The following is a 144,179-nucleotide window of genomic DNA, read 5'->3' on the forward strand; positions in this document are numbered from 1 at the left end:
AAGATGCCTTCTCTTCATAGCTTGGCATTAAAATCTCCTAAGACAATTTTAATGTCATAGCCAGGGCACTGCTCATATGTCTTGTCCAAGAGCTCGAAGACTATGTCTTTGGTGTCTTCATCTTTCTCGTCTGTTGGGGCTTATGTTGTCGAATTTAGCCTTGATGCGGATTATCGTGATGCGCTCGCTCACACTGTTGAAACTCAAGACTTTTTGCCTGAGCCTAGTTCCAACAACAAATCCACACCCAAATAGACGCTGTCTTTGTTCTCGGTAGCAGTCGCCGTAGTAGATATCGCAGTCTTTTAGTTTGCGTTTATCAAAGATGTCTGTCTTAAATTAAAAAAATCAGATACCCTAATGATTGCGGATAATAAGAAAATTTTTAAGATTATCTCAACTTCATACTTTTCTTACTTTTACAAAATGGTCTTATATCTTTTTTGTTTGTATACTACTTTCTTAATTTGAGTTTTGATTCCCATTTTGACCAAATTATTAATGAAGCTAATAGATCTTTCGGTTTTATTAAGAGATGGTCAAAAGAATTTTTGAACTCCTATGTAACTAAAGCGCTTTACACTTTCAAGTCCGTCCTCATCTTGAATATGCATGCCAGTAATGGCCTCCCTTCCACCCATTCTGTTAGAATTGAAAATGTTGAAAGACGTTTCTTTCGAATCGCGTTACGTGGCCTTCCCCTGGGATGATACATCCAACTTGCCTCCTTATGTCAATCGATTAAAACTGATAGGTTTGCAACCCTTATATATTAGACTCAAAAACCCTGATATATTATTTGCTTACCAATTGTAAATGGGCAGTATTGATACCCCGGCACTCATCTTAACACCAACCCCCGAAATCTACGATCAGTCTCCCTTTTCTATTTCCCTCACCGCACTAATTACGGGCAATGTCCAGAATTCTTCGTCACTGCAACGCTGCTATGGTAGTCTTCGAGTTTAACATTTCCAAATCCCATCTGAAAGATACCTTTTACTTTTTCCCTCTCTAAGTCCGCATTCTTCGCCAGCCCTTTTTTATCTTAAGTCTAATAATATTCAAATTGTTAGTTCTTGTACATTAAAGAGCTTTTATTTGGGCCTTAGGGCCAACATGAATTAATGTTAAAAACTGGTACTAAGAACCAAAGCTTGTATCTATTAAGCTTTAAAAATTTAAAGTTTTCCAAAACAAAATGAAGACTGATACTAATTAAAATTTCGGGAAACTAATTAGTATCCGAAACTGCTAGTATCCGTGACGTATTGGTAATGCATTAGGCTATCATTCCAGAGGCTTTGGGTTTAATCCCTGCAGGTGCCATCTAAAGTTTCTTTCACAGGTCCTACAATTCTTTTCGTGGAAAATGCTATCTGAAACTATGCGTTCAAATTCATCCCTGAAAACATTAACCACACACAAGAATAGCTGAGAGTTTAAGCCACTACTAGGCCTTAGTTTTTAACGGATTGTTTCTACGGCTAATTTTTTTTTTTTAATTAAAATACTGAAAATATTTGAACTGCTTTAAATTTTAGAAAATCGTTCTGTCTAGGGCTGGTCACGAGACTTTTCCTAGTCAAGTTATTAAATTATTCATCTGTTATAAAGGGTGATTTTTTTGAGGTTAGGATTTTCATGCATTAGTATTTGACAGATCACGCGGGATTTCAGACATGGTGTCAAAGAGAAAGATGCTCAGTATGCTTTGACATTTCATCATAAATAGACTTACTAACAAGCAACGCTTGCAAATCATTGAATTTTATTACCAAAATCAGTGTTCGGTTCGAAATGTGTTTATCGACAAATTTTGTTCAGCGATGAGGCTCATTTCTGGTTGAATGGCTACGTAAATAAGCAAAATTGCCGCATTTGGAGTGAAGAGCAACCAGAAGCCGTTCAAGAACTGCCCATGCATCCCGAAAAATGCACTGTTTGGTGTGGTTTGTACGCTGGTGGAATCATTGGACCGTATTTGTTCAAAGATGCTGTTGGACGCAACGTTACGGTGAATGGCGATCCATATCGTTCAATGCTAACAAACTTTTTGTTGCCAAAAATGGAAGAACTGAACTTGGTTGACATGTGGTTTCAACAAGATGGCGCTACAGCCACACAGCTCGCGATTCTATAGCCATTTTGAGGGAAAACTTCGGAGAACAATTCATCTCAAAGAATGGACCGGTAAGTTGGCCACCAAGATCATGCGATTTGACGCATTTAGACTATTTTTTGTGGGGCAACGTCAAGTCTAAAGTCTACATAAATAAGCAAGCAAATATTCCAGCTTTGCAAGACAACATTTCCGAAGAAATTCGGGCTATTCCGGCCGAAATGCTCAAAAAAGTTACCTAAAATTGGACTTTCCGAATGGCCCACCTAAGACGCAGCCGCGGTCAATATTTAAATGAAATTATCTTCAAAAAGTAAATGTCATGGACCAATCTAACGTTTCAAATAAAGATACGATGAGATTTTGCAAATTTTATGCGTTTTTTTTTTTTTTAAAGTTCTCAAGCTCTTAAAAAATCACCGTTTATTTGAAAATTTGTGAAAAAAATCACTAAAAAATACAGTTTTGTATGTTCTTATACTAAAAACAAAAAAAGAGGCTGGGATGCGACCCACACTAATAACTTCCCATCCCGTCTGTCGATTTGTTTTGCTTAAAAGTTTGTCTATACTTACTCGTATCAATTTTTACTAAATTTGCGTACTATTTTTCGTAGATTTTATTTTTATGAAAAAACGGACTGTTGCATTTTTATATAAAAATTACTGAATATCGAAAACAATATTTTGTGTGAAATAAAATAAGTTTAAAGATAATATTTTTAATTTTTGAAAAGCTATTTGAGTCGTAAGTAAATTTTTACCAAGTTTTAGTATTGTTTTTTAAGAGTTTTATTTTTTGTAAAAAAAAACTGTTATTTCGATTTTTTTCAAAATTTTATCGAATGTTGAAAACAATATTTCTTATAAGATAAAATTAGTTTGAAGCCAATATTGCAAATTTTTGAAAAGATATTTGAGCCGAAAATCAATTTTTACCAATTTTTGTTAAATTTTTTTTAGGTTTTTAATTTTTTGTAAAAATAACTGTGAATTCGATTTTTATTTAAATTTTACTGAATATTAAAAACAATATTTTTTGAAAGATAAAAGTAAATTGAAGCCAATATCTCAAAGTTTTAAGAAGATATTTGTGTCGAAAATCAATTTTTACCAACTTTTGTTAATTTTGTTCGGTTTTTAATTTCTTGTAAAAAAAACTATCAATTCATTTTTTTTTTTTAAATTTTTTCGAAAGATAAAAGTAAATTACTCAAAGTTTTGAAAAGATATTTAAGTCGAAAATCAATTTTTAACAACTTTTATTAATTTTTTTTGTAGGGTTTTATTTTTTTTTTAAAACTGTCAATTCGATTTCTTTCAACATTTTTCAGAATGTTTAAAACAATAATTCTTATAAGATAAAATATGTTTAAAGCCTAGGTCTCAAGTTTTTCAGTCGACTTTTTTCCTAACTTTGAGTAATGTGTTTTATAGGTTTTTATTTTTTATAAAAAAAACTGTCAATTCGATTTCTCAAAATTTTATCTTATTCTTCGCTGCACAAAATTGTTTTGAAAATGAAATCATTTTTTGGGTCTTAAAATTTTCGAGATGACAATTTTTTTTGATTTATAAAATTAATTTCAAGTCTCTAGCGTCATTGGTTCATGAGATATTTAGGGTTAGCCAAAATGTTCACCTTTTTTTCAAACTGCTATGGTCAAAAAACCGCCTTATTATCTGTATAACAAAATTTATTTGAAATCGATATCTCTTCTGGTTCTTGAGCTATGGACAACGAAAAAAACGTCGCTAACGTACGGACGTACGAACGAAAGGTTTGTACAAAATTTTGACGGGTGTTAAACTACACGCGCTGTGTAGACTGTGACATCTTTTATTTGAAGCCATTTTTATGATAAATATCTAATCAGTGGAATTGTCTTAAGTGATGACATTTCTTAGTGTCTTTGTAAAAATTTGTGGTTTTTCCCTTAATAAAAAAACACCCAACTCGGATTGCGAAACACTAGACATCTAGCTAGCAACCGAGTTAGATGGAGAAGTTTGTTGGGTGAGGCCCTAACCCACACAAGCTTGTAGCGCCACCTAAAGCAAGTTAGTAAAAAAACACTCCATTTTTAAAGCTCATATTTTCTTTATTGACAAATCACATTCGTCAGAACAATTCTAAAGTTTTCATCACCCCTTCCTAATTGTTTGTAATGAATTTCACTTAAATAGAAATTTCAAAGTTGTCGAGCCCCAATTTCAATATTCTTTACATTTGTAAAAAATAAACCAAGAGACGGAAAAAGTTTCAAAACACCAATTTAAGGAAAAAAAAACTATAAATTGAATTCAATGCTCCATAACCGTTACAGATCACCAGGCAGCGTGGGTATACGTGCAAAAATGTCTTCGATATTCTTTTTGGTTTTCGCTAAAACAAAGTAAAGCAAAAAGTTGAAACTATTAATGAAATTTAATTTTGTGAATAAATTAATGAGAATCTTTCCTTATTTTTTTTAACTTGAACTGTATACTTACCTAATTTAATGATCTGCACTTGAACGATTTCTCAAAAGTCATCCTTCTCTATACTTCAAAAATTCTTCGAAACTTCTCAAAGATTAACTGATGGAAATTTTTGTTCACTGGTGGAATCCTCCTCCGCATGTAATAATAATTGAATGACGGTTTTGTAGCTTGATTTCCGTTTCCATGCAGTGGCTTTGGCATCAGTCAAACGTGATATACTCGAAGGTTCCTACGCAACTTCACATAGGGTTTTCGATTCGTCTTCTCTCAACTTATAGTGTTCTTCATCATCATCATCATCATTCTGATTCACCCACCACCCACCATACCACCTATCTCATCGGGCCATCACCAAAACAGAAACTCAAAACATCCCAAACTTGTCCTGCGAAGCTTATACCCAAAATTAGATTTGAAATCACAAGAGGCAGCAAATATTTGATTAAAATAATTTCTTAGGGTTTTGTAAGTTTGCCGTATTTCACTCTTCACTTCACTTCACTTTGCTTCCTTCACTTTAGATCGCTGTTCACTCTTCTATCACATCAAAAGTAGCGAGCGGCAAAATTCTGTAATGTTACAGTTTGAAGTTTTCCTGTTAAAACGGGTATAGGGGATTTTCTAAATATTCGTTCCTACCATAACCGACTTTCTGGTAGAATTTGTGGCACCGAATGTTATGCTGATGGAATTTTCTTTTAAATGTGTATCCATCCACAGTAGAAACCACAGGATTATTATTCGTTAAGGAAACTCATGGAGCTAATTAGCTTGGATCTAAAGAGGATTTCAGTTTTTCGGGTGTGAATAGTGTGTACAGTTAGGTGGATGTGTTTTTGTGTGAGTGTGAGGTATTGTGTGTAGTGTATACATTTGACGTTATGCGATAGTTTTTTCTTGAAAGTATGAATGCAGAGAAGTTCATAAATAAATTAATGAAAATTTCATACACTTGCTTGCAGGATAAACAGAGAGTTTGAATAAGGAACTCACAGTGTGTATAAGACAGAAGCAGTCCTGATCTCGAATAGCGCAGCACCCAGCACTTGCTCCGGATATCATCAGGATAAAAGGCAACATCTTTTCAGGCTTGCTCGCCCCATTAAACATTCATAACAAAAAATACTAGCTACTGTTTTATGCTGGGAGTCTGCATAAACTCTGGGAAATAGATCTGTTTTCTTTTTTGTTCCTTGTTATTTAGTCTTTTTTTTTTCCTTATTTTGGCAAAGCTATACATTTTTTGATGGTGGATGGATAAGTTGGTTTGAAAAGTGTTTAAGCTAGATACTTGCAAGTGCTGTGCGAATATGGGAGGTATATATAGTGTAAAGTGATGGCGCGTCATTAATTCTGCTTCTGAGGCGTTTATTGACAAATGGTTTTAAAAATTCATAGGATTTTCCAAAATAGATTTTAGAGTTTCAAGTCAAGCTATAGATGTTCTTAAAGCAGGTTTTTCTCACATATTTTGTGAATGTTTATGGTTTGACTATAAATTTTGAACTCAAATGAGTTCCGTTTTCTTTAAGATTGTGTTTTATTATAAATAGAGGAGGTTTTTTTGTTGTTGTTTATGAGATATAAAAGTTATTGTGTGCTTTTGAAATTTCAAAAGGCATACTGTTAAAGATAATATTTAAGAAGATACATTTTTGTTATTAATTAAGCTAAACACGGTATAATTACATTCTTTTAAAATGGTAATTATAATTTTTATAAGAAATTAATATTTAAAAACGTTTGTTTTAAAATGTTTTTTAAGTTGTGAATATTTGGTTTAATGGCTTAAATTTTGTGAAATGAATTCCTTATGGTTAGTTTTTAATTACCTACATATTTCATTTGTTAAATTTGGAAACTTAAACTGCAGCTTTGTATTAATATTAAAATATGCATTGCGACTGCTTTGAGGGGCAAGCATCCATTATGCCCAATTTTATATAATTCTATAGCCCATCAACCATTCTGAATTGGACCGATGACAGGGTTGATTAAGGCTTGGAAAGTCAGTCTTGTATGTGCTATGTTTACATAGCCTTGCGACTTTTGAAAATATCAACAAAATTGTTAAGTAAATCATCCGATTCAGGCCAAATAAAGATGGTTACCTTTACCATGTAGGCAGCAATAATACCATTCGACTCATTGTCCTTTTATTCATCCCCTTTAAAATCTTTTTTGTTTTCAGCTCATACTACGAAGTACAGAGATTAGCTCTTAAGCCGCACTACACGAATGTTAAATGCCTAACTACGCTCAGTCTAAACACGTCCTTAAATTCTCAGTCATCTAAAACGAATGTGCATTGATACCTTCCGTATCCACTAATACTATGACCTCATAGGATATAAAATAATATTTGCCAAATTTTAGTCTTCAAAACACGAAATCTATCACCGTGCTCTCCGTTCACACCATTAATCTACGTGTGTGAGACCAGGGCCTTTTTCATACAAAATTACAAAACAATACAAATCTGTATTTCATAAAATATTGACAGGTGAAAAGATTGTCAGAAAAGTACAATGACAAATTTGGCATGACAAAGTTGTCATTGTCATATAATGACACATTTGTTCTGACAATTTTTTCATTGTCATTGTGGAAACATACTTGAAAATTTCACAACTGTCAATTATTTTCCTACAATTCTATAAAATTTGTTGTCTAACAAATTTTGACAATGGTCAAATTGTAAATTGACACATTGTGACGATCACAATTGTCAATGATTATTCAATAGGCCCCATATATTTTTTTTAAATGGGATAACTTTTTCATCAGCTATATCTCAAGATATATGGAGGGACCACTTCTGCAGACTGTATTACGGTGACGACGAACCGAATTCCGCTGTCAGGAAGGATTATCCATTCAACAAAGGCGACGAAAACCAACCATCCCGTCCTCCCGACTTAGACGAATTAAAGATTGCCATATCTTAGTTGAGGTATAATAAAGCCACTGGAGCGGATGGCTTGAATGCTGAACTCTATAAAGCAGCTGGATATAAGTTTGTTAGAAGCATGCACCAACTTATCTCTAACATATTGTCGGAAGAAAGTATGCCCGATGGACAGAAGCTCAGTATTGTTTGTCCGATCCTGAAAAAAGGAGACGCTCTAAACTGCATCAACTATAGAAGAATCTACTTCTACTTAACATCGCCTATAAAATCTTCTCTGCCGTAATATGTGAACGTCTTAAGACCATCTTCAACAATCTGATAGTACTGTGTGGTTTTAGACCAACTAAGTCCACAGTCGATCAAATATGCCATTACGGCAGATCCTGGACAAAAAAAAACTCATAAACACCAAATCGACACCCACCATCATCGATTTCAAGGCCGCAAATGGCAGCATCTACAGGGACGAGCTGAATAGTGTCATGTCTAGTTTTGGCATCCCTGCCAGACTCGTCCCTTTGTGCAGAATGACCATGGAGAATTCACACTGCTTCATTAAGGTTGGAAACAACTTAACAGAACCTTTCGATGGATAAGTTTGACAGGGATGCAAAAACTAGACATTGCTCTGTAGAGCTCTTCCCTATGGATGCTGTCAAACTCGGCTTTAAAATCGATAAAACCGAGTCTGCCAAGATCTGCCGTAGTGTGAATATTTAAGTCGGTAGTGGACTTTAATGGTCTGAAGCCACACTGATAAGGACCTATCAGGTTGTTGACGAAGGGCTTCAGACGTTTACAAGCAGAAAGGATCTTATATGCAATGTTGAAGAGACTGATGCCTCTATAGTTAGCGCAATCAAGATGGTCTCCTTTGTTATGTATTGAGCAAACTATGCAGATGAGTTTGCTGCATGCTCCCTACCAAGTCATCGCCTGCTGCTTTAAATAGTTCGTCAGCGATGCCGTCAGCTCCAGCAGCTTTGTTTGACTTCACTTAATATATAGGTATTTTCACTTCTACGAGTTCGGGAAGGCGGAATTGTTGATCTGCGTCGTCTATCTCCATAACAGCGGAATCCGGTTCGTCCTCGGCGTTATATAGTTTAGAGAAGTGGGCTTTACATATTCTCAACATAGACTGCGGTTCTACTACGATTTTCTCCTAATGGTCTTTACAGACTTCGATTAGTGGCTTGGTTGGTGCCCTTGTCAGGTTTTTTTAACAACTTTTCCTGTTGTGATATCCCTCTATCTCCTCGATCGCGCGCTTCTCATGCTCTCTTTTTTTCCATCTAAGAAGCCGTTGTTCTTCTCTCCTCTTCTGCTCGTAGAGCTCACGAACAGCTCTGGTCCTTCTGTACAGCGCCGTTTTATATGCCTGTTGTTTCACTGCGTGCGCTTGCCGGCATTCGTCGTCAAACCTAGCACTTCAGAGCCGGCATCTTTGATGGCTGCAAGGCAATGTTGCCACTGGTTTTCAATGCTTAATGCAGGCCGCATAGGACTCCTTTAGAGGTTTCTAGAGACTCGATCGGAAAAGGACATGGTAGTCTCTTGCGATTGACTAACGTCGAATCTTCTCACAGTACTTCCTTGTTTTGGCTTGGACCGGGATATTCGTAGCCGAAACTTAACTACAGCGAGGTAGTGGTCCGAGTTAATACCGGCCCCTTGGAAAGTTCGGACATATGTACTGATACAGGAGAAGTGTCGTGCGTCGATCGCAATGTGGTCAATCTTGTTGATAGTTGATTGATCAGGGAAATTCCATGTCCTCTTGTGGATATTGAGATGTGTGAACTGCGTACTAGCTACCAGATAGTCTCGCCCGCAGCGAAATCGATCAGTCTGAATCCGTTGTCGAAGGTGGTGTCGTGCAGAGTGTATCACCCGATTATGCCACCAAAGATGTCTTCTCTTCCTAGCTTGGCATTAAAATCTCCTAAGGCTATTTGAATGTCATAGCCGGGGCACTGCTCATAAGTCTTGTCCAAGAGCTCGAAGAATATGTCTTTAGTGTCTCCATATTTCTCCTCTATTGGGTCATGACGCATATTTGGCTTATGTTGGCGCTCGCTCACACTGTTGAAACTCAAGACTTTTTGCCTGAGACTAGTTCCAACAACAAATCCACACCCAAATAGACGCTGTCTTCGTCCTCGCTAGCAGTTGTCGTAGTATGCATCGCAGTCTTTTAGTTCGCGTTTGCCCGGTCCATCCCATCACACTTCTTAGATAGCGGTAATATCTGCCCTGCAGCAGTTTAGGGCTTCCGCTTACTGTTCGGCTGCACGTGGTGTGTTAAGGGACTTAACATTCCACGTACAGATCCAAAGTTAGTTGTCCTTATGACTTTTTTGTAAAATTTTTCAATTTTAATTTTAGAAATTTCTTACTCTCAAAATACTTACCCCAAAGTTTTCACCTAAAATATATATAAATGGTTTTAAAGCTTTAAGTTCTACAAATATTTTATTAGCATCAAATGAGAAATAGTCTTGGAATAATTATGTGTATGAGAACATTGTAATTGTTTGAACCTTACGTCTAAATTCGTATAAAATGTTTAAAGTAAAATAAACTTTTTATGAAATATCATTTGTATTAAATCAAAGAACAGTAATAGAAAAAATTACTCTTAAGTCAATAATTAAGAAATCTTCCGTTGCAAAAACCATATTCTGAGAGCAAGCGTCACCAACCAATAAAATTGACATCACTGTTCGTTGTCATGTTGAGGACGGTTTAAAACAATTACAACCAATTTGCCATCAACAACATGGCTGCTATCAAATATCAAAGTTCGGAAGTCACTATTAGAAGAACCTTTAGATGCGTTTAAAAAGTAATAAAGTAAATATTTGTCACTACGTGAGCAATTTGTTTAATATATTCTACCCTATGAAATTTACGTTTCAATAAAAACTAACAATTCTATGAAAAAAAAAATCTATATTTTCTACATTTAAATCAATTCTTGTAAAAAAATTTGAATATCTATTTTTTTTAAATATGTGTGGCCAATTTGTGACCTTTAGGTGACATACGTATTATATACTGCAACAATTTTTTTTTCGTAACTAAAGATATGTTTACTTGAAAAAAGTGTGTCAAATAAAAATTCATTTAGCAATAAAAGTTTCAATTTAAAATTTCATATTCAAAAATTGTTCATCTATTCGGATGATATTCAATTTTACAAAAGTTAATTTTTTATTTTTTATAGAAAATAAAAAAAAAAAACTTTATGCAAATATTCAAATCTATCTAATCTATATACAACATCCTACATTATAAAAAATCCCTACTTTCAATAACCATTTTGTCGCAAACATTTTCAACCTTCCACCAAAATAAATCAAAAAAACAATAATTTTATACAAATACAAACCCTGCTGCCCTCACACATAGTTTCAAGTTCTGGAGAAAAACAGAAAATAAAAACATTTAACAAAACTACGTTAAAACCATTCTATCGGCACCCTCGTATCAGTCCCTCCAGCATTTCCATATTCAATTTTTTGCTTTGTCCTCTGATGAATCCTGATGATGAAATATGGTTCTTTTAGTTGACCATGTTGCACGCAGATGCACATCAGTAGAACTATTTCGTAATTTGGTGCAACAAATTCAACACAAAAAAGTTTTAAAAAAAACATCTTATCACACAAAAAAATCAACCTCCTCTCAAGCTTCAAAAAACAAATTCACAATGAGAAGTTAACATTTTGTTAAAAAAAAATAAAATTAAACAACTTTTTTTTTAAAATAATTGTTTGGTTATGCGGGTGATTCTGTGTTATGAATGTTGAAGGATATCGGTCGTCGGTCGTTTCGAGTTGAAACATTTCACATTAACGAGCGATGGAAATATGTAAATGATGTAGATACTGAGTACGTACTTACATAGGGCGAAGCCAGTTCGGTCTTCGACCCAAAAATTACCCTTTTCCATCGAAACTTGTGATATTATTGTTATGGCCGCATAGGAGAAAAATCAATTTTTGCCAGCCTCCTGATTGAGCAAACAAAATTCTGAACATGCAATTTAAACTTGAAAAAATAAATAAGTTTAAAAAAAAAAACGTATGCGAGGGAAGGATTTCTCGGATATAAATTATTTTTGTTGTTAAAAGTATTTTTTAATCTGCACAAAAAAAATAGAAGAGCAGAAAATATAACAAAAGCGGATGTTGCATCTTTTATATCTATATTTGTGTATTGTTTATATTTTTTGATTTTATTTTGAACTTAATCGCGTGCTTTTTGAATAATTGATTGCAAAATGAAATAAAATTTAAAAAAAAACAACAAAATATATAAAATAAACTAGAAAATAACAATTTTTGATTGAAATTGCTCTCACGTAAAACCTATACTCGTACAACATAGCTTTGATTTTGATTATTTCCTGAAAAATTTTGAAGAGTCATCGAAACGATTGGAAAATAAAAGTTATATGTCTATACGAACTTCGGTAGATATATTTTAACAACCTACGTTTTTATTTTTTTGTTTGTATACACACAAAGAATGAATGAACCTCTTTTTTGTATGTGTGTATTGAACTTATATCAGGAATTGTTCAGGATATTTCTGCTTCAATGATACTTCAAAAGTTCAAACAAGTTAATTCCATACCTAGAATAGATCATAAAAAAAAAAACAGAAATAAAATCTTCTCAAAAAACAAAGTTAGTTTATTTTAGATAAGTTTTTCAAACGAAAATAGGACGATGTTGAATGAGTTTAAAGAAGTGTTATTCCAGTTATTGAATAGCATTTTAAAAACTTACAGGAAAAATAGAAGTACCCCACCTTCATATGTACATTTTACAAAACGTCCAACTTGTTTCATTATGGTCATCATTTAGTACAATGAAAATAAATTTGTTTTTTTTTTTCGATTTACACTTTTGAAAAAAGTCCCAGTTGTTTTCTGTCACACTCAAAATGTTCATGGTATGAAAATGGTGCTTATTTAGGACAATTTTTAGCTTTGATCGTTCCGTAAATCCACACTTTTCAAGACTTTTCAAATTTTTAACAAAATTGAATTGATATGTTAAATGTTATTTGATTTTTGTGTGTACCAAAAAAAGTTACTTTTGTAAACGGTGGTTTTTTAAAAGCTTGAGAACTTTAAAAAAAAAAAAAACGCATAAAATTTGCAAAATCTCATTGATTCTTTATTTGAAACGTTAGATTGGTCCATGACATTTACTTTTTGAAGATAATTTCATTTTAATGTTGACCGCGGCTGCGTCTTAGGTGGTCCATTCGGAAAGTCCAATTTTGGGTAACTTTTTCGAGCATTTCGGCCGGAATAGCCCGAAAATAGTCTAAAGGCGTCAAATCGCATGATCTTAGTGGCCAACTTACCGGTCCATTCCTTGAGATGAATTGTTCTCCGAAGTTTTCCCTCAAAATGGCCATAGAATCGCGAACTGTGTGGCATGTAGCGCCATCTTGTTGAAATCTCATGTCAACCAAGTTCAGTTCTTCCATTTTTGGCAACAAAAAGTTTGTTAGCATTGAACAATAGCGATCGCCATTCACCGTAACGTTGCGTCCAACAGCATCTTTGAAAAAATACGGTCCAATGATTCCACCAGCGTACAAACCACACCAAACAGTGCATTTTTCGGGATGCATGGGCAGTTCTTGAACGGCTTCTGGTTGCTCTTCACTCCAAATGCGGCAATTTTGCTTATTTACGTAGCCATTCAACCAGAAATGAGCCTCATCGCTGAACAAAATTTGTCGATAAAAAAGCGGATTTTCTGCCAACTTATCTAGGGCCCATTCACTGAAAATTCGACGTTGTGGCAGATCGTTCGGCTTCAGTTCTTGCAGGAGCTGTATTTTATACGGTTTTACACCAAGATCTTTGCGTAAAATCTTCCATGTGGTCGAATAACACAAACCCAATTGCTGCGAACGGCGACGAATCGACATTTCACGGTCTTCAGCAACACTCTCAGAAACAGACGCAATATTCTCTTCTGTACGCACTGTACGCATTCGTGTGGTTGGTTTAATGTCCAGTAAAGTAAACTGAGTGCGAAACTTGGTCACAATCGCATTAATTGTTTGCTCACTTGGTCGATTATGTAGACCATAAATCGGACGTAAAGCGCGAAACACATTTCGAACCGAACACTGATTTTGGTAATAAAATTCAATGATTTGCAAGCGTTGCTCGTTAGTAAGTCTGTTCATGATGAAATGTCAAAGCATACTGAGCATCTTTCTGTTTGACACCATGTCTGAAATCCCGCGTGATCTGTCAAATACTAATGCATGAAAATCCTAACCTCAAAAAAATCACCCTTTATTAAACTTAAAAATGTAATAAAATGTTTGCTCTTATTATTGAATTTCATCAGAACTAGTTTCACGGACAAATTAGATTTTAAGAAGCTTTAATTTTTGTGAAAAACAATTGGATTGAATAAGTGAGTAAAATCAAAAAAGTGTTTGAATACAATAATTACATTAAACACAAAATTCAAACCGTATAACTTGAAACCCTCTTTAACCTAGTTTTTTCTTTAAATACCTAAAAAACAAAGTTGAATAAAATGTGGTTTAGAGAATAATGGAAATGTAATGTCTTGAAATTAGGAAAATATATGAAATAGATGAAAATCATTTTATTATTTTATAAAGTCTTTGCTGGAAAAATTTTAATTTTATAATCTGCATTAGATTCGTTCAAGAACCCTCTTGGCAGCAGCTTAAAGCTTTGCCATGGGGAGATTTTTCAGTAATAAGCTTATCTTTATTAGAAGCAAACTTTAGACAAGATTGCTATCGAGCTTATCATTGATTGGCTGGGATTGTTAACCGTGAAATGGAGAAGCTGAAGAGTTTGGGGAGGAAGATTTATACTTATTAGCATCGATAACCTTGTTTTTTCTTAGTGGCAGTGAGAGTCTCTGCTGACCGGACATTCAATAACAGTTTTTGATGTTTGCAGAGGCTTGGAATTCGGTTTTCGAGTGATCGAAACATTGTGGACGATCTTCTTTCGAAGTTTGAAATTGAATTTGACTTTGAAAGCTTCTTCTTCATCACCACGTTGTTCTTCTTCGATAACATCTTCGTCATCTTGAAGGAGCTTGAAAAGTCTGTTCTTAGTAAGATTTCTCTTCTGCGATATGCTATATAATGCGATCTTTAAGGGATAACTTTGATTCTTCAGCTGCTTCATTTGATAGTACTTTGATTGGATCTTGCTTTGATTTGAATTATTCTCCTTCAGGTTTTGGATAAAGTTCGATTTGGAAATGATTTGGTGTTGAATCACTTATACTCTCTGAGCTTTGAAATTCTTCTTCGTCATTTTGTTGCTGTTCATGGATGTAGTTATTTCCATAATCATATGGTTTGTTCTTGATTAAAGTTTCCGCTTCATATTCAATAGTTTCAGAATCTTCAACAATTAGAACAAAATTATTTGACACTTTTTTGTTGTCAGTCTCAGGTTCAACAGCAGAACAATCATTTTTAGTGGGTTCTTCTTTCTTTTCAACGTTAACAGTATTTGTGAAAAATGACACAGCTTTTTTATAATTATTTCGTCGAAGTTCACAATCATAATTTGGAGGTGGTTTTTTGGTCCTTTAATTTAAGCCCAAAAATCAATTGGTTCTTTTCTTTTTTTCTTTTTATTTAACAAACTGTCAAAAACGCACTGAAGTGGTAGCCAATTTTTAACCTTCGATGCTATGAATTATAGAACAAGTAACAATTTTAAATTCAACAAAATTTTTGTAATTTATTTACTCTACACATTAATCTCTTGTGAATTTCATTTACTTCAATTTGAGACTTAGATTTAAAATTCAGCAATCCCATCATTCATTTGCAATTAAAGAGATTTGCAATCACGTTTTCTTTAACCATTCTAAAACAATCAATTGATTGCAATCTTTTGAGAATTCAATTTAGTTAATTGTCGCAATTTTTTAGAGGTTCATACGCGTTGATTGCATAAAATTGTGATTAGTGGAATTTTTTGTTGTATGTGTGATAAAATACAAACAGTCGCATGAACTTGCTTCGATATCCAAGGTGTGTTGAAAAATAGAACCTCTATGTTGAGATTTAAAAACGTTCCTAAAAATAAATTTATCTGAAAATATTTAAAAGTCATTTGGTTTCTGAAAAAAGCTAATTTAGTTTATTTTTTCAAATATTTTATCTCAAATGTTTCAAACATTATTTTTTAGAAAAATCTTTGGTTTTGAGTTATGAAGTCCTTATTAGAATAAGTTTAAATTTTGAATTGTACATATAAACATATGTAGTACCCGTACCATGATGGTTAGTTACTGTCATGCGAAACATCTTGTGTTCGATCCCTGCCTGTGCAACCTTAAGTTTTATTCAAAAGTACTGCCTCTTGCGAGGAATTGACAAATTCTCCAAGAGTAATTCTTGTCATGAAAATACTTTCTCAAATTAGCCGTTCCGATTCCGCATGTAAACTGTAGGTCCCCTCCATCACAATAAAATGCCATAAAGCCCAAAATCAATGTCATCTTGAACAAATCGTATATTAAACATCATAACGCCCAAATTGATGATTGACGTTTCGCCCAAAAGATGTCATGTGTTTCAAGTTTTTGGCGTTTTGAAAAAAATTGTTGTTAACTTTGGCACTGCGATAATTGTATTACCCGTACACAAACATTAAAGAAAAAAATGTCAGATCGCCCAAAAACTCAGGACGTCAAGAAAGCGTAACAAATATGTTTGGCCTTATTTCACTTTTAGAAGACATACATACTTATTTCACTTTTAGATACATACATCACTGCTTAGACGCGTCTCAAAGCACAATCAGCCAAAATATTTTGGACGTTTCTAAATTTGGCCGTAACGACATTAAAATTTGTTTTGGTTTATATGATATTTTATTTGGGCTTTGGGACCACACCCTATGTATATTTAAAATTCTTTAGGGCAAAATGAAAACTAAAAATTTGGGCGTTCTTTTACATACATTTTGCTTAACTGTTTTCGTTTTGTGACAACTTTTAGGGGTTATGACATTTTAATATTTTGGGGTTTTGGTTTTGGAAAAGACCTAACGCCCATTTATTAATTCCTTAAGGACCCTGAAGGCAAAAAAAAAGGAAATTTGGAGAATTGTTTTTTGAAGGACTACAAAATACTACACGACTTGACATATTCATTTTTTGTCAAATATGAAATTGAAAAATTGAAAAGTGAACATTTTTTTTTAAAATTATATTATTAATTATACTATAAAACAAAATATTAACGTAACTTCAAAGAAAATGTATTTATTTTGTATCCAAAATATATAATTTATTAACATACAAATTCTGTTTTACAATAATATTGAAAACAAGTCGTTTAAGACGTTGACTTTATAGGCAGAATTTTTATAAGAAAACAAAAAAACAATTAAAGAAAATGAAACAACAAGTTAAAAGCTTTCAGTTAGTTTTCTATTTCTGTAAACCATTAAAGTTTGAATACAATTGTACAGCTACCAATCTTTCGTCCCGTTTGAATTACTTATTCCGCATCAAAAAAGTTCTTCCTAAAAAATCTCTCGACGGATTTCTTCAAGAATTTCGGCAACTTCCTTGAAAGTGCACGATATTTTCTCTTTCTAGTGTACTGCAGGCTTCAAATCTGTTAGTTATATCTGGTCTTTGAAATTCGAAATTCAAGGGAAGTATCTCCCCTATAGCTTGAAAAATAGATGATAGCATGTTAGCGTAATACATTGTGTTCACATAGTTTAATTCTCCTAAGTTTAAATCTAAATTTCTGCAGTATTGTCTAAATTGCGATGATGTGGCTTAGTTGATATACGTCTCTCTAAATGTTTTATTAAATTTTGAGACCAAGGAGTAAAGGCTTCTTTTAAATACGTTTGAATTATTCATATTAAATTCTATAGATCCATCCACCTAAATAGATATGTTGATTCAGTATTGAAGATAATTGAGCTGCAATGAGAAATATTAAAACCCTGCTGATCCATATAGAAGAATCCATTTGAAGAATTCGGATCATGTATGAACACCAGTGTTACTGCTGTTTGGAAGCAAATAATTCAGTGAAAACTGGCTTCAGAAAGAATCGAAGTAATTCTTCAACATCTTGATATTCCTTGTAACCCCACACATCCACGCAGTAAAACATGATTAATTTAGCAATAAGTTGAAACAGTCTGTATTTTAACGAGTGATCGATTGATTTCTTTGAAATTCAATTTTTTCATAAAATGGAAAGTGCAGCCATGGCTTCCTTCAGCTTTTGTTGATGGTAATTTTTATACACAAGTAACTTATTACGTTCACGATCGGATTCTTAAATTCTTTAATTAATTTTATTTTCTGTCCCTGTTACTTCCATTTTTCACAACTGGGATATCTTTGATGTCCTTTTCTTAATATCATTTTGTATGGTTTATTAAGGTTTACTGATAAATTTCAGGACTCTCATTATTCTTCTAACTTTTTAACCATAACTTAAAGGTTTTCTTGAGTTTCCCATAAAGAATAGTAATTTAGTCTCCAAATATTGACAACCCTAATTTCCGATAAACTTGCTACATAAAAGAGTTCCCAATGCACAACCTTGCTTTAGACCAATTGAAGAGCTGAAATCTTTTGAAATAATTTCTCTAGCCCAAACAGCTATAGAATCTTTTGCATACTGAACTCTTAATATATTAATAATTTTCTAGGATATGCCAATATCAAATAATTGTGATTAGTGGAAGTATCGTTTTCCGTCGGCTTTTTTGGTCACTGTAATTTTCGCAATGAAACAATTAAGTTACATTAACTTTTCCAACATTTCGGCAGGGGTTTTTGCCTTCTTCAGGGGAACTTTATTAACACAAAAAATATAGAAATGATCTTAGTTATTTCAATGGGATACAAATACAATAAAGTTCACTCGCTCAAGAAAAATACTTCCACTAATCACAATTATTAAACAAATTGGTCAACAAATAAACTAAATCAATATCAAATAATTGAAAAAAAGAATACCTCTATCTATAGCTGCCTTAAGAACCACAAAGATATTAAAATATATTTTTAGACATACATGAAAAAGTTAAAATCAATCGATTAAAATTGTTTTGATTTATGCACTTCAACAACAAAATATATTATTGAGATAGTTGAAAATCGTAAATTATTTTACAATATCTTAAAAACTTTAATTTGATAACCAAAAACTTAAAGGTTTATAAAAAAATCGATTTTTTTTCTAGTGTGGCCTTAAAGTTAAACCTACTAATGAACTAATTTATACTTTTACGGAATAAAACATTAATTTATTAATGAATTAAAATAAAAATTCATTAATTGAAATTGACAAACAAAAATAAGATTAAAAGTAAAATAATAAAAATAAAATACAAAATTAATTCTTCAGAAAGTAACAACGCCTTGAGTTCTGAGAACAATTAATTAAGTTTTTTGCTTTATGTCCAAATACGTAGAAATGAGAGCTTTTCTTCTGAATCCATGTTTCGCCTTTACCGTGATATTGCCTTCCTACTTTCATGTTGATATTTTTCTTCATATACCTTTATTTTTAACTCGGCTAGACACTTAATACAACAAAGGTTGCATGCAACTTGACATGAATACCTACCCTTGATATATTTTGTTTTATTAATAAAAATGTTGGAATACTTTTAAAATTCCATAAACGCTTTTAAAGAAAACAATTCCACTTAAAAAATTAAAACAAAAAAAGATGGATATGTCACTTAAATAAAAATATTGTTTTCATTAGAAGAATTCTTGTGACATATCTAAACGTTTGTCCATACAGACACATAAATATTTCTTTCATAAACGTAAGTTTTTAACAAAAAGATAATTTTTCTTACATTTTATTTATTTTTTGTATTATTTCAGGGACGTCAGAAAAAAATGTCATTTGTGTTTATAAACAAAACAACAACTTACAAACCGATGTTTTCTTTAAATGACTCGTTTGTCAAAGCAAAATACATACATACATGATGTGGGATGCATATATTTTTTTAGTGGTTTTTTTAAGTGGTTTATTTTGGGAACTTTCTTAAATATTAATATGTGTCTTCAACATACACACATTGTCTATCAAAATATTTAATAATTTAGTGATCTTATGAGAGAGATTTGACTTTGAATTGAATACTTTTTATTTCAATTGCCATTGATTTTTATTTTGAAATTGAAACGTTTTTAAATTTTTAATATCTTCTATAAACTTTTCTATACAAATATGAGGAGAAATCTTTCCCTTTTTTTAAGTTAATTATAAATTCAAAAAGTCAAATCAATTAACGTGATTGGTAGTGCAGAAAGTCCAATGGAACGTTAAGGAAATCATTTTAAAAATTGGTTTCCTTGTCAATTTATTAATTATTCGAAATCAATTATAAATACTATATCCATACATTCATACCAATAGGCTATAAGCAAGGCATTAAGGGGACTGAAGGAGAGGCCATAATAGAGAGTTGATGGTTATTTGCAGTCTTTTCAAACGAATCATCATCATCATCACAATTTTATGTTTATTATTTATAAATTATGAGAAATATCCTGTCAGTTTTTTGCTTGTTGATAATTTGATAATATGATGATTTTTTTTTATTATTTAGGACAGGAAGTTTATTTCAGATTGTGTTGATTTATTTAACAACTTAACTACAAAACAGCTTTATTATAAAATCAACAACTTGTCAGCACAAATAATTTAAGTTTTTTTTGGTTTTTAATTTAAATAACATTCATTCATTTTGGCGAATGAAAAATTGACGAAATATCATTCAAAAATATTGCGTTTAATAATTAAGAGGGTGACAAAATTTACACAAGATTTCAATTACCGACCATTTTTTTTAAGTGGAGCGTCAGCATCATTCAAGAGTTTGGGTTAGCAGAAATGAGAGAACAAAATGTTTTCATCTACCTACAGTAAATATTTCAAATATAATTAATGGCGATCCTTGAATTTCAACAGCACTCCCATCGCTTTGCTTCAATTTTGACATTTAAACTGATTTTTGAAGACTGTCTAAGACATTATCAATTTATCCATAATCAACAAAACTGTCTATTTTTAAACTCAATTAAGTAAGAATTTTCTCAGAGTTTACATGGATTAAATTTGTCCTTCTTTGAATACTAAAAATGGGTTGACTGTTTGGTAGCAGCATTATGCACGATTTTCCAATAAGAACTTTCATTTAAAAGCGAAAGAAATTTGTACTGCTGTTACTTTTGAGGGTGTCGTCTTCTGACATTTAACAACTAAAACCTACGCCAATAATAATTCAACGTTTAAAAAAATATTTCGAAAAAAAATTATGAAAATTTAGCATGATGAAAAAAGCTGTACACAACTGACTTCCGAAATTTTGTAATTTCACAACTTTTATTTTTGATAACGTGGAAGATAAAGCTTTTTATCAAAACTTTACAATCAATTGAAGATCTTAAAGGTGGAATTTGTGAAGTAGTTGAAGACATACAGCCGTCAATAACTCAAAAACGCAAGAATTACCTAGGAGAATTCTTCTTTAACGATCTAAACGATCTTAATCATAACAGTATAATCAGCCTCTCACGTTTCGTAAGGGACTCAAACTAGTTCCTTTGAGCTTAGGAGGAAGCCTCAAGATTCATGTGGTATCACAATGGGCCATTTAACTGGCCTAAGTGTGTCCGTTTCCATCTTGGACAGCCACTATCACCTAACCTAACCCTAGCAATATGGTGAAGGCAGTATCAATCGATTACTCATATATTATAAATCTTTATTGTAGAGGCCTCTAGAGTTTCATTGTGCTGCTCTAAGTAATTGACCTACGGCGACGAGTAAAGTACTTACAAGTTACAATATTGAACTCGAAAAATGCCCAAAGAATAGTTGATTCGATAAATCGAGTTGAGTTTAGTTGTACTCAAACCAGAATAGCAAAGTTTCTGGAATATGCCAAATTGATTAAATTTTATTTAAAAAGCACTTTTGTCAAGTGCTTCTTTTAAAATCGTATAATTATCTTTCACCATTTTTGCCAAGATAAACTATCAATGATAAGGCAAATAAGTTAAAGAAACTAGAAAGACCAACAACGAACATATTCGATGAATTAAATTTCTGTATGACCAAAAATTACGGCAAAAATATTATAATATCCAAAAGGTAGTAGACGTTTCTTGTCGTTCGAAAAAGTGTGCGTTATACTTCGTCGCGTCGTCGTGAGTTTTAAATCCTCCCAAGCACTCCCATGTGCTTGGAGTACATTACGACTTTCGTGACAGTGCTATTTCTAATCTCATGGTTTATCTCAAAAAACAATGGAAACAAGCAATACTTTGTTTTGGAGAAAGTAATATTATTGCACTTGATATATCAAAGGCATCTGATAGAGTTTGGCATCAAGCTCTCATATCGATAATGTGTGCATTTGTTATTAATGAATCTCTTCTTTGTTGGGTTCGAAATAATCTTCAGTTCTTATAGTTTTGATAGGTTCAAACTTCATATCCACAAAATAAACGCTGGCGTGCCACAGGGTTCCGTTTTGTCTCCGACACTTTTCACATTTTTTTTAAATGATCTTTTGTTTGAAAATTAATTGTTTCGCTGATGACATTGCCTTCAAATTTTCATAATCGATTCTTGTCCTTTGGATGTGGACTACCAACAGCAGTGTATAATAAGCTCATACAATTCTGATATTGACAGCGTTGTCCAATTTGGAATAAATCACCCTCTTCCAATGCCACTATCTATGAGTGGTAATAGCATAGCATGGAGAAGATTGAAATATGTAGCTTTCATTTTAGATATGTGCATCACAAAACATTTCCTGGAGTGACTACATATTTGACTTTTCCAAAATTCCTGATAAATGTTTAAGTTTTCTCTCAATCATGTTAAATCATCCTTAGCATTTTGATTCTTACTTATGGCGCTACACATATTGGATCATGTCAAAGAAAGATGAGAGCTTCTTAGGATGCTTCGAGAGAAAAATTCTTCGTGTATTTTTTGGTCCCATCTGCATAGATGGAGAATGGAGGAGAAGATATAACTACGCCACTATATGGGCTGTACAGCGACATTGACAAATTTAGCAGAATTAAAGTCCAACTACTTAGATGGGCGGGTCATGTAGAGCGAATGGACATCAACGCTGAAGCCTGGAAGGTCTTCGAATCCAATATCGAAGGACAGTGCAGTAGGGGAAGACCACGTCTCAAGTGGAGCACACAAGTGGGAGATACCTTAACCAAACTGGAGCCAGTAAGCTTGGGACTGAACTCACTGAAGACACATGTTGGTTTGGGTCCTCCCCGGACTGAAGCGCTAACCTAAGAAAGTAAGTAAGTTTAAGTTTTCTATGATGATGTAAGAATTTTGTCATCCTTCCTGATCTGGCTATAGTTGACAAGGCTTTTTTTCATCCAAAACTCATCTAAAATTCCCACTTGGGATGGTGCCTCAATAATAAACTAAAGTCTTTTAGACGTAACTAAAAAAAGAGCTCCAGGCGATCATTCCCTAATTGAGACATTTGATAATCTTGAACACAGCTGCAAGGGATCATGCCTATCATTGTTTTTCGATGTTTTTGTAGGTAATGCTCTAATGAAGCAGCCAATTGCATTCCTAACCGCAAACAATTCAACCTTAATTCCATTGCTTCTAGGAATGCTTATCAGACTACCATTGAACACAATTTTGGACGTACTGTTGAGTATATATTTCCACTCTTTATAATGAAAAAAGTCAATTTGACGAAGTTCGAAAATGTTTACTTTCGTTAGGCGCCATTTAAGGGTTAATTGAATTTGTTTAAATACGTCATATTTTTAGCTTCCAATTATATTGTATGGATCAATACCTCTGAACGACTGAAATTAAGTCTCTCATTCCGCCTCTTCCCAATCATTGCAGCGTGTTCAAGGCGGAACTTTTGGCGATAAAAGAAGTCTTTTTTTGGCTTAAAGAAAACCTGATATTAACATCTGATATGATATCCGTATTTTCTCAGATAGTCAATCCACTTTCAAATCTCCGGACTCAGTCTCTACAAACTCTTTAAAAGTCCATAACTGTCAAGGTGCTTGCTATCTCTAAGCAGATCGTATATAAGCTCTATAATAAGTGTCAAAAGCGGGCAATGTCTAATAGGAGAGCATGCCAAGCGCCTAGGCGTATTCTTAAATGACTTTTGAAGAAGCTGTATGGATGAGGAAGAGGAGGGTTCTAGGTGCTCTAGCTCAAAAATGCAAGACTTACCTGGGAGAATTCTTCTATAACGTCCTAATTAATATTATTATTATTCCATCATGGACAGCCACTTTAACCTTACCTAACTTAACCATCCAACTTCAACATTTCATCTGTATGAAGTAAAACAATTTTGATTCTTAAACTGGAAACTTTTCCTTGAAAATATCGAATTATTTTTGTAACATTTGTTCGTCTTCCTCTTTATTAAAAATAGCTTTTGATTGTGTATTTATAAGCAATAAAATTAAGAAAACAGCAATTCACACAACATGTCTTTCCAAGGACGACCAATTTTATATTATCAAGAACAACAGATTAAGGACACTCGTAACTCCGAAATCTAAATTCTATTCAAATGGATTATCTATTTTGAGGAAAGTATTTTTATGTCAATCCGTTTGTCTCTGATACAAAATAAGCATATCCAAGTTGTATTCAAAAATGCATAAAAGTATTCTTACAGTTCAATGAAGCGACAGAATGCAATCTTTTCACATACACAAAAATGCATTTTATATCAAGGTACCATTATCTCTTATATGCTCTGATGATAAAGGACATCATATAAAATTTCGATTTTATTGTGAAATTCTTCCAAGCATACAAAAGGTCATTCTCATTCACATTGCTTATGAAAATCATATGAAAATAACAACATTGTACTTGCACTTGTATTCGTGTGTACACTAAAATATTAATAAATTGAAAATCAGAATAAATAAATTCGTTAGAGTATAAAATTCTGTGACTATTTTTACTTTTTTGCATCATTTATGATAAAATAATTTTTTTAATTCAAACGAGCTTAAAAATATTTTGATTTTATTGTTTTTTTGGGGAGCAAAATATTTCATGCAATTAGAGAGATTCAATTAATCAGGAGGTGCATACGTTAAAAATTATTTTTAATATTGTTTATTGACTCGTATTCCTTTAAAATGTTTTGTTCACATACGTTATTTTATTAAATATATTTTCTGATGAATCAAAAATCCTATTTTTATTCCAGTTTCAACTATTCTTTTGTTTTTTCGACAACTTACAAAAATATAACATAATAACTATATTTTTAATTAAATAGTCTTACCTGCTTTTAAAGTTGAATTTAAATTCAAAATAAAATAAAATCAAGAGTTTATTGAAATCTTATCAATTTTCAAAATTCATTTGAATTTCTCTTCATAACCAATGTAGTGGTATTTCTTTAAAATAATCATATTTTGGTTTTGAAATTGGATTTTATAAATTTAAATTATTTCCTTTTCAAGATACCTAAATGCACCTATACTTATATAAGTCAGTCTTCAAAATGTTGATATAACTATTGATTGGTCATCTTGGGATTTGATTTCATTCCTTGATAGTTTTTGTTAGACACATATATAGAATATTTCTTTGCTGTGGTTTGTTCAATAGATTAAGGAAATCTAGAAAATATTGATTATGAGTATGAAAAACTAGATATATTTTATGAATAAATATTATATCACAAGGAGAGAGAAAATCTTTAACTGTATTTCCAAACTTATCAAGAAATACTTGAGGAATTTAATCAAGATGAATTAAATCAAAATGAAAATTTAAATAATAAATAAATTAATTATGAAATATATTTTTGAACATAAGAAAATTTCAAATTTAATAAAGAACATCTGAAAATCTAAATAACAACAATAAGGTTAAGACTAATTTTTAATATAAATAACATTCATGGAAAAATGTATAACTATTTATTGTAAGCAAACAAAATAAACTGAGTTTTTGTTTGATAATTGAAAAATCAATTGCAATTAAATTGAAAATTTTAAAATTTCCCAACTTTTCAAAATCCCTAAAATCTAAATAAATGATTTTTTTAAAAGATTCAAACCAGAAAAGGTATTGACTTTAATAAATTTTTGTAAGGATAATTAAATCGAAATATTCAAAAAGAGTTTTTAGAATGAAAATAAGCGAATTAAATACTAACTTTGTCACCTTGAATATTTTACGAACAAAGATGACAACTTAAAAAAGACCACACAAAATATGTAAACAAAAATATTTTCGAATTATTTATACTTTGATAAGTTTGTTTTTGTTTTTATAAAATTGAAAAAAAACATCCATTTAGCAGATTTCTTTCCTTCAAAAATAAAATTCATGGCTCGGTCCAACGAATTTTCTCCTGTATCAAAATAGCAAGTTTGGTTTAAAAATAGAATCTCTATTTTAAGAATTAAAAATATACCTGTAACATATGTTTACCTTCAAAAACTCAAACACCATTTATATCTTCAAATAAAAACTATATCAATTGTGTTCTAAAATGTGTCGATTTTATTAACTTTATTGTTATCAGTCTGATTTGTCGAATTGAAAATTTTTACATTAATCGACGTTTCAAGGTCCCGAGATCCTAAATAAAAGATTTTTAGAGAGATGTGAGTGTGTACATTGGTTCGTACGTCCGTGTGTTCGGGAAGTTTTTTTCGTCGTCCATAACTCAGGAACCAGTAGAGATATCGAATTCAAATACATTTTTTTATACAGATAATAATGCAGAAAGATGCAGAAAGTACTATCAAAAAAATTGAATGGGTGTGAACATTTTGGCAGACCCAAATTATCTCACGAACTTATAACGCTAGAGACTTGAATTAAATTTAATATAGTAACGTGATACAAAACTAGTATACATTTGAAATAAAATTCAAATAAAAAAAAAACTAAAGAAAGTTATTTTTGAGCTGCAATATTTTATAAACAAAGAATGATTTTATCTCCAAAATAATTGTATGCAAAAAAAAACGTTTTCGACTTCTGGTAAAATTTTGAGCAAAATTGAATTGACAGTTTTTTTTTTACAACAAATAAAGATCAACAAAAAATATAAAAACTTACTAAAAACTTACCTTAAAATCAAATATCTGTTTCAAAAATTAAAAATATTAGCTTCAAACAAATTGTACCTCACATAAAACATTGTTTTTGACATCCAGTAATTTTTTTATAAAAATCCAACAGTCAGTTTTCAAAAAATAGTACGCTATCTCCTGAACATTAAAAGACATTTACTTCAAATTCATTTCATTCATCCATTATGAATTTCCCATAGGAAGTTATTGTAATGGGTACGATTTGTCAAATTGAAAATTTTGACATTTCTCGAGGTTTCAAGGTACCTAGAGTCGAAATAAAAGACATTAAGAAATATGTCTGTACGTCCTGACGTCCGCAAAAAAAATAAAAACTTAAAAGAAAATTTAACAAAAGTTCTTTAAAATTGATTTTCAAATATTTTTTCAAACATTTGAGATTCTGGATTCCACCTAATTTTATCTTATAAGAAATAGTATTGTCAACATTCATTTAAATTTTGAGGAAAATCTAACTGACATATTTTTTTACAAAAAATAAATACCTTAAAAAAAAAAACAATAATAATACTTGATAAAAATTTACTTTCGATTCAAATAGCTTTTCAAAAATTGAAAATTTTGCCTTCAAACTTTATCTTATTTTACAGCAAAAAATATTGTTTCGATATTCAGTATTTTTTTTTTAATTGAACAGTCCGTTTCAGTATTCAAATTTGGTAAAAATTGATGTATGGTTCTTGATATCTCTCAAATTAATTTCATTGATCCAATTTGTAAAAATTTATGAAATGCTACTTAAATTGGTTAAAAGAGTTTTCGACTAAAAATTTATTTAACAAAACTAGATTTTCTAACTTAACTATTTCTTGATATGAAAAATTTTGGTGGTAATTTTATAATTTTTAAATCAATTCAACTGACAAATTTTTTAAACCAACCCTACAAACCTTTAAGCAAGCCAAATCGACAGACGAGATGGCCTCTTATTTTGTATTTGTTTATATAAGAAACAAAAATCTTCAAGAAATGCTAAAAGAAATTGGTAAAAATTGATTTTCGACTAAAACTCGTTGACAAAAATAGAATTTGAAATTAAACTATTTCATTACTATTAAAAGTATTGTTGGTTTTTTTTAAATTTTTAGGTATACTTCTACTGACATATTTTTTAACCCAACAAGAAAACCTTTAAACTTTTAAACAAAATGAACCGGAAGACGGTATGTTAAGTTATCAGTGTTCAGATTCTTTTTTTTAAATATTTTTCGTAAAGAGTTGTCCTAGAGCTTATAAATATATGATTTCTATTGGAATTTCGTTAAAAAATATTGACCTGGTTTTGAGAAATATTTTATCACCAGTTATTATTTAGAAATTTTAAGAACTTATCAAGAAACAAAAGTATTAAAATCGGTTCATTACTTCCTGAGAACTAAAAAACCCTTCTGGTGCATTACAAAAATATATTTTTATATTTAAAGATTTTTAATAAAGGAATAACATTCCTTTAGAGTCGAAATAAAATTTTTTAGAAAGATGTCTGTGCGTGCGTGTGTACGTATGTTCGTATATCCGTACGTCTGTACGTTAGCAACGTTTTTTTCTTCGTTCATAGCACAAGAACCAGAATAATAAGGCAGAAAGATGCAGAAAGGGCTCTCAAGAAAATTGCGTGGGTGGTTTTTTTACCATAGAAGTTTAAAAAAAAAGGTGAAAATGTTGGTTAACCATAAATATCTTACGAACCAAAAAAGCTCGAGACTTTAATTAAATTTTATATAATATATTGTAACGTGGTATTAAAGGAGTATATTTTTTGAATAAAAAAATCCATTTAACCGTTTTTTTATAAATCAAAAAATCTGAAAAAAAAAAATTTGTCGCCCCCAAAAATTTTATGACTAAAATATGATTATATCTCCAAAACATATTTGTACAACGAAGAATAATGTTTTTGACATCTGATAAAATTTTGAGAAAAATCGAATTGACAGTTTTTTTATAAAAAATACAAATCTAAAAAAAACATGACTCAAAGTTGGTAAAAATAGAATGTTAATTCAAATATCTTTTCAAGAACTTAACTTAACTTCAAACTTATTTAATCTTTTAAAAAATTTTGTTGTCAACATTCAGTAAAATTTAAAAAAAATAAAATTGACAGTTTTTTTACAAAAAATTAAAAACCGAAAAAAAATTAACAAAAGTTGGTAAGAAATGATTTTCGACTCAAATATCTTTTCAAAAATTTGAGATAATAGCTTCTTACAAATTTTTACTCCTAAGAAATATTGTTTTCAACATTAGAAAAAATTTTGAGAAAAATCGAATCGACAGTTTTTTAAAAAAAAAAATAAAAACCTAAACAAAAATGTATAAAAGTTGGTAAAAATTGAATTTCGATTTAAATATCTTTTCAATTTTTAAGATATTGGCTTTAATTTACTTTTGTCTTTCAAAAGAGATTGTTGTTAACATTCAGTAAAATTTAGAAAAAAATCTAACTGACATTTTTTGTACAAAAAATTAAAAACTTAAAAAAATTTAACAAAAGTTGGTAAAAATTGATTTTCGACTCATATATCTTTTCAAAAATTGGAGATATTGGCTTTAAACTAATTTTATCTTATAAGAAATATTGTTTTAAACATTCGGTAAAATTTTGAAAAAATCGAATTGACAGTTTTATACAAAAAATAAACGATACTTGGTACAAATTTAATTTCGACTTAAAAAATTAAAAATTATTGGCTTCATACTTACTTACTTTCGATATTCAGTAATTTTTATATAAAAATCCAACAGTTCGTTTTTTCATAAAAAATAAAATCTACAAGAAATGGTACACAAATTTGGTAAAAATTGATATGAGTGCATATAGGCTAACTTTTAAGCAAGACAAATCGACAGACGGGATGGGAAGTTATCAGTCAGTGGGTCAAATCCCAGCCTCTTTTTTGGAAGTTTGAATTTAATCAGCCCACTGGCCTTTACTGTAAGGGCTAAGTCAGGTATGTAGACAGACAGACAGGCGAAATCGACTTTCCTACTATCGAAATGTCATGTTTGATAAAAATCTCGAATTCGAAATTTTTTCGAAAGCAATACTTGCCTCCTAACCCGCCTCACTACTTGGATCGAAAACAACAATATACTCAATGAATACCAAGCTGCGTATCGAAAAGATTATAGTACCATTGATTAGATTTTTAATCTTTCATGTCTTATTCAGCTGCAACAAAGCCAGAAAAAGACACTTTATGCTTGATTCGTACACTTTAAAGTTGCGTTCGAAGCTCTAATTCATAAACTTATTACATTGAGAATCTCGACGAAAATGGTTTAAATTATTAAACTATTATACCAAGATACAGTTGCTGCGGTCTGGGATGGAGGCAGTTTCTCTGATTTCTTCCGAACGAGCAAAGGCGTTAAACAAGGTTGCGTTCTGAAGGCTCTGCTTTTTGTTTTGTTCTTAAATGACCTACATTCTGAACTCCCCATCGGAATACATGTGGAAGGAATCGGTAAAAATATTCTTTTGTATGCTGATGGTATTGTAATATTGGCTGAGAATCCAGCTTTACTTCAAACAATTATAAACAAGCTCAGCAGCTATTGCAGTTCATCTTGAGAAATCTGAAATTTTATTTTTAGGAATGGAGGCCGAAGAGCTTTAAGTGAAAATGGAATTCCAAAGGCGTAGAAGTAAAAATAACAAACCAGTATAATTATCTTGGCATTCGTCTTTACATACAATATGTGTTGGTCTGAACATCTGACAAAAAGGCAACATCAGAAAATGCAATCAATGCAACCTGGTCTAAGTTCTTGAAAAATAAGTTAATGCCACATTCAGCAAAGTTTAAAGTACATGATTCAGCCGGCAGATAAATTATGTATTACTGTGCTCAAGTATGGGGTACAAAGAGTACATACAATGTAAAAAACTTCAAAGGTTTTTAGTCAAAAGATATTTCAACCTACCAGGTAATACATCAAACTACGTTATAAATATCGAAACCGGTCTTCCTAAAGCGTTTCTTACTTCAATAATCGATTTTCGGCTCAAATATTAAAAAAAAAAATGAAAACATTGTCAAAAAATTCTACTGATAGAGTTTTCTTTAACACAAAAAAAAATAACATCCAACAAAAAATTGGTAAAATCTTATTTTAGAATCTAAAACTAAAAGAACAAATAAAGTTACTTATTTCAAAAGTTTAATTTAAGTTAAAAAAAATTAAACCCTTATTTCGAATTACTTAACAAAATACACCTATAACCTCAATTATTGATTCCTTAAATGAAAATTTGACCTTTTCGAAAAATAAATAAATGTTTTAAATGTCATCAATTAAAAGTTATCCCCCACCCTTTTAAGTTTGAAATAAAAAAAATCGTTTTTATGATATTATTTATTAAAAAAACGTTTATTGTTTTTATTTTTCAGTTGAATTTCAAATGTTTCCATTTATATTAAGAAAGAATTAAATTGTTAAATGTAACGCTAAGAGTGCTAAGACCATTTTTCAAAGTTTTTTTTTCGATACAAAGCAGAGATTAAGCTTTAAATTAGCTTACCTCGGTATCAATCTAAAACAGCCTTAACAATAACAAAATTTGCTTGAGTTTAAAATAAATGAAACTGGCACTAAAATTAAGTAAAGTTGACAAAATTTGTGGTTTTGTATAAGAATATAGTAAATCGTCCTTTTTAGGAGAAAGTGACAAATCCTACAAAAGTTTGTCTTATCATATAAAAAATATGTTCGTAAGCTCATATCACTTAACAAAAAAATATGGAAAGCCACCATAAATCCTTCCTTGCCATAAATAATTTTATCTAAACCTGAGGCTAAAGGGTAAAGTAAATTTATCAAACCACACACAGACACACACAAACACCTTTCAAATCTCTTAATCCGCTCTAATTAATATTTAATTTAATTTTCCACTGTCCGTCGCGTACGTAGGTGTTCAAATTGAATTGAAATAACTTGCATCATTTACATAAATTCCAATTCCGCAATCACAACATTGACCTTTCCATTATAGGTATGTGGAACGAAGTATATTATATGTGTAGACACATTGTTGGTTTAGTTACATTTAACTCGTTCTAAATGTTAAAAGATACTTTTTATAAACATGAAAAGGGTAAAAATGTAAAGAGGGGAAAAAATGTACGATGACGGGGGTGCTGCCGACTACGATAAAAAGGTAAGAGCAATGGTGACGTTAATCATGACGAAGATGATGTCATTGTAGGGTATAGGTATAGAAAGTATCGATTATCGGCTCATATCATTTAATTGCAGTTTTTTTCCTTTCTAATTTTTCTTTTTTTCGTAATGGTCTATTTTTAAACCGTATTCATTTTCTTTTTTTGTACCTAACCCTTTATGGTACTATTCAAGTGAAAAGCGTAATGGAAAAATTGATGATCTAGTTGAACACATTGCACATCCAGATTCATTTTACGCCTTATCTTCCCTTAAACCCGGCCGCACCGCACCACCATACCACGCTATTCACCGATAGATACGATTATAGATAGATACTTTTGGAAGTCGAAGTTGATTCGATGTTGATGTCGATGTCGTTGGCTTTCAATTAAGGTGGCAATAACGTTCGCTGATGGCTGGTGATTAAAAGTTGCTTCCATTTTGTAGTCTACTTCTTTCTTTTATTTGATAAATCAAATTGAGGTAGTTCGTGACATGAAATCGTTATCTATATAATATCATGAAGCTATGTAATATGAGAGATTTTGATGAAAAGACTTTTTGTTTTTTATTTTTTGTTCGTTCGTCTAAGGGAAGCCGTAAAAAAAGGTGAGAGTGAGTGGTGCTTATATGACGGTGAAAGATATGATGAGTTGTCTATAGATATTTTTTAAAATATTTTTTTTTCTTCTTTTTTTTGCCACCTTAAGGGTGTTCAATTGAGTCGGTTATAAAAATTCAATTTATTTTGCTTTTAATGGATATCAATCATGATGATTCAAAAATATCTATCATAACCGTAGGCTTTAAAGTCTAATTGAAAACTCAAAGAAATTGTCATGAATGGGTTTACGGCATCAGTATTTCTTTATTTTTCTATTTTGGAATATCCTTTGTTCATATTAAAACAATGTTACAAATTATTCACCAACATAAATCTTTTATTTCAAGACCGAGTGTTACAACTTTAGGGATATATTCGTGTTCTGAAATTTGTATATAAGGCGTTTTGTCTACGATTTGACGTTTGCCAAACTGTGTCGACATTACAAACAGTATAGTTTGGCAATGCTTCATTTATTCCAACTTAAAAATATTTACTTTGGAAAAAAATGATGAAACTCATTTCTGGGTAAATGGCTTCGTGAAGAGGCAAAATTGCTATATAACATGGTTCAATGTCGATCTTCAAGCATTTAACGAATCACCTTTTACTTTAAATAGACTTTTGTGAAAGGGTTTTAGACGCTGGCGTTATCATCAATCCCTATTTTTTCGAAATGGGAAAGAGTTGTCATTAACGTAAATTTTTAGCTCTATTGAGTCATGCTGACTGATTTTCTTTTTCTAAAATTTAACCAACCAAATATCCACTACATTTTCTCCAAAAAACACCATTTGGTAACAGCTTTTCTCAAAAGTGGGTATGTTAACTGACCCCCTCGTTAGTGTGACTTTAAGCTTCTCGATCGATTTTCATGAGGCTATTTCAGGTCCAAGGGCGCATCCAGACTTTTAATCTGGGTGGTCACAAAATTAACACATAGACGAGGCTATGATACAATTATAATAATTTTCTTAACCTTAAATTATCACATTTCAAGGGGTAAAATGGTAACTCTAATTATTGAATTATTTAAGAACACATTAAAAAGAAAATCAATAAATTCAAAAACCGGGAAAATGAGAAAGAATCTGATATTAAGCTTTTTTTGATGTAGTTTTTTTAACTTAATTTTCGGGAGTCTATTATTATACTATCGTTAAAAGTCTACCTACTCTTAGATTGATTTTTTATATATATTGTGCACGTACTAAAGGGGTAGTGAATACCCTTATAATGATTGAACACAGGGAAGGGAGAATAGGATTAGAAAGGAGAAACCGATGCACATTGGTTTTGAATATCCGCACATTGTAATGAGTGAGAAATATTGGGTCTGATAAAGCATTCCACATTCGTGTAGTGCGGCTAAAGAAAGAATCTCTGTACTTAACAGTACGTCCAAAATTGGGCTCAAGGGTAAACTGATGGGCATTCTTAGCAATACGGGTTTAATGCAACCGACTATTTTGCAAGAACATTGTTTATAAAAATAACGATAAAACAATGATAGGCATGAGACCTTGCGGCGGTGTTCAATAGAAGCAAATGTCTCGGTGAGAGAAAGATCTCCTATCATTTTTAGAGCTCTTTTTTAATTCTATCCAGAAGACTAAAGTACTTTATTGGGGCTTCAGTCCAAATATGAGGGCTTTACTGAAGTCTTGGACGAATAAAAGCTTTTGTAAATTATAACTAGATCAAAAGGGGTAAAAAACTTCTTGAATCTTCAGAGAAAACCTTAACACTTAGCAGCATTTTTGGCGATGTCAAATATGTGATCACTCCACATCAAGTGGTTTGTGATGCACATACCTAGGACTGATAGTTGTTCAGTCTATTCCATGCAAGTATCACTCATGGAAAATGGCATTGGGGGAGGGTAACGCTTTTGCTGCCTACCATTGAGTTTTTGAAGCATTAAATTCTACAAGGTTTTTGACTCCCAATTGAACAATGCTGTCAAGATCAGAATTTAATGAGCTTATCATACGCTGCCGTTGGTAGTCCACATCCGAAGAACAAGGATGAGAATCTAAAAACGAATATGAAAAGCTGGGGGTAATTTCGTCAGCGAAATTATTTAGTGGGTTAGAAGTTTCAGACAAAAGATCAGTTTTAAAAATAAGGAAGAGCGTTTATTTTATGAATATCAGATTTGAACCTGTCTAATACTACTTGAATTGAACGGTCATAAAGGTAATTTCTAACCCAAGAAAGGAGAGATTCCTCGATGATAAAAAATATTTTGATCTTAAAGGAGTCAATAAAAAGAATGTTAGGTTCTTGAATTTAAAGAAATAGGAACGTTTAGTACATTTTTTTTTCTAAAAATTAAATAAATCTTTTCACTCCAGTTCTCAAAATATTTAAAGAAATTATATGTAGATTTGAAACGTTCTTTGTGTTTTTGAAAAAGCCATAAGTTTAAAAAAAATTTCACTTTTGCTATTTTTTGGACAATTATATACTTGAAATTCGTGTTTAAATTTCAGTTCTGGAACATCTGAAGAAAATTCACTTATAAAAGTAGATTTCTTTAATATTTTTAAATCTTTCCTAAATCTAAGGATGAAAAATGTACCTTCAGAGTAAGTTTTTTCTCAAATAATTTTTTTTTTTTAAGTAATTAGAGCGTTTTTTTTTTTAAATTAATGTTTATATATATACAATTTTTAACTTTTGTCTTAAAAATATTTTTGATATGCAGGTATTTAGTGTTTATAAATATAGATTTCGTTAAAAAATTAAACACCCCTTTCTAAGATTTATAATGTTTTGTTAAAAAAAAACGAATGACATTTTTCATCATCAATTTGCTCATCGAAAAGAGCTTACACAGAAAGTGAAGATTATTAAAATCGGTTAGTTCCTCAGAAAACTTAAAAACAAAATTATGGTTTTATGAGGGTACCTTTCTGGGGCAATACCAATATAATATGTTTTTCTCTCCGAAAGAAGTCAAATTAAGAACAAAAAATTTAAAGAAAGTTTTCAAAAAATCTATCGGTTTATTTTTAAAAAAAATTTGAATCTTCGATTTTAAACCAAAAAATTTATACGGATTCTGCTGTTATTTTTTGTATTAAAAAAATAAAAAATACGTAATACGCTAATAGCCTAAAAATCTTAATTTCAATTGACATAATGGTTTGGTCTGTAGGGTAAAGGACAGACAGGCACACTGACGGAATCGGAGGACGCACTTTTTTCGACTTTAATCAACGAAATATAAATAAGATTCTAGACTTAGATGAAAAATATTTATTTCAATTCCGAAATTGAAGAAAGTATCATTTTTACAGTCAATTTGACTTAATTCAAATCAACTCTTTTGTAAATGATAATTTATTCATAATTTGGTTTTTGTTGATAAAGTGTTTTTTATTATTATTGAAAAGTCTGATTTCGGGCTTATACCAAATTCTATACCCCATGTTGCCTTAGAAGGTACCTTTCATTTTTATGATTATAAACGGTGATTTTTTAAATGCTTGAGAACTTTTTAAAAAAAAAAAATGCATAAAATTTGCAAAATCTCATCGATTCTTTATTTGAAACGTTAGATTGGTCTTTGACCGCGGCTGCGTCTTAGGTGGTCCATTCGGAAAGTCCAATTTTGGTAAACTTTTTCGAGCATTTCGGCCGGAATAGCCCGAATTTCTTCGGAAATGTTTTTTTAAAAAGCTGGAATAGTTGCTGGCTTATTTGTGTAGACTTTAGACTTGACGTAGCCCCACAAAAAATAGTCTAAAGGCGTCAAATCTCATGATCTTAGTGGCCAACTTACCGGTCCATTCCTTGAGATGAGTTGTTCTCCGAAGTTTTCCCTCAAAATGGCCATAGAATCGCGAGCTGTGTGACAAACAGCACCATTTTGTTAAAACCACATGTCAACCAAGTTCAGTTCTTCCATTTTTGGCAACAGAAAGTTTGTTAGCATTGAACGATAGAGATCGCCATTCACCGTAACGTTGCGTCCAACAGCATTTTTGAAAAAATACGGTCCAATGATTCCACCAGCGTACAAACCACACCAAACAGTGCATTTTTCGGGATGCATGGGCAGTTCTTGAACGGCTTCTGGTTGCTCTTCACTCCAAATGCTGCAATTTTGCTTATTTACGTAGCCATTCAACCAGAAATGAGCCTCATCGCTGAACAAAATTTGTCGATAAAAAAGCGGATTTTCTGCCAACTTTTCTAGGGCCCATTCACTGAAAATTCGACGTTGTGGCAGATCGTTCGGCTTCAGTTCTTGCACGAGCTGTATTTTATACGGTTTTACACCAAGATCTTTGCGTAAAATCTTCCATGTGGTCGAATAACACAAACCCAATTGCTGCGAACGGCGACGAATCGACATTTCACGGTCTTCAGCAACACTCTCAGAAACAGACGCAATATTCTCTTCTGTACGCACTGTACGCATTCGTGTGGTTGGTTTAATGTCCAATAAAGTAAACTGAGTGCGAAACTTGGTCACAATCGCATTAATTGTTTGCTCACTTGGTCGATTATGTAGACCATAAATCGGACGTAAAGCGCGAAACACATTTCGAACCGAACACTGATTTTGGTAATAAAATTCAATGATTTGCAAGCGTTGCTCGTTAGTAAGTCTATTCATGATGAAATGTCAAAGCATACTGAGCATCTTTCTCTTTGACACCATGTCTGAAATCCCGCGTGATCTGTCAAATACTAATGCATGAAAAGCCTAACCTCAAAAAAATCACCCTTTACAACTTAATTGTTTAGCCTTTATGGCTCATACCTTCCCCCTGGATGGTGTATTTTTCAAAAATTGATGAATTTGTACTACGTTTTTGGAATAGAGCTAAATTTCCGATTCATATCATGTTCTAAGTAAAGTCCAGTTCAAAGTAGTACTTTTAGCATAAAAGTTTAAGGAAGTAAAACAGAAATTTTGTTAGGTCAGGTCATTTTTTTTTGCCAAAAAAACAAACTACTATTGAAGTATTGAAAAAATACAGTTACAAATTAAAATAATAAAAAATGGTTCACTAGTGTATACAGTGCGTATACATTTAAGTTCACATTTAAATTTGCTAATTAATCTTCTTTTATATTCTATTGGAGGTGTTGAGGTAACGATTTAATGTTAAGAACCAAGAGGATGGGTTTTAACTTACAAGAAGTACACATAACAATTGTTTTAAGTTGTAAAAAATACTTACTAAATATATTTTTTTTAAGAATAAGCAGCACTCATAATTTCCTCTCTCTTATTCACATACGTGTGTTCAAAATTTGTATTGAAAACATTTATTCATAATTAAGTCCTCTTTTGATCAAACAAAAAACAAATAATCAAAACATCGTGTTTCAGCACAGAAATCCTCCTTTCTTAAACTTAAGTTAAACTTTTTACTTCAACATCGAATAATAATGTATAGATAAACCAAAAAACAAACAAAATAAGTCCTTAATGGATGCTTAATAAAAGAGATTTGCAAATCTGGTTCCATAGAAAATGTATATACAAATCCTAAAAGGATACAAATAAACATCAATTTATGAAGCGTTTTCCTCTTGATTGTTACTACCTTCTATATCCACCCTACTTTTTACTACACAAGTCAAGAAAAGAGGGTGCAGGAAAAAAAAACAAAAGTTTTCTTCATCCTTTTTTTCTTATTGAACTTGGTAATACTATTCAATTAGAAAACTTTTACTTTGCCAAGACTTTTTTCTTTCCGTTCGATGTTTTTTGTGTTGTTGATGGCCTTCAAGAAATGTTTAAGCTTAATCGATGGAGGATTTTTTCGCTCAGAATTGACATTGAGATAACTCTAACTGAAATCCCTGAAGGAAAAAATGACAAAAATTAACGAAGAAAAAGAAAATTTCAAACTTGTATTGAATTAAACTATTTTTTTTTGGGTATAAGTTCGATGAAACTCTCTAAGGGGCATTGGAATTGGAGATTTTACCAGGAAGGGACCTTCATCAGGTAAAAAATGATTGTTTGTTGCTGTCATATTCCCTAATAGCACAGTTTTAGATTGTTTCTATTTTTTGTATTTTGAAATAGGAAAATCAACGATTTACTTTTGACACTTTAAATATCGACCTTTTTTAACCTATTTTATTTATGAAAGATATGAAATCCTTATAATGACTGACTAAGGGTTGTTTTGTGCAAAAAGTATGAGAATCCCTTAGATACATTACGATTCTTTTGGGAATAGCATAATGTGATATCCTCATTCGTTAAATGTAGTTTTAAAGAAACTAGATTTGGTTGTAAAAAGTTTCCTGATGAATTGTATTCCTTGCACGCTATCGACAAATTATGATTACGGTATCGTATAATATTTGCTTCCTTTTTCAGAAATATTAAGTTCACAAAAATTGCAAGTCATTTGGAACTTTTATGGAAGATAAATTGCTTAAATGATTATTCGGAAAACCATCAAAAAAAGAACTTCATCACTTTTTTGTACGTGTTCAAAAATGAGTTTCATATTTAGTAAAAAGATAATTGAAAATTTTAAATTGATTAATTCGACGAATTTTAAAGCTTCGAACATATTTATGATCCCCACTTTTTGAATTTAAAATTGGACAAAAAGTATTAACTTCATCTAGAGATGGATAGAGTCAAATCATTGTGATGTTCTGTTGAAAAGCAGATGAAATTGTTTTCATAGAAAGCCATACTACTCATGAGATACATGTGCCCAATTTTTCCCAGAATAGTTTTCTATAAACTTAGTTTCAGAGAACAATATTTTCATTTTTAAATCCAAAAAGGACGACATCTGGAAAAGGACAATACAACATTTTTCTATTGGTAGAAAATGAGATTTTCAAAGTAACAAATTGCATACAAACATACAAGGTGACAAAATCTTAGAATCCACTTTGAGTTGCATTTTATTCAAAATACCATCAATTTCAAGTAAATATTCTGGAGAAAGAAATAAGTGGGTATGATAAATTTTCCAAGAAAATTCTGTACATATTCAATTTGAAATACCTAGAAATTCATAGGATGTACTTTTGAAATTACTCTAATCACAATTGACTTTTTAAAAACTCACTTAAAACTGATCTCTAGAATGAAACTTTATTTATTGCTTCGAAGAACGTAAAGTTAATTCGAGGTTTAATTCAAAATATCGAATCCATTTGTTCAATTAAATCCTTCTTAATACATAGATGGAAATCTTTTCATTCTTAGACACCCTTCAAAAGAAATTTTCTAAGAAGAGAAACCTTTAATAATTTACGACATAAGAAGCTTTATAGGGATGAAAACGTTATGCTCGAAATTCAGACACTTAAAAATATTTTTTAATTTTTTTAACTGCTGAAACAAAACAATTCGGAAAATAATTGACAACTAATTCGAAAAACTGGATTGGTTAATGATTTCTTGAAATTTGAATATTGTAATTTCCGTGGCATGATGGTTAATGCATTAGGGCCGAAAGGAATTAGTAGTAAGTGTTATAGTTTAACTTAGAAGTTTAAGATTGGTTTAAGAATGAATAAAAAAAAAATTGCGTGGGACTGCTATGCTAGAGGTCTTGGGTTCGATAAGTGCCTGTGCCATCTAACGTTTTTTTCACGGGTTTGACAAATACTCCACGAGTAATTCTTGTCATGAAAAGTGCTTTTGTCAAAATCAGCCGTTTGGATTTGGCTTAAAGCTGTAGGTCAACTCCATTCCTGACAATTTTATTCGCACACAGATTCGTCAGTCACTAGGCCCTAGTTGTCAACGGACTGTTGCGCCACCTAATTTATTTTTTTAACTTTCCATGGGAAATTATTGCAATGGGTCCGATTTGTCAAATTAAAAATGTTGACATTTTTTGAAATTTCAAGGTCCCTAGAGTCGAAATAAAAGATTTTTAGATTTTAGCAAACGCTATTTCTTTTAGACGAGGCTAAATGTCTGGGTCTTGTCTTATGCAAAAAACTAAATTGGAAAAGCAACGTACAGGAAAGAGTCAAAAAAGCTACTGTAGCTCTCTTTTCTTGCAAAAAAGTTATCGGTAATAAATGGGGCTTACAACTCACAATCACGCGTTGGCTATACACATCGGTAATTAGACCGATTTTAGTGTACGGTATGGCAGTATGGTGGACTGCTTTAAAGAAAGATATAAACCGGAATAAATAAAATAAATTCCAACGTTCAGCTTGCCTATGCATAAGTGGATCGCTTCGCATGACCCCGTCTGCGACACAAGACACCTTGCTCTACCTTACACCTCTTGAAATATTTAGCAAACAAATAGCTCTAAGCTCTGCTATTCGCCTCAATGCTTCGTCGCAGTGGACTTACAACAACATTGGCCACTCCGTAATTCTAAGGTACTTAGAATCAATTCCAAAGCACACAGACTACACCAACCATCAACTACAATTCGACAGAAACTTCCAGATTTCTATACCTACCAGATCTATTTGGGAGGATAGGACATGCTTGGATCAAGAGGCAATCCATTTTTACACAGATGGGTCAAAAACAAAAGAAGGGGTTGGTGGAGTGGTGTACTATGAACGATTAAAATTAGGTATCTCATTGCGCCTTCCACATCATTGTAGCGTGTTCCAGGCGGAACTTTTGGCGAAGAAGTCTTGTCTTGGCTCAAAGAAAACGCGATATCAAAATCTGATATCCGTATTTTCTCTGATAGCTAAGCCGCTATCAAATCTCTGGACTTTCTCTCTACAAGCTCTATAACAGTCCATAACTGTCGATCATCTCTAATGGAGATGGCGCAACAGTTTAATATTCACTTTTGCTCAGTGCCGGGCCATAGAGACATTCCAGGTAACTGTAAGGCAGATGAACTCGCCAGGAACGGTACAGTACAGCCCATCCTACCACGTTTGGCAAGTACTGGCATACCAATCCCTACAAATAAACTGCTGCTAGTGCAAGACGCTGTGAAGAGGGCAGGCACTAGGTGGAATAACATCACCACGTGTCAAGTCACAAAAAACATCTGGCCAACACTGAACTTAAAACGTTCAAGATGCTTGCTCTCTCTAAGCAGATCGCATATAAGCTCGATAATAGGTGTCATAACCGGACACTGTCTAATGGGAAATCACGAGACTAGGCGTATTCTCAAATGACTTTTGCAGAAGCTGTATGGACGAGGAAGAGGAAGAAACGGTTCTTCATGATTCAGATTTGGTTGAGACAACATCAAAAGATTAAATAGCAGCCTGACTGTCAGAGAAGATGCGGATATCAGAAGTTGATACCACGGTTTCTCTTAGCCAGGAGAGAACCTCTTTGATCACTAAAAATTCCGCTTGGAAGACTCTAAACGTGATACCGAACAAGTATAATTTTGGAAAAAAATCCAATTAACGGGTTTTTTCATAAATCAAAAAAACTGAAAGAAAAATTGTCAACTCGAAAATCTTACGAATAAAAACCATTTCATCTTCAAAACAATTTCAAGCAACGAAAAATAACATTTCTGAGTAAAATTGAATAGACATTTTTTTTTATAAAACATGAAAACATTACTCATAGTTGGTAAAAACTTGTTTTCGATTAAAAACCTATTTAACAAAATAAGATTTTAAAACTCACTTATTTCTGTATATGGAAAATATTGTTGGTAATTTAAAAATTTGTCAAAAACAATTCAACTGACAACTTTTTTAACGCAATGGGAAAACCTACAAACTTTTAATCAATACAAATCGACAGACAGGATAAGAAGTTATCAGTGTGGCTCGCATCCCAGCCTCTTTTTTCAAATTTGAATACCCTGCTTTGATCTTCGGTTTGAAAATGAGGTAAGTAACTAAACAATACAATGTACAGGCGCTCCAGTGGGGATAGGCCACTTTTTGGGCGGAATTCACCATTTAAAGCTGCGATCTCTTCACATTTGACAAACAAAAAGTAAAGGAAGCCATTCCTATTACGGGCCTCAAGACCTCAGGAAGTAGTTACAACTCTCCACAAAAGTAGCACTACGTCCCACACAAATATCCTTAACATCAATGAAATCTCTTTTTTTTTAAAAAACCCTGTATAAACCAAAATCTTATGAGTAAGGGTATAAAAGAAGAAGTATTAAACGTATGAGATAAATTGATCCCAAGATAAAATAATCTTCATCTCCAACATTATGATTTTCGATTTTGACAAATAGGCTTATCCTTTTACCCTTATAGCTTTAAACTATTATTCCAAGAAATTAACACACACAAATCATGTGGCATAACATAGATTTCTATAATATATACACAAAATTTATTATTCTATTTTAATAGGTATCCTTGAGAAAATTATGTAGACAGGTGGAACCATCTGCATACAACAACAAAAAATTTAAAAAATATCCTTGAAAATCCTATCAAAAAAAAAGGAAATATGTAAGCATGTTTGTTAACAAAAATATCCTACCTACAAAATACAAAAAAAAACAAAATTTTGTGCAAAAATCATTTCCATTTCATAGAAATTACCCCATGCAAACATTATAATCGCTTAACTTTACCATCATCATCATCATACAAGAAATTGAATTAGCATAATTCCTTTATAGAAATTTACATACATTTCTTTTTTGTTATCATAATAATTTTGTGTTGGTTGTTAAAGAAGGCAAAACTCTTCACCCCTCCCTCGTTTCTTGTGTATGTCAGAAGTGGTGGTTGAAATTTTGGAGTAACCTCTACTAAATTTCTTGAAGAAAAATAATATTCACCCAAATAGGTATAATGATGTAAAAATAGATAAATCGTATGCGTATTAAAATATGTGTGTGTTGTATCTATACATAAAGGTAACCTACACAAAAAATTATATTCCTTTTGTTATTTTTAAACGAATCAAAGAAAAGTAAAGCAAAGAAAGAAAGAAAAAAATTGGTATATTAATATCATGAACATCCTTAAATCCTTATTTTTTATTTTTTTTTTTATAAAAAGAAGTTCAGCAAACTTGATGTTGAATTTATCTACAATGGGTATGCATAACCTACAAAAACGGAACTAAAGCAAATTTGAAGAGCTTTTTTGAGTCATTTGTCAGTTGCGGATGTTTGGGGAAGGGGTAAAGATATAAGTCTCGACTGAAAAAGTAAATCATCTTAAGTTCATTTTTTAAACTTTTCAGGAGAGGCAAAAAACTCAAAAAACAAGCTTTACAATAAAACTTTCGTACAAAATCTTCTAAGATTAAATTTTTTTAAGATAAAATTAAATGGCCTTTTCAAAAAAAAATATTATGAAAAGATATTGTTTATATTTTTTGAGTTAAATAACAAAATAAGACAAAAGATAGTTTACTTATTCTTAGTTTTTTTCCAACAATTTATTTTCAAAATCTTAAGTTGAGATAAGATGATATGCCTTCTCTTTTTGGAAAACTTTTCTATGAAATAAGTCAATATAAGATGAATTGCAAATGCGTTAGTGAAGATAAATGAAACATAAGATGATATTTTTTCTTTGTTTTTATTAAATTTAAAAATTAGAAGTTCAAAACATAAATTAATAAAAATAAATTTGTAGGAAGAAATTAATGAAACATAAACTTATTAGTAATTACAAAATGTTTTTTTTTTTAAATTAAGCTTCTTCTTCAGAGTCTTCTAACAGATCTGGATGAATATCCTGTTGATTATCAGATGGCAGATTAAGGTACAATTCATGATAGTTTGGATTTATCAGATCGATCATATCAACAAGATCCTTTTTCTTTGCAGCACTTATATTTATGTGTCCGTTGTATGCTCAATTTAAATCACTTATGGTGAGTTTGGCAATCCCCCTCTTCTTCGTATTCAATTGTTTGAAATCCGCTTCTTCTACTAAACTGGTCTTATAATGTATGATTCCAAATGTTTTCGTGTATCTCAGCCACCTTACTGAACTCATTTCATTATTTAAAGATGGTACTTCAATTTCAAATGATCTTTCTAAATTAAGCTGCCTTTCAACTTCTTCTCCCATTTGTTGAATCATAGGATCCACATTTTCGTTTCTTTCTGAGACCATGCTTTCTTCAGAAGAACAGTTTGTGTCTTCAATGCCAACATTATCATTCTTATTTGAAACAATGCTTTCGTCCTCAGAAAAAGGATAATAGTTTGGGTCGGTTATGTCATCATCGAAAACTTCATCATTCAAAAATTGAAGTTCATTATGAACAATGTTCTTTTCATGTTCCTCTTTCGTGCAAAGTTGAGTTCCAGTTTTCTTTTTTGAATTAACCATACGCAAAATGGCTGCTGCACGGGAATTGCTATACATTACGATTGTCTAAAAATGATTTTAAATGAGAAATAAGCTAGAGTTACTTATCTATTTAAAAGGCTGCACATTTAAAAACCTAACAAAAAAGTAAAAGGTGTTTACCTCTGAATTAAAAATTTTAGTTTGTTTTTCTCTTTATTTAAGTTTAGCTAGAAGTTATCGTTGTATTTCATAGGATCTTTCAAGCACAATAATTGCACTTTAATCTAAGGAACATATGCTCTGAGCAAAATACTAAACTGCCATTGAATCCATCTTATGTCATCGTAGTTGCGTGTATTTTTTTTATATTGCAAACGGTAAAATATCCTGTGTCTACTTAGGTTCCAGAAAAAAAAAATTTGAATTTCACGATAAAATCTTATATGAACATAAGATTATTTGCTTTTTTTCACTTTCAAGAATTTTTTTAATGAAATGTATCTTAAGTCAACTTAAGGGCGAGTTTTTTTTTGTTTTGCACATAGTAAAGTATCTTAAGTCAACCTAATATGTTTTACTTTTTTACAATTATAACAAATGATCAAGATGAAATAATCTTAAGTCTGTTTAAAATTTATTAATTTGATTGAAGACAACAACTTATATTGACTTAAGATGTTTTACGTTTTGTAGCAATATCTTTTTAATACATAAGATGAAATTTTTTTCTTCATACAAAGCGAAAGGAGTGAGATAAAAGAATACGGATTGGACAGATCTATACTCCTTTAAAAAAGAATTAGGATCCATTAATAAAAAGGAAATCATCTTAAGTTGACTTAAGATATTTTACCTTTTCAGTCGAGGTAATCGTTTCTTTTTCAAAAACTATTTGGAACCTAAAAAGGTGATAAGATACTTTTTGGGCTTTTAATTGTTTATATTGTAAATAAAACACTAATGAACTTTAACTGTATGAATAAAATAAAACGATATCAAATATTTAAAGAGCGTGGTAAAAAAATCAAAAGGGTACAATTACACCCTCTCAAGTTTCATTGCTGATATTTTGACAAATAATATCCTATGAAATTAGCTAGTTGCTCATTCCTTCACATAATTAAAAAATGCCCATCAGCTTAACATTGGAGCTCAATTTTGGGCGTAGTGTCAGGTAAGTAGTTAAAAATTGCAGTCTCAAGAAACCAATGTTATGCCATTTCGTCAATTTTAGAAAGGAAATCAAATCTTTGATTTTTATTTCGTTTTCGAAAGTTGACATTCCAGAACTGACAAGTGAAGGCAACGACATTAAGTATTGTGCGCGATACCCAATTTTGTTACATGTTTTCCTATCGGCCAATGTCCGGTATATATTTAAGTTACTTTGGGAGCCTGGATGTAATACAGTCAGTTAGACTGTTACATTAACAGTTGATTTCTGTCAGAAAAATTGAGAAAAGTTCACCCTTTATTGATACAATTGGAATATTTACTCTTTCTACAAGAGAGCTATGAAGGGCCGATCCTTGCCGGTCCAACTCAGCAGCCCGTTCATTTCTGTCAATACCATTATGATCTCTTACCCAAATAAGAAAGCCACTGAGCTTGATAGATGATGTTGAAATAGTAGCTATAACAGAATCCTCGCTGTCAGTGCAGATAGCAGTGTTTTTATTTTTGGTACTTTCATCGTACTGTCAAGGAAAGAGATTCTATTTTTAACCACACATTAAGAATGTAGAATTGCTTAACAAGATCTAGATTTTCCTAACATTTTTTTCTATCAGGCAGTTTTTGAGAAATTTTCAATTTTCGACCAAACATTTTGTTGGGGAGTTCTGTTAGTTTTGGTCTCTAAATGGCCCAACTGGAATCTGCTTATACCTAACCTAAATTCAATGGCTAAGGCTATTTGGTGAAAGACCTAATTTTTTTCGACTTTTTTACTTTCGTAATGCCAATTTGTATTAAATCTTCGAGTTCTAAAATTTTGTAAAAATGCTATAATTAACGTACAAAATAAATAATAACAGATACATTTAAAGATAGGAAATATATAAAAATCAGTGGTTTTCAACCTTTACTCAAAACTGCTTAGCATCTTGAAAATCTAATAAAATTGAATGGAATACAAAGTGCGAGCTCACAATTTCAAGAACAAATTTTACTTTTAATAAACAAGATGTTTATATATGAGATAATTACAAATAGCTTTCGATCTTCATACATTTCTGTGATCTTTAAAAAGGAAGATCCTAACTTACCGGAAAATACAGGGGAATCTCTGTTCTCAGCTCTATCTGCGAAAAATTTTTACTCAATTACTGTACCTTATGGGTCGAAAGGAATAATAAAATAAGTTGTTTCCAAGCTGCTTTCCGAGAAAATCTCTCTACAATAGACAACATTTTTACTTTAACGAGTATTGCTAGACTCTTTATAGATACATTTACGCATTTTAGTTTAGATTTCAAAGCCGCCTTTGACACTATAAAGGTTATTACTTTTCAAACTTACAGATATAGGTTTGTCTACAAAGTTCATAAGAATATATGAACCACAACAAGTTCAGTAGTAAAAATTGGTATGAGATTGTCAAATCAATTCAAATCTGAAACTTGAGTTCCACAGGGTTGTATTTTGAGTCCCTTGATTGTTTCCTTCTTCATCAATGACATTGAAGATCAAATGCCAGGTGGTGTTATTTTTAGAGATGTATTTATCAAGGTCCAACGTTCAGCCTGCCTATGTATAAGCGGATCGCTTCGCACGACCCCGTCTGCGGCACTGGACACCTTGCTCTACCTTACACCTCTTGACATATTTAGCAAACAAATAGCTGCAAGCTCTGCTATTTGCCTCAAAGCTTCGTCGCAGTGGACTAACAACAACATTGGATACTCCATAATTCTAAGGTACTTAGAATCAATTCCAAAGCACAAAGACTACACCATCCCCCAACTGCAATTCGACAGAAACTTCCAGATTTCTATACCTCCCAGATCTTTTTGGGAGGATAGGACATTCTTGGATGAGTCAATCCATTTTTACACTGATGGGTCAAAAACCAAAGAAGGGGTTGGTGGAGGTGTGTACTCTGAACGACTGAAATTAAGTCTCTCATTCCGCCTTCCCAATCATTGTAGCGTTTTCCAGGCGGAACTTTTGGCGATTAAAGAAGTCTTGTCTTGTCTCAAAGAAAACGTGATATCAACATCTGATATCCATATTGTCTCTGACAGCCAGGCCGCTATCAAATCTCTGGACTCTGTCTCTACAAACTCTATAATAGTACATAACTGTCGATCATTTCTAATGGAGATGGCGCAACAGTTTAATATTCACCTTTGCTGGGTGCCGGGCCATAGAGACATTCCAGGTAACTGTAAGGCAGATGAACTCACCAGGAACGGTACAGTCCAGCCCATTCTACCACGTTTGGCAAGTACTGGTATACCAATCGCTACTTGTAAACTGCTGCTAATGCAAGACGTGAGGAGGGCAGGCACCAGGTGGAACAACATCACCACTTGTCAAGCCAAAAAAAACATAACATAAATCTTGGAGCTCATTTTAAAAACAAAGTGAAGGTAGCAAAAGCAGCTATCAATTGTATGTGGTCAAACTTTTTCAAAAGTTACTCTATAGATGCATCGACTAAATTTAAAGTATTTGAGACAACTATCAAAAGTTCTCTGTTATATGGAAATGAAGTTTATTTATACAAGGAATTAGAAGTAATAAAATTAGTCCAACGGTACTTTTTCAAACGTATTTTAAAACTCCCTTCTAGTACACCAAACTACGCTATTTGCATTGAATCTGGCCTGCCTCCAGTTTACATAAAAAAACCTGAAAGCTAGCGCAGATTTTATTGTTAAAGTCGTGCCTAGACCTAATAAAAATATTCAGAAAAAGATTATTTTGATAGCTCTACGAGGTCGGTAATCTCCTTTTAAAGACTGGTTTTATTTGGCATCAGAATATAACTATCCTTTGTCACTAAGTATTGTTGATTTAGAAGCACTCAGAAACGAACTTTATGACCTTATTCCCGACGTTTCAAGGACCCTAGAGTCGAAATAAAAGATTTTTAGGAAGATGTCGTGCGTGCGTGTGTACGTACGTTCCTACGTCCGTACGTTCGCGACTTTTTTTAGTCGTTCATAGCTCAAGATATCCATTTCAAATAAATTTTGTTATACAGATAATAAGGCAGAAAGATGCAGAAAGGGCTCTAAAGAAAATTGGGTGGGTGGTTTTTTTACCATAGCAGTTTGAAAAAAGGTGAACATTTTGGTTGACCCTAAATATCTTACGAACCAACAACGCTAGAGACTTGAAGAAGCATATTTTTTGAAAAAAATCCATATAACTAAATGTATCACTTCCAAAATTTTACGACTAAAATATGATTTCATCTCCAAAATAACTTTGTGCAACGAAAAATAATGTTTCTGACATCTTATAAAATTTTGAGAAAAATCGAATGGACAGTTTTTTTTATAAAAAATAAAAATCAAAAAAAAAAACAATACTCGAAGTTGGTAAAAAGTGAATTGATTTTCGACTCAAATATCTTTTCAAAAATTTGAAATATCGCCTTCAAACTAATTTTATCTTATAAAAAATATTTTTTTAACATTCGATACAATTTTGAAAAAAAAAGAAACTGATAGTTTCTTTACAAAAAATAAAACTCTAAAAAAAACAATACTATAACTTGGTAAAAAATTTACTTTTGACTCAAATAGCTTTTCAAAAATTAAAAATATTGGCTTCAAACTTATTTTATTTCACAGAAAATATTGTTTCCAATATTCAGTAATTTGTATATAAAATAGTCCGTTTATTTTCATAAAAAATAAAATCTACAAAAAATAGTACACAAATTTGGTAAAAATTGATACGAGTACATATAGACAAACTTTTAAGCAAGACAAATCGACAGACGGGATGGGAAGTTATCAGTGTGCGTCGCATCCCAGCCTCTGTTTTTATATTAGGTTTGTATTTAAACTGTTTAATGAAATTTATGAACTGAACTCTCTCTCAACGTATATTTATTTAATTCATGTATTTTGCATTACCGGCAGATGGCTTATAAGCCATGTATTTAAATCTTTTATACTAATTCTGTTAAATATATTAGATGGAAAAAATGAATAAAGAAAACAAAATCTAAATCTGTTGAAATTACCCCTCCTGTAAGACTTAGACTTACAAAAACCCTAAACCTTGTATCCGCCCAAAACTTAAAACAAATATGGACATCTTTTTTTAATATTATAAAAATAAAAAAAAACTAATTAGTTTAAAACAAACATCAATCAAGAAAAAATGTCTCAAAAACCCCTCTCCAGACCATAGACCTGTCATGTTCTACATATTACACAATACTCGAAGAAAAAGCAAACTGTAGGATTATCCTATCTAAGTTTCCCAAGGTATATACAATTCACAAAGCAAGAGTCTCTCCTTGTTCACTCTCTGTGGGAAAAAAACCTACTTACACAAAAGTTTTCTTGTACAAATTATAATCCACTTAAGCCACGCCCTCATTTTCAACCTCCATTTAACCATTTTCCGTAGGGAGATCACCTCAAAAATGAAAATGAACAATCCTAGAAAATTTAAATGCATCTCCTAGACTCAACACACACCCATATAAATATTACTACATGACACACAATGTGGTATAGTGTTTTGTTGGTGTTCCAGGGGGGGTGTGGTGGTGTTTCTGAAGGGCTTGGGGGGGTAGAAAGCGGTTGGCTAGATGGGGTTTGATATTTGTGTGAATTGCTCTTCCGCAACTCATTAAACATACTTTAAGTATTTTACTACAATTAAACAAAATAAAACTAGATAAGAATGGGAATGGGAGAGTTGTGCGAATGCTAAAGAATAAGCCGGAGGAGGTGCAGAAGCATCAGATATGTAAGAAATTGCGCTAGAAGGCATCCAGGATTCATGCGAAGAAACATATAAGAAAATATCTTTCCAACATCCAACGGTATATGCGTGGTAGGGACTTGGCAGCGGGGGGTAGATATCCACGTAACTTATAGGTACGCAGTGAACTACATCCCCCAAACTACATCATCAGGATCAGATGTGGGTAGGAACCATGTATACATACTTAATTCTCACTTGATAAGCAGCAATTATCATAACAAGTGTAATAGTTTCTCTTGGGCAAAAAACGGTAGCTTAGTTGTAGCTGAGCAGAATAAAGTATATTTTCTGGTGGTGGGGGTTGAAGACGAAGTGTGAGTGTTTATGGGGTAGAATAGAATAGAATATAATAGAATAGGGTAGGGTATAGGGTAGGGTAACATAATCGCTATTGTTGTGGTTTTACTCTGGGTTCTTGACACGAAAGGAGATATTATACCTACCTCTAGAACCTCTTCACGATGATGATGGGTGTGGTATAAGGGTGTTTGTTGTGTTTTTGTGTCTTTATATTTATTTTTTTCTTATCCCCTGAGAATGAAACTAATCCTGCAGTTTAAGTTTTACTTTAGTCTTGGGTGTTTTTTTTTTTTTTTTTTTTTGTTGTAATTTTATTTTATTTTTTCTAGTTCGTGTACATTATTGCTCGAAGGATCATTATTCGTGTTAATTGCTAGTTTCCTTCAACTAGCTTTAATGTTGAATACTTAGACATGAAAATAGTTTTAAATATAGTATAAATGTAACTATACTAAATACGTATTTATGTCCTTTTAAATGATATGACCTCAAAGCTCTTGGGGGCCTCCTTGAATAATTTTGAAATGGTTTCTATAAAAAATGATGATGATAGATTGTTAAATATTTCTTTTAATGAAATTATGACATTAAAATGTTTAGGTAAATATTTTGCTAATAGAATGTTGAAAAAAAATTCTTAATAAAACGAAGCTATAAACATTAGAAAGAAAAGAGTACTGAGCGGTTTTCAAAAAAGAGTTTTGGTTGCCAACTATTGATGCTATCTAAAAATTTTCAAAAGGCATTTTTGTGTAACAAGACATTTTTTTTAAATATGAAAATTCGATGAGTCTGTTCAAAAGTCAAGTCAACTTTATTTTTGTAAGAAACAATGATTTTGAATGTTACAAAATGTTAACAACCACATTTTTTTATAAGATAAGACAAAATTAAAGTCAGTATCCTTCTTTGTTTTGAAGGTATTTGAGTTGAAAATCATTTTGACTTTTCTTATGTGTTTTTTTGTAGGTTATCGTTTTTTCTTTTAAATGTGTACTTTTCTAAAAACTTAACAACAATTATAAGCTTATGATAAATTAAGTTTGATTTCAATAACTTTTTTGATCTGGATATATTTAAGTCGAAAAAAAAAGTTGAAGGTTTTTATTTGTTTAAGAAAAAAGTTTATTGGATTTTTCTGATCAAATGACATTTTATTAGCAACAATCTTTTGTATATAATTTACTATTATTGAATATTAATTTATTCTCGATATATCCTTTTTTTAAATCATTACCAGCTTTTTGTAGTATCTAGGCATAAAAATACCGTCAATTTTTCATAAAGTTTTATCAAATGTTTAAAAAAAATATGTTTGTTTTGAGAAATAAATAGTTTGAATCCAATACCTTCTATTGTCTACTAGGTATTCGATTCGAAATCTTACCAATCTAAAGTAATATTATGTTGGTTTTTAGTTCTTAAAAAAAAACAGATTTGTCACTTTTTTCTTAAATTGCTAAAAAAAACACTTTTTTTTGAAAATCCTTTGGTCATCTCTCAAAAATGTTTTCTGTAATATAAAATTTATTTGATGTCGATATCCCAATTAGTTCTTGAGAGACAGCTAATGAAAAGTGGTATTCCGACACAGACACCTTTCTAAAAACATTTGGCTTAGATTTTTGGGTCCTTGAAAAAAAAAAATTTGGACCGATTAAATTAATTTTCTAAAGGTACATATATGCTGTTAAGACCTTATTCGAAATCTCAAGTGATTAAAAAATACTACGAAAGTGTTTTTAATTGGCTGAATACAAACGAAATTCAACGCATAACAGATCACTCTCACTCAACTTAAAATATAAGGAAAAATATCGGAAATAATCATTTGAACTTCTGAAAGCACTGCGGTCATCAAATGATCCTCTTCTGGTATCTGGAAGTGAACGCAAGTAATAAAATATTTTGTATGAAAAAAAAAATGCTTAATAATGGAAAAGCAACTGAACTAGCCCTAACAAAAAACCCAAACTTCTGGAAAATTGCGAAAGAAATTAACGGAACCAAATATAAAATAGGTGCGGGTATTTCTACAGAAACCGTTGCCACTCACTTTAAGCATTTTCTCTCCAACGATTCCAGATTTACAACTTTCATTGCGGATCCTTAAATCACTGACCAAATATTAGATGAATACATTGAAAACGAAGAAATGGAAGCTGTGTTTAACAAAGCAAAAACATCAAGGCATCTGGTGGAGATGGAATTCCTTACGAATTTTTCAAACATACAACCCCTTTGCTTCTCAACCATTAAAAAGTTATTTTCAATAAAATATTTACGAATGCCGACATACCTCCATCGTTCAAGAAATTCTTCATTTTCCTTATACACAAAAAAGGCTTGCTAGACTGTCCTAAAAATTACAGAGGAATTTCATTCATGAATCTTATTGCAAAAGTATTTTGCGGTATACAAGTTGTAAGGCTCGAAAAATGGATTGTACAGAAAAATATTTTAACTGATCTACAGGCCGGTTTCAGAAAAAAACTTTCCAACGACCGATCATATTTTTACACTATCATCACAGTCAAAGCGTTTCAAGCACGTAACAAAAAGGTCTTCGCATTTGTCGTTGACCTTAAAGCTGCTTTTTAGTCTTAAAACGGTCAAAAGGCTTGATATCCCTGAGCAGACAATGTATAAGCTCTACAATTGGAGTAATAACAGGACACTTTCTCATAGCAAAACATGCTCTGAGGCTGGGGGTCTACACAAATAACTTCTGTAGAAGCTGCATGGACGATTATTAAGAGGAAACAGTCCAACACCTTCTATGTACATGTCCAGCACTCTCCATTAGAATTAATAACTTTCTCGGTAATCCCTTCTTCGATAATACCAGTGAACTGGCAACGAATGACACAAAAAGTCTCTCTAACTTTATTAAAAGTACGAAATGGTTTGTTTAAGTTCATTACTCTCCCATGAGTAACCTCATTATTGGTATCACAATGGACTCTTGAGGTCTACGTGCGTCAATGACCACTCCAACCTTTCCTAACCTAAAGCTGCTTTTGACCTAATCAAAAGGGTTGCTCTTATTTATAAGCTAACACAAATTGGTATATCTTCAAAGTTCTTGAAAGTATTTAGAGAGATGTACATGGGTACGATGGCTGCTGTTTGGGATGGAGTGAGCTTTTCAGAATGGTTTAGCACCAGCACAGGAGTCAAACAAGGATGCCCACTTAGCGCTCTTTTGTTTTCGTTATTTATAGATGTTGTTGCCCCTGAACTTCCTGGGGGATTAAGAATAGCTAGTTGCACCGTGAGGTTGTTACTATACGAGGCTGACCTCGTTATACTTTCAGAATCACCCGAAGGTTTACAATTGATGATCAATCGGTTATCTGCATATTGTAACAGATGGAGACTTGCTATCAACTAAACAAAATCCGAAGTTATGGTATTTGCCGTAGGGTAAAGTTGTCAACAGTGAATCAATTTTTACATCTTGGGCTGTTAAGCTCGCATTTATAATAGTAGCCATGACATTTTTTTTCACAGCATTTTCATACCACTTGGTATCCATTTTCTTCAAGCGCTAAGATCTTAGCGAAATAGTGTACGAAATTTCGCTTTCCTTGAAATTCAACTAAAATAAAATCACCTGGAATAGCATCTCGGATGGGATCCTCTGGCTCAAACTGTTCATTGTTCTCAATATCATTGCATATCATCAGTTTTATAGGAATCCTCATCTGTTATGATATCGTCTCTTTCAAGAACCATGCTTGAATCAGATTCTGAGGTTTGTATTTATTGAAGTATTTTTCTTACAGTCTTTTGTTTTTTTTTTTTTTGGTTGAACCTTTCTGATTTAGTTTTGCAAAATTTCTTCTTTCTCTGGAGTATCAGTGGCTATGAGACTCCTTCCTTTCTTTTTATTTTGCCTGTTATTTTTCCTTGGCTTATCTTTTATGTGAGGCTTGAATTGCGAAAGACTTACAATTTCCAATCTCTTCTGACTGATTATTTTTCTCGGTCTGATTAAATTCTTCATTTTCAGTGAGTTCAGGGAGATCAGTGACTGAGCTGGGCAAAAAGTCAACTTCTACGAAAACATTTCTATCGAATGGATATATAACAGTTTTCTTGAAAGCATTTGTGATTGATGTCAGCGTCATAGATTTTTTATATGCCTCACCAACTAAAGTACCCACATCATATATGGTAACGGGCTGATCTGGATGCCTCATCATTCAGGAATCCTTGCACGCGTTATAGATGCTTTGAAATGGTTTGAACAGACCCACATCGAGTGGCTGAGTTTTGTAGGATGAATGAGGTGGTAGGGTTAGCATGGTTATTGGTTACGCCGTTAGTTTTCTCTTATTCCAAGGATTCAATTGAAAGTTGAGACTCATGGTTGTCAAGCAGGATTTTCTTCAGATGGACAACTGTGTTGTATAAAATTTCTCATCACTTCTGGAAAGAATTCCGAGTTCATCCATCCACTTGGAGTAGCCAAACCTAAAGTACCGAGAGGTGTGCCTATGTAGTAGCAAATTAAAACAAACAACTATGACAACAAATGGAATTAGTTATGGGAACGCAAATTTACTTTACCGTGTAGGATATGATTTTTGAAATTCTATTTGGGAAAAACAATTACTGGTGGAAGCGCTATTCCACTTGAGCAAATTATTGCACATGTTGTTGAAAAAGTGCCTCTTTCCCCACTGGTAACCTTAGAAATGCACCGTATTCCTTTCGGGGCTAGAGTTTGTAAAGGTTTTTGAACAGTTGTGGTGACAGTTTCATACAAATTAAAAATCCCGTTGCCCGCATTAAACTGCAGCTCTCAGGGATTCTCAAAGAGATATCTCGATGTCGGGCTCGAAAACCTTTCAACCAGTCGATGCCTACCATTTGGTTCTCGTCCAGCTCTTGGGCACTTTGAATTTATTTATTAAAGCTGTTTCATAAGCCAGCTTTTGGCAATCAATGTTGGAAAGGCCATAAAAAAACATAGGCGGATACCGTCAGATAGGCTATTAGTGTCTGCTCTTGAGCGTCGGTAAAAACTTTGTTGATTTCATAGTTAGGAACAAGTCTGATGTTCGCTTGTTCTGGATTGTTTGCTGATGGTTTGCTAAATGGCAATTTGTTGGCAATGAGTGTGGAGTGAGATTGGATTACGATTTCAGCAATGTGAACCACGTGAAAGAAAAATGAGGCCATAATGAGGCACTTACTAATAGAAGAAGCTCAAGACTCATTCAGCAGTAGTAGCTACAGTCAACTCAGCTATAATCTTGGTTCCAGAAATTTTTTCCAGAAATTTTTTCAAGGATTCACATAGTTATGAAGAGATATCCCTAATCTTTAAAGCAAGATGTGAAGTTCTTAAGTTAATAGATGTCCTTATAATAATTGTTTTAACCAATTCTGTACGCTGTGCAAATTAAAATCAAAAGAAGATTGTCTACATTTAATTGGTATCTTTCAAATATTTAAAACTCTAAGACGCTACTTTTTCGGGAAAAATACTCTTACCCTACAAGAGACTATAAACATCCTTAACGAGCATAATTGGACAACATTAAGTACAGTTTTGAAATATATTTACAAGTATAGATTGGTATTAATAACAGAATTCAAACCATACATACATTTAAATATTCTAAATTTTTCTGTCAACATGGCTGACGGCATAGCCATAGCATCTAAATAAAAAACATTGTATACAATTTTGTAATTTAATGTAAATAAATGAATTACGTACTTTTAAATTTACATGTGTCGGTATTTGAGACTTTTAAACAGTTGGCCATCTAGATCTTGTGAATTAACACCTTTGCCTTTTTTCAAACATTTTCGGCTAAAAATATTCAGTCTATTCCAATTTTTCAATTTCTATTCAAGGTTTTTAAGGAATGAATTTATCATCGAAAATTGTATTAAAAGGATATGGGGCCCATTTGACTGATATTGATTTAATTGTTGATAGCTAACGTTTCCTTGTTCCAAGAAATATGTATCCATTGATTTCTATTGTAAAATACTAGTTTTTTGTTAAATCAAAATGAAACCATGAAACCTTTTATTAAAAAACCACATTTAAAAGTTTCTTATAATATGTTATTCCATGTCTCCTAAAGTTTCTTGTTTTTCTCAAGCTGATACGAAAAATCTCTGTGAGCACATTTTTTGTACCCACCACATCAGGTATTTCATAATATTTGAATTCATGTTAAACCCTCAAAACCGATTAATATCGAAAAATGATTGATTACTCGTCTAGTCTGCTTACTACACCTACGCCACTATCATTCAAAATGCATTCATATAAGTAAAAGTACGATGTTTTTTTTAACCTTTTATAACCCAACTTCTCTTACAAAACCTACTCTACACATGGAACTTCCAATAATAATACTTTTATTTTTTATTATATTTTCAGGTATGACCATGTGTTACCAAAGACCATCGGTGAATCACAATAATTTGGATCAAAAACCTACACATTCCCCACCGTTGCATTCACCCCATGGCCATAGATGGAATGAGCCATACTTTGATGTAACCATGCCAAGGAATATTACGTCACTTGTGGGAAAGTCTGCATATTTGGGATGTCGTGTGAAACATTTAGGAAATAAAACGGTATGATTGATCACCAATTCATCGATTCGTTTTTCAACATGAACATTACATTTTTTTGTTGTTGTTGCTTTCCTAAAAAAATGAATTAAAGCCTTTAAAAAAAGGGTTAAGGGTTGTTACATGCTTTTAGAAGGAAAAAACCATTATTCAATGAAAAAAAAGGTTGAAAATAAATCAGGTGTAGACCAATTATAAATCGAATCTAAATCGCCCTCTTCTATAATCTAAATGTCCAATTAAACTATTATTTCTAACCTGCCACATGTATGTAATTTCCATACCATCCTTAAAATTAAATGCAAATTAAAATGTGATACTTTAGCTATGCTTCCACAGAAAGATACCAAATCCCTAGACACGTTTCATAATGACATACTAAATTATTTAATGTCAAAAAGACTCATACTCGTATCTGTCATATGCATACACACATACAGAAAAAAAAAGGACTTCGAAACGTGGGCCTTATTTGATATATAATTATTGTCATTTTGCTCTTATTAAAATGTTACTCAAGGTCAATCGTTCGCTTATCCTTTGAAAATTAATTCGATTGAAATTCCCAAAACGATTGACTTCACTTGCGTGTTGTGCATGTAATAGATAGATAGATAGAATATCTCAAAAAAATATCTAACAAAAATTATTCCGTGGGAATTGACAGAGCTGTTAGTTTATTGATGTTTTGATTTTAATTGGTTTTTCCATATAGAAAAGGGTTTTCTATGATCGAGTTATTTTAGATAAAAAAAGCGTTTGCGATTTTAATTTAAGATACAAAAAAATATGTCCTTTCATTTAAGCTAGAAATTAGAAATGAACTCGATTTTTATTTTATTTTATGTTAAGTTGCAAAATGTTTAAATTTTTGATTGGATTTCTAAGAATAATTTTGTTTCTTTGAATATAAAATAAAGGATTCAAAAATCAGGTCAATGGAGGGTTAGAATTTTAAATTCAAATAAAAGTTCATACCACAAAATTGAATGAATAAAAATCTATGTTTTTATAAACGAGTAATATAAATATTATAATTATAAACCTCCTGGACTTGGTATGGATGTGGATGTATATAGGTACCAAAACATATTTTGAATTAATTAGTTATTAGAAAAGTACATTTTAACAAACCCTTAACATGAAAAAACAAAAAGACACATTACAAGTACATATTTTGAAACTAATTAATATTTAAAATTCAACTCATAACCAATAAATTATTAGAAAATTACAAAACAAAACAATGCTCATCAAAATATTTTAATTTAAATGAGGTTACATATTCTAATTTGCTTATGTTACAAATTTACAAAATTTTTGTATAAAACACTAATTCAACCGAAAAATGAAAATCTATAAACAATTTAATTAAAAAATATTATGTTCGATAAATTTCATAATCTAATATCCTTTTCAAATGGTCCATTAAAATGTTTAAAAAGAAAACAAAACATTTCAATAATAATAATATTCACATAAAAAACTTTATTATAACATCTGTAGGCCTTTGTTTATTATTCACAATATAAGGGTGGTCCTTCTTTTTAAATGTTTTTTTTAATTTAAACTTCAAAACAACAAGGGCTACAAAATTTGAAGCACTTGCTTTAAGTTTGTGAATTGATGATTGTCATCTTTTCGCTTTATTAGGGAACGTTATGACAATTAACTGCCAAGTATTTGTTCACAATTGTCAGAAATTTTCCGACACTTTTGTTCTAACAATTCGTTTATGAAATGAAAAACACAATACAAACAATATTTATAATTTACAAATTTTTCAGTATTGAATTGACAATTGCGACAGAAAACTCAGTTATTGTCAAAATTTGACAGTTAAAAGACTTTAAATGATAAACAATATATTTTGAACACAAATTGATAAGGTTTTTTAGTTGGGAGGGACTACGTTTCGCAAACTGTGACATTTTAAAATTGAAAGAATGCCAGGGTTCTGTTACTTCTAACATCGAAAAAATTGATCAACAAACAAGAGGTATGGGAATGAAAAAATATCCACGACAAATGTATCAGTATTTGACAATAACAAAATTTGTCATTAAATTTTTTAACAAATTTGTCACCTGACAATATTTCATAAAATACACATTTTTAGAAAAATGTGACGAATTTGTAGAGCTTGCACCTGTTAATTTCACAAGAAAGGCAACATTGATGATCCATCCAGTTACCGTGGGATATCCTTTCCAAACGGCACTTACAAGATATTCGCAATATTATTAAATAACCGATTAAACCGTTGGATTCATGATAATAAGTTGCTTCGAGAATTTCTGGCAGGTTTTAGATGTGGCTGCATGACTATCGACAATATTTTTGTACTGCAAAGCATAGCGGCAACCTCTATTGAACAAGAAAAGAAGCTCTACGTATTTGCTGTCGATTTCAAGGCAGCTTTTGATAACGAAGAACTATTCTTCAAGCTTTACAATAATGGGATGTCAGACAAATTTGGGCAGGTACTAGAAAGCATCTATGACGAAAATAAGGCAGCGGTATGGAATGAGGTCGAAAAGTCGGAGTGTTTCGAATCGAAGATGGGAGTCAAACAAGGTTGCAATCTAAGCCCAAATCTTTTTCCCTTGTTCATCGAGGAGATGATTGATTTTCTTCCTTGTGGATGTGGATGTATATAGGTACCAAAACATATTTTGAATTAATTAGTTATTAGAAAAGTACATTTTAACAAACCCTTAACATGAAAAAACAAAAAGACACATTACAAGTACATATTTTGAAACTAATTAATATTTAAAATTCAACTCATAACCAATAAATTATTAGAAAATTACAAAACAAAACAATGCTCATCAAAATATTTTAATTTAAATGAGGTTACATATTCTAATTTGCTTATGTTACAAATTTACAAAATTTTTGTATAAAACACTAATTCAACCGAAAAATGAAAATCTATAAACAATTTAATTAAAAAATATTATGTTCGATAAATTTCATAATCTAATATCCTTTTCAAATGGTCCATTAAAATGTTTAAAAAGAAAACAAAACATTTCAATAATAATAATATTCACATAAAAAACTTTATTATAACATCTGTAGGCCTTTGTTTATTATTCACAATATAAGGGTGGTCCTTCTTTTTAAATGTTTTTTTTAATTTAAACTTCAAAACAACAAGGGCTACAAAATTTGAAGCACTTGCTTTAAGTTTGTGAATTGATGATTGTCATCTTTTCGCTTTATTAGGGAACGTTATGACAATTAACTGCCAAGTATTTGTTCACAATTGTCAGAAATTTTCCGACACTTTTGTTCTAACAATTCGTTTATGAAATGAAAAACACAATACAAACAATATTTATAATTTACAAATTTTTCAGTATTGAATTGACAATTGCGACAGAAAACTCAGTTATTGTCAAAATTTGACAGTTAAAAGACTTTAAATGATAAACAATATATTTTGAACACAAATTGATAAGGTTTTTTAGTTGGGAGGGACTACGTTTCGCAAACTGTGACATTTTAAAATTGAAAGAATGCCAGGGTTCTGTTACTTCTAACATCGAAAAAATTGATCAACAAACAAGAGGTATGGGAATGAAAAAATATCCACGACAAATGTATCAGTATTTGACAATAACAAAATTTGTCATTAAATTTTTTAACAAATTTGTCACCTGACAATATTTCATAAAATACACATTTTTAGAAAAATGTGACGAATTTGTAGAGCTTGCACCTGTTAATTTCACAAGAAAGGCAACATTGATGATCCATCCAGTTACCGTGGGATATCCTTTCCAAACGGCACTTACAAGATATTCGCAATATTATTAAATAACCGATTAAACCGTTGGATTCATGATAATAAGTTGCTTCGAGAATTTCTGGCAGGTTTTAGATGTGGCTGCATGACTATCGACAATATTTTTGTACTGCAAAGCATAGCGGCAACCTCTATTGAACAAGAAAAGAAGCTCTACGTATTTGCTGTCGATTTCAAGGCAGCTTTTGATAACGAAGAACTATTCTTCAAGCTTTACAATAATGGGATGTCAGACAAATTTGGGCAGGTACTAGAAAGCATCTATGACGAAAATAAGGCAGCGGTATGGAATGAGGTCGAAAAGTCGGAGTGTTTCGAATCGAAGATGGGAGTCAAACAAGGTTGCAATCTAAGCCCAAATCTTTTTCCCTTGTTCATCGAGGAGATGATTGATTTTCTTCCTTGTGGAATTGAAATATCGAGGACACTCATTAAAGCCTTGCTTTTTGCAGATGACGTCATATTGTTTGCTTACACGCCCGAAACCCTACAGTTGATGATTAACCGACTAAATGTGTATTGCCGGTTAGATCGTCGAGATTGTTTAAACCTGCAAATATCAATTATTTAACATAACCAGCAATCTTGATATGGAAACACACCTTAAAGAAAAGCTGATTAGATCTAAAAGCACAATATCGGCAACTTGGAAGAAACGCTTCCCAAACCAGGCAATATCAGATAGTGTTGAATAAAAGGTCTTTGTTGCAGTGGCGGAATCTATTATGATGTATGCAGCAGAGGTATGGGGACGGGAGACGTTTAAAACGGTCGAAAAATTTCAGAGTTTCTTCAATAAAAGATGATTTCATAAACCGAAAAACGCGCAAACAATATGATCTCAATTGAGACAGGATTATCACCACTCTCTATCAAAACTATTAAATGTCATGTTGATTATATCAAAAAAAAATTTAATAAGCCAGATGAAAGACTCCCAAAAATTTTGGCATTAAAAACAATTGAGGAGAAAAATCTGTGGTATAAGAAGCTAGAAGACCATGCTGCCTAATGTAGAACGGACTTTCCAATAGTTGATGAAAATGGTAATTACTGCGATGACGATCTCTGGAATCGTATTGCAAATGTAGATGAAAAACTGAGAGCCGACGCTATTAATGAATCTACATCCCCGGTGCATAGAGCTACGTAAAACCATCTGAATCACAATTTATGCAAAACGTCACTACTATCGAAACAAGAACAAACAAGAGCTCATATCGGAAATTTTCAAAATTCGAGGAGAAATGATAAGCCTTAATTATACAACACATCGGGAGAATCTGCCTATCTACTGCAACCTTTGTAGCTTAAATGGAATATGTAATCCATTTCATAAGAAAGTGTCCAATTTTATGTGAAATACGCAGAAATATGCTCGGCAGCAATGTAAAGTCCACAGAAAAATAGTTGCCCTCCTCAACTGTGAAGGAAACGTAAATCAATTATTTTATTATTTTCGGTCTACAATGCAAACAGTTATTTATTTATCTTATATTCTAAATACTAATTCAAACAATAAACTTTCAATTAGAGAAACATTGTTAATTTTCAAACAGAAGTCAATCGGCAGACGGAGCCAAGCCTTAACGATTTTACCAAATTATTTTTGTAAACAATGTTCATATGTATATAAACGGATGTTAATAAATCGAATAATCTATCACCTGTTAATTGTTATGAAATAAGGCCCAAGGCTAAGGTTGCAGCATCATAATTCTTTTTCAAAAAATTTTCCATGAAAAATTCGTGCATTTTTAATACCCGTGGCATATTTGTTACTGTGAATGGCTGTCACGCCAGGGATCTTGGGTTCAATGTCTGCCTGTGCCACCTAAATAAAACAAAGTTTTAACGGATTCTGTTTCTTCCGAGGAATTGACAAATCCTCCAAGAATAATATTGTCATGAAAAGTGCTTTCTCAAGTTAAAACTGTAGGTCCCCTCCATTCCCGACAACAGTACTCACGCACAGGAATGGTTGCGTCACTTGGCCCTAGTTTTCAATGAACTGTTGCAACACATCATTTATTTATTAATAATTCGTGCATTTGCGAAAATTTCACGAATTCAAAGTTAAGAGTCTTGACTATATTGCCCCCCTTATCTTTCATGTGGATCTAAAAAAAAAAAACAAAGTGGATCAAATCATAAATTTACTGTTCTTTATCAGCGAGATATAGCATGTTCAAGAAAATTTACTGGAGAAGTTGATTACTTACTTAAGGTGGTGATACAGTCCCCTGTGAGCTAAGGCCTTATCAAACAAACTTCTTCATCTACTCGTAGCTCGGTCCATAGCTAGATCACTCCAGTTTCGTGCTCCGAATTGGGTGGTCCACTTGTGCGCGATCTCCTGATTCGCGGTCTTCGTCTACAGCGCTGTCCTGTGTGTGGATTCGAAGACTTTTCGGCCGAAGCATTGGTTTCCATGCGCTCTACGAGACCCAGCCATCTTAGTCGTTTGACTTTTTACCCTTCTGGCTAAGTCTACATCGCTGTACAGCCCGTACAGCTCGTCGATTCATCTTCTCCTCCACTCCCCTTCGATGTAAACGGGACCGTAGATCACATGGTGATCACCAAGGTGCTTTCATCCGCTTTTGTCATAGTCCATGCTTCTGCACTGTATAGCAGGACGGGGATGATAAAGGTCTTATATAGCAACACTTTGGTCCCTCGAGATAGAATTTTACCACTCAATTGTTTTCTTAGTCCAAAGAAACAGCGGTTATCAAGAGTTATTCTTCGTTTGATCTCAGCGATGGTTTTTTTTTCTGTGTTCATAGCGGAGCCAAGGTAGACAAAATCCTTTACTACAAGTTACTTCTATCGATGGTGACGTTCTGACCAAGACATCGATACTGTAGGTTCTTTCTTGACGACAGCTCATCATCTTGTCTAAAACCTCGAAAATTTTTGTTAAGTTGTTTCCAACCCTTATAGAGCAGCGTGAATTCTCCATGGTAATCCTGCACAAACTGACTAGTTTGGCAGGGATGCCAAAACTAGACATGGTTCAATACAACTTGTTTTATGTGGCCTTGAAATCGATGAAAAGATGGTGGGTGTCGATTTTTTGTTCTTGAGTTTTTTCCAGAATCTGCCGTAATGTGAATAATTGATCGACTGTGAACTTCATTGGTCTAAAACCAAACTGATAGGGGCCTATCAGGCTGTTGACGATGGGCATTAGACGTTCACATATTACGGCAGAGAAGAGAGAAGAGTTGATGACAGTCATTGCAAAATGCTCTTTAATTTTTCAGTAAATTTTAAAAATTTCAATGCCCCTTTGAAGCATGTTTCCGTTTATTCCTAATAATTTCGTAATTTTTATTTGATAAATGATAGAAATGCATACTAAAACAACTGTTAAGCTAGAGGTCTTGGGTTTAATCTCTAAGTGTGTCACCTAAAGTTTTTTTTCGCAAATAAAGCCCCTTCCGAAGAATTGACAAATCCTCTAAGCGCAATTCTTGTCAGGAAAAGTGCTATTTCAAAATGGCCTATCGGATTCGGCAAAAAACTGTAGGTCCCCTCCATCCCTAACGTGACTCGCACAGAAGAACGGTTTAAAGTTGTTGGTAAGTCACTAGGCCTTAATTCTCAACGGACTATTTCGACATCTATGTTATTGCTTTTTTAATGACATAAGATGACAGTTTTAAAAGTGTTCAAATAAAACTCCTCATTGGAAGACCCTTTAAAAATACTTTTGCAAATGTGTATGTCGTTAATTTTTATTTGAAATAATGTGAATGTTTCTGTGAATTCAAAATGTGTTTTGGAAAATTTAAGTTCAAAATTGGGACCACCCTAATTTATGTGCACATTAATAATGTAATTTTATTTGCAATATTAAACTGAAACAAAAAGATATATATTTGATTTTTATTCAATTATAACAACAAATTCAATATAAATCTACATAATTATTTTGTTTGTGTAAATTTCTTATTATACATATTTCTAATTTAATTTGGATAATGGATTTGACATTTTTAATAACTCATTTTATGTTACAATATATTAATTTATATGTATTTTAAATGTCAACACAGAACAATTTTAAACCACAATTCATTTATGATATTAATAATTTTTGTATTTTGTTGTAAATTTGTTTGCAAATCATTTTAGGGGTAAATCTGCAATAAATTACTGAGGTTTTATTATAAAAGAAATTTGTACATAGGTCAAAAACAGTTGGATTAAAATCAATACGTTATTTAATGACAAATGGGATAGGCTTACATAAATATGAACTCAAATAAAAGACTTGTTTTGTAATTTAAATGACAAGTATTGCCACATTTGTATTTCTTTTTCATAATTTGAGTCACGTTGTCAGAAAAAACTGATTTACAAAACAATATTTTAAAACTCAACTTGCCACTTTTCTGTTATATATGCCAAAATATTTACGTAAAATGTTTAATTTTCAACTTTTTGCAAATTTCGTATCCTCTTAATATTTCTGTTTCAATTCTATTTTGTTAAGTCATTAAATGTAAATCAGAAACAATTATGAAACGTTAAAATGAGTCCACTCAAAAAAATCCAAGTGTCACTGAAAAAAATTTCCATTCGTCACTTGTTGGGTAAATGCGTTGCCATTTTGTTGAAAGTGGTTTACCGATTGACTTATTCTATCAATAAAAAATTCGACAGTGAAGAATTTCTATTGAAACTATCAAAGTGGTATAAAAAAACACTTGTCCAACTTCTGTAATTTAGTCAAGTGTTTTTATTTGGCTTTTAAATATTTATGAATGAATTGAAGAACAGCATTTTCTTGATATTTCAAAATACTTACATAAACTTTCTTTTACAGCCAAAAAGATATTCAAGGACATTTCTCTCATTTTGTAAAAGGAGAAAAAAAAAACAATCTTAACTCTTTTTTAGCACTTTCAAACTTGCCCTTAATATACTAAGTGTTTAAATTTACACTCAAAAACCAGCAACTTTGTTGTTTTGATAATAACTTTGAAGTTCTTGAGTCTTATTTCTTTTTTCCATTTTCAATGTTCAAAATTATACAGAATTCATAATTAATTTCTAGTGTCAGTGAAATGACTTTTCATCATTTACCAATCTTATTGCAAGGGCATGGAAGGCAAGCCAGGCAGCAGGATGACTACGAAAAAAAAAATTAAGGAAGAGTTTTAAAAAGTGAAGAGCTTTATCCTTATAGCTTTAACTGTAGCTGTAGGTAAAGTATACATGTACAGTTAAAGTTATTGACAAAGGCAAATGGCTGTCGCGGCTTATCCTTCCTGTCCATCAATGTTTCATTTTTATTCTCCTCTGTACTCTATCATCATCTCTTCGTCGTCATCGCCATTGCCATCACCATCACCATCGTCATTGCCATCTTTTGCCCAGGATTCAGGACAGGATTGTTGGCATCGTATTTGTTTTGTTTTTATTCTTGATTTTATTTCATTCCATTCATCTCAGGAAAATAAAGACACAAGTTGATATCTGGCTGAGTGAGATTTGAGACTTGGAAAAAGCGAAGTAAAAGTACCAATTTGAGGAAACTGTCTGCCAGTGCCAACTGCCAATCCAATATAAATGATGATGAACTTGCAGCTTTTGTCCTTAGTTGTTGGTGTTGGTATTGTTGTTTTATTTTATTTATATATATGTATATTTTTTGTTGTCTTTGTTGTTGTTATGCTGCGAGCTGCTTATAGCTTAACGTATATAAAAGTGGATGCTGATGCTGATACTCCAAAGTCTTATAAGAACTACCGGATCCATCTTAACTGTCGGAAGGGATCGTATTTTTATTTTGTTCTTTTTTTTTGTTCATGGTTGTTTCTCTGGAAAAGAGAATTGATTACTTTTTTGGAATAATTAAGTCAATTTTTGAAAGGTAATAAATGATTGTTCAGTTTAGCCTTGATTTATATGTACATTCCCAATGCTCAATGTACAATTACTACCTAACTTAAAGCTAAATATGTATATTCTGAAGAAATTGTAGATTATTCTATTTAAGAATTTCATATTCTGTTGAAATTTTTGAAGAAGCAGAAATTGAGAGATTTATTTTATACGAACTAAAAACTATTGTACGTAGCTCAAAGCGATAAAACCCTGCGTCTTTAGAAGAAGATCGCTTAAAACTTGGATTATCATAAATTCTGTAGCAATCAGTTAAATACTTTCAGACCTTCTTTTATAAATATTGAAACAATTTCTCTCGTTTTAAGAGACATTACTTTTAAGAATATCAGGATTCATCGGCAAGACTTCAAATAAGTTTTGTACAAAGTAGGTACTTCAAAAAAAAGTTGGAGTGAGAATTTCAAAAATAACCGAAAAATTTGGTTGGCCTTTTAGGACTAAATAAATAAATAAATTTCAATTTAACATACTATTTAATAAGATTCTTTGTTTTAACTATTACACTGTCTGCTTCATTCAATAATCTATAAAACACATTTTGTGACGGTGCTCGTGGAATGTATTTTTTTTTGTCATTTTAATTTATTGAACCATAAAAAATTTATATACATTTGGCTTAATTTCAACATAAATAATATTTAAAAATAACATGAAGTCGATGGCTAAAAAAAGAGTGTCGTTGGCGAGGTTCATCTCGAGTTATTCAGTCCCGGTTGTCTTGATGGAGGTTGGTTGGGCGAGTGGTGGTGTTTAGTCGCGGTAGTATGCTGACTCCAGGCTAGCATAGAAGGAGACGTCGTCGTCCTCGTCAGTGAGAAGTCTGTCCAAGATATCCATACCACAAAGGTATCTCGGTTCCGGGTGTCGTTCCTGATTGGTCATCCTTTTCATTAATTGGTTAGGGTGGCTGGCGACATTGGTGATTATCTTCCTTACTGTTTGTGCAAGGAACTGGTCAAGTGGCTTGATTTCAGCTTCTTCGTAGACTCTACTATTACTATAGTGCTTCTGTCGTTTACGGTCGAATTGTAGATCGGTGCATATCCTTAGTATCTTCCTCTCAAAGACTTTAAGTTTTTCCATTACAGTTTTTGATATGGTGAACCATATCGCAAAATTGTAGTTGATAACCGGTCTTAGCAGTTGTTTGTATATCAACATTTTCGTTGGTTTACTTAATCCAGTTTTCTTCTTCAAGAGAGTATGAACTCGATGGAGTGCGATGTTGGCTTTTTGTTATCACAGCCTTAGAGTGAGGGTTGAAACACAGCAGATATTTGGCGTTCTTCTTGGCTTTAATCCTTGATCCATCCGGGAACGTCAGATCAAGGTTTCAGGCCACTGCCGCCGATCTACAGCGGCTTTTGTTGGTGACAGGTCTCCGGAAGCATACCAGTTCCGATTTGGAGGTATTTATCCTTATTCCCCACTTCTGGTAGTACTCGTAAAATCTGCTTATGTGTGCTTCTACTCTTCGGGCTGCGATCGTAGGAAACATGGAGGACGAATAGGTGAGTGAGTCATCCGCAAACTGCAGGTTCTCACAATCCGTTAGCACTGGCTGTTCAGATGCCATCAGGCTGTAGAAGAACGGTCCAAGTTTCAATCCTTGGATGATTCCAGCCTTTACGTCTCTAATCGTTGACTTGCAACTATCTATTTCTACGAACAAGTTCCTGAAAGAAAGAAAAGTAAACAAAATGTTTATTATTGGTTGTGGGATATTAAAAATTCGGAGCTTATGGATGAGGGTCTCAATCCATACGCTGTCGAAAGCTTTCTCGACATCCAGAAAGCATCCAACTGTGGCTCGGTGGCCATTGAGAGTAGCGGTGACGTCGGGCTGAAACTTTAGAAGTGGATGGATCATTGAGTGAGCCTGTCGGAATCCAAACTGCATTCTGCTCGTTGCAGAATTTCTTCAGTCTTCTTAAAATGACTTCTTCCAGAATTTTGCTGATGTTGTTGAGGAGTGTCTTCCACTTTTTTGGAAAGTAGCCGTTGTTTATGCAGTTATTTATGATAATAGTCAAGTTTATCATAAACACTTGAGGAAGCCTTTTCAGGATATAGTTGGAAATCCCGTCCATTCCAGTTGACATCTTCGGCTTCAAGTTGTTAATGACCTCAGCAATCTCCTCAGGATTGCAGAATTTATGGGTATTAGCTGGTTCATCGGCTTTGCAGTTGTCGTCAAATTGAACTTCAATGTTTGGCTGTTGAATCAACTGGATGGAGGTTTCTACTTCGTTCAGGAAGGCTTGGTCCGTTGATGGTTTTTGAAGTGAAACTCTGTTCAAAGTGTTTGGCAAAAGCTTCCACTATGTCATTCGTTGAAGTAAGCTCGATGTTGTTGCTCATCATGACTTCCGGCAGTGATTTTCGCCTACCGATGGGGCGGTTTATTTCCTTGAAGGCGTTTGGTCCCGGTTTTATCTCTAAAATGATGAGAAAGGGGATATTGAGAATGTAGAATGAGTGTGGAATGTACTAATTTTGGCCACTACTTATAAGAACTAAAGTTCAAAATTCAGTATAGTGCTATGGCAAAACTGCATTGGGTGCCAGTTGCCACTTGTGTGTGTTATTTTATGTTTATCAGAAGGCAAGAACATTACGTTGGTTTATATAGTGTGTGGTTAACATGTTGGGGTGTTACAATTTTTTGAAATACTTAAACAAAATTAATGATTTTCCAGAAATTACACTGGTCGATAAAGTTACGTTTTTTTTTCTTTTGCACAAAATTTAATATTTACAAAATATAAATATATAATAATAATGTTATTTTTAAATGACTAAGATGTTTGGAATTTGAATAACGCCTTCGAATTTGTTTATTAAATCAGAGTTTTTAAAATATGTTTTTTTTTTTAAATAACTAAGGTACTAAAAAGTTTTAAACGTAATATTGAAGTAAGAGGTTTTAAATTTTTAAAATCATCAGGAATTTTATTGAAAGTAGTTTTTTTCAAGAATTTACATATGATTAAAAAAGCTTTCGAATTATAAAAGGTAACATCTAAAAATATTGTTGTGTCCAATTGATTTTAAAGTCAGATTCGAATTAAAGCAATCAAAAGCCTTATAATTAGTTATAAATTAATTAAATTTTATTGGAAATATAGGATCTTGGATTTCATTCTTATTCACTTATTTTCATTTTATTTAATTCGTCAATACTTTTGTTTTATATAAGTTGTTTTTCATTATTTCATTTTATTTAAAAAGAAAATAAATTGGGTGGGTCAATAGTCTGTTAGAGAACTAGGGCCTAGTGGTTGACAACTCTCAACCATTCCTGTGTGCGAGTAGTGTTGTCAGGGATACAAAGGGACCTACAGTTTTAAGCCGAATTCGAACGGCAAATTTGAGAATGCTTTTTTCATGACAAGAATTACTCTTGGAGAATTTGTCAATTCCTCGCAAGAGGGAGTACCCGTGAAAAAAACTTAGGGTGGCATAGGTAGGGATCGAAACCAAGACCTCTAGCATGACAATGCATCGCACTTTTTTTTCAAATTCATTTTTATTACTTCAATCTTAAACCTATCTTAAAGCTAGACAAAAATTCATAACACTAGCCTAATTAACCATTACTTAGAACTAACTTACTGGTCCCAAACGGACACTCTTAGTTAAACTTTAACACTTAACACTAATGCCTTTCGGTCCTAAGAGCTAATTACCTTCACTCTACGCTGACTGCTGTAGAACAGCCGTTTCGTCAGAGCGAAGGCAGAGCAGCATTTATATGTCTGTCGAAATATAAATACTGATCTAACCAGATACTGAGGTACTTCACTACACTTTTACTTGCTAGTCGCTGGACGTAAAGATCAACGATGACCATCTTGCGCCAATTCTTGCTCGCATCCCTCGTTCTCTTACCCAACGGACTCCGGAACAGAATTGTCTCCGACTTTTGGACATTTATTTTCAGTTTCCAGTTGTCGCAATATCGCTGAATCTTGTCGAAATCACTGTGCAAGAGAATTCTAATAACCTCAACCTTTCCAGCTGTTCTGTACGCAATTAGACCTTTGTTAGACTGCCTATCAAATCGCTATTGTAAATGCTGAAAAGAATCAGCGAATTCACGGCTCCCTATTGAAGACCATGTTTAATTAAAAATGTTGTGATAGAAGTTACATTGTCACTTTTGACAACAAACTTTCTTCCGTTAAGAATTTTATAAAGTATATACAACAATGGCTTGCTTATGCAGAAAGGAGTTACAGTCCAACGCACTAACCAACATGCCACGGGTACTACATTTAATTTAATTTAGCTTAATTTATTTCTTCGCGGTAATGATTCTCTTTTCGAACTGGAACTGTGGCGAAAGTTCTTAAAGAAATCAACATTCATAAATCCGCTGGTTCAGATGGTATCCCCGCTATTGTTCTGAAGAGGTGTACTTCCACGCTAGCAAAACCACTGCGTAAGCTCAACCCAAGTAGTTTACAAACTGCATTTTTTCTGCCAATCCCCAAAAAAGGGTAATATTGTTCCAACGCAAATCATCGACCGATAGCACTAACGTCCCTTTTATTTAAGATCATGGAAACGCTGATTAATTATCAGTTCAAGAAATTTCTTGAGGAACGGAAGCTTCTTAATGACTGGCAGTATGGCTCTCGTATGATAATTTGATGGTTTTTCTAGCTGAACAGTTTAACACATGCTTATATCACATTGGAGAAATTAAAATTATTGCACTTGATATTTCAAGGGCATTTGGTAGAGTTTGGCATCAAGCTCTCTTATTAAAAAATGCATGATTTTGGTATAACAGAATTTCTTCTTTGTTGGATTTCTTTCGAACCGTTCAATACAAGTTGTTGTGGATGGAATCAAGTCTGGAACCCACAAAATAAATGCTTGTGTGCCCCAGGGCTCCGTTTTGTCTCCGACCATTTTCTCCATTTTTTTAATGACCCCAAGTCTGCTACTTCTAATCCAATGCATTATTTCACTGACGATAGCAGTCTTAGCTTTCCTTATTCGTTTTCAGGCTCAAGACCCTCCTCATCGGATGTGAAATTACAACGTCAAAATATGATTAGCTCATTAGATTGAGACCTACACAGCATTGTACAATAGCGAATAAAGAACCGGATGGTTTTTAATGCTTCGAAAACACAATGCTGTCTTGAATTGTTAAAGCTATATATACCCTCCTTGTCAATATGTGTGGCACTTGCATCAACGAAACTGAATGTCTATACATCCTTAGAATGTACATAAGCAACAAACTTTTATGGAGCTATCACATACTCGATGTCGCCAAAAATGCAGCAAGATGTCTAAGTTTTTTGATACGATGCTAGAAGTTTGTCTCTCCGTCTTTTCTGGCTACAACCTACAAACCTATATACTCCCAAAATTTTCATCTTTGGGCTGGTGCTCCAGTAACTTATCTTAGACTCTCGGACGGTATGCAAAGAATAGTTTTTAAAATGATTGATGACATTAACATCATCAACTCGATAACATCACTCGACCATCATCGTAAGGTTTCTTGTCTCGCCCTACCGTTATTTTAAAGGACTATGGTCTAGTGAAATAACCAATTGCATTCCTCTCCTTAAACAGTTTAACTTTAATACCCGCACTTCTAGGAATGCCCATCAGTTTACCCTTGATCCAAACTTCGGCCGTACTATTAAGTACAGACATTCGTTTACCATTCATTCGCCGTACTACACGAATGGGAAATGCTTTGCCAAGCTCTATCTTTTCCTATCATTGCAATGTTCAGGAATTTAAATTCAATGTACATCGACAACTTCTATCCATCCCTTCCCTCTTTTCCTTATGTTCACACTGTGTCTTTTGAATATTTAAAGTATACAAAACCGTTTTAATGTTCACTTATTTGAAAAAAAAAAAATATTTACCCTTTTTATTTGATTAGTATTTCTTCTACTTTAATGTATACAGAATTTGTATTAAAATAAACTTTTCGTATTATTTAATTTTTTATTTTTTTTAAATTTAAGTTTTTTTATTGGAAATACCAATCGATGGTTTTTATTATATAATAATAATATTATTTCATAATAACAAGTTTCTAAGGCACTAATAGAAAATCGCATATACCACACTTTTCATTCAATATTAAACAAATTATATTAATTTAAAGGTTTGAAATTGAAAGGTTTGCATCGTTTAAATTTTCACTTAAAATTCCCTTTTCTGACAAGAATTTCTTCCTTGAAACCCTTATTCAAGTAAACCCTGTGGTTTTGTGTATACACAATTTCTGTAACGACTGAAAACCAAATAACCATTCCACTTAATTTTCTAGAATAAGTACATATTTGCTCCCTTAAAATCTAGGTACCTATCCCTACCTATACCTACCTTAATATTATACTTAATTTGAAGTGAAAGTTTAAATTTATGTAACTATAAGTTCGAAAACTAGAACAAGCTCCAAGCACTCTATAACCACTAGCCGAGAATATGAACAATTAAAAACACAAACATACACATTGTAAATTTTGTTTGCATTTACTTTAAAAAGTCTCATTATTATAATAAATGTTGACACCGCCTTTCAGTAGGTTGCATTGTTTTTAATAACAAATTACAACAAATTTTAACAACAAAATCAACAACAACAAGCAACAACAACAAGCAACAAAAACACTGTATTTAAGTTCACACATCTGCAACAACCACTAAAGTCATTTATTTCATCGCTCTAGGGTCAACATATTCCATTAAACTTACATTACTACTACCCCCCCCCCACCATATACCTACTTGACCTAAAAGCTACCCCCTCAAAAATAAAAAAATCACCATCATCCCTTACCCACACAACATCCCCCACAACACTCCCACCCACACTTACACACAGAGCCATAGAGACAATTGAAATGGCTTTTTTGGTTGGGTCGACACAAAATGTGCTCCGTTGCACATTTAGCAATAATTCCTCTTTAGTGCATGCATTTATATAAATGCAGTGACAAGTACCCTTAAGCGCATAAGTAATAGATCCTCCAAAACACACACACAACGTACACAAAATGATTCATCTCCTGTGCATAATAGTTCATACATAATATGAAAATGAAACTCTACTTGAATATTATTATATAATATAATATTCGTTTTTTTTGTGTTTTGTTTAAACTTTAACCTCTTATTGTTATTATTATTATTATTTTTTTTTTGGTAGTAACGAAAACTTTTTTTTCAGGTTGCATGGATACGTCACAGAGACCTGCACATACTCACCGTTGGAACATACACTTACACTACGGATCAAAGGTTCCAAACATCCTACCACCGAGATATAGACGAATGGACGCTGCAAATAAAATGGGCACAGAAACGTGACGCCGGGGTGTACGAGTGCCAACTATCTACCCAACCAGTTAGAAGTTTTTCGGTAAACTTAAATATTGTTGGTAAGTTAAATATTTTGTTCTCAATTTTTGTTTTTTTTTTTGTTTTGTTAAATATTTTTCCTGTTTTTATTTTTTAATGAATGAATGAACTCTTCAAAATGGAACAATACGTGTTGTTATGTAAAACGAAAAAAAAAACGAAAAAATAATAATAATTTGTCATGAAGGTTAGGTCAGTGGAGTGAAAAAATATATAGAAAAATGTACGTTTCATCTCTGTCACTGATATCTACAATCTACATAATAATAATATACAAAAATGTTACAACGCCAAGCGTGGGTAGCAGGAGAGGATTTGAAGAATGTGAAGATGAATGACAAACTTTTTAGAAAGTGTGGGCTCTTGAAAAATGTGCTTTAAAATAAAAAAAAGAAATGATAACAAAATTAAGGTAAAAGTCTAGGAAAAGGTATTTTCTGACGTATACACACATGTTGTTGGAATTTGGATAGAATGAAAAAAGGACCAAATTGTGAATTGTCTACAAATAATCATCTCGACAATATTACAAAGGATGTTTAAATTAAAGACACAAACAGATGACGAAATGTTTTTAAATTGTTCAAGTATTGCTGTAAAAATGAGTTCAGGAAAATCTATATGAATACAGCCAATTTTAAATGGAATACAAATTGAAGACAACAAGGATGTATCCTGTCTACGATATTTTTTGTTCATGTTTTTATGGGAACAAAGGAACTCAATTTAAAGGATGGTGAGTTGGGACAGAAACAAAAATTAGTTTAAACATATGAGTATAGAACGCGTTAATTATTTGAACTTACCCCTAACATTTGGTGAGGAATTCCCTATCCGTGGCCACCGGGAAATTCCATTCTAAAAAGCTTACTGATTCCATTTAGTAGGTTGTAATGGTGTGAAGTCGGTTCTATCTCTTGCAGTTATTCTTGAACTTGAAGCTCTTTCGAACAACAAACCGTGCTCATTGCATTGTACCGAATTTAACAAAGAGTTCTATTTCCTCGAAAGTTAAAAATTACCATCTCTATCGAAACGCTTCACAAGCAAGCCTACATATATTTATAAAATGCTTCGTGAGCTAGGAGCTGGTGAGCCTTTCATCAAAGCGAGTATAATTATTTTCTTCTGGATTAGGAATCTATGACGTGCTCTAAAAGACTGACTTTTTCACGTTGTTCTTTTCTCACAGCGCAATGTTTTTTAAGGTTTGAACAACAAAAAAAGATACGACAACGTAGACGCCTATTATTTGTAGTGGAAATTCATCTTTCGAAGACTCAAAAACTCTTATAACATACCGTTTAAGGCCTTTACCTTTTTTTCGATAATAAAGAAAAGTACAAATTGTTTTGAACAATAAAAATGTAAGTAAGAAAATGTTAATAAACTCCGTCGTAAAGATCGATGGAGGAGTAAGGTTTTTATAACCACAAATAAATGGACTACCGATAGAGAGCTATGATGTAGAGCCATTCTTCAGCCACAAGTCTTACTGTAACCGAAAAACCATCTGGACGGCTGTAAATGATAGAATGATAAAATTCAACAAATTGGGAACGTTCGCATAGTTCGGGTCCACTGTCAGTCCATTAAAAATAATAATTTGGTAAATGGCTACTTACTTACTTAAGGTGGTGCTACAATCCGGGGCGGACCTGGGCCTCAACCAACAAGCGTCTCCAGCCAGCTCGGTCACTAGCTAGCTGTCTCCAGTTTTGCACACCAAGTTGGTTGAGGTCCTCTCCCATCTGGGTGCGCCACCTGAGTCGCGGTCTTCCTCTACTGCGCCGTCCCTGAGGATTGGATTCTAAAACCTTTCGGGCTGGAGCGTTGATGTTTATCCGCTCTTGGACTTTAATTCTGCTAACAAGGTCAGTGTCGCTGTACAGCCCGTACAGTTCGTCGTTCTATCTTCTCCTTCATTCTCCATCTATGCTTACGGGACCAAAAATCACAAGAAGAATTTTTCTCTCGAAGCATCCTAAGACGCTCTCATCTTTCTTTGACTGCGTCCAGGCCTCAGCGCTATAAATGAGAACCGGGATGATGAGTGTCTTATAGATGGTGATTTTAGATACTCGATATAGGGCTTTAATACTTAATTGCCCTCTAAGTCCAAAGAAGAAGCGACTTGCAAGAGTTATTCTTCGTTTGATTTCAGCACTGGTGTCGTTGACTTTGGTTAAATCGGTGCCTAGGTAGACAAAGTCCTTCACTACCTCAAAGTTATTGCTGTCCATGGTGACGTTTTGTCCAAGACGTCGTCGTTCAGTGTCTTTTTTTGATGACAGTATACACTTGGTCTTGCCCTCATTGACCACTAAACCCATCTTCTTCGCTTCCGTCGCAATGCTCAAAACCGCTCCACTGACATCACGCTTTTATCTTCCAATTATGTCAATATCATCTGCTTATCCGATTATTTGGATGGATCTTTGGAAGATTGTGCCTCTAGTGTTGACGGTTGAGTTTGGCACAATTCTTTCCAAAACGATGTTGAAGAAGTCGCATGACAGTGCATCGCCTTGTCTAAAACCTTTTTTGACATCAAATGCATCGGTAAGATCTTTTCCGACCTTGATTGATCAGCGTGCATTCTCCATCGTCATTCTGCATAAACGGATAAGTTTGGCAGGGATGCCAAAACTAGACATTGCTCGGTAGAGGTCTTCCCTATAGATGCTGTCATACGCGGCTTTAAAATCGATAAAGAGATGGTGGGTATCGATTTGAAGTTCCTGGTTTTTTTCCAAGATCTGCCGTAGTGTGAATATTTGGTCGATAGTGGACTTTCCTGGTCTGAAGCCACACTGATAAGGACCAATCAGGTTGTTGACGAATGGCTTCAGACGTTCACATAATACGGCAGAGAGGATCTTATACGCAATGTTAAGGAGACTAATGCCTCTGTAGTTGGCGCAGTTTAGAGGGTCTCCTTTCTTATGCATCGGGCACGCTATGCTGGAATTCCACTCATCGGGCATGCTTTCTTCCGACCATATTTTGCAGATGAGTTGGTGAATGCTCCTAACCAAGTCATCGCCTGCTGCTTTGAACAGTTCGGCAGCGATGCCGTCAGCTCCAGCAGCTTTGTTTGACTTAAGTTCAGATATAGCTATTTTCACTTCGTCAAGGTCGAGTAAGCGGAATTGTGGATCTTCGTTGCCGAGGTTGAGTCATTCTATCTCCCTTACAGCGGAATTCGGTTCATCATCGGCGTTATATAATTTGGAGGAGTGATCTTTCCATATTCTCAGCATCGACTGCGGTTCTACTACGATGTTCCCCTGATCGTCTTAACAGGCTTCGGTTCGTGGCTGGTACCCTTGGGAGGGTTTTTTTACCTTTTGGTAAAATTTACGAACCGCATTCCTGTTGTGACATCCCTCTATCTCCTCAATCACGCGCTTCTCATGCTCTCTTTTTTCCGTTTAAGAAGCCGATATTCCTCTCTGATCTTCTGCTCGTAGAGCTCACGAGCAGCTCTAGTCTTTTTGTGCAGCGCCGTATTGTATACCTCTTGTTTCGCTGTGTGCGCTTGCCGGCATTCGTCGTCAAACCAGGGGTTTCGCTGTGGTGGCCGTGTGAACCTAGCACTTCAGAGGCGGCATCTCTAATGGCTGCAAGGCAATGTTGCCACTGGTTTTCAATGCTTAATGCAGGAAGCATAGGACTCCTTAGGAGGTTTCTAGAGACTCGATCGGAAAAGGACATGGCAGTCTCTTGCGATTGTAGCCGTCGAATAACGTCGAATCTTCTCACAGTACTTCCTTGTTTTGGCTTGGATCGGGATATCAGTAGCCGTACCTTGGCTCTTAGCCTCTTGGAATGTTCGGATATCCTGTATACTGGAGAAAAGTCATGCGTCGATCGCAATGTGGTCAATCTGGTTGACGATTAATTGATTAGGAGATTTCCATGTCCTCTTGTGGATATTAAGATGTGTGAACTGCGTACTAGCTACCAGAATTTCTCGCCTTCAGCGAAATCGACCAGCCTGAATCCATTGTCGGAGGTGGTGTCGTGCAGGCTGTTTCTCCCGATTATCCCACCAAAGATGTCTTCACTTCCTAGCTTGGCATTAAAATCTCCTAAGACAATTTGAATGTCATAGCCAGGGCACTGCTCATTTAATGTTAATGGCTACATATACTCTAAAGACATTATAATTCGGAACTTGCCATGTCTCTGCGACCATTCATGATGTTTGCTAACTCTCTCAAGGGATCATGGATCTCCATCAAATTGCAACAAGTGTCGAGAGAGAAGCAGAAGTCGTGGAGCTGAAAATTAATTCTGGCAAAACAAAAATGATTAGAATTGGAACCATACCATCTTTGAAAATAAATATTTAATCGCAACCAGTGAAAAAGTGGTATTGAATCTTGGAAATATCGCCTACATCGAAACAAGATAACTCTATTAGCCTAGGAACAAGGCTATGATCGTTTCGCACAAATGTCGAATCTGTGCTTCTTTATGGGTGCAGCACCTGGAAGGTTACTTCAGCCTTTACAAGAAATCTACAAACCTTCGTGAATAGATAGTCTTTGCAACATTCTAGCGATTTTCTGGCCAAACCAAATATCCAATGAGGTCCTTCATAGAAGGAAAAGTCAAGAACTTATAGACTATTTAACGAAGGCATTAGTGGCAATAAATTGGACTGGACATACGCTTCGAAAAGGTAATGACTGCATTGCAGACCAAGCAATGCAGTAGAATCCCCTCACACAAGAAGGAAGAAGAGCTGGACGACCAAGAAGCACATGGCGCAGGACCAGTCGAATAGGAATCAACATCACAAGGCAAAAGTTGGAGGGAACATCACATCTCCATCAACCGCTAACGATGGTGCGAAGTCATAGTAGAGGCCCTATGCCCCTAAAGGGGTTGCCAATGGACTAAACATGTCTGAGGACCTTAGTAAGTAACTAAGTATAATTTCATCTCTATTGTTTCATCAATCAAAATTTTTCACAAAAAGCTACTCTATTGAACTTAAATTGAAAGTAGCTTTACTGAAATACCCTGCGAAGAGTTTCAACATACTTATATGTAAGTATCAGAAGCGAAGAAAATCTGATAACCCGATTTACTTATTAAAATTTTCTCCGAAAAAAACTTTAATTTCCTTAAAAATCTTAATGAGTTCGAGAATTTTAAATTCTCAGAAACGGCATTTATGAGACTTTTAAAAAATATAATAATGAAATATGTATTAAAATTAAAGCCAATCTCTGCTTAAACGCACCACCTTTAAACATAATACCAACTGCAATGCATATTATGATGCATAATTTAATTTTCAACAACAGTATACAAATAAATTAACTGATTACCATATAATTATTATGCAGCTTATAATTATTATGCATTATGCAAGATTAAATCCGCTCCTGATATCCACAAGAATTGTTCTGTTTTAACAATTATGCCAACATCGTCGTTGTCGGTGTCATCGTCAGAGTCATAGTCATCGTTGGCGTTGTCATCGTCATCGTCGTCGTCGTGGGACGACCTCGACGAACACCACTATCAATGATGCAAAAAAAAATACAAAGTGTATTGAAAAAAAAGAAGAGAAAAATCATGAAAATGACAACCTCCGCCACAACGCCAGGATTTTCTTTTTTTTTTGTATTCCAAACCAGGAATGCAAATCCCCATCACATTGACTCCAGAACAAGGATCCATTGTAAAAAAAAAGTAAAAACATGGAATCTGATTAAGAACTGCAATGTGGTAACGATTATGTTCGAAAAAATACTCTCACACGAACCGTTCACAAAAATATACCCAACCACGTAAAACATAGTTACTTCCACATCATATACATACACATAAGCATGCTAGAGTTCTTATGCAGAAGTAAAAGTACTTTGGGTACATATTGGCGTATTCAATCCGCAGATGAATCCTTCCACACACTTTGTGCAATCCACCGCCGCCGCTGCCGTCGTCGTCGTTCATAGAGCTGCACTTGAAATATATGAAATTATCCTCCGAAGTGTAATCCTTGGTGTTATTAACATTTTTTCCATCCTATATGTTCTACTCCTCCTGCTACTCGACTCGTGCTCCTACTCAGTGCTCAATGTTTAATGTTCAATGTTCATATAGGTGCAGCGATACTCCTGCTCCTTTTTTACCTTACATAGTATGTGGGTTTGTTTGTGCATACATACTCGTAAAAAGAAAAAAAAAACACCACGCATTAAAAGATAATCGTCCTCTTTCCACATCCTCCACTTCTAGCTTGAACATTCGTTGGATGTGGAACTGGGACAATATGAACAAGATTACAGATACTGAACCGTATTGAAATAATAATTACCAACCTGAATTAATAATCCTTATTTTTACTCGAACTATAATATCTGTAATCTATCTTATGTGATGTGTATACTGTACATGTATGTACACACTTCCTTTTGATACTTATGCACACACATATATATTCATTATTATTTTCTACAGACTCTATTGACAGTGAAAAAAATAGTATTCTACAACAATACTACAACGATGACACATTCTATATAAGCTCGGATCGTGTCTATCAAGGAAGTGATGATGAATTTGCAGGACTTTATGGACCAATTCAAACCATAGCCGGTCTGTCTATATAAGAATATATTAATAAAAAAAGAATGCTTTCTTTTATAGCTCATGCTTTAACTAACATTAACTTATACGTACATGGATACATGCGTAAAGCTTTACTAATAAAATGTGTCTTTGCTCATTTTGTCTTAATAATTATTGTATTTTGTGGAAACAGGGTGTTACAAGATTAATGCAAGAAATGTTATACGTATAATATTTAAAAAATCCTTTTTTTACAAAAAAAAATCTTTCCTCCATGTAGCCAAGAAAGAGATTAATTAACACTAAAAGAAAAGAGAACAGGAGATAAAACAGAGCCCTGTGGAATACCAGCGTTTATATTACAGATTTGTACATTTTTGTTGATTGGTGTAGAAGTTTGGTGTGGAACAAAAGAAATCTTCATGACTTTTTAACTTCGCATAGGAAGTTATTGTAATGGGTCCAATTTGTCAAATTGAAAATTTTGACATTTCTCGACGTTTCAGGTCCCTAGAGTCGAAATAAAAGATTTTTAGAAAGATGTATATGCGTTTTTTTCGTCGTCCAAGACTCAAGCACCAAAAGAGATATCGATTTCAAATAAATTTTGTTATATAGATAATAAGGCAGAAAGATGCAGAAAGGGCTCTCAAGAAAATTACGTGGGTGGTTTTTTTACCATAGCAGTTTGAAAAAAAGGTGAACATTTTGGTTAACCCTAAATATCTTACGAACCAAAAACGCTAGAGACTTGAATTAAATTTTATATAATATATTGTGACGTGATATCAAACAAGTATATTTTTTGAAAAAAATCAATTTTACGGTTTTTTTATTAAATCAAAAAACTGAAAAAAAAATTTGTCAACTCCAAAATTTTACGACTAAAATATGATTTCATCTCCAAAACAATTTTGTGCAACGAAATATAATGTTTTTGACATCTGATCAAATTTTGAGAAAAGTCTAATTGACAGTTTTTTTTATAAAAAATGAAAATCTAAAAAAAACATTACTCAAAGTTGGTAAAAATTGAATATCGATTCAAATATCTTTCAAAAACTTGAAATTTAGGCTTCAAAGTTATTTTATCTTATAAGAAATATTGTTTTTAACATTCTAAAAAATGTTGAGAAAAATCCAATTGACAGTTTTTTTTACAACAAATAAAAACTTTAAAAAAATTAATAAAAGTTGGTAAAAGTTGATTTTCGACTCAAATACCTTTTCAAAACTTTGAGATATTGGCTTCTAACTAATTTAATTCTATAAGAAATATTGTTTTCAATATTCGATAAAATTTTGAAAAAAATCGAATTGACAGTTTTTTTTACAAAAAATAAAACCATATATTGGCTTATTTTATTTCACTTATTTGTTTTCGATATTCAGTAATTTGTATATACGAGTAAAAATCCAACAGTCCGTTTTTTCATAAAAAATGAAATCTATAAAAAACAGTACGCAAATTTGGTAAAAATTGATGCGAGTACATATTGACAAACTTTTAAGCAAGACAAATCGACAGACGGGATGGAAAGTTATCAGTGTGGGTCGCATCTCAGCCTCTTTTTTTTTAAATTATTTCGACATGAGAGATACATTTTAAATAAGTACAATAATCTATTTCAAGATATTTTCAAAGCTATCTAAGATTTGGTTCAATTTTCAGTGAAATTAATGTACTTTGCGTACCATCCGACAACAGTTGTAACTTAGGTACATTATTCTGACATAGAAAATGGTCACATCTACGTAACATGTACAAAAATGTACCATTTAAGTTTCTACAGAAACTACAACTGCAGTATACCAGGAAAATGGTGTTATGGTTCAATTTAATATGTGGTAATATTTTAAGAGTGTTCAATACCTGACCAACTTCGGTTCGATCTAAAATTTAAAATGTTGTATGAGTTGAAATGAATTTGGGTCGAATGCTTATTTTTAGTATTTTTTCTGAAGGTTTTTTAATTGTTATAAAAATGTATTTCTCATCATCATCATTCGAAAAAATCGCGGACTATCTCTTTGCTTAAAAAATCTCTCTCAACATTATTCGAGAACATCAAGATTTGCATATACTAAAGGTTTTATGATGTACCCGCACCTGCCAAATAAAAGCTTCTTCCGTCTCTGGTTTCCAAAATATTCGATGATAACGTGAGATTAATGGTGTATGATGTGACGCACGTCTGAGCTTTACTGATTTTTGAAATATTAGGGATCAATAAAATTAGTCACATTTTATTAAATTTTAAGATCTTTAGAAGCTAAATCCATGGTTTTTTGAGAAAAGGGCAGAGATATGATTTTCAAATATTTTTTTACAGAAAGTAATGTCGTCCTGTAAGACGAGTCAGTCTACTTCTATACAGATAATTCAAAAACAAAAGAAACGGCTTGTGGAGGTGTAAACTCTGAACAACTGAAATTAAGACTCTCATTCCGTCTTCTCAATCATTTATAGCGTGTTCCAGGCCTTAATTTTGGCGATGAATGAAGTCTTGTCCGGACTTAAAGAAAACGTGTTATAAACATCTGATGTCCCTATCTTCTCAGATAGTCAAAATGATTTAATATCATGAAAATTATATAAATAAATACAAACCAGCAAGTGTTCAAATATGCGTTTCTCCCCGGTGTAATGGTTGGGCTCATCAAAAGATGACCATTACACCTTGTCTTGCCTTGCAGAACAACTGCGAATTATATGGTTGGTACAAGTCTTCAGAGAAGCGTCAAGACAAGGTGTAATGGTCATCTCTGATGTGCCCAACCATTACACCGTGGCGAAACGCATTTATGAAAACTTTCTGGTTTATATTTATAAAAAATTGAATTATATTTGAATTCAACATCACCGACTATTATTTAGATATGGAGAAGGAAAAATGAACGTTGATAAAAGTTAATATTTTCAATTCGAAAAATCGAATCGAATAATTTTCAAAATATGTTTATGGTATTATAAATCTTTAACCTTAGGTTAGGTTCAAGTGGCTGTCCAGATGTCATTGACGCACGTAGACCTCAAGGGTCCATTGTGATACCACTAATGAGGTTACTCATGGGAGAGTAATAAAGTTAGAGAGACATTTTTTGTCAATCGTTGCCAGTTCACTGGTATTATCGAAGAAGGGATTACCGAGAAAGTTATTAATTCTAAGGGAGAGTGCTGGACATGAACATGGAAGGTGTTGGAGTGTTTCCTCTTCCTCCTCGTTCATGCCGCTTTTACAGAAGTCATTTGTGTAGATTCCTTTCCAGTGTCCTGTTATTACTCCAATTGCAGAGCTTATACTTTTGACCGTTTTAAGTCTATGCTTGGCCATATTTGCTTGGTTTCTAGGCAGGTGGTACTCTGTGGCCATCTAGCATTTGTGGATTCTAGAGCATTTTGTTTGAGAAGATATTTGCATGTAGCGGACTATTTGAGAGTTTGTGGAGACGGACGCGAGAGATTTAAGAGCGGCTTGGCTGTTCGAAAAGATTCGTATATCCTTGCAAGATATAACGTTTTCTTTGAGCCAGGATAGTGTTTCTTTAATCACCATTACTTCTGCCTGGAATACACTACATTGACTTGGAAGCTTATATGATAGACTGAGATTCAGTTGTTCCGAATAGATACCACTTCCAACTCCGTGATCGGTCTTTGAACCGTCTGTATAGAAGTGTACCGCATCGTCTTCCAGGGGTCTCTCTTCTTCCCAGGAAGATATTGAAGGGATGGACACATGGAAGCTTTTACCGAATACCATTTTTGGGGTAGTATAGTCTAAGCGATCTGGGATAGATCTGAAACTGTCTAGAATAGTAGTTTGTCCAGTATTGTTACTGTTTTATTGAGAGGTGGCTCTAAGCCGCACACATGAGTTGGCTACCACCATTTTGGAGAAGATGTCAAGAGGTATTAGGTTTAAAAGCACTTTCAGTGCTACGGTCTTTAACCTTTGGGAAGACACAAATTTTATAAGAAGTCCTGTGTCTTAAAAAACAACTGTCTCCAACTCTTTTGTGACATATGAATAAGGAGCTAGAAATTAAGATTTTAAAAGAGAAGAGTAAATTGAGTAGTTTTTTGCCAAAATCTTGTAATACCCTGTGAAGAAGTAGAAGGACCACAATTAAAAATTACCTTACTAATTTTTTCCGCCTAAGACTTCTCAAGGTAAAATTTAATTTTTGTATCCAAGTTATAAGAAACGAAGAATCCTTTGTACCACCCTGTGTATAAGTAAGTTAAGGTAGCAGAGGTACATGTTAATAAGGTGAATTGTAGTATAATAAGACAATTTTCAGGTCGTTGTGCATAGTGAGTGATAATATTCCTTCTTTTTCCTGAGCTTTATAAAAGAGCATCTACTTTACCACACTTTACACGTGTTATTTCGTGCTAATCAGATTGTAAAAGTCATGTTTAGCTGCTACTTAAAGTTTTACCTACGCTTACTTTCATACCTGACTTTTTTGTATTTCAAAGTCCTTCGTCCTTCATTCTTCATTGTGTATGTTGTTCCTTCCTATACTCTTAAAATATTCAACATGAAAGTAGTTACAATTATATGGAGAGAGGTATAGTTTTATACCTAACTATACTCTAAAAGTCATTGTGTGTACAGCATAAGGTTAACAAAAATAAAAAACAAAAACAAAAAAAATATAGAAGCCAAGTTAGCTTAGTTATAATGAGATTTTAATGGCATCCTGCTGGTTTGTGCGAACTAACGTGAATTTTCATTTCCGCATCCTCTTTTACTTGCCTCTGATAGTGCTTGATTTTATATTAAATGCAATTGTGGGAAATTTTATTTTCCTCCTTCTTACTACCTCCCCCCTCTTCCTTCCCTCTTTCCCGGTCTATTAAATTTTGTTGTCTGCAACGTACATGTGGGAAGGTTAAGTTTTATCACTCCTACAACCTTCCCAGCCAATTTTTGAACTTTTTTAACAGAGTGCTAGCACTATCAAAAAAGTTGCTTTTACTGTTTGTTAGTTTGTGAGGATGTCAGGTCTTTTATAGTTTAAGGTAAAGTTGAGAAAGTATAAGCACTAGCTATAGGGTTTTCCAATAAGAGGTTTAATTTTAATATAATATAAAAAACGAGTATTTCTTTTTAGAAAAATCAATAGATGCTTATTTTAAGGTAAGGAGAACAAACATTTTGAGCGAAAGAACTAAAAATGGATACCGTTGTAGCACCAATCCTTTTTATGAAATATTTGTCTTGATCAGTTCGCATAATTGCTGCTGCATGTACTCGATGCCTTCATGAAATCCATTTTTAACTTCAAATAGGAAGTTATTATAATGGGTCCGATTTGTCAAATTGAAAATTTTGCAATTTTTCGACGTCTCAAGGTCCCAAGATCGAAATAAAAGATTTTTAGGAAGACGTCTGTGCGTGCGTGTGTACGTACGTTCGTATGTCCGTAAGTCCGCGACGTTTTTTTCGTCGTCCAAAGCTCAAGAAGCAGAAGAGATATCGATAATAAGAGAGAAATATGCAGGAAAGGCTTTCAAGAACATTGGACCTGTGTTTTTTTTTTCATAGCAGTTTAAAAAAAAGGTGACAAATTTGGTTAACCCTAAATATCCCTGAAAATGCACCAAAACACTAGAGACTTGAATTAAATTTTATATAATATATATAATAAAACATTACACAAAAATGGTAAAAATTGAATTTTAACTATTCTACCTTATAAGAAATATTGTTTTCAACATTCAGTACAATTTTGAGAAAAATCGAATTGACAGTTTTTTTTACAAAAAATAAAAACCCAACAAAAAACAATACTAAAACTTGGTAAAAAATTTACTTTCGACACAAATAGCTTTTCAAAAATTAAAAAGAATGTCGTCAAACTATACTTATTTCTCAAAAAACTTTTTTTGATATTCAATAGTTTTTATTATAAAAATTCAACAGTTCGTTTTTTATAAAAAAAAAAAATAAAATCAACAAGAAATATTACCCAAATTTGGTAAAAATTGATGTTTGGTTCCTAAAAATCTATTTAACAAAACTAGATTTTCAAACTAAACTATTTCCTTATATGAAAATTATTGTTGTTAATTTAAATATTTTTTAAATAATTCACCTAACAACTTTTTTAATTCAAGACGAAAACCTACAAGCTTTTAACTTACAAGCAAGAAAAATCGACAGACGGGATGGGAAGTTATCAGTGTGGGTCACATCCCAGCCTCTTTTTGGAGAATTAAATCTTTCTTAAAGCATTGGCATAAAATCTTACGCGACTCCAAGTGAAATATTTTAAAAGGTTTTAGACTTGAAGATTTCCGTTGTCAACTGTGATCACTTTTGCGCGAAATAACACACTCAGAAAATGTGACTTGCAAATTTTGCAAATCGTGATTGCAAAATGTTCGGTATAGCTTTTGAGAAGTATCCCAGGCATGGTCGTTAGTGGGTTGGACTGCCAGAGGTCTTGGGCTCGATCCCTGCCTATGCCATCTGAAGTCTTTTCACGGTTACTGCCTCTTGCGAGGAATTGACAAATTCTATAAGAGTAATTCTTGTCATGAAAAAGTGCTTTCTCAAATTAGCCGTTCGGATTCGGCATATAAACTGTAGGTCCCCTCCATTCCTGACAAAATTACTCGCGCACAGGAAAGGTTGAGAGTTGTAAGTCACTAGGCTCTAGTTTTCAAACGGACTGTTGAGCCACCCAATTTATTGATTAACTTCCCGTAGGAAGTTATTGTAATGGGTCCGAGTTGGCAAATTGAAAATTTTGTCATTTCTCCACGTTTCAAGGTCCGTAGAGTCGAAATAAAAGATTTTTTCGCCGTCCATAGCTCCAGAACCTGAAGAGAGATCGATTTCAAATAAATTTTGTTATATCTCCAAAAAAAATTTGTGCAACGAAGAATAATGTATTTGGCATCTGATAAAATTTTGAGAAAAATCGATGCGACAGTTTTTTTCACAAAAAATAAAAACCTAAAAAAAATTAATAAAAGTTGGTAAAAATTCCTTTTTGATTCAAATATCTTTTCAAATCTTTGAGATATTGTCCTTAATTTACTTTTATCTTTCAAAAAAAAATTTTTTGTCAACATTCAGTAAAATTTTGAAAAAAATCGAATTGACAGTTTTTTGACAAAAAATTAAAAACCGGAAAAAAATTAACAAAAGTTGGTAAAAAACGCTTTTCGACTCAAATATCTTTTCAAAAATTTGAGAGAATAACTTCTAACTACTTTTTAATTATAAGGAATATTGTTTTCAACATTAGGACCTATTTTGAGAAAAATCGAGTTGACAGTTTTCTTTAAAAAAATAAAAACACAAAAAAAAATTTATAAAAGTTGATAAAAATTAATTTTCGATTCAAATATCATTCAAAAATTTTGGATATTATCTTTAAACTACTTTTATCTTTCAAAAAATGTTGTCGTTAATATTCAGTACAATTTTGAAAAAAACCGAATTGACATTTTTTGTTCAAAAAATTAAAAACCTAAAAAAAATTTATAAAAGTTGGTAAAAATTGATTTTAGACTCAAATAGCTTTTCAAAAATCAAAAATATTGGCTTCAAACTTATTTTATTTCACAGAAAATATTGTTTTCAGTAATTTTTATGTAAAAATCCAACAGTCGGTTATTTTATAAGAAATAAAATCTTCAAAAAATAGTACGCAAATTTGGTAAAAATTGTAACGAGTACATATAGACAAACTTTTAATCAAGAAAAATCGACAGACGGGATGGGAAGTTATCAGTGTGCTTCACATCCCAGCCTCTTTTTGGAGACTTAAATCTTTCTTAAAGCATTGGCATAAAATTTTACGGGACTCCAAGTGAAATATTTTAAAAGGTTTTAAACTTGAAGATTTCCGTTGTCAACTGTGATCACTTTTTCGAGAAATAACACAGTCAGAAAATTTGACTTGCAAATTTGCCAATCGTGATTTTTTTGCATATTTATAAACGGTATAGCTTTTGAGTAGTACCCGTGGCATGATGGTTAGTGCGTTGGACTGTCAATAAAAAATGTCAATCTGTTGATTAAGGAGAACTACAATCTATCAATTAACAAGTACTGAGACCGCAAGATCCGGTCAGTTAATTCGAGTGACCCTAGTATGTTCCCCAAAATCAACAAGATATTCAGGAAAAAAAACGATAATGACCTTCCGTGTCTTAAACTCCAAAGAACTGAAGAGAACAGAAACGTACTCAGGACAGCGCAAATAGATCCAGAGGAAGCCATCTTTGACGATGACTTTTACATAATTGAAGATCCGAAGGAAAAAGTGGAAGCGGTGGGAGCTGCTTTCCAGCAAGTGTACAAGGTGAATGTTAGCATTCGCCCCAACCACGACCTGGAAAACAGAGCCCTACTTAATCACTTTTACCTCCGTAATGATATCACACATTGGCGATCTGAGAACCGCGGTTTCATGCGGTTCAATGACGATTCCTTGGCAAATGCCATAATCGCCGAGCAAACGGGACCAAGTCCCTTGTTAGTGACGAAGGTTGAGCTTCAGCTCATCTTTAATTCAATAAAAAACAAAAAGTCAGCAGGTGTCGATGGTATATCCAACGTTGTACTAAGACATTTACCGATGGAAGCAATTGACATATACACCACGCTCTTCAATAATGCACTGAATAATGTGCATTGGAAGACTGCTGTGGTTCATCCTCTCCCGAAAAAGGGAAAGGACAACTCCAACCCGTCAAATTTTCGGTCGATAAGTCTTCTTCCGAGCATCAGCAAAGTTTTCGAAAAAATCATTGATAGGGCTCTGACTAAGTGGGCTGCAGACAACAAAATAATTGCGGATAAACAGTTCGGATTCAAGGCGGGTCATGACACAATTCATGTTGCGTCTAAACTCGTTTCTGATATCCAATGGAATAAATCAAAACAACAATGCACAGGTGCTGTTCTGGTTGATTTGGAGAAGGCCTTTGACACCGTATGGTTAGAGGGTCTTTACCTAAAACTGAGCAGGCTTGGCATAAGCAAGCCATTGTTGTATATACTTTATGATATGCTTAACGGTAGAAAGTTTGTTGTCAAAAGTGGCAATGTAACTTCTACCACAACATTCTCAATTAACCAGGGCCAGAGGAGCCTTCGCTCTGACGAAACGACTGTTTTTTAGCAATCGGCTTGACCCCAGAGTGAAGTTAATTTGCTACATGGCCCTCATACGGCCAATGATCGTTTACGGTTGTCCTGTGTGGCTCAACGTTGCCCCTTCCCAGATGGAGAAGTTTCGGGTGTTCGAGAGGCAGTGTTTACGACGCTGTACCGGCTTATATCGAACAGCCGAATCTTCTTATGTGCATTACTTTTCCAACGAGGTCCTATACAACGGGGCTCGAATCAACAGAATTGACAATTTCGTGCTAAAACTCGTTCGAGGTCACATTGTAAGAGCTATGTCTTCGACCAACAATTTAATTTTCGGGGCGTTCTATCCGAACGACGAGTATTTTGAGGGTGCAGCGGCTTCATTCCTCCAGACTCATTCCTCTTTTTAGATAGATGCGGTCTGATATAGGATAGATTGGCAGTTCCGTTAATCTACCACGTCAGACGAAGAACCGTGGATAGGCGACTTCTGTACAATCGGGACGTCATGGCACAAGGCGGAGCAGAGCTCCTTCGGTTCAGTAGGGCTGTGTCCGAACGGGACCGAACTGATAGTGTGAAGCAGGAGAACCAGTTTTGGTGGCTTCAATCGGCACTTGATATTGGGTAGTCGGGATGGGGTTTTAAGCCTTGGCCGGCTTACATACTTGTTTTATGTTTAGGGTTTAGTTTTAAGTAGAATAGGCATAATGGCACGAAAAAAAAAAATAAAAAAAAAACAAAAAAATAAATAAAAAAAAAACATTAAAAAAAAAAAAAACATTAAAAAAAATAAATAAAAATAAAAAAAAAAAAAAAAAAAAAGACAACAAAATATGAAAAACAAAAATGTTAGATAGTTAGATTTGCTGCTGTGGTTGTTCTAGTTTTAAATAGTTTATAGGTAGAATAGGTAGTTTAAGTTAGTTTTTAAGTTTTATTTAAGGACCTTATTTTAAGTAGTTTGTAAGTAAAAATAAACTAAAAAAGGTTATTGATATTAGTTTTTTTCAAAATTTTCTAATAAAAACAAAACAAATAAAATTTTAATTGAAGTAAAATAGATCTTAAGGCCGAAAGGCATTAGTAATTAGTGTTATAGTTTAGCTTAGAGTGTCCGTATGGGACCATTAAGTTAGTTGTAAGTTATGGATAATTAGGCTAGTTTTATGAATTTATGTCTAGCTTTAAGATAGGTTTAAGATTGAATAAATAAAAATGAATTTGAACAAAAAAAAAAAAGTGCGTTGGACTGTCATGCCAGAGGTCTTGGGTTCGATCCCTGCCTATGCCATCTAAAGTTTTTTCACGAGTACTGCCTCTTGCGAGACATTGACAGATTCTCCAAAAGTATCTTTTGTCATAAAAAAGTGCTTTCTCAAATTAGCCGTTCGGATTCGACATATAAACTGTAGGTCCCCTCCATTTCTGACAAAATTACTCGCGCAAAGGAATAGTTGATAGTTGTAAGTCACTAGGCTCAAAACGGACTGTTAAATCCCCCAATTTATTTATTTATAGCTTTTTAGTGTAAAATGTCAAAAGCTTCAAAAAGTGCAAAATGAAAAATTTTTATTCGAAAACTATAAATTTGAATAAGTATTATTGTACTGACAATATTTTCTGGTGTGTTTTTGAATGAAATCAAATAATTTTAAAATTTAATTTAAAATCCTTAACCTTTGCAATAATTTGTATAGGTACAATAAATCGTCCTTATTTGTATCTTTAATTTATTCAGATATTTTACAACTTCCTTTGATACATGTTTTTATATGACACTAAGAATGGCGAATACATTATCAAAAATCTATCCGTCACCACATTGTAAATCCAAAATTTCCAATGGCTATATAACTTTATTTGATGGTTCTGTAATGCCTTCCCATTTTCAACACTTACATTTTTATGTTTTTTGATTTATGTACATAATTTACAATATTTGTTGGCAATTTTTCAAACTGACAAAAAAAATTAAGTGTAGGCATCACTCTTTTATTTATTTTCTTTATATTTTTTAACTTAAAATATATCTTAAAATGTCAACAATGAAAGTGTCCTCATATTTAATGCGTATGCGTTGTAAACTTGTATATATTCATCAGAATTTTAAAATTACCAGGATTAAAGTTTATAGTTTGAGAGCCGAAAGTGGGAACGTACAGATCAGGATCAAGCGCCTAATAAAACAAGCGGTGTCGTTATATGGTCGTATTATTATTATGTCATAAAAAAATAAAATAACAACATAAAAAAAAAAAAAACTAACAGATAGAAAATATAATGATTTTATGTATATATTTTCACTAAATTTTCAACCACACATCGTAACAGAATTCCTCTGAATGTTGTCCTATACTCGACTCATGTTCTGTACATGTGAACATTAAATTCAGAGAGTCCTTCATGATGAAAATAAAATGAAATTACTATATCCTCTGTATGGCTGAACTGAATGGTTGAAATAGTAAAGTTGTCGAGGATTATAATATATTTGATATTGTGTAATTTAATATTTTGTTTTATAGAATTTTAACAATGTGTACAACAAACACACACACATAAATAATTTAAAGATAGAGAGTGAAATTGAATTATGAATTACTCTATCTATACAGTTATACAAGGATATCCACTCGCACTCGCACCCTATCTTTTATATTCTATATTCTATTTATGGAAGGCTACTCAAATATATTTTATGATGGAAACTTTTGTATTATTATTATTATGTGATATTTTGTTGGAATGAGTTTTTGCAGAAGCTAGCAATTTCCAGGATCTAAGGAACCTATGTGTGCAATAAATGGAACAAAACTACAATAAACATACATACAGAACATACATATACACAAAACTAGAGAACTACTAAAAGTGAATGCGGGATTACGGAATAACTTTTAGTAGAATTATACACAAAAATTCCATTGAATTAAATTTTGTTAAATTAGATTTAAGCCAATGTAGTACATAGAAAAGGGTGCTTATGATTATATTATTGTGTTTGTAAATATACATTTAAAATTGTCTTTATAATTAAAGCACATCAGCAAAACGAGGTAACATTTTAAATGGATTTACATGTAACTCAATACCTGTGTTGATGCAAATTACATTTTTCTCTTCCAAAACCAAACATTTGGAAATTTTTGAGGAGAAGTTAAAAGTGACATAGATAGACTTTGGACTTAAAATTTAAATATGGTTTTTGGTAAAATTTTAACCAAATTAAATTTAGATATGTCAAAATATTTGATGTGTGTAGGTAAATAAGCTTATTTTTGATTTGCGTGAATTCATGATGTTGTTATAAAGGAATGTTTTACTTTCATTCAAAGTGATATAATTCTGTCTTTCGTGGAAGCTAATTGTGTGAAGTAATGTAATTAACAATGATTGTCATTGAAAATGTTTCCTAAAATAAATTCTCTGTAAGTTTGAAAAATGTACATATTTAGAGTATAACTACTTTTAATCTAATGATAAAATTTTAACCAAGAACCACATGTATGATAATTTTATAAAAGCAAATATTTACTCCTTGATAACCTTTGGTCGAATATATATATAGATATGGATATTAAAATAGAAACACCAAACAGAGTTTTAATAATTCAATTTTTTATTGACTTAAACAGATTTTTTTTTCAAGTTTGGTCTTCATTTTCTTATTCTTCTTTCTTTCAAACTAAAACAACCCTTTATTGGTAGTAAAATTTTAGCATAAACAAATTCATAAATGTAAACAAAGAAACAAATTTCGTGGGCATAAAAATAAATACAAAGATTTAAAAAAAAAGGCTGGGATGCGACCCTTGTTTAAAAGTTTGTCTTTTATGTACTCGTATCAATTTTTACCAAATTTGCGTACTATTTCTTGTAAATTTTTTTTTGAAAGATAAAAGTAGCTTAAAGCCATTATCTACAATTTTTGAAAAGATATTTGAGTCGAAAATCAATTTTTACCAACTTTTATAAAAACTGTCAATTCGATTTTTCTCAAAATTTGTATTATTGTTGAAAACAATATTTCTTATAAGTAAAAATTAATAAGAAGCTATTATCTCAAATTGTTGAAAAGATATTTGAGTCGAAAATCATTTTTTACCAACTTTTGTTGATTTTTTTTAGAGTTTTATTTTTTGTAAAAAAAACTGTCAATACGATTTTTTTTTTAAATTTTATCGTTAGTTGAAAACAATATTTCTTATAAGATCAAATTAGGTTGAAGCCAATATTTCAAATTGTTGAAAAGATATTTGAGTCGAAAATCATTTTTTACCATCTTTTATTAATTTTTTTTCGGTTTTTAATTTTTTGTAAGAAAAACTGTCACTTCGATTTTTTTCAAAATTTTAGTGAATGCTGATTACAATATTTTTTGAAAGATAAAATTAAATTGAAGCCAAAATCTTAAAGTTTTGAAAAGCTATTTGAGTCAAAAATCAATTTTAACCAACTTTTAACCATTTTTTTTTTGGTTTTTTATTTTTTGTAAAAAAACTGTTAATTCGATTTTTTTCAAAATTTTACTGAATGTTAACAACAATATTTTTTCAAAGATAAAAGTAGCTTTAAGCCAATATCTACAATTTTTAAAAAGATATTTGAGTCGAAAATCATTGTTTACCAACTTTTGTTAATTTTTTTTCGGTTTTTAATTTTTTGTAAGAAAAACTGTCACTCCGATTTTTTTCAAATTTTTACTGAATGCTGACAACAATATTTTTTTAAAGATAAAAGTGAATTGAAGTTTTGAAAAGACATTTGAGTCGAAAATTAATTTTTACCAACTTTTATTAATTTTTTTTTAGGTTTTTATTTTTTGTAAAAAAAAACTGTCAATTCGATTTTTCTCAAAATATTATCAAATGTCAAAAAAATTATTCTTCGTTGCACAAAATTGTTTTGGAGATGAAATCATATTTCCGTCGTAAAATTTTAGAGGCGACAAATTTTTTTTTCATTTTTATTGATTTATAAAAAAAACCGTCATATTGATTTTTTTCAAAAAATATATGTACTTCTTTGATATCACGTTACAATATATTATATACAATTTAATTCAAGTCTCTAGCGTTTTTGGTTCGTGAGATATTTAAGGTTTACCAAAATTTTCACCTTTTTTTAAACTTCTATGGTAAGAAAACCACCCACGCAATTTTCTTGAGAGCCATTTCTGCATCTTTCTGCCTTATTATCTGTATAACAAAATTTATTCGAAGTCAATATCTCTTCTGGTTCTTGAGCTATGGAGGACGAAAAAAACGTAACGTATGGACGTATGGACGTACGGACGTACAAACGTACGTACACACACACGCACAGACATCTTTTTAAAAATCTTTTATTTCGACTCTAGGGACCTTGAAACTTCGAGAAATGTCAAAATTTTCAATTTGACAAATCGGAACCATTACAATAACTTCCTATGGAAAGTTAATAAATCCAAGTCAAAGCTAATCTTGTTTTAAAAATTATTTTAATATCTGGTAGCCTGGCCTTTAGATTTAATTACAGTGTGATTGAAATATTGTACCAATCCTGTTGAACCATCGTCCTGAGTTCGGTTTGATTTTTTGTTAAATTTTTCCCAACCACGCAATTTAAATATTCCCCAAAGTGTTCTATGATTTAAGTCGACATTTAGGATGGCCACTCCAATACGCTGGTTGTTTGGTTCTTAAAATACTTTTGAACAAATTTGGATACGTGCTAGGGGTTGTTGTCCTGCTGTAGAACACATTTGAGAGGCATCGTATCCTTCATGATATTCAACTTCTTATTTCGATCCATTTTACCTCCAATAAAATGTATTGGATCAACGCCAATCCAAGACAATTAATCCTAACCGTTTTCTGGATGTATTTGCGATTCAGTTCTTCCAAATTAAGCCTTTTAACTGTTTATTTGCCATCGCTTCTATGCAAATTTATCTTTGTTTCTTTCATCCACAAAATATTCCTCCCCTTTTCACCTCCTTCTGACCCACTTCAATTAAAATGATCGTCTGCGAATTAAAACCACGTTGTTATATGTTGGTTTCCTTAGATAGTGCACCATTCTTGTGATTCAAGTTAAGTGATCAAGTTAGCTTCAACAAGTCTTCTACGAACAGTTCTGGAAGTTATTGGAAGCTGTAGTTTGTTTTTCATTTCCCTTGATGGATATTTTTTTGAGGCTCAAATTATCTTTCAGTTTTTTTTTTTTTTTTTGAGCTTGGTTTTCTTGTCTGGTTTTTGGATCTCAGCGGTCAAATTGCTTTTGCAATCAACTTGAGAGATCTGCTCATTATTCTGGCTATTTCCCTCAAAGATTTTCCCTCGCTTCGTAGAACTAAAATGACAGCTTTCTTTTTAAGGGAACAATGCTTACTGTGATTCATGTTTTCCTTAAAACTAATTGTAATATTATTAATTAAATAATTTGAATCTACTTACTAAAGTGAACTTATTGTTTTATAGAAGTAAACAAATATTAATAACTATAATATTTTTGACACTAGTTAAATATTAAGGTCTGTGTCCCAATGTGTTTCTATTTTAATGACCACCAAAAACAGAGTCTTACCTAAGTAACGGTTCATCTCCAATTAACAAAAAAATGCATGTTATTTTGCATAAGAAAGTCTAACTTTTTTTTGATAACGGTAAAAGTACTTCTAATGCATGTTATTGTCTTAATTTTGGTTTACCCTTAGCTTGTTTGTTTTCAAAATCTTGTCTTCTTAGCAAGATTTTTAGTCCAAAACCAATTTTTACCAGTTTTAGAAGCATTTTTTTTGAAAGTTTTTATTTCTTTTATAAACAAATACAGATTAATTTTTTCTAAGAAAAATCACAGAATAAAATCATTTTAAAGTCAATACCTTTATTTATTCAGGAGATATCGAGAACTGTGAAAAAAAACTGACTGTCGGATTTTTATAAATTTTTTTTTCTGAAAGTCGAAAACAATACTTTCTATGAGATTTAATAAGCTTGACGCCAATACCTTAAATTAAAAAAGGAAATTCTAACCCACCAAGTTTCAATATTGTTTATGCAAAAAAAACTTTCAATTCGATTTTTTCAAAATTTTACCGAACGTTGAAAACAATATTTCAGAAAAATATAAAATTTGTTGAAAGCCAATATCATTGGTTTTTGAAAAGATATTTGAGTTAAAAATCTTTTTTACTCACTTTGGGTTTTGATCGTAAAATATCTGAAGTGATAAATATATTTTTTCAATTTTTATATACATAAAAAACCGTTAGTAAGAATTTTTTTCAACAATATACTTGTTTGGTATCACGGTATAGTATTATAATATTTATAAAATTTAATTGATGTCACTAGTATTATGGGTTCATGAGATATTTCGGGCTAACCAAAATATTCACCTTTCTTAAAAATTGCTATGGTAAAAAAAGTAGTACCCGTGGCATGATGGTTAGTGCGTTGAACTGTCATGCGAGAGGTCTTGGGTTCGATCGCTGCCTGTGCCACCTAAAGTTTTATTCACGGGTACTGCCTCTTGCGAGGAATTAACAAATTCCGCAAGAATAATTGTTGTCTTGAAAAAGTGCTTTCTCAAATTAGCCGTTGGGATTCAGCATATAAACTGTAGATTCCCCTCATCCCTGCAATTACTCGCACGCAGGAATGGTTGAAAGTTGTAAGTCAGTTTCCACTCAATTTTCTTAAAAGTCCTTTCTTCGTGTTTCTGCAGGGGTTTTTAATTGTAGGCACCAATTATGGGGTTGCTTGAGAGCTCACTATTTTGGAAATATACTTCACGATATTATTGCATATAACAAATCGCTTTCAATTTTATATCCCCTTACACCGAGTTTCTCGTCAAAAAATCCTTCAAGGCTGGACATATTTATCACAAATAACACTGCGCGCTTCACTCAACCCTTAACTATTCAAACCATTTGCCTGTGTGCACAGAGTTATTAACGAACTGTTTATTAAACAATACACATGTTCGTTTCAAATGTTCTGCTGCAAACTGGGTAAGATATCAATCCTACATATCCAGCAACATGTACAACGGAAGCTTGTCGATTGAAGATGTTGAATCTCTTGAAGATGTGGACTGCGCTATTGAAAAGTTTGAGCAAACTATCAATAATGCTTCTCAAATATCTATACCCAAAACGCCGAAATCCTAGTTCCATTTCAAGCCTTCAACCTTTGCCGGGTAACATATTGTCTTTGATCCGTTTATGAAACACTGAAAGGAGAAAGTGGATTCGTTACAAATTAGACTCTTTGAAAACTAATGTTAACATCCTAAATCATAAAACTCAAAATGAAATTTTAGTTTTTCGTAATCAAAAGTGGAACAATTTACTATCGAGTTTTGATAAGGGTTCAAAACTTTTTTGGAATGCAACAAACATATCTAAGATTAAAGGTTCAGCTATTTCTCCTCTTTGGGAACAAAATAACGTTCATATTACGCAAGAAGAAAAGGCAAATATCTTCGCTCAAACTTTCAACCGCAATCATTCAGTCTTCTAAGCAATATTAGTAAACTTTTTGAAAAGGTGTTAAAGGACCGACTCCTGCGACATATTGATGAGAGGAGCATTTATCCAACTGAACAATGCGGATTTAGAGCAGGTCACTCCACCTCCCACCAAGTTCTTAGAATTACAAAATATGTCCAAAACAATATTGTTTGGGTATAGTTTTGCTAAACATTGAAAAAGCCTTTGACACTGTTTGGCAGGATGCACTCATCTACAAGCTAATTTTGTTGAATTTTCCACGATATCTTATCCAAATTATTAGGAATGATTTGGAAAACCGAAAGTTTTTTGTTAGTAATGGACTTGTGAAATCTTCTTAATTTGATATTTCATTTGGCTTTCCTCAAGGATCTGTTTTGGGTCCTATTCTCTTTAACATTTTTGATTGGTTCGATTGTGCTGAGACTCACATAAAAAAATTACAGATATGTCAAAATAAAGTCCTTAAACTTAAACTAATACTTAATTTGCCTCGTTGCTATTCTACGAGACTCCACAAAAGAGCTTATGTCAACCTTATTAAATCCACTCTTTATAAATTACAAGATAACTTTTTCGAGAGATGTTCTTTTTCAAGTAATTATCTCATTCAAAACATACAATGAAAAGCCATTTCCCTATTTTTTTGGGTTTACTAGTGCAATACTAGTTAACTTACCATAGGAAATTATTGTAATGGGTCCGATTTGTCAAATTGAAAATTTTGACATTTCTCGACGTTTCAAGGTCCCTAGAGTCGAAATAAAAGATTTTTAGAAAAATGTATGTGCGTGCGTGTGTACGTAAGTTCGAGACGTTTTTTTCGTCGTCAATAGCTCAAGAACCAGAAGAGATATCGATTTCAATTGAATTTTGTTATACAGATAATAAGGCAGAAAGATGCAGAAAGGGCTCTGTAAAAAATTGCGTGGGTCGTTTTTTTACCATAGCAGTTTAAAAAAAAGGTGAAAATGTTGGTTAACCCTAAATGTCTTACGAACCAAAAACGATAGAGACTTGAATTAAATTTCATAACATATATTGTAAATTGATATCAAAGAAATATATTTTTTGAAAAAAAAATCCATCTAACGGTTTTTTTTATAAATTAAAAAAACTGAACAAAATTTGTCACCCCAAAATTTTACGACTTAAATATGATTTCATCTCCAAAACAATTTTGAGCAACGAAGAATAATGTTTTTGAAATCTGATAAAATTTTGAGAAAAATCGAATTGACAGTTTTTTTTACAAAAAATAAAAGCCTAAAAAAAAATTAATAAAAGTTGGTAAAAATTGATTTTCGACTCAAATATCTTTTCAAAACTTCAATTCACTTTTATCTTTAAAAAAATATTGTTGTCAGCATTCAGTAAAATTTTGAAAAAAATCGAATTAACAGTTTTTTTTACAAAAAATAAAAAACCAAAAAAAAAAATGGTTAAAAGTTGGTTAAAATTGATTTTTGACTCAAATATCTTTTCAAAACTTTAAGATTTTGGCTTTAATTTACTTTCATCTTTCAAAAAATATTGTTGTCAACATTCAGTAAAATTTTGAACAAAATCAAATTGACATTTTTTTTTTACAAAAAATAAACTCTACAAAAAGACAAACTTTTAAGCAAGACAAATCGACAAACGGGATGGGGAGTTATCAGTGTAGGTCACATCCCAGCCTCTTTTTTTTAAGTTTAATATGAGGGTTTTTTCTTGTAGTGTTTTCCCTTAAATAAATTTATTTATCATTTTTTCTTTTCTTAAAATCTTTTTATAAATTTTGTATTTGTGTTAAAATTGGAAAGAAATTTTGTTATTTTAAATCTCTTTAATTGTTTGTTAAATTTAAAATAATGGTTACAAATAAAACGAAACTGAATTGAACTGAACAAAATTTAGTTGAAGTCGATGTCTCTACTGGTTTTTGAGCTTTGGACAACGAAAAAAACTTAACGAACGTACACACGCACACACAAACGTCTTTCTAAAAATCTTTTATTTCGACTCTAGGGACCTTGAAACATCGAGAAATGTCAACATTTTCAATTCGATAATTCGGACCGATTATAATAACTTCCTTTGGGAAGTTAAAAAGGTCTAAAGATAACAAACAGAAGTAAAATTCTGCTCAAACGTGTCTTAATGAACAAATTAACACACTAAACAAAATATACTCTTACTTAAAAAAACATGTTTTTATTTTTTATTTTGTTGACATAATTCACTACATTCCAATATTTTCAACCGTTTTTGTCAAAATGTATCAACTTTATTAACAAAAGGGTTAAAATGAGAACTTACAACTTATATTTTTTGACCATCTGTCACTCACCTTCATAAACTTTGAAAAAAGTCTTAAGGACGTATAAATGCAGCTCTCAACCAAAATTCATCCTTTTCTTATGTATTTTTAAGTAAATCCATTTTTGATATCATTTCAAAGACTTATATTAGGTTAGGTTAATCATCAAAAGTTGAAAATCATGTCACTAGGATATTTGTGATCCCCAGAATATTTTCGCGATAAGTGAGGGAGATTTTATAGAGATTAAGGTTAATTATTTGTTTTCTTCAGCCATCATGATTTTTTTTTGAAGATTTACCTGCATTTATTATAAAGGTTTTTAATGTGTTGAAAACAAACATAAGTTGATTTACCTCTTTGGTCCAAATTAACCTATAAATTTAATGTTTCAACCTGAATTTTTTCAAAGGACTTTTATATTCCTAAAGTTTTTGCAATAATGGCTTTCGTTCACTGAGGTATTAATTAATTAAGCGCTTTATATTTTAAGGTTAAACTAACGCCTGGATAAGAAGCCAACTTGCATAAGTACCTTCTAGTTTTGAGAACCATAATTATAAAAATAATTCCTATAAAAACGTCTTCGAAGTAAATTTCGCTTAATTACCTTTAACACTTATTTCTTAAAATTTTAAGTAATTTAACTTTTAAAATTTGTCAAGTAATCATTTAAAATCAGTTTCTAATTCTCTATGAGTTTTTTTTATAAGTTCCTGGCCGACAAAAGTTTTTTTTCAAAGTCATTATGTAGCTTAAGGTAAAGCATTTATCTGGGTTTTACCGTTAATAGTACAGCCTTAAAAAACTTATTTCAAAAAGAAAGCTTTAATCTTCGCACTTCTGCTCTAAAGATTGTTTCATCAATCAAAATTTGTTTATTTTTCGAGATTCAGGGAATGTCTGGTTTTATTCTTAAATTTCAGACGGAGGATGATCATGAAATCTACCCATGTAGATATTTATTCAAAATAAAACCATATCCACAAATAAATCAATTCCCTTATAAAATGTTCATATTTTCAACAAGAATATTATAAATTAATCAGGTTTCAATTGAATTTGTAGTATCACTCATGAGCTTCTCCGTAAATTGTTATACAAATCCACCTAGTTAAAACATTATATATATTTCAAAACAAAGCTCTTCTAATCTTCTTTACTTCCAATGAATTTCAATTCGTTTAGGTTCCTCTCTTCCATTCCCAAATCCAATTGATCGGATTAAAACTTCACGGTCTTTATTCCACCACCACCACCACACCACAAATATCATCCACCACCACACCCAACTCTATAATCATACGTTATACTTAGGATGTAGTAAATTCAACCACAATTGTAAGCATGTGGAAGCTTTAAATCCTTTTTCTCTTTAATAGGTAAGATAGGCACTCAAAACCTCGAAAGAAAAACTCTCGTCTATTTATGTTACATCTAAAAAGAGCACGAATGTAGGTGGATTGGGTGGAACAACAAATCCATCTTAACCAAAGAAAAACATTAGATTTAAGTTTGTCGTATGACAAAATAAAAAAAAAATGGAGTCTCTGCTTCACCACAGAATATTGAATAGAACATACATATCCCTTTAGGGTACGAAGGCTTGCGAAAAACCAGACGTAAAGATAAAACAAGACTGATTGAAGCAGCCGTCACTCGTCCTCTTAGCTAGTAGAACAAAATCGATAACAATTCACATCACAAAACAAACGGGAACTAATAGAAATAGCATAGAATACAAGGATCAAAAGGAAGAGAAAAAGAAAGAAACAATATAACAAAAGCAAAAGCAAAACTATAAGAAGAACAATAACACCCCATATTGGCTTTGTAATCCTTAAAATTGTCATCAGCTTTAGATAAACAAACAAAAGGACACCATCACACAACAAAAGTAAAACCTTCTCGTTTATCTATCTCTATATCATCCGTATCCCGTTGCTTCCTTAGTTAGGTTAAGTTTGGTTTGGTTTGTGTTTATTGCTCTATGTTCCTCGCTTTGCGCTTTTACCGATTCATTTCGTCTCGGAATGTTTTTGTTGGGAATTAGTGAGACACATAGTGCACAAGTACATACATTACATAATATAATCTAACCTAAAGGTATTCCTCTCTGTCTTGTGTCTTCTATACAAGTTTAGGATATCCTTTAACCAGTAAACTAAATCTGATGGAACTTGGTTGGTATAGTTTTTCCATGTGTTTTACTATGGCAATTCCAATTTAAAGTCGTTGCGGCAATACCTATATGTGAAAAAGGACTTTACACACAACAATGATGCTTTGTTGCATTTCTTAATACTACCGACTTTGCCTTCTTCCACCCCCACTCCTCCAATAGTAGGTACCTAACTATCTTCTATAAAATGTGTCCCTCTATACCTACCCCCATATTGTAGAATGTAGAAGTCCGAAGGCGGAATAACATAGTAAATCAATTGAACTGTAACAGCATCCTTGATCCTTTGGCCCCATTCACACACCATAATAAATGTACATGCGAGTAGAGGTATGTAGGTGTGTATATACTAAAAAATAAAAAAAAAACCTAACCCACTAACACTAAACGAGTGAACTATAAAATAAAACACAAATAACATAGAAAGGATTCTCATTCCTTAAAGGTTTTTTTGTGTTTGTTTGTTTGCCTTTGCATTTGTGTGGTATCTTGTATGATGGGCATTTGTGTGTGAGTGTGTGCGTTTATTTGTTTCTTTTTCTTCTAAATGAATCCTTTTATATCTAATTCTAGTGCCAACAGCAACAATACTTGGTGGACCAGACTTGTACGTGGATAAAGGAAGCACCATTAATCTGACATGTGCAATAAAGTTTAGTCCAGAGCCACCGACACATATATTTTGGTATCATCAAGATAAGGTGAGTCTATAAACTTAGCTATAGCGAGCTAGGTGAACCTACTCCACTTCTCTATCTCTGCTGTAAAGCTTACACATAGAATAGAAAAAAAAGGACAAATCACACACTTTAGAGACTAGAGAACTTCCAGGAACGAAGGTATTTCTTTTTTTTTTTCTGAGAAGACCACTCACTATATTCACCATCACCATCAGTTTCAAGCTTCAGCATCAGCATGGTTGTCTAAGATAGCGTGTCCCCATTTTACATTTAAGGAGTATAGAAGAACAAGAAGAAGAAGTAGAAGAAATTTCCTTTTTAAATTGCTGTCTGATGGTATACATATATAAGGGATTACAGATTGGCCCTTTGATTATTATTATTCCTCTACTATCTCCTACCTTTTTGACTCATGCTTGATGCTTCGCTATATATAACTATGACTATAACTATGACTTGGCTATAATATAACCTAGAAGGTGGGGTATTAAGTTTTATTATGAAATGAAAAGGATTTTCCTTTGTAGTTTGTTCCGTTTGAAAGATTAAACGTAAAATGGTTCGTTATTTTTTTTTTTGTAAATAGTTTGTGTAACACTTAAAGTTAGATTCTTAAAGTGGTTTATTTTAAAACGTGTGTTGTTTCAGATGAAGGATAGTTACAAACATCTTTTTTAAGTATAAATGTGTTGATATAAAATTAGGGATTTTTTGTAAGGATACAAAAGAAAAAGCTCTTAAATATTTGAAAAATCATCTTTAGAAACCTCCTTTGCATCAATTTTCTTTGTATTACTTGCGTAGGAGTCGTTAAATCTGTGATAAAAGACACGTGTGAAAAAATAAAATAGATACGAGATTTCTAAGAATTGAGATGAAGACGTAAATTGTCTAGACTGCAGGGATTATCTCTTTACTGACCGTAGTATTTTATATTTGACTGGATCTTAGGCACTTTGTAACATTTGTTCTTTTTATTAAGAAATAACCGTAAATTTGAAGCTATAATTCACTTTGGCAAATTTCCATTTCAATATTTCATGTGTGCACTGGTTAATGTTTGAAACGTGTAAATCTCATGTGATATCACTTAGGTTAATAGAATTATTTAGCTTTTTTGGTTTTGTTCTGAAGAATGATTCTATAACCAAATATGTTATGGATTTACTTCACAACATTAAGCTTCAATGAGCAGAATTTCTTAAATTTTCTGTCAGGTTCTCAAGAAAAAATACTTTCATTAAGCCTTTTATTTTGACCTGAACATTCAAATTCAAGACTCTATTTTGAAAAAAAAAACAATAAATATGTATGTGTATTTGTCAAGATGGGTTAATATATAAGCCAATTACTATGGCATTACCAACAAAACTAAACACTAAATAATGTTTGAACAAAAATGGTCAACATACGCAGCGCCGTATTGAACCAGATTTATGTATATGTAATGTATTTCTGTCATAATTTGATTTCGGTAAACATTATCAGTTAGGCTAAACGAAATGCATTTCGGTTGGTTTTTGGTTCAACGTTATATTTTTATTAAAAAACCGAATTGTATGTGTTTAATAAATATTGAAATTAAAAGATATTCATTCTCTAAGCCCTTGAGAAAAAGCTTTGTTCAAAATTTTGATCGTGAGGTGAAAACCCTCCCATCAAACGCCTATTTATGAATAATAATGATTTTGATCATTACCGGTGTTTTATTTTTCCTAAAACCATAAGGTCCAATTCCTAAGATGTCATTAAGCCTAAAATTGGTCACAAAGCCCAAAAAGTTAAAATAAAATCGACAAAGAACCCAAACCCAATGCTATTAAGCATAAATAAATTTAAAATAAAAGAACGCCCAAAATGCTTGTTGACATTTTGCCCAACTGATGTTTTAACTTCCCATAGAAAGTTATTGTAATGGTTTTCAAAAATAGTCTTCAAACTTTTTGTATTTCACAGAAAATACTGTTTTCAATATTCAGTAATTTTTTTTTTTTAATTCAATAGTCCGCTTTTTCATTAAAAATAAAATCTACAAAAACTAGTACGCAAATTTGGTAAAAATTGATACGAGTTTATATAGACAAACTTTTAAGCAAGGCAAATCGACAGACGGGATGGGAAGTTATCAGTGTGGGTCGCATCCCAGCCTCTTTTTAATTTGGGTTTTATGACGTAAGACGAAATGGGTTGAGCTTTATAACATATATATTGGGCACTAGGGCGAGTGTGATTTCTATCGTTTCTTATGTCTTATCACCCAAAGACATAAAACCCAAATCATAAATTGACATAATGCCCAAAAAGAGGAACGTCGTAAGAAATATCACTAAAAAATGCCACGAAGCCCAAAAAAAATGTCATATCCCCCAAACGAACTATCAATTTTGTAACGCCGAAATTTAGAAATGTCATAGTCCAAGAGATTTCATATTGTTTGTTTAATTTGAAACTGTTTGTAATTTTTCAATTAATAAAAAATTTCATTTTGGTAAAAATTTTGTTGTTGATTTGTTAATTTTTATCTGGCAAACATTTTGTTTCGTTGGGCTTTGAGCCGCGTGAAGTACGTATGTAGGGCTTTTTGTCTTATTACAACCCAACCGCTTTTTTTATAATAAGCACACACTCAAGGGGATATTACTACACTTATTATGCACAGGGGCAGTGTGAGGAAGAAGAGATAGAGTTTAAAAGAAGACTGGTTTTGTATTCCTGAATATTGCAATGATTAAGAAAGACAGAGTGTGGTAAGGCATTCCACATTCGCGTAGTACGGCTAAGGAACGAATCTCTGTATTTGACAGTACAGCCGAAATTGGGCTCGAGGGTATACATATGAGCATTCCTAGAAGCGCTAGTATTACGGTTGACCTGTTTAGGAGGAGGAATGCAACTGGCTATTTCACTAGAGCATAAACCGTTAAAATAACGTAAAAAAAGGGTCAGACAAGAGAAAATGGTCAAGCGAAGTAAATAAACTTATGATGATATTATCATCTATCAATTTAAATGCTCTACGTTCAATACTATCCAAGAGGCTTAAGTAAGTTGCAGGAGCAACAGCCCAGAGATGGGAGTTATAGTCAAGCTTTGGACGTATGTAAGTCTTGTAGATAACAGCCAGATCAGAACGGAGGAAATATTTCTTGCATCGCCTAAGGAAACACAAACACCTTGCGGCATTTTTGGCGACATCGTGTATGTGATCATTCCACAAGAGGTGGTTGGTGACACACATACCGAGAATATTGAAGTAATTAGTCTCATTGATGCAAGTGCCAACCATGGATAATGGTAATGGGGGTATATCTCGCTTAAACGATACAAGACAGCATTGGTTTTCGAAGCATTAAATTCCACGCGGTTTTTTAATCAACATTGAACAATTTTGTTTAGGTCCGAATTTCATGAGCTTATCATATTTTATCGTTGCAGTTCCACAACCCAAGAAGCGGGATGTGAGTCTGTAAACGAATATAAAAACTAAGAGTACTATTGTCAGCGAAAGAATGTATTGGATTAGAAGTTGCAGACAGGAGATCATTAATAAAAATGAGAAAGAGTGTTGGAGATAGAACAGAGCCCTGGGGTACACCAGCATTTATTTTATGGTTTTCAGACTTGAATCCATCCAATACTACTTGTATTGAATGATCCGAAAGGTAATAACTAACCCAATGAAGCAGGGATTCATACAAACCGAAAAGACGCATTTTCGATAAGAGACCCTGATGCCAAACCCTATCAAATGCTTTTGAAATATCAAGTGCAATAATCTTCCTTTCTCCAAAGCGATGTAAAGATTTGCTCCACTGTTCGGTGAGATGAACCATGAGATCACCAGTGGACTTATTGCTACGAAAGCCTAATTGCTGGTCATTAAGAAGCTTTCGATCTTCAAGATATTTCTTGAGCTGATAATTAATCACCGTTTCCATTACATCTTAAAGAACGGTTGGTAGTTAGAAGTTGAGGAAGATTGGTCTTTTTTGGGAAAAATCTGGGCAAATGGCCTTTTCCATCCACTCGGACGAGACAAGGGCTAACTTGAGATAACTTGAGCTAACTATACAAGATCTGGGTTATGTGTATATCTAAAGTTTCTTTGAGCAACCTTGCACCTTCCTGAAATCTTATAGAAAATTGAAATCCTATACAAAATTTTGTCAGAACGCCCGAATGTTATAAAACATATGACATCTTTAAGGTGATTTGTAATATAGGCGTTATTATATTTTAAAAATAATGTGGGCAATAGTACATTGATTTTAGGCTTTGTGACATTTTCTTCATTATCTTTGCGTTATTTTACTGGCAATAAGACCGACCACTTTTTTTTATTTATAATTTCTGAAACCCAAAATATTTTAAAGGCTTGGTATGATTTTTCAACTACAACAAAATGTTATAGTAAATGTTTTTAATTTAGGTAATTGGTTTTGGTAAAAAGATCAAATTCCGTCATATTCTTGGCACAGAAGTCATGTATTTCAAATTACTTCCAAAATTAAAAATTATGAATTAAAAAAGTCCTTAACTTAGATTTTTTTTTTTAAATTCTGTAAACGTAGAAAGGCAATATTTTATTCTGATGAATAATAACACATTGAAACACAAAATGTATGGTTTCTAGAATTTTATTACCTTCAGAAAAGAATTAAAATAATTATATATATTACTACCACTTTATTTATTTATTAAACTTAACTTGATAATTCAGTTTGCATTGTTTAAAATCTTTTACAAAAAATACTTTTTTCAGACTCTTACAAATTGTATTTTCATGTTATATTGGTACATATTGTAAATAAAATTGTACTTCAGTGAACATTTATTATTCTTTTAAGCATTGAGTGCAAAAAAATATTAAAACTAGCAAATTTGTGTATAAATCAATTTATTCAACAAAAATATAATTTTAAAAAATTCAAAAAAAAACCATGTTGAAAACATAAAAAACTCAATTTCAAAAATTTCTCTCAATTTTGAAGGTTTATAAAAATTGTGTTTGTATTCAAATACAAAAATCTTCCTTTTAAAATAGTAAGAATTTCTAAAATCAGTCAAAAAAAAATAAGTAACTTGAAAGAATATTTATTTATTTACCTAAAGCATTAAACAAATTCACACTGAATTCCCGTCCAAAAAATTAAACCCTCCGTATCAAGGATTGGGACTGACAGTTTTTTAACCGACGTCAATCATGCTACGTAAGAATCTAGCCCACTTTAGGAGATAAAAACTAATTACTGTATGAAAGTACTAAATAAAAGCAACTTGTCGAAATTGTCAGGATCAATATGGAGCTAATAATGCATCTTGAAATTGTATTTCAATCTAAATATTTTTCAAATTATATACTTTCTTGTCTTTAAAAATATATTCTTAGATATAAAATAAATATTATCAACTCATTTTTAAAATAATGCATTTTCTCTGCTGTTTATCCTTTAAGGATGTTTTACTTTTTGAAGATATTATGAAAGTGTGTGTGTAGGCGGTTTTTATTTTGGACCTTTTTGACTTATCATCTTTTTCTAAATCCTTCTTGTCAACAATTTGTTATCTTTATATACACTGAATATTTAAATCCTAAAAAATATTATCTTCTCTCAACAGGTCATCAGCGAAGACTCCGAACGTGGGGGTATCACATTTATCACAAGTAAATCCGATGATCCTAAATCGATTTTACTCATAGACGATGCTGATTTACCAGATTCTGGAAAATATTCCTGCTATCCATCGAATACTGAAATAGCCAGCATACGCGTTCATGTGCTTCAAGGTAATGTACAAACAAAAATACATATTTTTACGTACCTATAAAGTTCAATATAGCTATAAGTGGCTTGCTTATCATTTGATTATCCTTTCTATAGTAAGTAGGTGTATAGGTATAGGTTTTAGGATGAAAGCGCGTGCTTAAGAACCTAATTTGCTGCGATAACGTAACAAAAACTTTTCTCTTGTTTTTATTTTAATTAATTTTATCTCTTGAAAACCTAACCATATCTTCGAAAAGAACTCTAATATGGAACTAAATTCGCATTAGCTCGACAAAGTACATCCATCCATTGCAAAATATATACAGCTCAACTATCTACCTATAGTCTTAGATCTAAGATATCATTATTATTAGAGCTTTTAAAAGTGCCATAAGGAAGAAGTCAGTTGATAGTGGAACATTAAATTATTTACCCATGGCATCGTGTCGTGGTTACAGCACCAGATTCCATCGATAAGGACACATACCTAGTAGCAGTGTGAATGTGAATGTGGAGAGTGGCTATAGCATGCTTCAGCTCCTCCATGTTTAACATGCATACATATCTTTCTGTATATTTACAACAGCAAGGAGCAAAACATCCTTCTCTGCACTTACTAACATAATATTTAGGGGTCTATATTTGAACGATAAGAATTCTGTTCTTCGGAGCGCATAGTTGCACGAATATGTTCACAATCTGAATCGGCGATATTTTGAAAGCTCTGGGAAAAGGGGGTGGCTTGTGGGAGTACAGTACAAGTGAAAATTCAAGTGAATTCAGTTTTTCAACCGTTGCGTTGTTTCGTCGTCCTCAACGTCGACGTCGACTTGGCAAGGCATGTCATGGCACCGATGCGGTTGGTCTCTATCTCCCCCAAACTATACTCTGTACTGTACGTTTCCAGTTCAGCAGCAGGATGTGTACCTCTGTGTGTATGATGTTTGCATCCTGATGATGGGTGCTCCAAAATGGAGGTGCTGGCGATGATGATGACGCTAGCTTGTTTGGTTGAATGTTGCAATATAGGTGAAATCGGGCCATACACTTACTTATGGTATGAGGAAGAGGGGTATTTCATTGACTGTTTCAAGATCCCTCAAGAGTACCCATAGTTGATGTGTTGTACATGATGACCCACATTCTTCTACTCCTTTTAGAGACAAGAGAAGAGAACACCTTATCAACGATGACATTTTGCAAAAGAACGAAAATAGGTGATGCGATGTACCCATCCAACCCAAAGCAATCCAAACAAAATGAAAATGTGAAAAATACGTGACTTTAATATGAATTGCATAATTCTGAGTAAAAATAAAATAAAATATAAACTACCCATATTGTACCTCCTATCCTTTAGATAGCTCGCCCCTTCGCTACTATAACAGAAATTCTCTTTTAATGAATTATTATTGCAAGTTTAAAAAACGCAACCATGCGAGTTTTTAGGAAATTTTCATTTTTGTATACCGTAATTGGAGTTGCATTTACTTGATATAAAAAAAACACTCATTGAAATGCAAAAATAAAGGAACAATAAAAACAAGAAATTGCAAAAAAAATATACAAAAGTGGAAATCAATTTTTGTTGTATTTTCTTTTTTTATGTTTTTGAATTCTAAGTAAAAATGTAAGAACAATACGTTTTGGTACAGATGCAATCAAGTTAATTTGAATTGAGTTTGTACATTTGAATCTGTTCATTTAGACTGCATTCAGAGGAAATTATGTACATTTGGAATAGTTTTTTGTGTGTGGGATTTTTTTAGAATTTGTTCTTTTTCACATTTTTTAAACAAATTTAAAGTTTGATTTTATGGAAGTCTGGGGATCATGTTCATGATTTAAGTTAATTTAAATTTATTTCGCTATCCAGTATTTAAAATTTCAATCCCAATTCAATTAAATATAATTATGTCCTGAAAAATAACATGATAATAATTTTTTGAAGCGGAAGAAGTGATAACTTTTCGTTTGAATTAGATTAAAAAATGTCCTTGAGTCGTATTTCTAAGAAAGTTTAAATTTTTAGGTTAGCTTCTTTTAACAACTTTTGTAGGAATTTTATGAAAATTAATAGAAAACAAATAAAATTGTGACGCTTTTTTTTAGTAAAATTCATAGATTAAAAAAAAAAAACTTTTCGAAACATTGGATGTAGCACATAATACCTAAGAAAATTACGAGAACAACCATTTTAATTGTTTGGATATCTTTCAAAAATTATTTTCTATTAAAAATAAGAACAATTTTACTAATGGTACCCGAGGGTAAAAATCTCTTAAAGGATACTTTAAAGAAATGATATTGTTGAATTTTGTTTCGTAAAATGGTTAAAGTGTTGACGTTAAGAACAGCTCGTAAAAACAAATTTTTTACTACTTGATTAATAGCCGACAAAATTAAAAACAAAATCCTCAAAATATAGACTGGAAGACTCTTAATAACTTTTCAAATGAGCCATACATCAAGAATAACTCCCTACTCAATAAGGCTCCAACAAACACAGAGTCTTATCTGGGTCTCGCCTCATTGAACTGACACGAGACGATACGACCATTGAAGCTCAAATATTAAATATTAATGCATCTTCGATTCTTGAAATGAAACTAATACCAACGTGAACAAGTTTTGTACTGTATTACCAATAAAAACGCCATTAACTATTAGATTTCATTGGAGAATGGCTACAATTTAGATGCATACAAAAATTTTAAAAATTTTAAAGTATAATCATTAAAATAGATAAAGGCAAGACGAGACAAGACTACCCATATCCAATTGGGACCAATTTATTTGCTGCCCCCGCATTGTATATGCGCTTTGTTTTTGAAGCTAACCAAAAGGATTTACACAAAGATTTACTCTCCCTTATTTGGTGAAACTCTTCGAGTGAGTTCCTCTTTCTAAGCTCCCAAGACTTAACAAATTCACCTCTTTGTTAACTTTTGGTATTGGCTTAGTCTATCTATATATTGCATTTTTGAGTAATGGAAAATCAATACCCTATGCATATGGGATAAACCACAGCCACCAAGATACTCTCACAAGTAGGCCATCCCAACATATGTTCCTGGAATTAAACAGCGGCCTTTAAAATATCCCGTGGCAGCGTTGACGTTTGTCCCATTTGGCCCCTTTTTTGCGTTCGATCCCCGTGGCCCCGACTTTTTAGAAATTTCCCAATTGGCCCCTTTTTACGATTTTACTAGTAATAAAATAATTTTCAAGGATAAATTAAGATATTTTTTATCTTATCCACTCTCTAAGTAAATTAATTAAAAATTAAAAAAAAAAAATCTCGTTTATTTATACAGAAAGACAATATTAAAAAAATGAAAGACTTAACTTCCATTAAATTATTTATGTATTTGTTGTTATTAAAAACTGACTTGTTGTTACTGTTTTGTTTTTTAAATGAATTTAAGTTTTTATTTTAATGTTAGGTATTGAAATAAAATTGTTTTTTTTAAGTTTTTGAATACATTTTTGTTTTACTCCTGAGTACAGTTTTGTTTTATTTGTACTTTTTTTCTATAGTGTCCAATTTTTGTGTTGGGCCCGTTTTTGTACCCTTTTTGATTTTTTTCAGCTTCACTGATCCTCTGGTACCACATCTTCAGTGCTTATGATAATATAGTCTTTGATAAAGCGATATCTAGGGAAGATAACCCTAGAAGTGGCCGCCCGACATCTTGCGGGACGCAATCAGTTTAACTTTATCTACAATATACATCATTGCCAAAAATGATTTTTAATTCCACTTAAGACTTTTTTTAAACTTATATTAAATATCGATGACACTTAGTCATTCGATTTGTATATTTACTGATACTTATTGGGTTTTTATAATTTTTATCAGTAAGTCAACCCCTGCCCCAGGGGAAGGACGATAGTCCTGTGTCTACCATCTTTCGTAAGATGTAATCTCAGTAATGTCTAAGCTGTGCCTTTTTTAATAACTATGAATTGATCAGTATCATTCATCATCAAGCTACACTGATTTCTCTAACTTACTCCCCAGGAGCTCCCACGCGGAGGTGCAAGTAATCACTCCTTCCTTCCAGATTGTAGCATGTAGTATCGCAACATCTACACGGAAGTCAGTTTGACTCCCTTTGTTTTGGAGCTGGACGTTGATCTCAATTTTAGTCATCAGCATAAGAAATATTCGCACAGATTTGGGTCACCTACAATCCATGCATTTCACTTGGTGGTAATGCATCCATTTTTGAATTGGAAGCATCATCGGCCCGTACTTCTATAAAAATTATGCTGGCCTGGCCATCACCGTCAACGGGGACTGCTATAGGTTGACGTCCAACACTAACTTTTTGTGGCCTACATTTTATTATATGGACGATTAAATGGCGCTACGTTCCACACAGCGCCTTCTTGACATGGTTATTTTTCACCGAGGCTACGTGAATTGTTTACTAAGTTTTTGTTTTTAGACCCCTTTAAAATTTGTTTTTTAGAGTTTAAGATTTAAGTTATATATATATATGCGAATAATCCGAAAATCACCACTATAATAATAATAAATGCCATGGGTCGAATCGAGTCTGATTTATGCGCCAAAGTCATCTAAAATTAGACTTATTTAATGCGCGCCACCCAGCGAAGTCACTGAGCCTGATTTTATTTTTTTATTATGATTTTATATTTCACACATATTTTGATTGCTAGAGCTCTCAAGTAAAGATATAACCTTATTGATATATCATATACAACTCCTTTTAATCAATTTTAGAATCGAACCTCATCTTATCGAAAACTCCATATGTTTTGGTAGTTTTTGAATTGGTAAAAAATGGTCAATTAACTGATTGTATCCAGAAAACATATCAATTACGGGTTTCAAGCGTTTAAGAGGAATACAAGATTCTAAATAATATATAAAATTCTTCTGTCACAGTGTTAATTGCCATTCTCCGCCGAAACGGCTTAACCCATTTCAATGAAATTCTGCATATACATTCGGTAGGTTTGAGAATAGGTTTTTATCTTTTTTTTATTTTCCCAAGTGGTATTGTTTAATTGCATCAACATCGTACATGGTGCAACGATCTTACATTAATATTCGGTGTCTCTTTGTTAAATGAAGCATTGATGGCTATTGAGGATCTTTGCGTTATCATTGCCTACTTACCACTCAGTCATTTCGGTATGTATCACCAAATCGAAATGCATCTGATTTAATAGACACTGAATTGAATCATGAACTACATTATAATACTGTAAAAATGGCAGCGATTGCTGCTCGCAATGTCCCACTAATGAATGAAGAACAAATAAACATTTTTTAAAACATATTGACATATGCTCGCAGTTTCTACAGGGATAGTTGGATTCATTTTTTTTTGGAGGCACCAGGTGGAACTGACGAAACATACCTTATTCCACTAATTCTTGCTAAAATACTATCAAATAATGGTATCACATTTAAACATTTTTTACCAGGAGACTTGGTGTCATACAAATTGATACAATTTGTGATGTTACCGAAGCTGTTAATTATCCAACTTAGTTTTCGAACTCATGGGAATTACCACTCATGCCACCGCATAATTTATAACTGAAGGTTGGATCTCCGGTAATTTAGTTTCGTTATTTGATTAGTAATTAAAAAATAATGAAAAATGTTATCAAAGCCATTGTTATAAATGGCAAATCCTGAGGTAAAAATATTTTACTACGGCGAATCCCTATTATACCCACAGTTGTGACAATTCAATTCAAACGCCTTCAATTTCCAATTAGATTGGCATTTGCAATGACTCAAAGCCAAACGATGTTTATTTACGGCTTAAATTTGAGCACTTCATATTTTTCACACTAATCAAATTGGGTGGCGCAACAGTCCGTTGTGAACCAGGGCCTAGTGACTTACAACTCTCAACCATTCCTGTGTGAGAGTACTGTTGTCAGAATGGAAGGCACCTACAATTTTAGGCCGAATCCGAACGGCTAGTTTGAGAAAGCACTTTTTCATGACAAGAATGACTCTTGAAGGATTTGTCAATCCTCGCAAGAGGCAGTACCCGCGAAAATTATATATTTTTTTTAATTAAGGTGGCACTGGCAGGGATTGAACCCAAGACCCCTTGCATGACAGTCCAACGCATTAACCATCATGCCACGGGTACTACTACATTTTTCACACGGACAACTATATTGGCGAATGGTGGGATCACAAAAAACTTGTACACTCTGTTGCAATAAGGGATTGATATTGTTTTTTTGTAGTATAGTATATTAGCTATGTGTATATAATTTTAAAGAATTAATTTTCATAAATTAAAACAATTTTTTTATTGATTTGTTATTTTAATACTTTGTCACTGTTTGTAGTGCTCTATACCTTTCCCACTTCGCATCCTTACACACTTACAATAAGTTTTTTATTTCTATAAAAATATTCTCTAGAAATTATTTATATGACAACACAACGTTTGGCGGGTCAGCTAGTTTGTTATATTTTTGAAATATTTAATTTCTGTTTCGATACCACTTTTTAAAATAAATTTTATCCTTAATAATTCAACGACATTTCAACAATATTTTTTCAGAAAGATGTGTTTGCAATCAATACTCCTTCTTGTAATATACAGTGCCGTTAGAAAAATGTTGGGCAATGCGTTGAAATAACAACATAATTTTTGATGAGGTTCTGTTTTATTCTGCAATGCAAATGGTTTTATAATAAAATAAGAGTTTTTAGATTTTTCTATAACAATCACGGGAGCAAAAAGTGATTATACCGAAAAATGAGTTTTTAAGGTAGCAGCCTCATTTTTAAAGATTAAAGACAAAAACTTTAATAGTGCAGTTTTTTGTTCTTTTTATATCTTCTCAGAAACATGTTGTATCTTATTAGCACTTTGTTGGACCTCCTCTTGCTTTTATTAAGGCTGCACATCGGTCAGACATTGAATGGGATAGTTTTTTCCATTTGGAAGCAGGTATATTGTTCCAGGTCCGAGTAAGTATTTTTTTTTAAATTCACAACTGACTCTGGGAGCTTCTTGTCAACGTCTAGTTTCATTATAGACCAAACATTTTCAATTTGATTGAGATCTGGACTGTAGAGAGACCAACTAAGTACATCGTAATTATTTTCTTCGAAATACTTTTTAGTCATAAAAGTTGAAGGTTTCTTTTAAAGCTTAATATTATTCATTCTACCTTTTTCATCTCCAGAGAAGCATTCCCACACCATCACACCTTCCATTTCCAACATGGAGCTTGAATTTTGATTCGTCCGAAAAGATGACATTGGTCCACTTGTCTTGAGTCTAATTTAGGTGCTCCTGAGCGCAGAGCAATCGATTTTCTTTGACTCATTTTGGAAAATCCATCAGTACCATCTTGAGTCCTCTAAGTCCAGCTTTCACAAGCCTTTTTTTTACTTCCTAATAACTTTGCCTGTAGCTCAACAATCGTTTTTAAGGTCCACCGAAGTCCTAAGCCGATGCCAACGATTGTACAACATCAAAAAACAATCTTCTACTGGGGTCGTCTTTTTTAGTCTCCCTTAGACTTTTTTATGAGTCCCAGTCTCACAATATTTTTCAAATTCCATGCTACAGTTTGTTGAGCAATATGCAGTCTATTAGAAATTTCACGAATTGCCAAATTGAGACACGATAGACACAAAATATTGGTCTAATGTTCCGAACTGATTTTGTATTAGACTACTATCACGAGCCAAATGCAGCTCCTATTGATTATAACATCAACTTTTATACAGTGTTTGAATGCAATGTTGCTACCTATAGTGCAAAAAAATCGTATCGTTCATAAATTCCAAGAACTGATCTCAAAAAGGGTTATAAAATGTTTGACCAACATTTTTCGAACAGCACTGTACATACGGCCAACGAAAAGAAAGATCCCGAATGTTAAAACAGACGTCTCTCCAAAAAAAGAATAGTTTTTATACATGACTTGACGCTTACAACTTTCAAAATCAACAAAACCCGCTTGAGAAAAACCGCAAAATGTCATGTCATGGTGTTTCGTAAACTCTTTCACTAAAATGCTAAGAAGAATTGCATTCAGCCAAAAAAATAACTTTACTTAAGATTTGTTTTAGGTATCCGAGATTTCACATAAGCTATAAAAAAGTGATTTACTGTCTTGTGGTATGTCAACATTTTCAATTCGACAAATTAAAACAACTATCTACAATACTATACCTTAACTTTTAACAAGAAGTTGAAACTAAAGAGAAAACAATTCTCATACAATTTTACGATAGCAGAGTCCTTACAAATATTTATAAGTAACTCAAAGTCACTAATAAACTCGCACATTTGCAACTAAATACTAAACAGCTTTATACAAAATTAAAATTCATTAAATTTTATTTAATAGAAAATTCCTTGGGCATATTTTCTCTCTCTTAATTACACTCTATTCCTCTATATTCTTATGTGTATAGCTTTTTACTTTGATAAACAATCGCTTAATTAAAACAAGAGTTCGGTAAGGCTTGACTAATTTATTAGCAACTCTTTTTTATAAGTCTTCTGATGTAAAATGAAAATCCTCTGTGGAGTGTTTTTAACTACTCTTACGAGTATACTCTATACTTATGCAATAAAAAGAAAAGTTGATTCCTTATACCGTACCTATACCTTGTATCTCTGACCGTGTTTCTCGGGTTTGTTTGCCTTAGGAACCATCTATATATTGTTCCCCTTTCGCGGATTGCGGCTGCCTTAACTAACCATAAAAAGCCAGTATTCAACTTCTTTACATTCTGAATTAATTTATGTTTTTTATTTTTTACAATTATAATGCGATACATGGAGCGAGAAAGTTTTGTGTAGTTTTTGTATTTTTGCCTTTTCTTTTATTTCTACGATGTTTCCAGCCACAAGCCAATTGTATAACATTTAACGTTCAACTGATTCATTTATGCAACACAGTTGAAACACAGTTGCAACAGCAGTTACAGGCAAGGACTTTTCTTACAAAAGGATATTTCTCCACCTGAACTGAAAAACGTTTTATTTAGTTTTTATTTCATTTTTAACTTTTTTGTTGCAATTGCAGTTTTTTGTTAGTGTTGTTGTTGTTGTTTTCTCATACAGCTTTTTGTTTTTACTTTTCTTTACAGGTGAGCGACCAGAAGCAATGCAAACTAATGCTGCCACGCCAACAATGCAAACATCTAAGGTTACATCTGGCGTTACCCATATAACGTTGTTCCTGCACTTGATATTATTTCTATGTGAGCTGGTACGGAAAAATACCATATTCCAGTGTGTTCCCAACCGGCAGAAAGAACAACAACAACAACAAAAACACCGAAGTCCTTTGAAGTCAACTAGGCGCTGTTACAAACAGCTATTGCCACATGGACGGTGATAATTTGATTTTATTTTTTTATTCAAGCGCCGCCGCAGCTAAATGTTATACTTTAAAAATTTTATACTAATTCAATTGAAATTTTTATATACACGCGCATTAATTTTCCTAAATAAATCGTTTTAATATTATTTTAAGTTCGAAATTGATACCAAAGAAATTTGTACTAAATTTAAAACTTTCTATAGAAAAATAAAATATAAACATTTTGTTTGTAAGATATAATTTAGATATAAAACAAAATTAAAATAAAAACTTTGTATATAAATAAAATTATGATTAAGCTTAGATATAAAAAATATGATTAAAATTATTCGAATGTACTTAATTACTGTTAGCCAAGTAGATATGAACATATTCTTGAAACAAAAAAATTAATATGAATTAAGCTTAGCTAAATAAATAATATTTGTTTTTTTTTTTTGTTTATATGCATTTTTTAAAGTTTTTTTAAAGTAAAAAAATAAATAAAATTTAAGTTTAATTTTTCTTAGTACCAAAATCAAAAATTTATAAACAAAAATGTGATTTTACTTTTATATGTGTACATTTATTTAAGTCTGTACATATTTATTTAGTTTATAAATTATTTTTTTATATTTTATACAAAAAAATATCCAAATGACTATTGTGTGCTTAATGCATATTTTTGTAAATTAATAAATTTAACTTAATGTAATTTCCAACTTCGAAATATATTATTTCAAATAATTATTTTTTTCTAAAAATTCTTATCCTCTTCAAGATGTAAATAAAAGTAAAAAAAATAAAAAATTATTTTCCAAAAAAAAGAATAAGCCCACTCAAAAATATATAACAGACGATTAGATGCGTTAAGTGTGAAACAATGTCAAGAAGTGATAGGATAGTTTTTGGATATTTAAAATAAAAATTATTAAAAAAATAATTACGTACGAAATAAAATATATATAAAAAATACACATCATTGTAAAAATTGTAAAAAAAATAAAAAAAAAAATAAATATAATAAAATGTTATAAAGTAAAATAAAATAAATAGAAACTATTGAAACACACAATCTTGGAATGTTCTATCGAAAGAAATTACGTTAAAATATTTAAACAAAAAAAAAACAACATTATTTTAGGTCACAATTATGTCTATATGAGATTTAAAATAAAACGTTATTTAAGATATAAAATAAAATAAAAAGTTTATGTAAAAGCAATAAGAAAAAAAAAATGGTAAAAATAAAATATATGATAAATAAAATTAATGTAAAATATTTGTTTCTCTTTTTATTGGAAATTCTTGATGGAAGTTAAGTTAGAGGTTGGCAACACTAATTCAACTGGCTGCCATTGGCCACTTTTGTTGATCCGGAAATTGTCCTCCAGCCAGCGCAGTGTTGGGATTGGCAACGCTTTTGTTCTCAGATGATATAGTCATGTTTGCGCAATCACCTCATAACCTTGCAGAGAACAACTATTTTAAGGATTCCAATAATGTCCGTATGATTTCTATGACATGACGGTCAGACTACGTAAAATAGATTTAAATTTTATTCGACACAAACCTGACTTACCCCTAGAGTGTAATATGTGCAACCTATCAGAAAGAAAGGATATTGTCCACTTTTGGGGAAAATGCGCCATTCTCAGATAAACAAGAATGGAAAGATCAAGTGATAAGTTTATTGAATGAAATGGATGTTGTCAATATTTACGGATTTTGCAAAACTACGCTTAGATATAGAAGTGCTATAATGTTTTGAGCCCCAAACGATTGACCACTTGGAGGACAACATTCTCTGGGTTATTACCTTTATACGATCACAAATGTTGAAAAAAAAATAGATAAGATTAAGTCTAAGTTAGCCGTGGTGGTCATATTCTAGAAGTACAATGCGTTACAAAAAAAGTTGCGCAGTAGTTTATCATTATGTTTTGTTATTATTTTGATAATATATCACTTAATTTTGGCAGAGATTTTAGGTGCCCCAAAGCCTTCGAGATCGTCACTAAACAGCGGTTGAAGTTTTTCACAGACTTTAATCAGTGAGAGGGATCGCTTGAATGCTAAATGGTGGGGTGGCGTTTTTATTGAGAGTTATCTCGTCTTATACCGAGACTCACTATACAGCACGAGCGAATGGAATTTGCTCGCCATCCTTAAGATTGAACTAGGGTATAGTTCTCCTCACTGATAAGTCCAGGTTTTGTCTATGCTCACCAGATGTACGTAAAAGAGTATGGAGAAGATCAAGTGGGCGATACAATTCCACAACCGAAGCTTTTTTAGTTGATTGTAAAAAACAAAATTTATTTTCATTTCATTTATTTCTCCATGTCAACATGGATTCGTGAGTGGTAGATCTACTACAACTAATTTGTCACTTTTTACTCAACATTTGCCAAATGCCTTGGAATCTGGTTTTCAGGTTGATGTAATTTATACTGATTTTCGGAAAGCGTTTGATAGTATTTGTATACAACTTCTTGTTCAAAAACTCAATAATTTCGGTTTGCATTCAAATTTTCTCAAGTGGATTTCAAGCTATTTGGTTAATATAAAACAAGTTGTGAAAATTTTGAACTCGCTGTCAACAAAAACAATATATGTACCATCTGGTGTTCCACAAGGGAGCCATCTTGGTCCATTGTTGTTTTTGATTTTCATAAATGAATTACCATTATACTTGAATTTTACAAATAATCTATTATTAGCGGATGATTTTAAAATATTGCAACTGTTAAGCGTATCAATGATTGTATATTAATACAGAATGATATTGATACTATAAACGATTGGTGTAAAAGTAATCATCTTTCGCTTAACATCAATAAATGTAGTTGTATGTCTTTTTCTCGATGTCATACCATTATTAATTATAATTATAATATTTCAAGCGTCGTCTTAGGTAGAGTTTTGGAGATTAACGACCTCGGTGTACTATTCAATGACAAATTAAATTTCTCTGGGCATTATGGATTATGTTATTGCTAAAGCGAATTCAATGTTAGGTTTTCTTAAAAGAAATTGTGCCGAATTTTCGAATCCATATGCAATAAAATCCGTCTATATGTCTCTTGTACGTCCTCATTTGGAATATGCTTCAGTTGTATGGGATCCTCATTATACAGTTTCAAAAAATCGTATTGAGAAAGTTCAAAAGTCTTTTACAAAATTTGTAGTTCGACAACTTAAATGGAATTTAGATTCAATGCCTTGTTATTCTACAAGATGCGCTTTAATTGGTCTGAACTCTTTTGAAAATCGGCGAATTGTTAATTGTGTAATGTTTGTTTATGATATATTGTGTTACCATATAAAATGCTCCGATTTACTTAATCTATTAGATTTTTATGTTTCTCAAAGATATGTAAGATCAAGACAATTGTTTTATATACCATATCATAGATTTAGTTATGGTTTAAATAAACCAATTTCAAGATGCATGAAATCATTCAATGAATTTGAATTATATTTAGATATAAGCCTAGAAAGGAATGTTATTAAGCAATATTTAAATGATAAATTGATTAATTAGTACGTAGTTAAAAGCAATCTGTAAGAGTTAACTCGATAAATGAAGTAAATAAATAAATAAATAAACAGTTGTCCAGTGGGAACATTTTTGGGGAAGTTACGTTATGATGTGGGCAGGAATTTCCGTGCAAGGAATGATCGGTTAACTCCAATTATTACATCACCAACATTTTGTGGTTAGTTTCGGAACGTTTGTTGATATAAATGTCTTGCTGATTCAATAAAATGCGAGACTTCTCGGTACCACATAAGAAAAAAGAAACGTAAATATATCCATTATTTTTTCCAATTCTTTCTCTCTTATCAGATGAGTATGTAAGAAGTGTTATTTTCAACATTAATAGTTCCAAAGCGATTCAGTGAAGTGTAAGCTAATTTTAAAAATGGAACAATGTGTGGATCTAGAGTCTCTGCGAAAATCCCTCGCGTAAGTTACCAAAACTTGCATCTACGGTATTTTGTCATTATTTTATTATCTAAATATATTATTTCACCTAACACAAGATAAAAACATCGAGTATATTGGTTTTTGTGTCGTGGGGAAGGAAGATCACATTTATGAGTGATACCGTATGGCATCATTGGGCAAATATGGAAGTGCTATTATTTTGCATGTTTTGTATGAGAATTTATAGGTATTATTTCAATAAATCCTTGCAGACCTGGATTTTCGCTGCAGGATGCCCTGGATATATTATTTTTGGATGCACCTGAGAGCAATGCTCCTGTTGATATTTATATCGAACCTCCTGAGCCTTGCGTTCTCACCGATGAAGAGTCCGGCAAAGAGGAAGATGAGGTCCAGGACATTCGACTGCTAGCAAGTTTTGCTAACCAAATAGTCGGTGGCACGGATGAAATTATCCAAACAGAATTTCAGGATAAGCCATCAACGTCAACAACGGTGCAAAATCTCTCTGATTAGAGTTTAAAATGGTTGAAAACTCGGATCGAGAAAAAAGGAAACGGACTGACTTCCTCGTGGGTAGAAAATGATTTTGAAAACTAGGAAAGCACCGAATTTCCGCTCCCAGATTATGAAGCCTATAAAAAGAAAACACCAACTGAAGTTTTCGAGGAGTAATGTAATGTTCTGCCTTCCTGTCGTCGTTAACGGGATCAGAAGTCTGATATGTTCAATGAAATGATCAGGAACGCTATGCGCCAAAATAGATTTTTATCCATTTTGAAATATATACACTTTGCTGACAATGATGCTCATTTTGATTCTTCTAACAAAGTGTGGAAGCTGCTTACACTAATCAACACCGGCAAAAAAAAGTGTATCACACATTTTGTGCCGAGTCAAAGTATTGATTATGATGAAAGTATAATCAAGTATTTTGGCAGGCATCCAATGAAGCAATTTATCAGAGGAAAGCCTGGTGTGTAAAGTCTCTGGACGGGTAACTGGTAAATTTGGAGATCTATCAAGGAAAATTACAAAAGGTTGATCCAATACATGCATCTTTGTTTGGAAAAGCAGCTGCACCTCTGACGAAGATGCTCACAGAATTACCAAACAGTCCCGGCGATCTTTTTTTCAACATTTTTCTTGACAACTTGTTTTGCGGGCGAAGTCTTTGTTGTTATTTGAGAGCACACAGTTACTCCGCTACTGGAATAGGATATACAAATCATAATCCGGGAAAAGTTTTGCAGAAAAAAAGTAAATTCCAAGCTCACTAAAAATAAGAAAAAAAACAGCTGCTCAATATAGACTACAAAGCCAACAATCCCGTCTCCCCGACTTAGACAAAGTTAAGATTGTCATATCTAAGCTGAAGTCTAACAAATCCGCTGGAGCAGGTGGCTTGAATGCTGAGCTTTTTAAAGCCGCTCGAGATAATTTGGTTAGGAACATGCAACAACTTGTCTATAAAACATGAAACCTCAGATTGTTTGCCCCATAATGAAAACAGGAGACCTCCTATACTGCACCAACTATAGAGGCATCAGTCTAGTTAGCATCGCCTTTAAAAAATCTTCTCTGCCGTAATATGTGAACGTCGTAAGCCCATTTTCGATAACCTAATAGGGAATTATCAGTGTGGTCTTAGACAATGAAACTCTGCAATCGATCAAATATTCACATCATGGCAGATTCTGAAAAAACTCAAGAACATCAAATCGACACCCACCATCCCTTCATCGAATCCAAAGGCGTATATGACAACGTCTGCAGGGACATGTTGTTTAGAACTATATCTAGTTTTGGCATCCCTGACAAAATCATCCGTTTAAGCAGGATGACCATGGAGAATTCACGCTGCTCCGTAAAGGTTGGAGACAACTTAACAGAACGTTTCGATGCCTAAAAAGGCTTTAGACAAGGTGATGCACTGTCATGCGATTTCTTTAACATCATCCTTAGAAGAATAGTGGAGAGCTCCCACGTCAACACTAGAGAGACTACATTTCCAAAGTCTGTCCAATTACTAGCATATGCTGTTGACATTGACATAATTGGAAGAACTCAGTGTGGTGTTAAATTGGGAAACGAGTATTGAGGCAGAGGCGCCAAAAATATGTTTAGCGGTTACTGATGTCAAAAAAGTACATTCTGTCATCAAGAAAGGACCTGTCTACCTAGGCTCTGCTTTAAACACAGAAAAAACCACTGAAAACTTTAAACTTACCCTTCCTAGTAGATCTGAGTTTGAAAAGACCCAGTGCAATGGAACAAACGATGAGATTTTTTACGTTCGATGGACAGACAATGGTGTTACGGCCGGGTCTACAAAATTTGAAGTGAATCCTACAGTCCGTGTAAAACGTTACTATCCGGAATTGAAAAAAAAAATTTACGGTTAAAATGCCTTCAATGATACACCGCTAAAACAAAGGAATTGGAGGAAAGATCAAATGGATCAAACTATAAATGTATATCGCATGAACATCAGAAACAAGAAATGGTGGTACAGGATTTTTTCTTGGATAATCGATGCACTCATTAAAAATTCTTGGATTCTTTCAAAAGAAACAAACAAAATAACGCAACTGAATTCCAGACGAGCTATTTCGAAACGTTTTTGACAAGGTATGCTGTGTCACAAAAAATCACGGACCTTCTGGAAGTTTTATTTCATAACGATCAAATCTAATATCATCCAAGACCATACTTCGATGATATTAGTTTTGATCGTTAAGACCATTGGATTTTTTCCACACCAGACAAAAAAAAAGGAAGGTCAGACTGCAAGTCTCAACCAGAACAATGTGTAAGAAGTACAAAGTTGGTTTATGTGTCGAATGCTTCCTAATTTTTCATTCCAAAATGTAAATTCTGACATATAGCATCGGGCATTTCTAAAAAAAATGGATGACCATAAATAAAAAAAAAATTGTTTAGGTTTTAAAACCTATCTACAACACTCTGACCAAATATTATACAAAAATTTGTACATACAAAATACGAGCTTTAATGGGCTGAGATTATCTTTCGAATAAATTTTATATCAATTTAATAAGTCAACTTTTTTTTAATTATATTTCAAAGTTCTATAATTCTTAAAAAACACCCTTGTGGGCTTTCAAGAAATAGCACTTGAATGATGTTTGTTTACAACACCCCAAATATTATCTGTAAGCCAGCCCAACATTTTTTACCATATCCTGGTTCTAGAAAAATGTGCTCCAACTTTTAGTATCGAGGACAGAACTGAAAGCTTCATTAGGAGATATTGTGATAACACCAATGAAAATTAGAAGATTTCAATGTAGAATTTTGTATATAAATAGTTTACTTGAGCTCTCAAAGCCATCAGCATTTTTGCTGATTTATTTCGAACCATAAATTAATAGTAATTACTCAAAAACCAGTCCATGTTACACAAACCATATCAAATCCTATTTTATCTGTTGACATTTTCAAGATTTAAAGAATATAAAAACAAGATTAAAATATAACTTGTGAACGTATTTATCATTCACTTTAATTGAAATTTTCTTTTCAATTTATGTATTTATTTGAATACTCAAAGGGTGTTGGAAAAAGGATTGAAGTGCAAGAGAGAAAAAAACAACGAAAATAAAAAGAAACTTATTCACTGGAATAGTTACAACAGTTATTTATCTTTTTATGAGCTTCGTTTACCGAAATGACAAGGGTCCAAGTCTATGTCTAAATCCAAGTTCTCTGGAAGTATGCGGGTTATACATAAACAAGCCCAAAAAAATAGTGACAAATATTTAAAAGGAACTTTAGACTTTATTTTATGTAGAAAAGTTACTTTCTGAAAGAAAAGTGTTTTGTTTTAGTTCAAAAAGGGTTAAAAATAAGTTAAGATGTTATGACCAGTATTTATTTATATGAAACCTTTTTCAAGGGTGGGGAAGATATATTTCAGAAGCTGTTTAAATGTCTGGAAGTCATTTCTGTACATTAATCTCTTATTCATTTGTTCTGGAAGAGTGATGCATAATATTTGTTACTGTAATTAATTTGAGGTTAAGAAATATGGTTGTTGAAATGTCGTAACATGATTAGAACTTATTTGTTGAAATGGAAACTTTAGAAATAAATTACTTCCTACGGGAAAACTACTTTCAAGACAAATAGTTTTATAGATATTGATTTTTGAGTGGTTAAAAAAAACTTACAGCAATAATGTACCTTAACTTGAACGTTCTTCTATAAAAGAGAAATAGAAACATTTTTGTAGGACCTTAGAAAACATTTTATTCGATATCGATTCAAAATATTTTCCGATTTTAATTTTTTTCAGGAACTCATGAAAAAATTTAAATAAAAGTGGCTGTCCAAGATGGAACAGGACACACTTAGTCCAGTTTAAAGGCCCATTTTCATACCACATGAATCTTGAGGCTTCCTCCTAAGCTCAATGGAACCAGTTTGAGTCCCTTACGAAACGTGAGAAGCTGATTGTGCTGATATGATTTAAATCGTTTAGATCTTAATTATAAATTTTCATAGGTAATTCTTGCGTTTTTGAGCAAGAGCAGGACATTTACAGAGAAAATAAAGAATTGTTTCCTCCTGTTCCTTGTCCATATAATATAAGAATACGCAACGCATAGTCGCGTGGCGTGCTTTCCTATTAGAAAGTGTCCGGTTATGACACCTACTATCGAGCTTATATGCGCTTAGAGATAACAAGAACCTTGAACGGCTTAAATCTATACCCAGATGTGATTGTGAGTTGACACGTGGTGATGTTGTTCCACCTGGTGTTTGCCTTCATCATAGCGTCTTGCATTGGCAGGAGTTTACAAGTAGCGATTGGTATGCCAGTATGAGCCAGTACCCTTCCTGGCAAGTTCATCTGCCCTACAGTTACCTGGAATGTCTCTATGGCCCGCAACATAGGTGAATATTAAACTGTTGTGCTATCTCTATTAGAAATGATCGAAAGTTATGGACTGTTATAGAGGTTGTAGAGAAAGAGTCCAGAGATTTGATAGCAGTCTGACTATCGGAGAAAATACGGATATCTTTAAGCCAGGACAAGACTTCTTTTATCAAAAAAATGTCCGCTACAATGATTACTTATTTCAGTCGTTCAGAGTACACACCTCCACCAACCTCTTCCATCTGTATACAAATATATTGACCCATATTCCAGGAATGTTCTATCCTCCCAGAAAGATCTGGGAAGTATAGAAATCTGGACATTTCTGTTGAATAGGAGTTGGGGGATGGTGTAGTATGTGTTCTTTGGAATTGATTCTTAATACTGGCCAATGTTGTTCTTAGTCAACTGCGATGAAGCTTTAAGGCGAATAGCAGAATAGAATAGCGATCCGTTTATACATAGGCAAGCTAAACGTTGGGCTTTATTTAATTTATATCGGTTTATAGCTTTCTCTAAAGCAGTCCATTACTGCCTCACCGTACATTAAAATCGGTCTGATTACCGATGTGTATAGTAAATGCGTGATTCTGGGTTGTAAGCCCCAATTATTACTAATAGCTTTTTTGCAAGAAAAGAGAGCTGCAGTAGCTGTTTTGACTCTTTCCTGTGCGTTGCATTTACTGGACAATCTCGTTTTTTATATAAATAATTTTTAACTTCCCATAGGAAGTTATTGTAATATATGCGATTTGTCAAATTAAAAATTATGATATTTCCCGTCGTTTCAAGGTCCCTAGAGTCGAAATAAAAGATTTTTAGAAAAATGTCTGTACGTGCGTATGTCCGTATATCCGTACGTCCGTACGTTCGCGACATTATCGTCGTCCATAGCTCAAGGACCAGAAGAGATATCGATTTCAAATAAATTTTGTTATACCGATAACAGAAAGATGCAGAAAAGGCTCTCAAGAAAATTGCGTAGGTGGTTTCTTACCATAGCAGTTTAAAAAAAATGTGAACATTTTGGTTAACCCTAAATATCTTACGAAACAAAAACGCTAGAGACTTGAATTAAACTTGATGTAATATATTGTAACGTGATATCAAAGATGTATATTTTTTTACGTTTTTTTATAAATCAAAAAACTGAAAAAAAAAATTTGTCACCTCCAAAATTTTACGACTAAAATATGATTTTATCTTCAAAACAATTTTGTGCAACGAAGAATAATGTTTTTGACATCTGATGAAATTTTGAGAAAAATTGAATTGACAGTTTTTTTATAAAAATAAAAATCTAAAAAAAACATTACTCGAAGTTGGTAAAAATTGAATATCGATTCGAAAATATTTTCAAAAACTTAAAATTTAAGCTTCAAACTTATTGTATCTTATAAGAATTATTGCTTTCAACATTCTGAAAACTGTTGAGCAAAATCGAATTGACAGTTTTTCTTACCAAAAATAAAAACCTAAAAAAAAAAAATTTATAAAAGTTGGTAAAAATTGATTTTCGACTCAAATATCTTTTCAAAAACTGTAAATATTGGCTTTAAACTACTTTTACCTTTCAAAAAATATTATTGTTAACATTCATCAAAATTTGGAAAAAAAATCGAATTGACACTTTTTGTACAAACAATTAAAAACCTAAAAAAAATATAACAAAAGTTGGTAAAAATTGATTTTGGACTGAAATATCTTTTCAAAAAATTGAAATATTGGCTTCAAACTAATTTTATCTTATAAGAAATATTGTTTTCAACATTCGATATAATTTTAAAAAAAATCGAATTGACAGTTTGGTCACAAAAAATAAAACTCTTAAAAAAAAAAACAATACTAAAACTTGGTAAAAATTTACTTTCGACTCAAATAATAGCTTTTCAAAAATTTCAAATATTGGCTTCAAACTTATTTTATTTCACAGAAAATATTGTTTTCGATATTCAGTATTTTTTATATAAAAATCCAACAGTCCGTTTTTTCATAAGAAATAAAGTTTTCAAAAAATAGTACGCAAATTTGGTAAAAATTGATACGAGTCCATAAAGACAAACTTTTTAGCAAGACAAATCGACAGACGGGATGGAAAGTTATCAGTGTGAGTCGCATTCCAGCCTCTTTTTAATTTTTTTTTCCGATTTTCAAATATACTCGTATTAATATTTTTTGAAACTCGATATCTCAAAAAACCGGTCAAAATCTGTTTACGAAATTCAAAAATTTATACTTGTAACCATAAGCACTAAACTAAATGTAATTAAAAAATATTTCTGAGAAAAATTGGAACATTGTATTTACACAAAATTATTTAAAAAAAAAAAAGAGTTTCAGAGTGGCTGCACATCGATTTTTGATGAACCACGCCCTGGTGCCCAAAAAACTGCTACTACGAACAATAACGTAACAAATATTCATGATCTAATTTTGGCAGACCGTAACAAATATTCATGATCTAATTTTGGCAGACCGCCAATAGAAGGTACGTGATAGAATGTTGAGATGCTGAGAATGATGGGTGCCTCGTTTGCTCACTCCCGATAACAAGTGCAACCGTGAAACCACTTCAGAGCGGTGTTTAAGCGTAATTCAAAGGAGTTTCTGCGTAGTTTTGTGACCGCATCCGACGAAGCATGGATCCATTGTTACGGAAAGGTGATGGACTTGAATAAAGCACTCGCTGGCAGAAATTTGCTTCGAATGAAGAGGTCACTGCCGCCACGTAGGCCTACTTTACAGCCCTTGAGAAATACAATTTTTTGACGGGTTAAAGAAATTATAACATCGCTGGGTCAAGTAATCGAGACTTATTCAAATGTCCGTTTTTTTTATTGATTTTTAAATATGTTTGCCACAGCTGTGAGCTAAATAGTTCATTCAATCAGTCAAAAATATTTAAATATTGGCTTTAAATATTCAAAGAATTGCTGGATTGCAGGAAGCCATCAAGAGGTGTTAAGTTCACCAAATTTATTTTACAAAAAACTGATGATAAAACTCGCTGTATGTCAATTTACACCGCCTTGTTGAAATCAAGTTTAGTCGCTGCAAATTTCTAGAATAAATTATTTTGAAACTTCTCGCAACTTCCTTTATGGGGTCTGTAATGCTTCTCTTTGGCCAAGTATTTGCATGGACCATTTCTGAAACATAAGCACTAATTTCATAGATTTTCAAAAACACACTTTTTAGCTGGCGTTATCATTTATTTTCGATTTTATATCTCCAACTAAGCATATGTATATGTAGATATATGTATTGTCATGATGATATCAAATTGACAAGCTGATTTTTTCGTCATGAAAATCATTCATTTCCATTCAGCTTTCGACGAGAGTATTACCCGTGCTACGTCTCACCTAACACTCCGTTGTTGTCCTCCTATATGTATTTTTAACAATGCCGAACTTTCTCATCATATGTATAAAGGCGACCATATCCAATCCATAGCCTTGTTCGATTCTTTGTCAATTTCAAAATGCAAATTCAAATACGCGTGACGACCGTATAGACCGACGACAACAACAACAACGACGACGACGACCGTTAGATTCGGTTAACCGGAGCCAAATCTAAGGGTAAAAACCAAAAACAGGGTTGGTGCTGTTAAGGGGGTACGAGTATATGATTTCCAAACGAGACAGTATGTACATTTGAATTGAAAATCGGGAATAAAGGATGAAAAAGGACATTCTGTCAGCAAGTGATGAATTGGAGTGCACAAGAGTCACGTATGAGTGGAATTTTTTTGCTGATTGTTAGCAAAGGCCAAAACGATATGATTGTTTGGGAAAAGTTTGTTGTTTTTATTTGGCCTGCGGAGATGAATACATTAGAGGACGGCCTCCGTTTGAAAATGGCAGAAAAAGATTTATTTAGACGGATATATAAACAATTTCAAAGATGTGTATTTAAATGCGGTAGTGGGGGCTTAGGGTAAAAGTGTGGGAGGATTTTTTCGTTGGGTATGGCAAAGCGGCAAGTTAGATGCCAAAATCTGGTGCCGCCATCGCAAATCGCTATACACCACCAATGGGGCATAAGAGGAAAGGATATGATGATTAAATTGGACTATTAAAGGGCAGTTAAATCTCTGGCAATGGATTCAACTTTACGACTTCGTCGTCAGTTCGTGTGAGATTTTGACACAACATACTTATTTATAGCGATTTGTATCAATTTTGTTTTTATATTTATTTGTATTTTTAACAGTAACAGACATATCTTTTTTTGTCAGATAAAATTTGGAGACTTTTTTTTAAAATATTCTTATCAGGCTTGTTTAAGGACGACGACGACGTCACATTTGTTTACATTAACTGCCTATAACTCATTTATATGGGGAAGGAAGGGTTTTTTTTCTGGAATTTATTGTGTATTCTTTTTTAGTTTGAGGAGGACAAAGACGAGGACAAGGACAAGGGCTCTGAAATGGCATACGGTATACCGCAAACAATGAATACATGCATAATAAATCAATTTCTATACGATTTATTTTTATTATGTTAAATTAACAAGTCTTATACGAATAACTTATGGTTTTCGACATAAAGGTGGTTTTGAAAATCCTCATGTGTTTTTGGTTAGAGAAATGGTAATTTTTCTAAAAATTGTGCTTAATGTTACACAAAAGAATTAATTATTTTATCAACCTATACAGAAATTTTGGCAACCCTCAAAACAATTTGACAGGTAATAGGTTAAAGTAAAAAGTTCTGCATGAGGTAGGTAGGTAGAAATGGCTATCTCAAGACAACCTAGCCTGAGATCCAATTAGCGCTGTAGTGTTCCGTTTTGATACCCAAAACTCGTTTGACTGTTTGACTGACTTACTTTTAAACTGTATTAAAAAATAGATGCCCAAAGGTATACCGTCACAAATATGAAAGTTAAAGAATGTCGCACCTAAATGGTTTTTCAATAATGGCGGTAAAACAAGTTGTGTGTGAGCTATTAACAAAATTATTTTTTATTTGATAGGCCCATGTATGCCATTAAGTGTTGAATATGACATCATTCAAATGCTCGCCTCGGCTTCTTGTTCTTACGGTGACACGGATCCAAGTGATCCAATTTTTAATGACTTTTCCACATAGATCCTGCTGACTTTGAGCGATAACCTATGCTATGTTTACCTTTAAGGCATCGATGGATTGTAGCTTATTTTCATTGAATTGCGACTTCAAGATACCACACATGAAAAAGTCTAGCTTGGTCAAATCACATGACCTTGGTGGCCAATCCACATCACCCCTGCGGAAGATAACCTTACCTATAAACCGTTCATGCAAAATGTCAATCGTGGCATTTGCTGAGTGACACGAAGCACCGTCCTGCTATAACCACATGTCGTCTAGGCCCATATTGTTCAATTTGGGTCGCATAAGAAATTAGTTATCATCGTTATGTAGCACTCGCTGTTGATGGTGACCGATTAACTTACATCGTTTTCGAAAAAGAACGGACCAATCACGCCATATCGGCCCAAAATCCGCACCAAACGCTAATTTTTTGAGGATGCATTATCACCTGGTGAACCTCGCGTGGGTTGGTAGCGTTTCATAAACGGCAATTTCGCCTGTTAACACAGCCAATCATCCGAAAATGCGCCTCGTAAAAGATGATTTTTTGGCCAGTATTAGGTTCCTCTTCCAAACGATTCGAAGCCTAGTCATCGATCAACGGCGTTCTCTATGGTCATGAAGTTTAAGCTCCTGGGTCAGTTGGATCTTCTATTAGTAAGGGCTCAAGTCACGACGTAAAATTCGAAAAGGTGAAGTCTGCGAAAGTTCTTTAGCATGGAGAGGAATAGACTGCCTCGGGTTCTGCTGTACATTTTTAGGGACATTGGTTGATTTTGTACTGAAATTTTACCACGAAAGGTTATAGGGCTTCTTCGACTTATTTGGAGCCCAGGCCTATAAGGAGCGGTTTTATCCGGCTCCCCATCTTTGGAGTTATACAAAAGATCTGGCCCTACAGGTTGGGGGTTATGCCGTCTCGGGGTAACTTCCTGGCCACGTAAAAGCTTTCATAGTTGCGAAGCACCAACAAGCCTCGGATACGGACGGATTTACTGTTGACAACCAACGCAAACGAACTAAGGACCACGAACTTCGGATATGCACGTGGAATGTTAGGTTCCTTAACAGACCACGTGCGGCCGAAGAATTAGCGGAGGCCCTAGACCGCTATAAAGCAGATATCACCGCTATCCAGGAAATACGATGGGATGGGCCGGGCAAAAAGAGGATGAAAAACTGCGATATTTACTATGGTGACTGCTACCACGAAAACCAACAGCACTTATTTGGATGCGGCTTCGTCATTGGAGCCAGACTTAGGCAAGAAGTCTTGAGCTATAAGTGCATCAATGAGCGCCTTATGCCCATACGCATCACGGGTAAATTCGGCAACATTAGCCTGATATTCTCTCACGCCCCCACAGAAGAGAAAGACGACAACACCAAAGATATGTTTTTCGAGCTCCTAGACAAAACATATGAGCAGTGCCCTAGCTACGATATTAAAATAGTCCTGGTCGATTTTAATGCCAAGCTAGGAAGGGAAGACATCTTTGGTGGAATAATCGGGAAGAACAGCCTGCACGACAACACTTCCGACAACGGATTCAGGCTCATAGATTTTGCTGAGGGCGATTCGTCATGGTAGCCAGTACGCGTTTTCCACACCTCAACATCTACAAAGGCATTTGGACTTCTCCAGATCAATCTAACTTCAACCAGATTGACCATATTACGATCGACGCCAGACACGCTTCCAGCATAATGGATGTACGAACTTTCAGAGGAGCTAACATCGACTCGGACCACTAGCTCTTGGTAGCCGAGGTAGCACTTCGGATTTCCAGACCCAAGTCAAAACAGGAAGGTGCTGGGAGAAGGTACAACGTCGAATGGCTACAACCGTCAGAGATCGCCAAATCCTTTTCCGTACGAGTTACAAGTAACCTCTCTCGAAGTTCTATGCCGCCAACACAATGTATCGAAAACCATTGACAACATTCCCAAGATGCAATCAGAGAAGCCGCCTCTGATGTGCTCGGTTTCAAACAGCCAACAACAAGGCATACCTGGTTTGATGAGGAATGTCGGCAGGCAAATGCAGCCAAACAACAGGCACGCAAAGCGGCGCTGCATAAAAGGACGAGACCTGCTCATGAGCTCTATGAGAAGAGGCGAGAGGAACGCCGACTTCTTAGAAGGAAAAAGAGAGTGCATGAGAAGCGTGCGGTCGAAGATGTTGAGAGGTTTAAAAGCAGGAATGAAGTTCGAAAGTTTTATGAACAGGTGAAACGAAATTCACAGGTACATAAACCTAGAACCGAAGGCTGCAAAGACGAAAGTGGAAACATCATAGTGGAACCGCAGTCAATGCTGAAGATATGGAAGGACTACTTCTGCTGACTGTATAACGGCGACGACGAACTGAATTCTGCAGGATGATCCATTCGACATAGACGACGAAAACCAACAATCCCGTCCTCCCGTCTTAGACGAAGTAAAGATTGCCATATCTAAGCTGAAGTCTTATAAAGCCGCTGGAGTGGATGGCTTAAATGCCGAGCTCTTTAAAGCAGCTGGAGATAAGTTGGTTAGGAGCATGCACCAACTTATCTGTAAGATATGGTCGGAAGAAAGCATACCCAATGAATGGAACTTCAGTATTGTTTGCCCGATACAGAAAAAAAAGGAGACCCTCTAAACTGCACCAACTATAGAGGAATCAGTCAACTTAACATCACCTATAAAATCTTCTCCGCCGTAAATATGTGAACGTCTAAAGCCCATCGTCAACAACCTGATAGGTCCTTATCAGTGTGATTTTAGACCATGAAAGTCCACAGTTGATCAAATATTCACATTACGGCAGATCCTGGAAAAAAACCAAAGAACACCACATCGACACCCACCATCATTTTCATCAGGGTGCCAAAATTTACCATCGCCCTTTATTTTTCGACCACTAGGGTCTATTTACCTTAACTATTCTTTAAACATATTTCTAAACTAAACACTTTTGTATAATAAGTTTCTTTAGTTTCCTTAACTTTCATCTGTCAAACGATTTTCTATAAGGTTGCCAACAATATTTACTATGAAGATTGTGGTAAATTTAAATCTCACTTTTTTCAGAAGATTTTGTATTAATTTTTGAAATTGTTGGTACCTTCAACAATTTTTTAGTTGAAGTCAGTAATTTCCATTGTGCTGACATTTTCAAACATTCAAGATCACAAAGTTTTAAAAACATGGTTGTATCATGTTTAATTAAAATGTCGACTTCAAAATTCTTTCCGAATGCAAAACTTGCCTTATGTTTCGTATGTTGTTTTTAATTTCTGGCGAAATTCTTAGAACAATCTTTAATAAAATAACTTCAATGTTATTTAATTTTGTTAGGAAGCATTATTGTTAAAATATGGTAACACTTTTACAATTACCACTTAATTGGCCACGAATATCTCGACAGAAAACAAGAATTTCCTTAAATGACAATTTAGCTTAGCAAAAAAAACATCAGATATAAGCTCTTAAGTCATAAATGGGCAGTTATCAATCTCAGTGGAATCACATTCTTTCTTGGGTTTAAATCATTTAAGACCTAAAAATGTGCAGCTTTTTCTTGTTCTGCATAAAATCTTCAAAATTCAAATTTCAAAATAAACTGTTACAAAATCCAGCCCTGCCCCTAAATTTTGAGTTGTTTTTCTACAACAGATTTACAAAACTGGAGCACTTTGCACTTAAATAAATAAATGCTAGCAAAAAAAAGTTAAGAAAAAACTCAAGAAAAAAATAAACCATAACTATAAAAACAAACTGTGAATAAAAACCTAAACATGAAAACTAAAATCAAGCGAACGATCGCTGCTGCCGCCGCCCGCGCCGCTGCCACCGGAGAAAAAGGCGAGGCATTCAAGAGCGCTGTCATGAGCACAAAACTACTATAGTATACAGTGTGCAGAATTAATAGTTGTTACGACCATGTGACGCTGCCATGTGCGCTTCCTCCCACTTGCTTGCATGACTCTGTTTTGGTAGCTTGCAAATAAATCAGCCTGCAGTATATGTAGCCTCATCAGGGGCCTCATTCTCATTCTCATTCTCATCTTCATCGTCGAAATCGTATATAAAAATGGTTATCGTATACCTAGTACTCCCGTATACCCGTAGTATATTCCACCATATACCCAAGGTAGAGTTCCGAGGACCGCCAAACACACCATCATCAACATAGGAAGTGGGCTAGAAAATAAAAACTGCCTTCCAAAATTTATTATCATTCGTTCATACAAATAAAAAACAAAAACCCCAAAAACGAAGCATACCAAGTGCTCCTCTGGAACTCTCTGTCTTTTCCTATAGACATAGTTATGTACCCCTTGTGTGTGTATCGTACGGCAATAGGTACCTATAGTACCTTTCTACATATATGAAAACTCAGGAACCGCTTTTGGTTCAGTCCAAAAGGCAAAGCGCGCAGATTATAACGTTCCTAATTCAAGAGATGTTTATCGTAACTGCTAGTGATTCTTTTACCGTTGCTTTTGCTGTTGCTGGAGACTCTGGAAGTTTGTACCTCTCCTGCCACAAAGGTGGTAACAGCAGGATATATATAGTTGATACGTCCCATGTCCAGGCCACCAAACTTAACCAGCTGAGTGCATGGTTGAATGCAGTACAAGCAGAGTATTAAAGAAGCTAGGCGATAGCCTTTGTGTATGTTCAAAATTAAAGAAATGTCATCGTTTTGGGGATTGGTTAAAGTTCCATCTAGAAGGTATTAAATTCAAGGCGTATGCAATGCACTCCATGGTCTGTATACTTTAAGCAGAAAATATACACATAAGCGTTTTGCCACAAATTCATGCTCTCGCTCTATGATCATGACAAACTTAAAAATTGTGCCTTATAAAGGAGTTTAAAAGAGGAAAATGTGTAAAACAGGGTGTTTTCGATTATGCCACCTTGAAGCGATGCCAAATTCTGTTTAACAAATCTATCTGTATCTTTTAAAATCGACTTCTGATCAAGTCAGTTCAATGATCAACTGATCATTTTCGAAGACCGACAAATTTTAAAGAAAATCCGAGATGTACCAAATTATAGTGCAGACATCGATTTAATGACTGTAAAACCACATAATATACATTCTTTTGAAATCTGATACATATTCAATTTGCTTACATAAAGGTCTCTTTTGAACTGTCAAAGGTTTTTGACGGCATCAAAAATAACGAATATATTGAGAAAAAAAAAATCAACAGTATCACAGGCAAACCTTTGATTTAAGGACAGATTTGGGCTATATAAACGTTATGGAAGCTAGATGAAGACGATGTTATACCGCTTCGATAGACTAAACTTAAGTCTCTCCTTTCATCTACCCGATTATTGTAGCGTGTTTCAAGCTGAAATCCTGTCTATAAAAGAAGTCCTATCCTAGCTTAGAGAAAACGTTATATCAACTAATGATATACCCATCTTCCCTGATAGCCAATCTGCGTTAAAGTCCCTATACTCTGTCTCCACTAACTCTCTAACAGCCCTTAATTGTCGATCATCTCTTACGGAGATGGCTACACAGTTCAACATTCACCTTTTCTGGGTGACGGGCCATAGAGACTGACTGACTGGGCACTGCTTAATAGGAAAGCATGCTATTCGACTTGGAGCCCCTGCAAATGATTTTTGTAAGAGTTGCATGGACTAGTAGGAGGAGGAGACAATTTCACATCTTCTGTGCACATGCCCTGCCTTATCACAAAGCCGTAGAATCCACCTTGGAGACTACTACTTCAACGATACCAGCGATCTTAAAAATTCTGACATTATTTGTCTCCTACGCTTCATTTGGAGCTCCAATTGGTTCGACGAGTTAAGCTGATCAACTGATCCATGTGGTATTACAACGGACCATACTTTAGTCTAAGTGTGTTGGACTTCCCAACCAACAGCCACTTTAACCTAACCTTACCTATACCGCTGCCTAAGATGAGTTTTCGCTTAAAGAAGGCGAATCAAATCAAGACTGGTCCTGTGTTCAAAGAGCCTATATTTTAAGATCTACAAGGAGGCTGGGACACTAATAACTCCCCATCCCGTCTGTCGATTTGTTTTGCTTAAAAGTTGTCAGTTGAATTATTCTTAAACATTTTAAATTACCAACAATATTTTTCATATAAAGAAATAGTTTAGTTTGAAAATCCAGTTTTGTTAAATAGTTTTTTAGTCGAAAACAAATGTTTACCAATTTTAGTAACATTTCTTAAATTTTTACAAATTGGATGAAATTTGAGATATATCAAGAACCGGTTTTTACCAAATTTGCGTACTATTTTTTGTAGATTTTTTATGAAAAAACGGATTTTTGGATTTTTTTATAAAAACAATTACTGAATATCGAAAACAATATTTTCTGTGAAAAAAAAAGTTTGAAGACAATACTTTTAATTTTTGAAACGCTTTGTGAGTCGAAAGTAAATTTTTACCAAGTCTTAGTATTGTTTATTATTTTAGGTTTTTATTTTTTTTGTGAAAAACTGTCAATTAGATTTTTTTCAAAATTTAACTAAATGTTGAAAACAGTATTTTTTTTAAAGATACAAGTAGTTTGAAGCCAATTTCTCAAATTTTTGAAAAAATATTTTAGTGTTAAATCAATTTTTACCAACTTTTGTTAATTTTTTTTTAGGTTTTTAACTTTTTGTAATAAAACCCACAATTTGTTTTTTTTTTCAAAATTTTAGTGAATGTTGAAAACAATATTTTTGTCAAAAATAAAAGTAGTTTAAAGCTAATATCTCAAAGTTTTGAAAAGATATTTAAATCGAAAATCGATTTTTACCAACTTTTATTCATTTTTTTTTTTTTTTATTTTTTGTAAGATTTTGATTTTTCTCAACATTTTTCAGAATGTTGAAAACAATATTTCTTATTAGGTAAAATAAGTTTGAAGCCTTAATCTCAACTGTTTGAAAAGATATTTGAGCCGAAATTCTATTTTTACCAACTTTGAGTAGTGTTTCTTTTTTGGATTTTATTTTTTGAAAAAAAAAATTCATGTTTTGTTAAACCCTCAAGTTCGAGTTTTTGCGAAATATAGTAATATTTTTTTTTAAATCAAACAAAAATTGAACTTTTCGATCCGGTTCATTGGCTTAAGAAGAAATTAAAAAACAAAATAACGGTTCTTTGTGAGGCGCTGTTCTGTAGCAGAAACAATTTCTTAGAAACAAATTTTATAAAATGTATCAGTCCGTTTTTTAGGAAATTCGAATTTTTTGGTCTGACCAAAAATTTAATCGGAATTTAAAAAAAATTAAAAGAAAAACTCTGAAACGAATCTGCTTAAAACCTTCATAATACAAGTTTGAACAGACAGAAAGACGGTTAAATCGTCGGACCTACTTTTGTTTAACTTCTCTACCATTGTAATATCATTTTTGTTTAGTCCGAATTTTTTAAGATGGTTCTGTGTGTCGCAAGTGTGATCGAAACACTACACAGGTCATAATACATATTGGGGCTTACCAATAATCAAAATTAAAGCTCACTTAAATATTTAACTGGGTTTTAAATATTTTGCCATACCAATAAACATTTAAATAGTTTGGTTAAGGGCTAACACCCAGTTAAATTTTGTTGTTGGGAAACTCAACTATAAACGGACAGTTAAATTAAATTGCATGGTTTGCACTGTCACTTTGACAGCACATCCAACAAATACTTTGCAAGTCCCAAGAGTTGAGATTTGTTGTGATTGTTGTCTGCTGATTGGTCTTGGCAATATTTTATAAAAAAGTCAGTCGAATAATACATGTTTTAATACATAATTGTGATTATGTTCTTATAATTATCCATAATTTTAGAAATGGCTGAAAACCAAATTTAAAACGGAGCAGAAACGCCGAAACAAGTAAGGGACCGATGGAACCGCTAAAAGCAGGAGGTGCAGACCAATTTAAGTCAATTTAATCGATCTCAGAGTGAGACCGGCGGTGGAAAACCTCCTAAAGAACCTTCTGAGATCGATTATGAATTTTCTAAAATTTCTGCTCTGGATTTTGGTGAAGATATCGCAGAATTTGATTGTTATGCCTTTTTTAAAAAGTCATTAATAAATACTTGTTACTCAAAAATTTGTTTTGCTCTTATTTTGTCTCTTAAAAATTTCGAACCATTTATTATATCGAACTCTTAATAATTTTAATTTAAATATTGTATAATTTAATTTTAATCAAATATTTTTGTTTTGTTTATGTTTGCAAATTTTACTAATGTAAATTCAATATTTTATGGAATAAAGTAAGTATTATTTTTTTTCATTTATTGATTCGTTGTTTTGATACATTTGATAACAATTGAATGAATTTAAAGCTATGGCATAGCCGTCAGCTCCTTTAGCAATTTGATATAAATGTATATAAAAAGTTCTTTTCATTACAAAATAATAAAACATCCTATACTTGGAAATATCTTTCAAGAATGATGCGAGGGGTTTCCAGTTCGTTTCGTTCAAAAGTTTCATTGTTTCTTGCATTGTTAATGTTCTTTGTCCGCAATACGATATCCGTTGAGATGCAAAAATGGGACATATACCTACTGATAAAATGTAAGCAGTCTTCTTTGGATTTAAGATTAGATAAGGAACAAAATTGGTTGAAACTTCCATTGTAGGGTCCTCCGTTAAGTCCTAAGAGTTCGCATCTTGCTTTAAAAATTAATGAGATTTCGTTGGAGCTCAGTGAGTCTTGGAAGTAGTTTTCTAGATTAAAGCTCATATTGAGTTTTGAGTACAACACTCTACTGAGAGACTTGCGAGCAGTAGCTTTAAAACCATCCCGAACAGAGTTTTCGTGCTTTCCAATTATGCGATAGAGCTGCTCCTAAAAATCAACCACGTTTCTTTCTTCCATTAAAACTTCTTCATCAAAACTGATTGCGATATTTTTCCATTTCCTATTTTCAGTTTTCAGAGTTTTCAAGGCAGGTTAAAATCTTGTTTTAAAAAAATTCGGTGGAATTGTTCAATTGCTTCGTATTCTTCCATACCCCATACTTGAGCAGCATAGCAAAGTGTAGTCTTTACAATAGCGTCAAAAATTTTGTATTTCGCAGAGAGTGGGACTCGTTTGTTTGAGAAAACATTTTTCCATGATATATTTAGCATACTTTGACAACTATTGGTTTTCTCAACTAAATGTTCGTTAAAGTCCATCTTCGTATTAAGTTTCACTCCTAAGTATTTATATTCGTTAACCACTTCCAGGAGGTTACCATTGAAGTACCAATTATAACGAATCTGACTCCTAGAAGATCTGGAAAATACCATGATCTTGGATTTATCAGTGTTTATAAGAAGATCACATTTGCATCAATATTCTGATAGACGATTTATCATCAGTTGTAAAACATCGGGTGACTCTGAAAGTAAAACCAAATTGTCGACATACAGCAGTACATTAATTGACATTCCGGCTATCCGAATTCCACCAGGAAGGAAATTCACTATTTCATTGATGAAAAGTAAAAACAAATATAAAAGTTCTTAACATTAGGACACGTTGAGAAAAGATAATGCTAAGAGATTTAAAAATTGAAAATGTAAACTTTCAGTGACGAAAAACAAATTCTAACTAACTGGATCACCCTATACGTTCCCATTTAAAAGTTTTCCTCTTTTTCAAAAGGTGCCTAATTCTGCTTCCTTATAGCTATGCCAGGTATAATTTTGGCATTTGCCACGGTCAGAAAGGAAAAGGACTAAATAAATCGTCCTTTCGGGGGACATTTTTGTTTGTATACAAAACAAGGCAAACCCAACCAAACCAACAGAGTAGCATGTGTTCCATATTTTCAAGGCGGCATCCACGCCACCGTTCGGTGGCGGTGGCGACGATGGCGTTGCAGCCTTATAGTTTTGGCATAGGAAAGGTTGGGCGCCCAATAAGCTATATGTTGGTTTTGGGGTAATTTTAGTTGGATGATGGTTTGAACGAGAGAAACAATTTCTGATATTTATTGTTCATTTGTTTTGTGCTATACTTTACCTATACTCGTTTGCATGTATGTATATAAGTGTATAAAATGAAGGAGAACTTTATTAACGTTTATTGCAAATGAATTGAAAACTGATTATACCCAACTTGCTCGTCGGCGGCGCGGCGTTAGAAAATTTAAACCCACCATGTAACGAAAATGTGTAGGATTAGCAAATATAGGGTGGGCTATTGACTTGAAGTGTGCCATTTAAGGTTTTTGTTGTTTTTTTTCTTTACTGTTGTTTTGTTGTTGTGCAAAGGGCATAAGGGTTTTCAACAAAAAGGGAAAACAGGAACAATTCAATTTAAGGAATATTCTTGTGTAGCCAGTTTTAAGTTTTGTAGAACAACAGCAGTTGCAGAAGTATACTTACCTAACCTATACTTACCTTTGTATGTGTGTATACCTAACCTAGCAATAAAACAAAAGGGTGTAAAAGTTTAAATGGGCGTTTTGTTTTAAAATGGTGGTTATAACCTTTAGTTAAATCTGGCGCACACAGGAAGCTCGTTTAGCTCATTAAAGTTAGTGAAATTATTTTTGTGTTAATATTTATTGTTTTGAAAATGAATTGATTTGATTTTCACACAAAACAATTTTCGAGGGGATGGTTTTAATTAAGGTAATTATTATACAGGGTTGGTACCTATATACATTAGAAACTTAATTTTAATTTGAAGCTATACTTACAAAAAAACTTGGCTGTGGAAAACCTGAATAAAGGTAATTAAAGTGTTATCAAGTTTAGATAAAGAAAAGGTGTTTCATGAAATTGGCTAAGATTTTAATAGGCACACTAATTTCTGACTTTTTCAGGGAGAATATTGAAAACAATTCCAAAATTGTTTTTCGGTATTCTTTGTTTTCAAGGAACACTTAAATTTCTATACTGTATTTTAAACTTTTTAAATCTTCTCCTTACACTTTGATCACAAAATTCATATCTTTTGGGTTTGATTTTACTTTTTTCCAATCAATGGTAAAACTTTTGTCTTCAAACATCAAACTCAATTTTC

The 144,179-nt window shown here is 32.7% G+C and overlaps 1 protein-coding gene across 1 annotated transcript; it reads left to right on the plus strand.

Moving 5' to 3' along the window:
• Nucleotides 1-54,095: 54,095 nt before the first annotated feature.
• Nucleotides 54,096-119,592, plus strand: LOC129945264 (uncharacterized). Its single transcript, XM_056054923.1, has 7 exons — nucleotides 54,096-54,342; nucleotides 57,390-57,592; nucleotides 74,545-74,755; nucleotides 81,219-81,356; nucleotides 104,015-104,142; nucleotides 109,741-109,909; nucleotides 119,017-119,592. The coding sequence occupies exons 1-7, from the start codon at nucleotides 54,096-54,098 to the stop codon at nucleotides 119,265-119,267; spliced, it is 1,347 nt and encodes a 448-aa protein (XP_055910898.1). The 3' UTR covers nucleotides 119,268-119,592.
• The last annotated feature ends 24,587 nt before the right edge of the window (nucleotides 119,593-144,179 follow it).

This window comes from Eupeodes corollae, chromosome 2 (genome assembly GCF_945859685.1).
Source record: "Eupeodes corollae chromosome 2, idEupCoro1.1, whole genome shotgun sequence".
Taxonomy (NCBI): Eukaryota; Metazoa; Arthropoda; class Insecta; order Diptera; family Syrphidae; genus Eupeodes; species Eupeodes corollae.

Bases quoted from the DNA above. Each gene is read 5' to 3' on its own strand.
- LOC129945264 (XM_056054923.1), top strand. From the start codon at position 54,096: ATGGCTGCTGTTTGGGATGGAGTGAGCTTTTCAGAATGGTTTAGCACC. The intron at 54,343-57,389 runs GTAACAGATGGA...TTATATTTTCAG, and splicing joins CAATCGGTTATCTGCATATT to GTATGACCATGTGTTACCAA. The intron at 109,910-119,016 runs GTAATGTACAAA...TTTTCTTTACAG, and splicing joins ACGCGTTCATGTGCTTCAAG to GTGAGCGACCAGAAGCAATG.